At 39.3% G+C, this 123,360-nt stretch overlaps 4 protein-coding genes and 1 long non-coding RNA gene across 5 annotated transcripts; 1 reads left to right on the plus strand and 4 right to left on the minus strand.

The window, feature by feature from the left end:
• Positions 1 to 4,899: 4,899 nt before the first annotated feature.
• LOC135461373 (probable tubulin polyglutamylase TTLL2) lies at positions 4,900 to 13,663 on the minus strand. The gene is given in 8 exon segments (XM_064738426.1): positions 4,900 to 5,490; positions 8,967 to 9,281; positions 9,446 to 9,624; positions 9,817 to 10,257; positions 10,260 to 10,668; positions 10,670 to 10,986; positions 10,989 to 11,421; positions 13,574 to 13,663. Coding segments are annotated over 6 exon segments (1,929 nt in total). The 5' UTR covers positions 11,260 to 11,421; positions 13,574 to 13,663; the 3' UTR covers positions 4,900 to 5,490; positions 8,967 to 8,969.
• Positions 13,664 to 26,044: 12,381 nt separating this feature from the next.
• LOC135468204 (uncharacterized) lies at positions 26,045 to 29,659 on the minus strand. Its single transcript, XR_010444213.1, has 3 exons — positions 29,490 to 29,659; positions 27,056 to 27,192; positions 26,045 to 26,425 (listed from the first exon to the last, which is right to left on the minus strand). It is a non-coding gene; the product is annotated as an uncharacterized LOC135468204 (long non-coding RNA).
• A 716-nt stretch (positions 29,660 to 30,375) lies between these two features.
• On the minus strand, positions 30,376 to 31,971 carry LOC135461377 (kallikrein 1-related peptidase b3-like). The gene is made up of 3 exons (XM_064738441.1): positions 31,881 to 31,971; positions 30,801 to 30,972; positions 30,376 to 30,523 (listed from the first exon to the last, which is right to left on the minus strand). The coding sequence occupies exons 1-3, from the start codon at positions 31,951 to 31,953 to the stop codon at positions 30,376 to 30,378; spliced, it is 393 nt and encodes a 130-aa protein (XP_064594511.1). The 5' UTR covers positions 31,954 to 31,971.
• Positions 31,972 to 47,862: 15,891 nt separating this feature from the next.
• Positions 47,863 to 79,405, minus strand: LOC135461384 (uncharacterized). Its single transcript, XM_064738453.1, has 35 exons — positions 79,235 to 79,405; positions 68,761 to 68,816; positions 68,170 to 68,342; positions 67,301 to 67,461; positions 66,290 to 66,446; positions 65,602 to 65,872; positions 65,221 to 65,294; positions 64,714 to 64,863; positions 64,446 to 64,551; positions 63,638 to 63,783; positions 63,192 to 63,299; positions 62,700 to 62,766; positions 62,123 to 62,223; positions 61,428 to 61,586; positions 60,579 to 60,701; positions 60,011 to 60,094; positions 59,563 to 59,620; positions 59,291 to 59,440; positions 58,159 to 58,238; positions 57,831 to 57,940; positions 57,187 to 57,291; positions 56,288 to 56,366; positions 55,752 to 55,872; positions 55,149 to 55,229; positions 54,188 to 54,297; positions 53,548 to 53,661; positions 53,158 to 53,316; positions 51,973 to 52,012; positions 51,884 to 51,936; positions 50,832 to 50,956; positions 50,538 to 50,672; positions 50,058 to 50,181; positions 49,425 to 49,521; positions 48,750 to 48,860; positions 47,863 to 48,332 (listed from the first exon to the last, which is right to left on the minus strand). Exons 1-35 carry the CDS (start codon positions 79,306 to 79,308, stop codon positions 48,262 to 48,264), a joined length of 3,933 nt encoding a protein of 1,310 aa, XP_064594523.1. The 5' UTR covers positions 79,309 to 79,405; the 3' UTR covers positions 47,863 to 48,261.
• A 3,698-nt stretch (positions 79,406 to 83,103) lies between these two features.
• Positions 83,104 to 114,286, plus strand: LOC135476550 (uncharacterized). The gene is given in 35 exon segments (XM_064756609.1): positions 83,104 to 83,318; positions 87,522 to 87,577; positions 90,167 to 90,339; positions 90,813 to 90,973; positions 92,573 to 92,729; positions 93,294 to 93,362; positions 93,409 to 93,544; positions 93,869 to 93,942; positions 94,213 to 94,362; positions 94,953 to 95,058; positions 95,866 to 96,011; positions 96,297 to 96,404; positions 97,286 to 97,352; positions 97,980 to 98,080; positions 98,374 to 98,532; positions 98,802 to 98,924; positions 99,249 to 99,332; positions 100,154 to 100,211; positions 100,994 to 101,143; positions 101,748 to 101,827; positions 102,593 to 102,702; positions 103,265 to 103,369; positions 103,668 to 103,746; positions 104,112 to 104,232; positions 105,118 to 105,198; positions 105,686 to 105,795; positions 106,480 to 106,593; positions 107,216 to 107,374; positions 107,864 to 107,992; positions 108,848 to 108,972; positions 109,197 to 109,331; positions 109,921 to 110,044; positions 111,879 to 111,975; positions 113,130 to 113,240; positions 113,622 to 114,286. Coding segments are annotated over 35 exon segments (3,903 nt in total). The 5' UTR covers positions 83,104 to 83,244; the 3' UTR covers positions 113,693 to 114,286.
• The last annotated feature ends 9,074 nt before the right edge of the window (positions 114,287 to 123,360 follow it).

Raw genomic sequence — 123,360 nt, forward strand, 5'->3', positions numbered from 1 at the left:
GGATGCATGTTGCATTTCAACACATTGCTGGTGTAACCAGTATTATAAGAATTCCTGCATGCATGCATGAGAAGAGCTAATTCAACAGCACTAAATGTACTAACTTCATATTTTTATATTTCTGACATTCATTCGGCCGGTGACGACATAGAAAATACATGTCAGAAAGTTAAATATGAGGAGGGAGATCATTTACCTTGCTGAGTAACATCGAAGAGCATGCTCTTTCCGTGCTATATACCCATATATTGATCTTGCCTAAGAATGAGAAACATTGAGTATATGGAAGCTAGGTAATGCAAACTGAATTGCTTTCCCTGGGAATTGCCCTCCATTCCTACTAAGAAAGTGCATGGTTTCTTTCTGGTTACGAGTGTATATTCGATTAATATTTATATATTACAGATTCTTTTCACAGTCCGATACCGCATTGTGAAAGATTATATGTTATGTCATCTCTCTTGGGTTATCACAGTTCAATATATATTCATGCATATCCAATATTGTTTATGTTCGTGTATATGTACCTAGGTTAAGCTAAAGTGATTTCCTTGAGCAACGCAGTACTATACTTGTGTAGTGTTTGCCTTGACTTTTTTCAAGAAACACTCTGTGTTGGACAGGCAAAAAGTTCCTGACATCAGAAATTCAAAATTAATATTACAGGTAATTTAAAAACGATTTATGAAGGAGGGCCGTACATAATTCTGCCTAGAACGGTCTCTGTGGCTTCGAGCTTGATAGAAGGGTACAGGAACAATACAACCATTCTGTAAGATGTGGGCATAAGATATCACCGTTATATAACAGAAATAATGCTCATCCAAAGCATTGCTTAATCCAAAGAAAACAGTTGAATGGGATATTATCAAATAGAACACTTTTCAAAAAAGGTTAGAAAAGCAATTGTACATGGATCTAACAAAAAAGTCACATTCACAGTACTGGTTTTATAATAAATAATACATAATTTCAGATCATCAGATCATTTCACATCCATGTGATGAACATGGAATTCACAAAATGTGTTAGTTTAAAATTATGTGCTTTGAAATCATCACTTCTTTTGATGCTGGTACTAGATTTGGACATAACTTTGGTGGATTCCAATGAAGAAAGTCTACGGAAATTCACTTGGATTCTGGTTAAAAATGACGAAAATAAAGCCCTGACTCCAACCTGCTTTTAATAATATTTTCGTCATTACAATCAGCACATCCCTAAGTACATGGGCTGGCTTGGGTGGCGTATGAATCATGCTCCCGTGCTGGAACAACATGCTGAAGGCGCACCAGAACTGATAACTCTGTCTGTCATATTGACATTGGATTAGTTGGTCAATTCTTACTTCGCTTATGAGAAAAGCCAGTCTGGGGTACACATTTTGTTGATTTTGAAGTATGACCGGACTTTGGCTACAACATGCTCACGGCATGGCAGTCTGTTTCGTGGGTGGAGGAACCAGAGTGCGGTAAACCAGGTACTAACTTTGATAAGTTACTGACAAACTTTCCCACATGTGATGCACAGATATGCACACCATACTGGCAGAAGGCAGGTGCAAATATTCATACCAATGCCGTCAACAGGTGACTATTACCAATGTAAGCTCCCTAACAGTGAGTACGGGGAATTTTCTAATTTATAACATTGTCTATAACAACAAAAGGCGAAGAATAAAAAACAATGTTTTTTAAAGCTATATATTTTAAGACAACAAATAACCAAACATCTATGTATACATACATTAAATAAACCAACAGTTTAACAATTAAACAATTAAATCCGCTATCTCATATAGCACTATAGTATAATCATGCACTGTATACTACTCTGAACCAAACTGATGTGCATACATAAACTAAACGAGTGAGATCATTATAGCCACTACTACACTCAATGTGCATAAATTAAATTCACACAAACTACTCATTTCAGAATACAATTCAATGTTAACTACATTTAATAAAATCAAAACTCAAGTGTTTAAAATCATATTTAACTGTTTGTTTTGTCAAAATACTGGGAAAAGACCAAATTGATTACCCTGAATCTTCAACAAATTTAAGCATGCAAAATGCTCTAAGCTCACAGTGAATGTCCCTTATACCTGCATGTATGATAAATACTAGCAGATATGATCATCATCTTATTCAGTTCTCGAGTCATACACTACTAACCTGTACATGCTTACATACCTATGCCAGGAAAGTACACGTAGGATTCCAAATAAGGCTTCATAGGGACCCCCAACCCCCACCCCCACCCCCACCCTAAAAGAACAACAAACAATCAGTTCCACACCCCTTCACTGAAAGGCTGTGATTTGAGGTGAAAGAAAGCAAAATAAAATTTTTATCTTTTTTTAAATCTGAATAAAAAGCAGCCAAATTTGATGGTGAGCCTTTTTGACCACTACATGTTACAATGTTTTGTTTTTCTCATGCGAAGTATGTAATGTTGGAATACTTTATATGTGCATGAATAGACAAAAAACTGGTAAACATCAACAGATTTTTAATCAATGGAAAAAATCAGGTACAAAAACATTTCCTGGCTTCCATCATCATATCATTTATATGGTCAATATTGTCCACCATAGAATTCAAGCATGTAATTGGAGTGTAACTGTTTAAAAAAAATAATGTTTGAAAAGGTAGTTTTGATATAATAGTCCATGGTCCTAAATACTGGATTCGCTATGCTGGACACAATTGCCCATGGTCATAAATATATATGATACGTCACCAAAAAATTGACAAACACATAGCAAAGTGGTAAACAAACAAAAATCCACAATGATATGACCATATAATTAGTGATCTGTTACTTCTGAAAAACATTTAAAGAATCTAGTCATTATATTTCTATATGTGAGCGATTTTATACATGATGGTTAATACTGATATACATGCATGGAAATTTCATTGCATCATGTGAGTGCATGCATATCAACAGAGGTGACAGCACATGGACAAATCTTTCAGTTAAAATTCCACAGAGGTGAATCTGACAACACTTACCCTTAAAATTCACAAAAACGGATTTGTTGCAAAAAAAAAAATAATAAATAATAAACTTCTGAATCTATTGTACATTACTACAGTCCTAATAATCCTAATACTGGAGTTGGTAAAGATGTACAAAATATTGTATATCACAGACGTGCTGTTGATCACACTCATTGCTTAACCATAAATCTAATGCCAAACAAACCTGAAATATTATAACATATAAACATACACATTTTCAGACAGTACACTGCAAACCAATGCCATCATGCATTTAACACATGCAATGTCCAAAGGGCTGTTACAAACATTATGGGTGCAGTTACAAAGACATAATTTTGTAACAGTACATGCATGTATACAATTTGGCAATGGAGGTTTAGTTTTGGTCAGTGTACATACTAGGCCTACATGTAAATGTAACTATAAACAAAATGTAACATATTCACAGATTATATATATATATATATATATATACAAGTAATTTAAGCCAGAAAAATGTGAACAAGGGTGTCCAGATTTCTCTCTCTCAACCCCTCCCCCCCCCTGCCAAACTTCTTTTTAAATACATGGGTGGTTATACACAGAGGTGTACTTTTTTGCATGGTCAACTTCAGTACATGTTTTTTTTTATCCACCAATGTTGTATGTTTTATTCCAAAGTATCACTGTAATTAGCATATTGTATTTGAATAAAATTCAGAATTATAACACTGTGGGTTCTCCAGATAAATACTTTGAGCAAGAAATGCGTTGGTTTCTTAGGTTATTCTTCGCGACGAAATGTGACATGCATTGACAGTGTCTTTTCGACCTCCGTTTTTTCATTGCCACGAATGCCTTACCTTGGTTTTTTATACATTCCATAGCAAATGAAATCGCGTTTTTTGGGGTGATTAGCAAATAAAACATATTTATCTTGTGTTTCCTTGGAAAATATCGCTTCCAGTTATTTGTTAGTCGGACGAATATTGTCCGTCATCCGCTACATAAATCTTTGAAAGTTCTATTTTGAGAAAGAAATAAAAGTTACTTGAAATTTTTGAAGTCACTGTGTCTTGTTTGTTGATGTTTTTAATGTGATCAGTCAAGAATGGTCTTGCTTTCCGTTGTTTTCGAGAAAAGACAATTAAAAATAATGTACTTCGCTTTCTGTCCGAAGTTACGCCCGACACACAGGCGTGTGTAAACCCCCCAAAAAACGGGCTATTTATAGTAAACGTGCGGTCTACCGTCTGCCTGTTTCCTACAATAGTGAAAAGAATAGTTCTCACTTTATACCAATATCCAATTTATGTGTCCGTCTTGTGTTCGTCCAACATCTAAGTTGTCTGTCTTATGTTCATCCAACATATATTTTGTTTTGTTCAAGTGCTTATTTTATGGACAAGATCAGTTTTCAGGCATTTTTTTTTTGTATGAAATCATTCTACTAGCAACTGTTTACATTTTCTTAACCAGCTGCATTTAAGGGCAATATTATTTGGACATTTGGAGAGGGCACTGTCCGTCTTGTGTTTGTCCAACATAAATTAGGTATTTCTGTAAAATATACTAATTCAGAAATTTTTGCAGACTTCTTTAGTTTAGAATTGGTTTGCACTCTCAAAAAAATGCATTTTTAATAAACTTTTCCATGAAAATCTATTATTGTGTATGAAATTCACTTGTGTGTCTGTCAATGTTCGTCCAACATACTAAAACCATCGACTATTCTTGGATTGTTATAGGTCAACAGGGCTGCTTAGTTATCTAATAGATATGCTTTTCAGAAAATACAATGATTATTTTATGTGAAAAACAATTCATAATGTGAATCATGGTATTTTGAAAATTTTTTCAATTGTCACACATCATGGTACACCTTTGCATATAAGCACCCACATGTGTAAAATGCTTAGAACAGGTTGTCCTAAAAGCACTAATTTTCTGTTTTACCCTTTCCACTTAGATGACGAGTGAATGCATAGATCGATCTATAAGCTGGCTTAGTATAACTCTATATGATCTGTCTATCTAAATATGTAAAGAACTTGGCAGTCCAGTTCATGACTTCATTCAAGCTATTACATTTTCTAAGTGATGGAGGCTTAACTGAAGGAGACCACTATCGGCATCATGACATTCTGAAAAGGAGAGATAAGCTATGCATGTAAGCTATAGCACAAATGCAAAATTTATATTAAACGGAAAAATTAGTTCATTACTTCCACTGTGAAAGCTTCCACAGCTTTATGCCACAGCAGAAGAGGCTCTTTAACAAACGTTTTGAAAAAGTTTTAAAGGGCTTACATGTATCTATTCACCTATAAGAATGAACCTGAGTAATCCTGTACTAAACATTTACTACGCCAAACTAAAGACAAATATTTATAAATAAATACAAATATTTTATATACATGTATATAGATACTGATGCTAAGCTTGTATAAGCCAAACCCTTGAGATCTGTGTTCTTTGCCAAGTGCTCTCCAACTTTCTGTGAAAATAAAAAAAGACAACTTGAAATACACCTTCACATGTAAGTAAGTATAGAAATTACTGTAAGTATACAAATTCTATCAATAGATTAATTGTTGAGAAATTTTTTGGCTGAAAAACAAAAAAAAGTAACTAAACTTTTACAACACAACTGCTTGTAATGAGTGAAATTTGAATGGCAATTGCTAAATTAAACACTTTGAACAAATTATTGCATTTAACTTAAAAACATGTCAACCAGATGTATTAAAATTCATAGTATTACATGTAATAACTAGTGGTGCTGTTGATTTTAAAAGCAATGACTGTGATGGATTCTCTGTGATATTAAAACCTGTAAGATCTGCCTCAAATTAAACCTTTATTAGTGTGCTAAAGACAGGCCATTGATCACAGTGACAGAGCCGTGTTTGCACTCCTGCTATACCCGTGATTATCAGACATGTCAGACTGCATGTGAACCTCAGTGGTTATAGCTTAACCCACTCTGGCCTCTATAATGCTGTGCACGCATTCTGATTTAGACACAACAATTTGAGAAGCCAGGTAATTGAGTACTATTTATGACGACCTCACGGACAGCTGAATTTGCAGACTCATGACAAACCTGAGAGTTAACTTCTATAGCGTTATAGACCTATACCCACATGTACTAGAAAAGCATTGCCACTAGCCAAGTAGGCTTGAAAATGGCCTTAGAATTAATTTGAATATTGCAGATTGCAATACAGCCAGCTAATAAACCTTTTGAAGCTGTTATACAAATGTGTAACTGTCATTCCCTTACAAGTACATGTATTACCAGTACACACGTATCACACTGCTCACTAAAATAAAAAAGTGTTTTCCCTTTATGATTCTCGGCTTCTCTACATTTTGCAATGCTTTACCAACATAAGAAACATGTAAATATTCATTTATTATTTCTTTATTTTGCATCTACCATTTTACCCATATATTCATTTTAAAACTACATATGGCAAATAGTAATATCAGCTGTTATGTTCCATGGCCAGGTTGTTAGCATACTAGTGCAGCACAATAACTCAGGAGCCTCTGACCAATGTGGTCATTGTGAGTCCAGCTAAATTGTGAGTTCAAGTACAAGTTGTGGGTTTCCTCCTGGGCTCTGGCAAGTTTCATCCCGCCCTTACATTGACCGCCGTTATGTAAATGAAATATTCATATAATATTATGAAACAGCATAACACACCAATCAGATATAAATAAATATGCATGTTTATGTATGTACTTGTATAAGAAAAGACATTTACATGTATGTGTACTTACATGTACAGTGCTTTAGTAAGCATGTACATGTAACTTACACTTTAACAACATTTTTCCTTTAGATGTACATGTACATATATATGCCTTCCAAGAAATTGTCACCACTGGCAATCCACAAATATCAAATACACTACAATCATTACAATGCATGTTTAAATTATTATACACAGCAATAACTTAATACTCAGGACATATGGACTTATTGGCCTGAGGGTGACATATAGCAACAGATCTGGCAAGTAGCCATTATATGACATAAAGCACAACAGAGATAAGCCCAGCTGAGATTGGCACCTTACAAGGGTTATTAACCTTTGCCTGGTGCCCTTTGTGGTACATTCTTTAAAAAATTCTGCTTGGATTTTCACACAGATACATGGGCCTCCTGCACTCCTGCACTTCACACTGTGCCTATTCCTTCATATGAAAATGTAAAAAAAAAAAAACCCCAAAAAACCCTGTAATCTCATATTTTTATTTATTTTAATTCATTTATTTGATTTACGCTGTACTCAAGAATATTTCACTTACATGTATACGACAGCAGCCAGCATTATGGTGAGGGGAATCTCATCTCCTTACCAGGTATTAACTTTAAGCGTGTTTGTGTGTACTCAATAGGCAGGTAGGCATACCTAGAGATTCTATATGTAATCAGCTGATTGCTTCACTCAGGTGCCTTCATGGGGTAGACTTAAGCTTAATTTTTAATAACACTAAGTGAATTTTATCTCTTCAAATCACAGTTCACATCTGTCCATGTAAATGTATGTACACGAAGATGTTGAAAGATATTGACTATGCTCAAAGAAATTATAATTAATACTGTCCATCTTAGTTATCATTCATGCTTTGAATTTCTCACGATTATCACATACCACTACATCCTTAAAACAAAACCTCCTTAATTATTCTTATTAAAGTTTTATTTCAAAATTTAAACATCCAAACGTGGAGAAAATGCCAGATTGGAGTGAAAGAAAAAGAAGTTCCTTTTTTCCTGAAAAGCCATCGACACAAAATACTTAAAACTCTCAAAGAATTGTAATAGTAACTACATTGCATACATATATGTCTTCTTATCTTTTATGTAAAGAAACCATCAAATAAAATTACTTTTTATCCCTTCATACAGTATCCTTTATTCCTAAACAATTAGGTGTTAAATAATACTTTAGCATACATATTTTACAGACACGATATAAATGAGCTAGTTCTCGTTGAACACCACACTGACAACACATACAAGTACATAAATATAGGTTAACAAAGTAAAGGTCACCCTCTACTTTGACTTTGACTGTCAGTTTGTATTTCATCTGGACTGCATTCAGACACATACATCACCATGTACATAGACAAAATGCTCCTTTATATTAATATTTATGTAAGTTAAACTCAGCATGTGAGTACCCATTTCAGTACTACTCTACAGAGCTAAGAGAGCTATGCAGAGGCACTTAATACTTTTTATAATAACAGTGGTATACTCTCAAGTAGAAGCACTTAACAAGTATGACAGAGATTTTTTGTCTGTCATATTACTGGAGATATGAAGGTGTGTCAGCTTTGGCAGAGCTATTTGTACATGTACACAGAAGTCTGAGAAATGACCAAAGCTACACTTCAAAAGATGGGTTATTTGCAAACCCGAAATGTTTACCTACAAAGCAATTTACTGCACAGTACATGTACATACAGGTATATATACATACATGTACAGTATGGTGTTAAGACTACACAGTACATATTCAATTTATTTATCTGATTGGTCTTCTATTGTGTACTCAAGAATGTATACATGTGTATGACTATTACCTTGTTGACAGGTGTACGGTTTTAACATGGGTGGAGGAAATCTCCACAGCTCACTGTGTACAGGACAGACCTCCTGATTTAATCCGAAAAGAATGAATAACACAGGTGCAAAGTGACAATTGCAAATGCAACTTACATATGCATGTGAGATCAGTTGTCAGACTGCATGCAAGCAGTCAAACAGAATGAAAAAACACATGAAAGGTATTTCAATTTTTTTCTTGTACACAACTAAGTCTTTGAGCTTGGTCAGGTAGCTCACAGCGGTCAGCATTGGTTTCCTCTCATTCCCTCACCTATAAATCTGTTCAACAATATCATATAAACAAGAATGAAATAAATAAACAAAATCCAACTTCAGCTCACCTCTCACAAATATCTAAACTTCTGCTTCTGGAAATCGTAGTGGTGCCCAAAGTTGATCAGGGACATCTGCAGGTTGCAGAGCTGCCTAGGCTTAGGAGGACTTCCAGTGCGTATCTCTAACAATGATTTTTTGAGCACTTTTTGACATTCTTGTATGGCAAGCCGAACCTCTAGCACAGGTTTGGAAGCTTTTAACATGCCATCATTGATAGGAAAAACCAAAAAGTAGTTACCCACTTGTAATGGTGGTCCACTTTTTGGAGGCGACTTTGTGCAGAGAGAGAACTCCTTGCAATATGCTGTCCACTTCTGACCCTATATGAAGCATTTCCAGGTCGAGGGCCAAATAGATGCCTGTCACTAGTTGAAAATGAAGATCTGTTTAAATTCCTGGCTAGCAGTGGTGTAACTACGTTACACCGACTATTGGAATATGATCTTTGGACAAATCCAGAGGAACTCAAATTGTCCATGCTCACACATGATTTTATGCCTAGTTGTTTTGAGGGTGACCACTCTGAAGAAATACCAGTAGAAGAAGCAGAGGGTTTCACGGAAAGAAGGAAAATGGGCTTGGACCTACAAGTTCTAGCAGTCTGAGACCCGGAAGGTGCTCCATTCTGGCTGTTTTTCCTTCTAGAGCGTGGTTTCTGTTTGCCTATGGATGCATTTGCATTTGTGGCACTTGGACATCGATCAGATTCAGAAGAGAAAGCACTATCAGAGTTCACAGATAATTTTGACTCCTGTTTTACCTTAGTATTCTTAGTGGTTCCAGCTTTATTATCTTCCAGAGACTTCTGGTTTCTTGGAGTTGCACCAAGGCTTTCCTTGCTTTCTTTCTACCCACTGTTGCAGGTGACTTGGGCCTTGTTGATCCTCTGTCCTGTTTTCTCGTCTTTTGCCCCTGATTGCTCCCATGGCTGCTTGGCACTTGAAAACCCTGAACTGTCGCTAGCCTGTTGTTTTATGTCACCTCTGTCTTTGATGATAGGTAGACCACCACCTGCCATTGGTCTTAGGTTAGTCACAACAGGTTCATCATCACTGTCCTCTTCTTCAAACTCATAGCAATAAGATGTTTTGTTCTGAGAACTAAGAGACATGGTGCTTCCTCCAAACTTTGCCAAGCCTGCCTTACTGAAACTGTTAATACTTGCAGTCCTTTGTCGACTCACCAAAGACTGCCTTCTTGCATACACAGAGGTGTTGCACTTGTTTCTAGTTGGACTTTGGCAGTTTATTGCCAAAGACTCACCTCTTTCTTTGTCAGATTCTTTAAATCTCATTAGTCCAGCAGATCATGAATTAAAGGTTTCTTTACAATGGAATCTGCCTGACAGTCCATGCCAAGAGCTGGACTGAAATTTACTTCCAGCAGCCAAGGCTTGAGGTTTTCGTCAATAATGATGTCAAATCCGTAGAGTTCAAAACAGTTGTTTACTTTAGGAACTTGTGGAGCTTGCATGATGAGAGTAAGAATCACAATGTTGGTAATCCTTGCGAACAACATTCGGTCATCAATGTTGTTCTGGTGGAAATAGTGTCGTAGTTGTGTTAATGTCCATTTGCAGCCAGGCCCAACCCGTTCTTTGTCGGTTGTATACTCTGGGCTGTGTTTATTTATTGAAGTGTTTGTTAAATGAGAGAAAATATTGTTTAACGAGTCCAGGTCGAACTTCTCGGTGCTGAATCGCACTAAAACCCTTCTTGTATATGTAGATGGCTAGAGGTTGAAAACATGGCACAAGAACATAGATCCTAAGGTCAAATTTGTAGCCACCAATCAACAGTGGGTTGGCTATGTATCTTTGGACAACGGCAGAGCAGTCATACTGGAGATTAGCCAGCTCTCTGAACAGAAAAATTCCTCTTCCCCTAGACAAATCGGCTGGCTTGCAAATCCACAGGACCATTTTGGGATCTTCCAGCTGACGTAAACCGGTGTACTCTGACACAAACTTTGTGTAATCATTTGGCAAATTGAAGGCAACAGGGCTGAAATTGTAGACACCATTTCATAAATGCCTTTCATACGTTTCAGGTTTCTTGCCAAACAATCCTTTTTGGTTATGGACAAAGACTTTGGAAGTGGTTCACTCTTTTGCCATGGCATAATGAGATCATAATCTCCAGTTCGAAAACGTGATGTTCTCCAGAACAAATTCCAGTCATTATCCTCTTGTTCATCTTCAAACTCCACCCAACCTCTCTCCAGAAACACCTGTCTCACAAGATCAGGGCCCTGGCCATTTTCATTCAAACGAAAAACAAAGGCGCCAAGTTGCCTCATTTCCTCTGAAAGAATTATACTTTGAAACTTCCATTCTCACAGCTTATGTAACTTTATAACGTTTATGTCTTCTCATGGTTAATTCATGCAAACACAGATCTGACAAAATATAACGACATCTGTATCTCTGACTCTTGATAAATGTAAAAGACATCAACTATTCTGAAAAACAAAACAAAACAAAAAAAACATTCAGTAAGAGAATGTAAACTTAGTGTTTATAAATTGTGATGAAATGAAATGGCCAAGACATTACCAAATATATGCATACACAATCATTTTCACTTATTTAACTTACAAACAAATATAAATATTTTAAGGTCCATTTATTGACAGGATATGCTGTATCTACATTTATCAGGCATCAGACAAAAATACTCTGCTTTTCATTGGACAGCATCGGTCACGTGGGAGACGATTAGATGAGTATTCCTATAATTCTGCAGCCAACATCATATGTGTATCCGACTTGGCTATCTTCCTTTGTTTGTGTGTGAAAACAATGGTCATTATCACTGAAGTGATATGAGGGTCACTGACACCATCTATTTCCGTATCCTATCACTGAGTAACCATGTAACAATAGTACACAGCTAGTGCCAACTTAATATACTGTATTTCACCTTAAACTTGGATATACTTTAAGATAGTCATCAAGGCCTTAATATGATACTTTTGATGCCAACTCTTAAGTTTTTCTGTTAAGACAATTAATCAAACATCACAAAACACTTAAGTGGGACCATGTGGTAGATGATTCTATCAAAATCAAAAAAACATGTCACTTAAAACATGCTAAACTTCAGGTGAAATACAGCATATGGTGATTATGATGTACTGCTGCAGTACTGTCTAGAACAGAAAGCTACCAAATGTAATATTTAATACTGTTTTTTAAATTGAATTACACCTGTTCCAATGGATAAACATCAAGTAATCAATTATGTGTCTGACATGTTCATGTGAAAGACATATAAACAAAATGTTTTCAATAAACTAGTGGTTTCTTTCTTACACATGTGCTGTGTAAAATCACAAAAGTGAACACGACTACATTATTTCATCGAAAGTGTAACTAATTGGTTTGAAACGCATTTCATTAATAAATAAGTTAATAAATAATTTGATAGATATAGACCTCTAAGAAAGCAAGCAGCTACTTTATTTACGTAACAATTTTGTTCTTCAAATTAGCTTGAACAGAAATAACTTTAAAACTGCCTTCATTTTTAATGGGCTTCTATAACGACATACAAATTTTTTTATTGACTTAATTGTTGTTTAATGCCATACCTAAGATTTTAATCGGTCACATTTAAAATTATTTTCTGTCATAAGTATGGGATAATTGTATAAGCATATACTATACTATATTCTACCTTTATACAGCTGTACTTTCTTTGCTGAATCTGTGGATCTGTACATAGCTTATTAAAAGTTAATCAAACAATTTAGATCAGACTTTTGTAAGAATTTAATATACACACAAATCTCCAGAAATGCACTACACTTGTAACTTACTGTGTACTGAGGTAAGGTAGGCATGTCTTACAACATTCATATGCATGTGATCAGACATTGCAAAAATTAACCTGAGGTATAATATATGGTTATAATGTGGAGGAACTGAAATCATATGTAATTGTCAATAACACCACAAACTTATATCCAATATGCCAGAACACAATTATCGTAAATGTTTATTGTAGTTACAGAGCATGGTAACTTGCTTTAGTGAACTGAGATATATTGGATCTTTCACAGAACAGATAGCCTTTGTAGGCCTACCCTGGTTGTCACTTATTATAAAAGACTGACAACTTCTCAAGAATCTATCAATTATGTACTCTCAACACACTCTCATGTACACGTATTTTAGGTCTACCATTTGTCCGTGGGTAAAGCTACAAGTATGCCGCCACAGGTGGCCTACTGCTAAGGTCTATAGAGCAGTTATTAATTCTGAACAGTTTGGGGGTCAGGCGATAGCGAAAAGACATACATATGCTTGGCGTGACAGGTCTTGGAAATACACGAGTGCTGTTTGAACGGACACGCATCGAACTGTGCTACGCGTGTTATTGGGTGACAATTTACAAGCACACACAGCCTAGGAAACTGTAAAAGAATATAATGGTTCAAAGTTTCGAGTACATCGGCACTGCATGACCAAGTGGGACGAAGTAACACATCACGATTACAAGTTCGCTCCGATCGGGTGCATCTAGCAGTTTATTCGATTTACGAGAAGCGAGATACATGTGTCAGTCTTAATTTACAATTCCTGAACAACTACTGATCCAGATTCACTTACCTTGTACAGTCAATATCTGCGAAATTACGCCGTACATTCTAAGCGTCAATGTTCGTCTGCATTTTTCGATCGCTCATGCTTGACGCTGTGTAAACGGTGTTTATATCACGTGACATTAGTGATGGTGGTAACATCCAATCAGAAAAGTTCTTACATATTGAGTTCAACCTTGTTCTCAAGTGCAAGGTGTTGGCTGTTCCTAAACCTTGCACAGCTGTGTCTGGGACTGTTATATTAGTCCCAGACTCTATATAATGTAGGTAAAAGGAGGAAGTGGGTTGGCGGTATAAGCATATTGATTACCCCGGAACTGTCTGGGGGATTTAGGGACAATATTATGAATTTGCAAAGCTGCTCTGAAATTACAATGGCGTTTGGGCCGTTCTACCATTAACGTTTAACATTCAGACCTTGACACTTTTTTTTTTTAATGTAGCACTTGGTAGCCTACTACGGGCCTAATTTAAAAGACCTTAGATTCAAATGTAGCCCTACCAGACCCGTAAAGATCCGTAAAATTTCATACAACTCAGGATCTAATACCTGTGACTAATATAACAGTCTGTTATATTAGTCCCAGCTAATGCGATGGACTAATCTGGACTCTCCCCTTTCAGCGGCAAAATTTTACCTCCTCCCCTGCGCCACCCTTCCCATTTAATGGCCATAGGCATTTGCGAATTTTATATATTTTTTTTAAATAAAGGAATAAGTAGACTTTAACCATTTTCATTGCGACACGCACCGGGTTGACGTTCGAACCGCCAGACGTTTTCTAGGCTATTTATAGGTATATAAATAATTGTGCAATGCATTCTACATGTAATTGACATTAAAGGATAAAAAAATGTAAATATCAAACAATACCAGTGAAAAGAGTATGCATTTCCTCGCAGGTGCATGTCATAAGATAAATTCTAACACGTACCTCAAGTTGATAAATTATAAATAAAGTCAGCGCCAAAAGCCGTTGTGGGCGACTCCATTTTGCCTAAGAACTAGTCCTGAAGTCTTCTGTGTTACGAGGAGAATTGCCGTCGGAAACCGCCGAAGTGCAGTTCGTACAGTACAGTTCGTTTTTCCGCTTGGCGATCGGGAAACCGGAAAATTAGACGTAGGTTCCAAGTTTACACGAACAAGATGGCAGTTTCAACGACTCTCATTGGCTGAGAGGCAACACAGCCCCAGCATAAATTACAGCATGTTAAAGATGGAGGACGCGATGGATTCAGCGATTTATGTCAGCTTTGACGTTTTCAGGCTTTACGTGTATGGCAAGGAAAAGTCGCAAAATTTTGCAGCAGGCACCACCAGATAGAAAAAATGTGCTATTTTCAGCCTACAGTGTCATTTTTTTTTAAGTTTTCGTCTCCTTTAACAGAATGAACCAATAATCTGTATGATATTGGAGACAGCGACCTCACTGATCGAAGGCCGATAGGCCTATGCCTATGTAACCTACTTTTATTTGGCCACTCATCTAAGCCCCAAATATGGATATTATCAGAGGTACATAAATCTAGGCGTACATATTAAATTAAGAGGGAAGCATGCGGAGTGTCATTTTTAAAAGTTTTCTTCTCCTTTAACAGAATGAACCTATAATCTGGATAATAATAATGTGGATATTACCAGAGCTACATAGGTCTAGGCGCACATGTTAGAGGGAAGCATGCGGAGCCGCTGCGTTATATCGTAGTACGCATGCAAGTTCCCTTATCGTCCATGCAGTGGGATGGAAACTGGGGGCGATGTTACTAAAAATAGGCAGCGCCATAACAGATTTATCCATGATGAATGTTTCTGAGGCCTTCGAATTATAATATGGCTGTTAATTTCCCCTGCAACTTTAGATCAGAAAGTTTGTCAGTGCTTTCATTCAGGGATAAACCCGGCTGCCCTCAAACTATATGTATATGTAAAGGAAATATGCTTGATTTGCACTTGAAACACTAATCAATGAAATCAATAGTCAGATAATCTTGATAAGGCTTTTATATTAGCACGAATGTACAAATCGCAATCTTTATTCGATCAACTGGTCACACGAGAAGTGCCTGTATGAGATATATACCATTCCTTTCTGTAAGTTTGCATGACTGTGCCCCAAGGCTCTGGCCCGATTAACCAGAAGAGAGATGCTACTTAAAATACACAACGCAAAACTCAGGTATTCTGGGAAATAACTGTTTGTTGTTAGTCCGAATACGCTAACACCGACTTTTCCCCATTATTGAATTCATCAAGCAATGCTCATTGAAACCGATAGATGGGGAATGATTCAAAGGGAACCTGACACTCTTATATGCAGTGTATATACTAATGATTATGTAAAAAAATTAGTCAAATCACCCGTTTAGTAATCTGTCCATCAGCGAGATAAGTCAGTCAGTCAGGTTTGAGAACATATTGTTCTATGAAAGATTACTGATAGAACAGTTTCGAGTTCGAACTCTTTTATTTCTAACGGTAAATTCATAGTCCATCACGTGACCTGTCCAAATTTTGTGGTTATGCAACTATTTTTGATCACTTTTACTATAACATAGGTGTAACATAAAAAGATTATTTGGAGTAGATGAACGATGTAGAAAATGAAAGAGCTGACCTTTAGTGGACTTAAGGAGTTCCTGAAGAAATGAGGTGTCATTTATGCATTTAGAAGACGGTAAAACAGATAAATAAATGTCAGCTAAGGTTGTTTAACAATTTTGGCAAGTCACACGATGCAGAATAACTATTTTTACCTTTAGCGACAAAAGAGTTCGAACGCGAAACTCCCCTATTGTAACGTTGTTGGCAAACGTTTTTAGCCTATTGTCGCGTTTATGACCTCACGGCGTCCTCATTGTCTTGCGTCACAATAGCTTCCCATGTGAGACGTGCGATCTTTGTCGGTGACTGATTGGTCAAAACGACTCACGTGACGGAGACAATCAGAGCGCGCGCGCTTCGTTGATAAGATATGCCTGCAGTTTAGTATAACATAGTCAGTGAATAAACGTTAACAGTCTAATGAAATTAATATTTAGGGCATCGTATGACCTGAATTGATGGGACAATATGGGTTGTGTACAGTCCAGAAGGAAGAACAGAAGGGTAGCTCCATTGTCCACGGAGACAAGGCCGTCGAGCCGGGAAGTCACCATGGTCCAGACCATTTATTTACCTCTGTCAATGCAGCCTGCTCTCGAGGAGCCCCGCAGGAGGAAGACTGAAGAAGAGGTTCTGAAAGAGCTGAAGGAAGAAGGTCTCTTGAAATGTGAGACACTCCGAGAAAAAAAGAATGGCAGTGTTGCTTTCTACGTATCTTTGGATGGCAATCCCTATCCATCGGGAAAACCTCGGCTTTTGGAGCCGATTGAGCTGAAACAAGAGCGAGAGAAGATCAGGGAAAATCTTAACGACAGGATGAACAAGGCGACGATGCTCAGAAGACAGAAGCTGTCTAGAGTGAAGAGGAAAGCTCGGATTATTTCGGCAAAACAACGCCAAGCCATGGTAAAGAAACAAAAAGCCGATGAGGAGCACCGAAGGATCCACAAGGAGCGACTTGAGGAGAAGATGGAGCGGGCCTCCAGGAACCGTCAGTCTAGGCTGGCGAGTGATGGACAGATGTGTTAGAGAAAGCGGGAGAGAGAGAGTCCAGAGATGCCACCACTGCAGGGCAGTGGGTACATGTACAGCTACGACAGACAGAGAGATATAGAGGGAGAGACATTGAAAGACAAGATACGGTACCAAAGACCATCGATGGTACGCAAGAAAGACAGTAGGTATGTCAGAGTTTAGTCTACACGAGGATGACGAACAACAGATGGAGGAAAACTACACAAGATAAACAGATCAAACGGATGAAAAATCGGGTATATAACTGACAAAAAGAGACAAAAGAATCTTCTCATAAGTTCAATCAATATATTATAGATGAACAGTTTACAAGAGAGAATTTCATACATTTCATATCCTCACAATAATGTAGTACGTGATGCGAAATTATCATTTTTGAGTCAAGTAAATTTACATCTATTGATCAATGAACTTATACCGATGCGACAAATCCTAAATGTTTTTTTTTCTACAAGACATCAATCATATTTTAACTGGAAAAGCATTGCGTGCTGTAAGAATGATGGCATATGTGATAAAATTGGCAGGCAATAGATATAGTTACAGGCATTATACATTTAAAGCCACTGCATGCATGTTTGCCTTACAACTATTTTTTAGAAATTAATATTATCATCTGATGAAAGAGATCTTTGAAACCGAAAACATGCAATTCAACACTTAGCTATACACCAATTATCATTTCAGCGAATCAGAGGCAGTTGCATAAAGCATTCAAATGTTTATGTTCTTTTTTGCTTTGTTATCTCGATTGTTTCTCTTCAACTCGAAGACTGTATCAGTATATACCCTGTGAAACATGGAAATAAAGGACTGATTTTAAAATATACAGGGTGCGTATTCAACATGTGTTATTTTTGTTAGCAACAGAGCTGTTTCATTTGCATTTTTAATACTTGAAGATCCCTTTATTCCACGTACGAAAATATTCTTTATTTACCTAAAATTCACCTCAAATATTGTTTTGTTTCCTGCATATCACGCGTAGCCCTGGGTGAAATCTTGGCCGTTGTAGAAAGGAATTAATAAAAAAAAATTAATAACATTTTTGGGAAATTTCCAGCTAAAGTATGTGCTAAAATAGACATGAATATTGATTTATGCCTTGTGGTCAGACGGTGGACACGTCCACTTCTCCGGTCTGTATCTGAGGCATATCATTTCACTGCAAAGTCTTTGTTCACATATACTAACTTTATCCGAATTCATCCCATCGGAATCGTCTATATAAAAAGAAACGTCAGATTAGCTGATATATGATTGCATATAGGTCCCAATCAATGTACAACCTTTATTTGGTTTATTTGATTGGTGTTTTACGCCGTACTCAAGAATATTTCACTAATACCACGGCAGCCAGCTTTATGGCGTGAGGAAACCGGGCAGAGTCTGGCGGAAACCCACGACTACCCGCACCTTCCCACGTGCGGCAATGTACACTAGTTGGAGTATATACGCTGATGGGGAATCATATAAAGAGAGTTCGGTTTACCTCTTTATCTATTTGTGTACCCGTGGCATTATAGACAGCCCTGCATTTAACTAGGCCACATGATTACGTGCAAGGTATACGCTCAATAATCAAGTGTGAAAAATCCCTGGTATTGAAGCCGACAGAAGGGAGACTACTTTGCACCCCAAATATGTCGTGAGTAGCGTTCAAACGTGCGGTCAATATGCAGACGAAGGATTTCCTAGTTGATATTTACAAAGCTTTAATGTGCAGGCTACTGATGGCGTAAACTGATGTTTAGTCCTACATCCAGATGTAGTTTACTGTAAAGTATGCCAGCCATTCCGGGACCAAACTCCTTTCAAATATAGGAGGTTTGTACTCACTTTATCCGAGTGTGCTTGCCTTGGATATAAATCTGTATATACATTGAGAAAGCAGAAAGATGTATGGTAGAGAGATTGTGTGAGCATGCCTCTGGGCAGAACAACCAGGTCAATAACCACTTGAAAGAATGTACCAATTTTATTTATTTTTATCAGTTTCACGACGTGTTGAACCCCGTTTCGGTAGAGAGAGAGAGAGAGTGGGTCAAAAACACTGTTCTCAACAACACAGAAGTGAATGATCGTGCCAGAAGGTGGGATGATTTGTTGTTGAAGTGGGCAATACACGTTCATAAAGCCGAATTAAATCATGGGGTAAAAGCTTGTAAAAAGAATTGTCAGTGTTTTACTGAGCGTAAAATACTGTTCGCCAGCCCAAGGTCAAGGTATCGCTACTACCATTGTTAGTGATACTGCTATTGTTCTTGTTACAGCTTTTGAGTTACAGAATTGGTTTGCTTTTTATAGGGATAACAGTTCACTATTAGGATAAATATACATGTATATAAGCTCTCAACACACATCTGTTGCCTTGTAAATAATCCTCGGAGTGACCTGCGTACTTTATTATGTGAAGTTAGTGGATCTAATGGATTCTGATATCTGTGCCTATGTGATTTGTGGAGAAGGGAAGGATTTATATATCGTGTATGTTTCTGAGGCAGCTGCAGCCTTACATCAGAATGTTTGTCGGGTTAAAAACCTCGTGATGTGCGGTGCTTTTACTCACCCATTAAACCTGGCTGCCCTCAATTAATTTACGTATACGTAAAAGAAATATACTTCATCTGGACGATCAATGAAATAAATATTCAAATAATCTTGAACAGGCTTATATGTGAGGACAAATCGCGATCTGGTCATACCAGAAGTGCCTGATCATAAATTATGAGATATATGCCACTCCATTATATAAGTTTACATGACTGTGCCCCCAGGCTCCAGCCTGATTAGACAGTAGAGAGATATTACTAAAAATAGACAACGCGATACTAATGTATTATGGAAATTATTGTTTGTTGTTAATCCCATGATAACTTGAACCTAATACCACTGACTGGGCTGACGTGGAGACCGGGGCAAAATTGGTTGATTGCTCTGTCTATAGCCATTTCGGACAAATCGACAGGGCCCTTCTTCCCAAATAACGCATTTTCATGAACAATTTTACAAAAATAATTCACGATACATCTGTCTATAAAAATGGCCCGAAAAACCTAAGACCGGCTTTTATCACCATTGAATTCACCAGTCAATGTCCTGGAACAGATAGATTGGGAATGATTCTAAGCTAACCTGACACACATCCTTGTATATTTGTATATGCTAATGATTGTGTAAAAAAAATAGCCAAATCACCCGTTTATTAATCTGTCAATGAGAGAGATAAGTCAGCCATTCAGACTTGAGAATATGTTGCAGACTTTGCAGATTATTGATATGAGAGTTTCGAGTTCGAACTCTTTTATTTCTGAAGGTAAATTCATATTATATCACGTGACCTGTCAAAACTTTTTTGGTTATGCAACTATTTTGATCACATTTACTATAACATAGGTGTCACATGAACAAGTTATTTTGGGTAGATGAAGGATTTAAAAGACTGAAGAGCTGGCCGTTTGTGGACACGGTAAGACAGGTAAATTGATGTCAACTAAGGTTGTTTAACAATTTTGGTAAGTCACATGATCAGTAGAACTGTCTTTACCTTTAGCCGCAAAAGATCTCGAACTCAAAACTCTCCTATTGTAACGTTGTTGGCAAACATTATAACCCATTGCCGCGTTTATAGCGCATCACGACGTCTTGCATCATAATAGCTTCCCATGTGAGATGGCGATCTTTGTCAGTGGCTGATTGGTCAAAACGACTCACATGACGGAGACAATCAGAGCGCGCGCTTCGTTGATAAGGTGTGCCTTCAGTTTAGTGTAACATAGTCACAGTGAGTGAAGAAACGTTAACAGTCTCATTGAATCAACATTTATGGCATCATATGACCTGAATTCATGACACATGCAATATGGGTTGTGTACAGTCCAGAAGGAAGAACAGAAGGGTGGCTCCATTGTCCACGGAGACAAGGCCGTCGAGCCGGGAAGTCACCATGGCCCAGACCATTTATTTACCTCTGTCAATGCAGCCTGCTCTCGAGGAGCCCCGCAGGAGGAAGACTGAAGAAGAGGTTCTGAAAGAGCTGAAGGAAGAAGGTCTCTTGAAATGTGAGACACTACGAGAAAAAAAGAATGGCAGTGTTGCTTTCTACGTATCTTTGGATGGCAATCCCTATCCATCGGGAAAACCTCGGCTTTTGGAGCCGATTGAGCTGAAACAAGAGCGAGAGAAGATCAGGGAAAATCTTAACAACAGGATGAACAAGGCGACGATGCTCAGAAGACAGAAGTTGTCTAGAGTGAAGAGGAAAGCTCGGATTGTTTCGGCAAAACAACGCCAAGCCGTGGTGAAGAAACAAAAAGCCGATGAGGAGCACCGAAGGATCCACAAGGAGCGACTTGAGGAGAAGATGGAGCGGGCCTCCAGGAACCGTCGGTCTAGGCTGGCGAGTAATGGACAGATGTGTTAGAGAAAGCGGAAGAGAGGGGTAAGGGAAAGGATGAGGGGGACGACAGACTGCACCCCAGGCCATCGGTGGTACGCAAGCAGTAGAGTAGATAGGCCTATAGCCTATCTAGAGATCTTAGAGAGAGAGAGGGAGTGTCCAGAGATGACATAACTGCAGGGCAGTGGGTACATGTATGTTAGAGAGACAGAGAGATATAGAGGGAGAGACACTGAGAGGCGAGATACGGTACCACAGACCATTCGATGGTACACAAGAAGGAGTACGCCACTGGTGAACGTGGAGCAAGAGTGTACAAAGAAAGAATCCAATGAACACGTCAGAGCATAGTGTAGATGGATGAAAACTACGCCAGATAAACAGATCAAACGTATGAAAAGTTGGTTATATGACTGACAAGAAAGAGATAAAGAATCTTTTCACAAGTTTGATCAATATATTATAGATGAACAGTTTACAAGGGAGAATTTCATACCATTCATATCCTCACAATAATGTAGTACGTGATGCGAAATTATCATTTTTGAGTCAAGTAAGTTAACTTTCTGCATCTTTTCTCACAGCTATTTGCATAGATTAATATTATCATCTGCTAAATGGGATTTTCAATCCGAAAACAGTTCAGTACTTTGCTGTACATTTATAATTATTTCAGCCAATCAAAAACTGTTACATAGGTGTGAAGCATTCAAATGTTTTTGTTCTTTCATTTTATCATCACGATTGTTTCTCTTCAACCCAAATGCTGTATCAGTGTACACCCAAACATGCAAATAAATGGCAATAAAGCGTGAATATCAATTATCTATTAAATTTTTCTTTGCTACAGGATTATTTTTTAGTAATTTTAGTACCTCAACATCTGTTTACCCTGTTCGAAAAAATTATTTACCTATATATCCCTAGAAGATATCCCCAAGAAATATTTAATGTAAAAGTACTAAAATCGGCAAGAGCCAGAGTTGAAATAACGAGTCAACCGATGAGAACCTACAGCAGGAATCATAACCCCATTTGTGAAAAGCCTCGTGACGATTCCTCCATACAGCTTAGACTTAGGCATTTCTTCATAATGAAACCTCTGCCTGGTTTCCTCCAACCATAATGCTGGCCACCGTCGTATAAGTGAGATATTCTTGACTACGGCGTAAACACCAATCAAATAAATAAATCCAATAAAATCATAATGGAACATTCAGTGGATAACTTATTGCCTGGTAAATGTCTCAGTCTTGCTAACTAATAATCATATTCCTGATATTCATAATCTATGTTATTGGTTGATGCTAATCCTGGCATTTGTTTTAATGAAAATCGATACATGTCCCCATGGAAACGGTACATAAGGTTAGCTTCATCTGTATCTGTACTTGCAGCCAGGTTGTTGAAATTTAATGCTCTTTGAAATAGTAGGTAGTATTTTGTAGGATTTTTGTAAGTTGATGCTAGGAAGCTGAAAGTTTTTGATACTGTATCTCCGAAAACCTGGAGCGTAAACTGCAGCTTAAAGAGATGACCGGCCCGGATAGCACAGTTGGTAGAGCGTCCGCTTCGGGACCGGTAGATCAAGGATCAATCCTTGATCGAGTCACACCTAAGACTTTAAAAGAAGAAGTTGTAACTTCAGGATGAAGGGGATAGTGCAACGACTGGTTGACCCGTATCAGTATAATGGCTCGGGCGGGGCGGCTTACTTGCCTTCGGTAAGTCGTCTCAGTGAAGCAGCATTAAATAAAAGAGCGGTGGAAATTCGTCCTGCAACAAGGAGGCACATTACACGTACATGCACACTAATGATTCCTTCGTCGTTATATGACTGAAAAATTGTTGAGTACGACGTTAAACCCCAAGCACGCACGCACGCTTAAAGAGATATCTGTTGCTGTATTTTTAAGAGAGGAATAGCGAATAAATTTAGTGCAAGTGATTTTTTCGCGATTTTTGCAATGCATGTTATTTTGGGTAGCTCTTCTATCAGTTATAATAGATTTTTTTTTACAGCTTCACAGATAAAAAAGTGTTTAAACATGTTTCACGTTTGGATGTAATTTTAGTTTAATTTATTTATTTATTTGATTGGTGTTTTACGCCGTACTCAAGACTATTTCACTTGTACGACGGCGGCCAACATTATGGTGGGAGGAAACCCACGACAATCCGCAGGTTGCTGCAGACCTTCCCACGTACGGCCGGGGAGGAAGCCAGTATGAGCTGGGCCAACACGCTAACCAACTGAGTCACGAAGGCCCCAATTCTGGTTTGAAGACTTATGTCCTTCAGTATGAATAATATTGTAACGCATTGTTTCACTTGTGCATATAACGTCTTTTAGGTTAACAGATCGTGAAAATTGATCCAAGCACAGGACATGGGGCATCACACCACCTTGCAACATACCTCACTGCCTTAACAAAATCAAAGCTTGGCATTGAAGAGGGAGTTTTGTTGAAATATGTGGTCAAGCTGGCCATCGATAGAAATCATATTTCAAGCTTGGCTCTTCCCATGTGTATCTGTCGATAACTCATAACAGTACAATTTGTAGAAAATCTCTCCGTTTCTGTAGTTGACATGTGTATTTTAAAGTAGGGGGTTGGGGGGGGGGGGACAGAATCGTTTGCGTCAGCAAGAGTAAAATCTATTTATTTGATTGGTGTTTTACGCCGTACTCAAGAATATTTCACTTATATGACGGCGGCCAGCATTATGGTGGGAGGAAACCGGCCAGATCCCGGGGGAAACCCACGACCATCCGCAGGTTGCTGAGGACCTTCCCACGTAGAGCCGGAGAGGACGTTAGCATGAGCTGCGCTTGAACTGAGAGCGACCGCATGGGTGAAAGGCTCCTGGGTTAGTACGCTGCGGTAGCTCGCTAAACAACTGAGTCACGGAGGCCCCCGCAACAGTAAGCGTCCAACAAGCTATCTTAAACCATGGAGGTAGAACAGATTCTGCTCCATGCTTAAATCAGTGGGTTAAAGTTAAGTACTAATTAATGGTCTAGACATGCGCCAGAGAGCGCCCCCTGCAGTTCACGAGCAGGTTTTTGCAGCTTCCGATTATAAAACAGAAATCATCGGCTTGGGACTTCAGTACTGTATACAAATTTTTTTTATAGGCAGGTATATATACTAACTGGACGACCACAGTTTTATTACACATTTCCAATTGTTTCATGTATTATTTTTTTTGGTTGGTGTTTTACGCCATACTAAAGAATTTTCTTATACGACCTCAGCCAGCATTATGGTAACTGGAAACCGGGCAGGAGTCCGGGGGAAACACACCACCATCCAATTTGTTATCAGTATATGGTGCCGGAAACGTGCTGATAATTGGAATCACATCTTACATGCGAACCTCTTACTTGCCAGCTTGCCCCGTAACAGAAATAAGAAAATGCTATCAGCTTCGCAGAATTTCGCCTTGATTCGTTCTATGAGCAACCATGGCAGCAATGTATATATCATGATGTGACCCAATGTAAACTTGACCCTGAACGGTAAAATTTCATTTGATTTGTTCTGATTTTTGTCCATTTGATACCGTCTCTTTGATGAATATATGAATATACAAAGCAAATCCTCGTCATCAGCAGAAAATCAAGATTTGCTGGAGATTCAGATTTGTTTGGAATTTAATCTAGCTGTGATCTGAGCAAGAACTGTTCGAAGTATTGTTTATAATGGAAAGTTCTTTTCTGTGGTAAAATACACTGCTAAGATTCTGACAATCAGGCAAAAAGCCTATCAGATACAAGCTTATATGAGTAGTAAAAATGACAGATCATTGCTCATGTCAGATAGACTCCGGTTCAGGATGGTAAAATTATCAGAACGTTGCTATTCAGGCCATCATATTGCCAGCCTCTCTGCAATACAAACGTGTCTTGTGGAAAATGGCGGTGAGCAATCATTTTTATATCAGATGGGAAGACGGTATGAAATATTTCCAGGTAAACCATTTTATTCCTGGACAATACAATTCAGAACTAACATGTAGGATATCTGCATTACACCGTGATCATAGTCTATCCCAATTAATTACTGCTCAACTCATTATCTACGACACACAGAATTTCATAATCCTTAAAACACCTTTTGTACTTACATATAAGTAACAGCGCACATTTTAAAAAATTGTGTAAATACAACCAACAAACGCCCGCACATCGTACCAATAGTTACGAACTGACCTGAATGGCTTTACAGAGAACCTTCGTTGCATGCCTTACTTGAAGAGTCCATAAAATTCCGCAGACATTCTGACACTTGTGAAGACAATTAAACAGTAAATGGATTTTCGTTCAAGATTAAAGAGTCTTTCATGTTAAGTTCAAGCCATGTTGTAAAGGTTCGCAAAAAAAACCTTGAGAACTCTCAAAAGTAAATATAATGCAAGGTTACCTTTATATGTATTCTAAGCAGTGTACCACGAGAACTTAAGATGTGCAAATGACCTGCGCTGATCACAAAACCAAAGGATATACTGTAAGTTTAATTCAAATACTGTAGCTGATTTTAAGCAGCTGATTTATGTTTATTCTGTATAATGGAGCCTCTAATGTCGAATCTAATTAAAACGAATAGGCTTATACAGTGCACACACACACACAGTCCTGGATTTTTGATCACATTTTAGTCACTGGTGTTACTCTCAATGAAATCCAGGAATGTGGAGATTCGGGTGTAGACTTGGGGTCTTCCCTCCAAGTCACAAGGACCACTACGGCGGAAAGAATTCAGCCCGACGATGTAAGTCTTCTTCCTGAAGTCACATATCAGTGGAGAACCGCTGTCACCCTGCAGACAGAAGACGCAATGAAACGATATAATAAAACTGCATTGTACGACACCCCAAACCTTCGCAAGAGATAGATACACTATAGCGTGGTCGCCCTCGACTGTATATGATGAATTTCAAAAAAAAAAAAAAACAACAGCACGTGAACAATAACACGTGCACAGATCATGAGGCTGGCATTTTGTAAATAGTAACTATTTGGGCTATTCTAATATAACAGCCAAACATTCGACCGCCTGGGTTTGCGCTAATCGATTGTTTGGTGAACGTGATGAAGAAGTGTCTCAGAAATAAGGAGAAGTACTCTGTTAAATGATGTCACATCCTTAAATACAGGGCATGCACTCGGACAGCGCAAGATCTCCGTCACAGCTAAATGTACAAATTCCAGCAAAGCATTTAATCATGCATTTGGAACAAGTCCATTAAAGAAAATTGACCTATTTCCCAGGACAGCGTCTAATGGTTTTTCGTCTGATATAGCCCTATACTGCATGTTAGTACTTTCTTTGCTTTTAACCAAACACGTTATAAGTACTATATTTTCATCAGAATGGTTCATGAGAAAGCCAGATAGTGGTTTTTTGACTGTAGCATGGGATGAGGGGAGGTTAGAAACTACTACTTACAAAGCAAGGGTAGGAAGTTCCTTCAGCACAGATATGATCATCAGACAGAAACCCGAAGAAACTTCGCTGGCATACCCTGGCTTTTACGATGCTGAGCTCCGCGCTTCTCAGGAATTGGCTGAACACCTCGTCTGTGACTGTGAGAGAGGAGAACGCATGGTTAACTGTAATTGTACTGTAGATCTGATGAAACAATCGCGTCAGGATGTCAGCCAATATAACTCAGCAGTTAAAAAGACCTTATTGGGTAACATTTAACGTGCATGCAGTGGCCGCTCGGGTCCAAGCTGGATTTATCATTGCTATATGTATGAGTAACAGACATTACATTACATCGTTCACTAAACGGCTTCGCAAAGGTAGGAGACTAGAAAGGTATAGGAATAGACTAGAAAGCTGCGGCCCGATTTATTTTATGCGGGAAAGGCTCCCCAATCAAAAGCAAAAGCACGGACATACTCCTCACACCGCGGGTGTCGATCTCCACGTACGTTCACTTTACATCACTGCCGCCACAAGCAAATTTTGCACAGAAATCTTGAACAGCGCTTTGTAGCCGCGTTGGTCCACAGTGATGAGGCAGAAAGTGATGTCAGGGAACATAAAAACTCTGTCTGAACCATGTGTTATACAAAACACACCTGCATTCTCTTTATCTAAAGTATTCTAAAAATTAATGATTCTAACCCAACACCTGAACTATTTTAGTATTAATGCCGATTAAACAGTTCCTGGCGAGGACACCATGCAGTGGTGAGCCTAATCCTATCACAAGCCCATATACGTGCGCCACACAGGCTACAAAGGTCAAGCTTGTCTAGTCGTGGCAGTAGTGTAAAGAGAGCGTACAGAGCGACATATGCCCTGTAAGGAGTATGTCACTTAGGCGCAATAAATATACTGACCATGGGCCCGGTATGCCCTATAGGATACACCGCGACGTTAAGTTTTAAAATTCCCGTTAAACCACAGGGGAAAAAATAAGCATCGAAAGAAGTAAGTTCTCGTTTGATTGCAGCTTAAACGACGAGAAAGGTACTAAATCCGGCCAATGTACAATCCAGTATGTGCTAAGTCGGCTGTTTGCTGCTATGCATGTCTTCATTTGAGGATTACTCTCTACCTGCTTGGACAGGTATATTCTATTTAAAAAAGGTATCGTATGATATTCGATATATAAATGAGCAATAGCTATATTAATATTCAGTAGTTTTAATTATAGAAACAGTTTACCAATGTCCATGAGACATCTAGTGAAGGAAACGATATATGGATAGCTTTTAACCATGGTTCAATACGTCAAATGTATGAAAACTGAATGACCAGCTTGAATGCGAATAGGGGCCTCCGTGGTCGAGAGGGTTAACTCGCTGATGGTCGTGGGTTTCCCTCGGGCTCTACCCGGCTTCTTCCCACCATAATGCTGACTGCCGTCGTATAAGTAAAATATTTTTGAATACGGCGCAAAACACCAATCAAATAAATAAATAAATTGAACGCACATGTATACCCTAACCAGATTCAAGTGCATGCCACAAAAAACGCCTGCACAGTATAGGTGTGTTTTGACCATCATCGTGACACGTCGTGGATCATTCCCATTTACACAATGGGAGCAAACCGTAATACTCCCACTCATTTCTTACGCAAAGTTTAACTTTTCTGTGGTATATATTAGAGGGCGGCCAAATTTGCAAACTGGGCATTTTATTGCAACAAAACTGTAGTATACCCTTAACAGATTACTGACCTTTTCAATGTTTATTATCCACTTTATTGACAATTAACTGTTAAACTGACGCCGCCTGTTATGTCATATTAATCCATTCATCGTTATATACTGCCAAATCTGTCTCACTGACACTAAAACCACATCATAAATGGTTATTACCAGGCTTATCTTAATAGACATGTTTGCTACTTATGCTTTTCTGGGAGTCTACTGTATACATGTATATTTAGCTTGCCACAATTCTCCTGAGGATGACTTAATTAAAGTCGAGATATTGAGATTGTCAAAATGAATTTCTTCACAGTTACTTTTCTTATTTATTCGGCGCTTTATGATCCCTATCATCGACGTTTTCATTTCGCGCACTTGAACTTCAATACAACTATAGCTGTAAAAAAGGCTATACCTGAGATTTCTGGGCAAAATATGAACCAGCGCAAATCCAGTAAAATTTTGTCAATTATTTTATAATAGCGTTAGCAATTACCTTTAACAAATTTAACATCAGTCTCGTCCACATGTTACCATTTACCTCCGGTAATGAAATTCCTAAAATTTATGAAGCGGCTCGCACTATGACTTTTCAAACTTTAGAATCACCTTTACACTGTAAATAATACAGGTGCCAGTCTGACATTTATTGAAATCTCTGATATATAGCCTCTTTAACTATTTTTTTTTCTCGACTGGAGATGTACTTACCGGGCTCCCCTGTGACACCCCAACCGTAGAACCGGCAATTCTTCAGCTTTCTCAATCGCAGTTGCCTGGGCGGCAGAGGAATGGTTTGTACAGCATTATTGAGGACGCAGGGCTGAGCCAAGGTAATCACAGCTATGTCGTTCTCAAAGACATCCTGAACTTCGTAGTTTGGGTTCTGGAACGCAACACAGTTTTCACCTTTTATTATTGATCAGCCATTCTGGAGGAAGGGTTATTTTTGGAGGTCCGTCTTACAAAGCAGTTGAAAAGCAGTTGAAAGTTGACCAACGTTTAATTCTTAACCAGTTTGCCCGCATGCGCTCCATGTGACTGCACTCTTAAAACAGATAAAATAAGGGGCTCGTTGCACAATGAAGTATTTTTGGGCTATGCCCAAAACTTTGATCGTCTTTACAAAGCGAAATATTTGAAGGTGAATGCTAAAAACTGATTGATTTGTACTAAGACAGGAGAAAATAAGAAGACAAAACATATCGATTTAATGAATATATTCAAGAGTTTAATTTGGATTGTAATTTTAGGCTAAACCCAGAAATGTGAAACAGATTCTAAGCCTCAAGACGCCGTTGTTACATCACATACTTAAATCGGACTCAGTCAATAACTCCTGAACATAAACGTTAAGTCTTTCTATTTTGTCTTGAAAGTCAAAGGCAATTTTTGAAAGGTACAGGACAAAAGTAAAAAATTTTAAGGTAACTCCAAATTTTATCACAGTCAATTGTTTTGGCGTTAAGACTAATTTGTAAGCCTACAAGACAATTTTGTAACCTTGGGCCTGTTGTAACGTCTATATGGTAACACATCTGAAGTGCCAACAAACGTGAGCATGGGAAATGCGCAATGACATAAATATTTGACTTTTTCATAAATATCTTAGCACTGTAACAGATGCTTGGACATCGTCCAGGGCGAATTCTTGTACATCGTTTGTAGCCCCCCAAGAGTTGTCTTTAAGACCCAGAACAACGAAGAGTGTCGATCCCTCCCTTTTCGGTACTATGTTTTCGTCGCTAAAACAGAAGACCAGACCTCGTTCAAATTTCAAAAGACAAGCATCAAATCATTTTAAATGCAAAAACATATTATAGTATTCAACGTTCACTGAGCAACATCCCATATATATTGTTTTCCCGCCTTTGCGATGACGATTTACAGTGAAACAGACAGCGTAGTATATCCATGTATTGCATGTACAAGAGAAGAACGATCAAACTAGCTTGGACCCGAGTAGCCATTGAGCGGAAAGGTCAAAAGGTCACTCTAATGACTGACAACAGATGAACTTACAAGCAATGTGCCGTGATGAGGACGTGTGATTCGTCAATGAGAACAGATCCACAGACGACCAGGTAAGGACGCTCATCCATTGGCTGAGTGTTCTTGTAGGCTAACACAGTCATCCATGGCTGACCGTTAGGCTCCGCCTGGCCGTTTATCAGGCGGCGAACTCGGTTTAACACTGCACAAATCCGAAAGTAACAAAATATTTAGTAAATTCGTGATCTGGAATAGCTCTCGGGTTGAAAAAGCTTTTTTTTCTTCTTAATGAATTACGAAATTTATTGATCCACGTACATTTAAATTATCTACCTTTGCATGTCTGAAAAGTATCAGATCCCAGGTATCCAAATAGAAATTTATTTTCATTTATTTATTTATTTATTTATTTGATTGGTGTTTTACGCCGCACTCAAGAATATTTCACTTATACGACGGCGACCAGCATTATGGTGGGAGGAAACCGGGCAGAGCCCGGGGAAAGCCCACGACCATCCGCAGGTTTCTGGAAAACCTTCCCACATACGGCCGGAGAGGAAGCCAGCATGAGCTGGACTTGAACTCACAGCGGCCGCATTGGTGAGAGGCTCCTGGGTCATTACGCTGCGGTAGCTAACCAACTGAGCCACGGAAGCCCCTTCTTCATTTATACTTAAAGAACATGTGTTCTTTAAATGTGTACATTTAACAATATCTTCCTGCTACAATGTGTTGTTCTGTACCTTAACCGATTGAAGAAGGATTAAATTTCTCTTAAGAGAGCAAATATTTTTTGATTTTTTCTTCAAGCCTGTAACTTTTAATTTATGTGGCATTTAATACTTCCATTTAACATATATTGTTTGCAATACAATGCCATGATGTTATCTCCTAAAGTTTTCTGTTAGTTCTGAAAATAAAGTAAAATTTCTGTTAGTTCAAACTCGTGTTGAAGCGATGAGGAAAGTTAGCCTTAACGAAAAATCAGTGGAGAATTTACATATGGACGTTGAGACAACTTCATGCATGTAACGCTTTTTTTCAACGATAATATTATACCTATATCTTGAATCTTAACGAAAATTATTTGAATTTTTCAAATGCACATACCTGGTTCCGCATCTGTGACGTAAAGTCCACAAACAATAACCAAGAAACCGAGGATGGTTTTTCCAGATATCATTTTGTCCAAAGAATTGTATCGCCGATTTATAGATGCAGCAAAATCTGAATAGAAAAGAACGAGCAAAAATAAGGACATCTATCGATAAATTAAATTCTGGATCTGCTCACTTCGTGTGGATTCTTCTCCTTGCGTCTTTTAAAATTTCAGTTCCAAAGAAAAGGTAAATACAGGGGGTGTAATCCAACAATTACTTTCCTTCTGAAGACCACAATGATGACTTCATGTTTGATTGACTCCAATTAAACATTCAACTCGGCTGAGACCTTCTCAACATTAACCCTTTTCATACAGGATGCTAAACGTAGACACACTCACCCACGGAGTCCAACCGGTCCTGCTTTGCTGACGGTCACTCGTCCTGGGTTTTATAGTCGTGCCAATGGGGAGGGCAAGAACATTAACGCCATAAAACGCCCCCAATAACCAGTGTCATAGACGCTGTACACATGTGATTGGCGTTCTATCCTGAGTACTACGATGATGTTCTAAAATGATATATGGTTGATATTATCTTAGATACATCGCGCGCGCACGTGTCGGGTCGAGCCGTCCTTAAAGGTTACTGATGCGCTTGTTTCTTATAATATCTTAATATTTCTCAATATATTTTATTGTATCTGATAAAACCCTCTAATCTGAGCACACGCTAATTTCATTGCCGTCAATACGGATGCAAATTTGCAGAAATGACCACTGGCTATTTACAATTGGCGAATTACTCGCGGTTATTGGCCTTTAACCATTGGATTAATAAAGATTGGGAGAGGAGATAGTCAGATTAATTCAAATAGTTAAAAATAGTAATTTTGGATATTCCAGGCTGGCCACAGTTCTATGATTCAAAGAGGTCAATGAACTGTGGTATATCGCTGAAACTGAAAACTGCGTTCATTTTATTTACATGGAATTTAACATCGGTACACAATAGTCGGCTAACTGGGCCATGGCAGAAGATGAACTAGCTTCTTACATCGATGTAATCATCTATCCAAAATGGTGTTCATTTTACGCATATGATGACGTCATGAGATGAGACATAACGTAATAGATGTGTACATCCCCAACGTCATAGCAACTGACAAATGCTACAGGTGGTTGAGTTGACTTACTAGACGCAAGTTCGGAAATGTTTGAACCTATTATGATATAATCTTCAAAGATTCCACTGAAACTCTGTTTGTTTTCTTGAAATGCCTGAAATGGATTTATACTTGTAGAAATGACAATCTTGTATAACTTCGTTGAACCAGGAAATTGGCCTTTTCAGCAAAGTTGTATTAGTGACATTCAATATCCGACAGTAAAAATTTATCGTTAAGAACAGGAAATTGCAGGGAGACTATATTTCAATTCGAGGATAAATTTACAGTGAATCAGTTAACACGCCGAGAACGTCCTAAGGAGCCAAGGCAACACCCACAAAATGTCTGCTTCAAAATTATGTCATTCGTAAAGACAACGTAATTTATAAAATGGTTTTGGTTGAAAGGTACGAAATGAAACATGACCATTTGCACAAAATCTAAATCTATGAAATGATTTATGGTTATTGAAGGATAAATGCAAAATGTCTGTCCATGGTCATTCAACGAGGGTTCAAAATGATTTTTTATATTCTTTATATATTTATAAATGTATGTATTTATTTATTCTTTCTGTAGACTAATGTTATAATAAACGCCTTCAAACATTTTGGTCACAATAGCCGCTCACAACGTATGAAACAAATACAATTTAATGATTATGTTCATAGTCAAACAGATACAAATTCTGGATTTTATACTTGAATTATTGAATTATTTTTTGAATTATTTATTGAACTTTTGATTCATTCATTTATTTATCTGTGGCTAGTGTTCTCAAATGTTGTACTTCATGCCGTCCAGCCAACTCCAGATAACATATGCCACAAGTACTGTAGCGATAAAGAGATGAAGGTTATCGGTATGTGTATTATAGTGCGGAAACTTGTGCTCTACTTACACCTTATTACCATATACGTGATAATGATCGCTCTCTATCCTTACTGGTACTACAATGATTACTCTCTACTCCGGTTGGTACTGTTTTTCTGATGAAAGAGAACGAAAATTAGGATTTGATTGAAAACGTGAGCCTGAGAAACACAGTAAACAATCTTCTGATATATTTTTTCTAAAATATTTTTTTTTTACTGTCTCCTTATAAATTTTCGCCCTCTTTCTAAGAATGTTTTTAATAAGGTTGCTTTATGAAGAACGCTTTTTAAAGCCAATGTAGCTTAGACCTTTTTATTTTAATACTTAGAGCCAACATTTTAAAAAAAAACATAAGTAGTATAGTATAAGTATATAAAACAAATATAAGTTCATAAAAAATTCCGCATGAATTCTCTGAAATGTAGACACATTTACTACTATACTAAAAAAATTAATCTGTTAATTTCAACAGAAATTCTGTTGTCTGAGTGATGTTGGAATGTATTCTGTTATTGTAACAGATTATTACATATAACACACATATTCTATTAACTCAACATAAGTGAGTGAGTGAGTGCTTGGGGTTTAACGTCGTACTCAACAATTTTTCAGTCATATGACGACGAAGGAATCATTAGGGTGCATGTACGTGTAATGTGCCTCCTTGTTGCAGGACGGATTTCCACCGCTCTTTTATTTAGTGCTGCTTCACTGAGACGACTTACCGAAGGCAAGTAAGCCGCCCCGCCCGAGCCATTATACTGATACGGGTCAACCAGTCGTTGCACTATCCCCTTCCTGCTGAACACCAAGCGAGGAAGTTACAACTTCCTCTTTTAAAGTCTTAGGTGTGACTCGATCAAGGATTAATCCTGGATCTACCGGTCCCGAAGCGGACGCTCTACCAACTGTGCTATCCGGGCCGGTCAACTCAACATAAAGATTCAGTTGCATTCACATTATGTTGAATATGACAGAGTAGTATGTTACAATAACAGAATACACTCTAGCATCATTCAGAGAACAGAATTTCTGTTAAAATTAACAGATTAATTTAACAGAGTGTAGGGCCCTAAAATCGTTCATTCAGATTCTGACTTCAGTCAGTAATGGTTTTCGGTGTACATCCAAGCAGATCATATATCTGAAGAATATCTATGGTTAGTCTGTGCATGTGTACCGTCTAGAAAGTGTCGTGGGCCAACGTCTCACGTGTATACCACACAGCAATTGCATTTGTCTCAGGAAATTAAATTCACCAAATTAATATCTGACAAATAGATGATCCTTTTACGTTGAATATTCAAGACTGTCCCTGGTCATATTCCAGCAGTACAGGCCGGTGGCCGGTGCCAGTTAATATAAAACAAGGTCCACAGGTTTCGGGCATACTTTCCGACGGAAGCCAGCACGAGCTGCAGGGACATCACAACCGTCATATTGATGAGAGACTTCTGAGTCATTCTGCTGGACTAAACACGCTAACCGCTAGGCCACGGAGGCCCCCTCTCTAAGACGAAGGTAAGGAATTTGAACAGGTATGGTGAGGAAAAATATTGCTTAACCCGATACAGAGGAGGATTTAGTTAGTGTATAGTCTTCATATTGTCTCAGTATTACATGTGTTGTAGATATTATTTTGATGGGTTGGTTGTTGTGCTGTGTAAATTATATGGACAAAAAGGCAGCTAATTAAGAAATAAAACGTAGATTGCCGTGTTCGAATCTCCCAAATAATGCACAGCAGACGGGAGTTGTCCACTGTTTAAGAGCGAAGGACCGAAGCTATAACAAATTATCAACACAGATTCATGGAATAAAAATATTATAAATATTAAAGACATCTACTTTATGTTTAATTTTATGCAGCTACCATTAAGTATTCAAGAATTTAAAAAATAAATCTAATTTTAAACATAGAAATAAAAACAAATTAAACACATTCACATATAAAGAAAATACACGATGGGACGGTCACGGAACACGATGGAACGGTTGCAGAACGTGATAGGGGAACGCATATATATTAAGGCGCCGAAGAGCTCTTACGACTGTTGTTCATTGCCTCTTTCCCTGCTTGTGAAAGAAACGTATCAGGTTAGATTACCTTATATACTCGGGCACCTCTACAGGTCTGTTCCTCAGCATACACGGGAAATCAGTGATAATTCTGCGGCGGTAATTTTAAGAATTAAAAAGCAATAACTTTTCTTATTCCACTTGCGTTGATAATTCTGAGGTGACAAGGCGTCTGTGAATATGGGAATGACTGAAACAAGCAGATGACGAGATAAACGACCCATGGGTTTTGCTGCTATGGGGCTGGTATACATTAAACGGTCACTCAGTGACGGTCACTCATATTATACAAGAAGCCTTAAAATGGCATCCATTAAAAGTTACATTAGTAATCAACGTTACTTAACATTTATTGGCTATTTAGAAGAAGTAATCAAAAATTTATTAGAATTTTATTTAAAAATAAAAAGTTATTTTGGTCATTTTGCTGGCCCCGGGGTCTGGAAATGTGGGCGGTATACCGGCAGAAACTGAAACTTTTCTAGGAAAAAGCATATTCCCAGTCAAAAAAGGAATGAAGTAAGATGCATGAAACATTACCTTTGATGTATTGATGAGGTATTTAATGAAATGTTATATTTGAGATTAATCAACAATTTCATAGAAAGTTGTAAGGACATTTTGAATATTTCAATTTGCGACGATCATCCTGGCGTATGATACAAAGACCCTAACCAAATCGTCATTCATCGGGCGATCTTTTCCAATGGACTGTAAAAAACAAAATCACACCAGGATTAGTGGTATCACAAGTCACATAATAGACTTCAGGGGATACACACCTCTGACCCACACTCGCAAACGTCGACAGTTTTAAACCTTATGGTGGGGTTCCCACTTCCCAGGGTGGTTTTTGTTGTCCAGTTTGCCAAGTGGCTAGACAAAAGAAAATATCGATGAACCTAAGCTAGTGTACAGATGCAACATGATATCAGTGCTTATGCAACAAAATAAAAAGCCCAATGGAATGTCTGCATATGTGGCTGTAATAAAAAACTGAGTATTGGTAAAGGATTTGACATTTCCCTCCTGTGGTATCAGAAGTCCAATAATAGACTTCAGATGATACACACACTGTCTGCAACATACTTGCCTATAACTAATTCTAATTCTTGGGTGAAGTGTTTGGTTATGTTATTGCTAATTGTTGGTTGTCCATCCGGGCATATCTGAATAAATTCCCTTCACCAACACTCCAAAATACAATCCCTGATCAGAACTAATGAAACTAGAAGCATTAAGTTTAGGTTTACTTTTATGAAGTCTTAGAAGATAGTAATCAACTCACATTTACTAAATGGAAATATTCAAGAAGCATTAATTTTATGTTTAGTGTATGAACCTATAATTAAGTAATCAAGAATTTAAAAAATAAATAAAGAAAGAAATGGCGGTTGTCAATCTCATCTCAGCTCATCTTGTCTGCCCATCTCATCTCGGCTGTCCATCTCATCTCATCTTGGCTGGCTGTCCGTCTCGTCTCATCTTTAGGCGGGCTATCAATAGAATCTGAAATGGGGCTTGAAAAACAAAGTTAAAGAAACGAACTCTTAAAAAGTTTCTCACTTCTTCCTGAGCGAAAAACCCAATATCATGCAACGGCCAGCTTTACCAACAAATTGACGAAGTCACAATGGGATGGCCATCACATGTGTCTTTAATACTGTTGCCATCCATCATGTATTGTTGTTTTTTTCAGTTTTAATTCATCTCCTGACCATTTACCAGTTGTACGTAATTCCGTGTTTTCACAGCCTAGTAGATATCCAACTGTCTTTTATACTGTACTGTCACCCACCCCCTGTGTGTATATATATGCCTTCTCTTATAATTTCATTTATTCTAGAAAATGGTCCAAATAAAACCGAAATATTAAATCATGCATTGCCTTGTATCTTTTGTTGGAGCTACTACAATACTCTGCTTTATGAAGCTTATCAGTGGAAATAGAAATAGTTGTAAGTGGATGGTATATCATTGCCCAGTCAACGATAAATCTTATTTGTAATGGTGACAAATCGCTTTGTTCTTAAGCTTAAAACACATTGGCATCTCGACAAAAGATAGTAAACAGAGCCGCAGGCGCTACTGGTATGTGAATTTAAAAAGCTCTGCCTCAGGTGCTCGTCATGGCTGATTTCCAGCAGATGTGTGATGTAGAGAAATCGTAAACACACAGTGATTCCCACTTTTTATTTTACAAATAATAGTGTAAACATTTGTTACAGTCCTATAATGTGTTAAATTCAGGTTGGTATTCATCACATATGCTTCACCGTTGTTACGCGACCATCATTGTAAGTCAGTGAATACTTATGATATCCATATCTGGCGCAATGAATGAATGAATCAATAATTCAGTCAATCATTTATTTAATCTAAATCACATTCATTTCTTCACTGCAGCTGTATGCCAGGCAGATGAGACAGAAATGGTGACCAGTGCCACATGTGATATTCCTGTTCAATCAGACAGTAATGGTTCATATTTCTATGCATTCAGACCTTGCCTTCGAGAAGAGGCTCTGTTTTTGCCGGGACTGTGCGAAGTGTTCAGCCCGTTTCCATCGGAAATAAATGCGTCTTTACCATTGCATCTCCTAATCAAGTAGAAGCCAATGCAAATGTCCCCTTATATGAGGTGGAAGTGATAAGCTGTTTGCAAGGGAAAATTTGTTTTCATACTTTATCTGTAACCTTACATGTCTGTCTTTTTGCCTAAACATGGTGCTTTTTCTTATTTATGAAAACATTTATTCGATTGTTTTTTAACGTCATACTCAAAAATTATTTTTCTCTTACACGAGTTGACGGTCGCTTCGCCCTCAGCAGAGAGGTTAGAGTAAGAAAACATGACTGATAGGATCAGATGTCTGTATAATGTGACTTGGTGGGTTGCCATGTCTCGTGTCTTCACCAAGACACTTCAGTGGTACAAGAAGGCACAGTATATGTAAACACACCAAATAAATCCTCGTCGTCATACACGCTGAAGGAAAACGTAGTAGACCACCGCCCTTTTACAAGCACATGAGATCTGACTTCATCTTCAAGCCAGGGGTTGATGTCAGTCTGCTTAAGTAGGGGCCTACATTTTTTCGCTTCAGTTAGATGTAACCCCGGGTCATGAATCAATGAAGTGGATGTGTTTGATTGCGGGAACACCAACTACAGGACATGTAAGAACTCTGCAAATAGGAGTTCATCCCTATTAGTTACAGCGTTAGACGAAATCACGTAGGCCTATCTAAGAACTCTGGGCATACGTTTCTAACGGGCTACAATACATTTAAACACCCACAACTGCATGGTTAGCGATAGATGAAAATATCGAATTCAAACTATTAACAGAAGTTTAACGCTACATTTGTGTCTGCTATCTGCAGGAAACCATTAATGTCATTACCAAATCAACTTTTATGAGGCTAGTTTTACCACAACATGCAAAAAGCTAATAATAACAAGCAAGGCGCGCTCGATGGCACACGAATGTATGTGACGTACTTATCGTTTGCATAAAGGCTAACTTTAATTAGAACTTTAACACGTCTGTGTATGAGACACTCGCAAAACTTGACATACACAGGTGAACGGTGATCTTAGGGAGAAAACTACATGAAATTTACACGTGTACATTCCTACAAATAGGAGTATATTCCTTTTAGTTACAGCGTTAGAGGAAATCACCGTACAACACTTGAGTCGGTCGGTTCGTGTGGGCCGCCGGGTACACTAAAATACAGATTCACCTTGCGGACACGGACTTTCCTATTACACATTTATACAAGTACTGTATTTACAGGCAGATCAATCTAGTCAGACTCTCACATAGATCCCTATTCCCTCTCGCAGTCTTTATAATTTCTAGCTGACACGCGCCATGCTCGTACTATGCTGAACTCCTGCTCTCAATAAAGTCGACTACCAAGCTCATTCAGTTTCACATTTTAGTTAGTGATGAGTGACTGTCTTACCATAGACAATGGCATTACACATTATCTTAGACTCATGTAATATTACTGGTATGTAATGACATTACTAACTGTATCCAGTTATAAATCTGTGTATTTAGCTTAAACACACATTTACAGGGGTTACATACACTGAGATACAGCATTTCACAAGGACATTAATCTGTGTTACAGTTACTATACAGGTTACAGATCTTCTGAAACATACTGTTCTTATGACGGAGCATTCTAAATGCATGCACATGGTAAAATAGTATTGTAGCGGTTCAGATGTTGTTGGTATTTGTCTTATGTGCTCCTTGTTTCTTATGATGTCTTCTCAAGCATGCAGGTACCTATGAGTGCGACACCATTCAATCACTTTCATCCTGTTTGATATTTAACGTGCCGAGCGAAGCTTGTTAAATGAACAAACGAATCAGGATTCTTTCCCCTGAACTCGGAGACGCCGCTACTATTTGGATCCGATTTCATAACATTCCTGAACTCGGGCTATTGTCCAGTATGACTTACGCATGAGATTTGAAATTCGTCTACGAAATGAAAGTTCTCCAACAACAGATTTTCAGTGAATCAGATGATGAATGTTTATTATGACGAGGGAGGCATCAGCAGTTGACAACAAGTACCAAACAGTTGAGTGTCATATGATACAGAGTCTCAGTTAAGTGTCATATGATACAGAGTTTCAGTTAAGTGTCATATGGGACAGAGTCCCAGATGAGTGTCATATGAGGCAAAGTCTCACAAGACTCTTGTCTCAAATTATGATGCCAAAGTTCAGTTGATTTATTCTGGTATATAGTCCACTGTGGTCCACTTTTGATATCTCAGATAATTTCTACTTGCATGGCACTGGAGCTGGATTCCCAGGTTTCGTGAGACTGGAGGGTCCCAGAATTTTGGGACTGGGAAAAGTCTCATGAGACTCCTGCTTCAAATTATGGTACCAAAGTTCAGTTGATTTACTCTGGTATATAGTCTCTGTGGTCCACTTTTGATATCTCAGACAAGTTCCACTTGTTTGAGCCTGGAGCTGGATTCTTAGGTATCGTGAGACTGATGAGTCCCAGAATTTTGGGACTGGGAAAATTCCCAGATTTTTGACACTATTCCCGGCTTCCTGGGACCAAGTGTCAACTGTCTCTGAATTCCCAAACTGGATCACAAAACACTTTTCCTGACACTGGGACTATTTCCCAATTGACGGTACAAGAATTTTCCCACTCTTAATGAAATAGCTACTTACTGCGAATGATTATCAGCAATTTGGTGACTACTCTCGGCAAATTCCAAGGCCATCTGCAGACGCTGGAAAATCCGCCTATTTATACATTTCCACATGGTGTGGGAGGAGCCATGAACCGAATCAGGAGACTCTGATTGGTCACAAGAGACATTTTTGACAGTTTGTAAACACAGATGACACGATGACGTCATCGCGATCGCAACCAAGAACTCCAACATAATGGCTTTGTTTTGAAGTCAAAATGTAAATGTCAGTGTCTGAAAAGTCCATATTTTTATCCATATTACTCAAAAAGTATAAGCAATTTCCACACAAGGGTATTAAATGATAAATTCCTTTTCAAACTGTGGTGGGAAAATCCTGGTCCGCTTTCTAAAAGCCTGTAAGTGCGGGTTCTACAGACACCCTAATGACCATAAATGTACAAAAATGGCAGCAACACAAACTTCTGCTTTCGAGGTTGAACTGAGGACAATGCATATCATATTTTATGTGTGAAACAGGAACGAAAATAGAAGGTAAATACTTCCAGATAATGCAATGGCATAGAATTTCGTAACTTCTACATTATCATCATTACATTACTGAAAAATACTTATAATTATCCCAAATATGTAGGAACGCCGATACTACAACAACAACAACATCACTCGTCCATGAAACAGATAAACGTAAGTTTAAAACTTCCTACGAGAATAAATGAACGCTATATTGTCAAAATATTGACTTTGTAAATTAATTAGTATGGCCTCAGATAACGATCTTAACAAAACTTCCGTGAAAATTCATTACTTCCTTAAATTCCGCAACAGTATTTACCATCTGTGATTGACAGGTTGAGACAACTGGTCACACAATAGTCACCCAGTACATGGACCTATAAACTTCACAAATAAAAACCAGTTACAACAGGTACTAGCAAAATCTCATATCATTGTCACACAACTTTTATCATGAAACATGTATTGGATTATTTAAGCCATACAAGTTATCAATCTGTGCTTAGTAACTTGCAAAGTATTTATGTGACCTAAAGAAATAAATTCTGAACGACAATCATTTAATATTTAGAATACAAAACGACTTAAATAAGTTTGTACGCTGTGGATCCGGAAACTTTCCCGTCACACATTATTACACACACTGTCATGCGCAGATATTGCCTGGCAACACACAGTAACAACCTGACCCACTTTACCGCAACAAGAAAGATGTAAAAATAAGTGTTCACATACCCTGACATTGTCCCAGGACTGAGCCCTCCCGTACCCACCCGAACACAATTTTGTGGCAGCACAATGACTGCTACAAATTAGGTGAAAACTAGGTACAGCATGATGATACAGCGACAAGATACGTTTCATCCGCGTCACAACTGGCAAGATGGCGCCCCCAGATACGGGAGTTCCCACAACTATCCACGTGGTCTTAGGCCGTTTAGCCTACTCCAATAAGGACATAAAACACATAACTGCTACTGTTGAGGAACCAGGTTTTATTATCAATATTTAGCCGTGTAAAACAATACATCTATTATACAGCTGTGTGTACCATTCGTTAAACTACGAAACAGGGAAACAATACCATTCTGCTTACCAACTTTTCTAACAGCGACACCTTTTCTACTCGCCACACAATGAGGTAGCAGGTTCGAACCCAGCTTATGCGGATTCTTTTGAGGCTTTAGTCAGAAGTTTCGGGGCTTTTGATGAAAGGCCATGGCTTTCTCCGGACAGTCCGACTTCCTTCACCCTTTTACCTGGTAGCCGTGGGATAAATTGAAAGATCACGGTGTCAAAGTAAGTTTATAATTGATACATACACGTCAAGAACGCAACAAACCTGGCATGGAAGCAGTTCTGCTTCCCTTACTAAACTGAATATCTCATTCAAAGATTCATTCATGATGCCTGTAATAGTCTTCTTCAGGAAGACATGCTCATCTTTCAATCTTTTGATGGAACAAAAAAATCATAGGAGTTCAGAAGTTATTGCCACCGTACCAGCAGCATGTTATGCAGTGCTATCTGACAGTAGTTACTACACTTGTAAGACATACATAGACATGTCGGATATATGTGCCATCGGGCTGAATTGTTGATCAGTTGATTGATTACAATCATGTAACAGTACTACTGTGTTTCCATGGTGATTATGGTACGGACGAATGCGCATAAGAACTGGGGTATGGAACCTAATCCTTACTTTGGGTGTCATGTCTGTTGTCATGTTTGGTGTTCTCCACATGATGCTTCTGTGAGGCAGCATAATTCAGATGGCGGTATATGGTGACGGAACTCGATAAACGAATGAAGACTGACGTCACATGACGAACATATGCAATGTTTTTTCAACTCTTGCTATTAATAGTTTACTATATTAAGCAACGCTGAGAGGGAATTCAGTATAGTCTACTTTAGTGAGTGAGGGTGTGAGTGGTTGCTTAGGGTTTAACGTCGTGGCTCAACAATTTTTCAGTCATATGACGACGAGGAATCCTTAGGGTGTATGTGATGTGCCTCCTTGTTGCAGGACGGATTTCCACCGCCCTTTTATCTAGTGCTGCTTCACTGAAACGACTTACCGAAGGCAAGTAAGCAGCCCCGCCCGAGTCATTATACTGATACGGTCGTTGCACTATCCCCTTCATGCTGAACGCCAAGCGAGAAGTTACAACTTCCTCTTTTAAAGTCTTAGGTGTGACTCGACCCAGGATTGATCCCGGATCTAGAACTCTCTGAAGCGGACACTCTATCAACTGTGTTATCAGGGCCGTAATTCAGTTTGTATGTGTATGTACTATATAGCCAGAAAGCAATGTAATGCTGCTTTAGGGACACCTTTGAAAAGGAATAGGTGTTACATTAAAACACAAATCAGAAATCAAAAGAATCAAAATGGATTAGAAATTTTACGAACGAAATTTTTTTTAAATTTAAGAAAAGCTTATAACACATTTACAACTTTAAAGTTGAGACTTGACTTGTGGAAACTTTGGACTGATTAAATTTAAGGCGTTTTCATATACCTTACGTACTTATACTGTAAGTGTACCTATACTGCAAGTGTACCTGCACTGTAAGCGTACATTTGCTGTATGTATATATGAGAAAGCGTGCATCCTTCCGTCATCAATGCATTGTATGTACACTATCTAACATGTAAATATGCTAAATGTAGTAAATCGACCTTTGGGCAATTTCTGAAGGCCTACAAGTCCTGTTTTTGATAGCACAGCTCAACAGTTTTCATCGTAAGCCTATGTTCAGTGTGTATATAACCCTTTTCGTTCAGCAATTTTCTAAGTTTTCTGCCACGTGATCCCCAATATGGGGAATAGCGCTTTTAAGCACTGTTTTGGTAATTTATGACAAAAGTATACGTCACAGGAGAAACAAAGACCAGATTCGCGATCAGTACGTCAAACTACGTCAAATAACATGGCTAGAATCTCCAAATTCCAATTTTTCCCCAGTTGACAAAACATGCGCTATTTCAGCAAAAACACTCTACTTTATTCACACATTACATTCTTTTTCTTTAAAAATAGTTGTTGTGCTAAATTTGAAGTCAGTCCGACATGGAGTTCTGCAGTTTGACCATAATCACGTGGGTCATTTGTTTTGACTGGTTGAAAACTTAATACCTCTTAACATCTTTAAGAAATTTTCATCAAACTTATTAAATTGCTGTACTACATATTCCCTAGTAAAGAACAAAAACCTTCACATATTTCACTGACCTTGAGCTGAGTAGTTTTAAGGTTCTTCTGGCTTGCGCTTCCATTACCTTGCAAACAATCTCTCTCCATCAACCGTTCTAATAGTTTTAAAAATTCCTGTCTAAAACGGAAATATTTCCAGGTGTAGTGATTGGAAGCTTTGGTCTAGTGCTTTTCAAACGCTTAATCGAACGAGATGCCGTTTCAAACCCGACCATGTAAAGGGAACTTTTAGGTTTCCCAGTTCTGACAGCCTGTCCATCTGTACAGGAAAGCGTCCATTCAAACTTTTATTTGTCTTGCACCAATATGATGTAGTTAATCTGTATGTAACACTATACCGGAAGTTCGTTAGTAACTTGCTAAAGGTCCGGGTTTGCGCAGAGCACTTTAGATTCTATAAAAGGCGGCCACCTGTCATTAATATGTTTGTACACCAAATTAGGGTGGCATTTGCAATGCCAAACAAACATATTGCAAACGGAAGATACAAAACACAGTGAAATTGCTGATCTGGAAAACCTATATGAAAGGCTAATGTGTGATAGGCTATTGCGGGTCTTTAAGGCCCTTATATCAACTAAGTACTAAAACAGTCTCAAGCTAAGAATAAAATCTGTGGTTGAATCAAAATGTAATGTAAAGTGTATTTTTTTTTAAATAAAGCACATACACGCTTTCAAAAAGGGTGTTTCAAATGTTTTTCGTGGTGGATATGTCTCTTTAAAGAAAATTTTTAGAAAATGAAGCATGCAGCTGTCCGGCGCAAAGGCTCTTCGTCTTAGTTAAATGTACTTCATCGTTTCTTCTTCTGAATGAAAACGAGTCTCATATATGAATAACTGGTCACGTGACTGTGCATTGTCGTCAGCTACATACCATTTCACGTTACAGTATGCAATACCTTTCCCGGATGTACATTTGTAAATTTTTGCTTTCATTTAGCTACTTTTCCTGAGCTATTAGACACTATCTCCTTTGACGGGATCCAACACTTTCCGAACGCACATTTGCATAGGCCTACCTGTTTCTTTGTCCCGCTTTCTTGGGGTAAAAGGTAAATACTTTCTTCGAACTTTGCCCTAAGTGCTTCCACAACATGCACTATTGTGCTATGGCATTTTAAGTTCTATCCTGTCTATTACCTTATTGTCTTATTTTAAAACTCGGTCGATGTGAGTTCAAGTCCAGTTCATGCTTGCTGCAACCTGCGGATGGTCGTGGGTTCCCCTGGGTCTTTACCGGTTTCATTCCCACATTAAGGCTAGCCGCCATTGTTTAAGTGAAATACTGTTGAGTGAGATGTAATACACCAATCAAACAAAAAAATATTTAAAACATAAAATCGGATTAAGACTGATTCAGACCGTTCGACAATTACACAAAGAGATAGAACGTATATACTCTGACAAAAACAATTTACTCAGATCATTAATTTGCTCAGCATTTAACAACACATTCAAATAATATTAAAATTAGAGAGTGAGTGAATGAGTGCTTGGGGTTTAACGTCGTACTTAACAATTTTTCAGCCATATGACGACGAAGGAATCCTTAGAGTGCATGTTATGTGCCTCCTTGTTGTAGGACGGATTTCCACCGCTCTTTTATCTAGTGCTGTTTCAATGAGACGCCTTCCCGAAGGTAAGTAAGCCGCTCCGCCCCAGCCATTCTCCTGATACGGGTCAAGCAGTTGTTGCACCATCCCCTTCATGCTGAACGCAAGCAAGGAAGTTACATAAAATTGGAGAGGAATATTGTGTACATGCATGTGTCTATAACCTGGCTAATTTCCTTGTCTTTTAGCTGCGATGAGTAGCTATATTTGGGGGGGGGGGGGGGGGCGGTGTTGGTACTGTCATTTTTACTAGTTCTTGGTGTCCTGGTGCATTTTACAATTGCTCAGTCGTAGCATCTTGTGGCTGAAGAAGGATCCATACTCCTTACAGCGCATGCGCCCTTCTCTACATTCGCTTTACATTACTGCCAAATCTCTAGCAAATTTTTGTTCAGTGTGGGTTATGGTGATGAGGAAGGAATTAATGTCATAAAACATAAACAATCTGTCTCAAGCTTTGTTGGTAATAACACTTAATACATATGTGTTCTCTTCATCTAAAGCATACACCGGTACAACGTGATTCTAAGCAACAACTGAAACAATTGTATTGATAAATGCTGATTAAATAGTTCCGCACGAGGACACAAGAGGTGAGGCCAAGCTTACACGAGCCTATGTGAGTCGCATCAGGGTGGCAATGATTTTAAGCGAGCGTAGAGTGAGTAAATGCTTGGGGTTTAACATCGCACTTTACAATTTTTCACTCATATGACGGCGACGTCCTCAGAGTGTATGTACGCGTAATGTGCCTCCTTGTTGCAGGACGGGTTCTCACCGCTCTTTTATCTGGTGCTGCTTCGCTGAGACGACTTACAGAAGGCAAGTAACTTCCTCTTTTACAGTCTCAGGTGTGACCCTGAATCTACCGCTTCCCAAAGCGAGCGTAGAGAGACTTTCCCACGTACGGCCGGAGAGGAACGTTTTCTTGTTATTTTGATATAGTTTGATATAGTTTTTCTATCTTTGGAACCTTGAAATCTCTTGGCAAAAAATGCAAAAAATTAAGCTTATTTCTACAGACAATGTAATCCAGTATAACAGGCGAAGCACAATGACCTGGAAACCCCTGACCTGCCTATGCTGGTTTACTCTCTGGGTGCTACGTAGGTAGGAAGGCAGCAACCCGTGGGTGGTCGTGGGTGTCCTACCACCATATATATTGCTGGCCACTTTCGTATAAGTGAAATGTCCGTATGTATGGCATACAACCCCCGTTAAATAAATGTATATATAAATATAACGAACAACTTATTGTTTATAACTTTATTTGCCTGGAGGAAATCGGAGGGGCTAGATAATATATAAACAAAAAAGTTCAAAACATAAAACATATTTAGCATTTAAATAGCCTTTTTAAATGACCCGTTATGATCTCCGTAATGTCTCTGCGTCCTAACATTTTAGTGGAGTTTCATCAAGTAGACATTGAGTTGTTTTGGTAAAATTCATACATAACTGCCTGTTTAAACACAGCTTATCTGATTATTCGTTACTTTAATGTCATGAGTTAGCATTTTGCTTTTACTTATCGATTTTGTGGTAATACGTGTATGTGGTTATATAAACAGAGAAAATAGATATAGACTAAAATGCTTTGAGTACTAAAACTAGAAAAACATTACGCCTCTGTAAAACTGAAAGAAACCCTGCATTTCTGTGATTAGAAAATCTATGGAAACAAATTCTTCCCATGGTGTTTGGTGATTTTAGATGCTGAGTTTGTCGGCTGGTATTTTACACAGCTGCTGTCTTCTTTCCACTGTCAACGGTAATTCTCCTGAAAATCATATCCAGACATACGATACACAACATTTTAATAAGTAAAGTTATTAAAATATGTACCGATTATTTATTACTCGACATAACATTTTACTTCGGCTGCCACTGTCTTGTAAAGCAGCATTCTGCACCGGAATGATCTACCTTCTACCTTTAGTGTATAGCTTTAACTAGCCCCCCAACTCCTCCCCTACCGAAAAGAAAACACTTAAGTTGTTAAACCATATTCTGAAAAATCTTTCTTCACTTACATGAAGGTGGCTAAAGGTACATAAATTATCAATTTGTGCATATTAAATAAAAATAGAATGTATTTGTGCAGAGATGTGACTTCTGGAGAGACTGCAAACATCTACTACAGTATAAAACGCTACAAAATAGTGTTGTCGATGTGGCCTACATTACAAGCTCTTACCAATGGGGAAGAAACTCGTGTCTCCACTCAGATCTTTTCTGGCCGCCTCAATGGCCCTCTTCAAAGCAAACACCGCCCCAGTGGTAAGGATCATTGGAGGTTCACCGGATGCTATAAAACACACAATCAGGTCATTTGGAAAGCGATTCCACTTTACTAACTATAATCCAGTAATAACTTTGGACGGTTTATTAAAAGTATCAACTGGAAGTGATTTTGTTTCCACCGATTCCACATAGTTACCATGCCAGTATAACAGTGTTTTGATAACCATGAGAAGGGGCCACCCATATTTAAGCAGAAAAGTATCGTAAATATTTGAACAAGGAAATTGTACCATGTATTCAACATGGAATAAAACGCCCCAGAATACAAAGTGTTATATATTTAACTTCTAGGATGAACCTTTGTAAAATGGAATCAAAAAGGGGTCCTCCCTGGTTAGTGTTATACCCCAACACAATGTAGGAGCCTCTCACCAACGCGATCGTATGCAAGAACTGTTTGCACCATCCTCGCCTCTCCTCTCTCCCCACCCCACTCCACCCCCGGGCTCAACAAGGGTTTCCTCCAATCAAATAAATATTAAAATAAATAAGTGAAACAACACGCTGCAACCCACTTTCCAGTCTAGCTTCCAAATAATTCACGCACACAGTATTTAATATGTCTTACCTTTGGATCGGAGGATTCCGGAGGGGTTGGGTGCATCCCTCAACAGCTTGATCCTCATGTCTATGGGGATGTCTTTTGTGGTCGGTGGTTTGTATTCCTGCGATGGGAACATTTTGATTAGCTAAGTCTATACATACTCAAACACCCAAGATGGTTTGAATCTATTCAAGCAAGTAAATGGGAATATATAGTACAAATTAAGCTAAAGACTTCAATGGTTAAATCTGCGATGTATTATGAGATAGTGCACCGGTGAGATAGGTGATCATTGTTTCAAGCAAATATTAAACAAATGTGTTAAATTATTACCATTATTGAACAAAACACATGTATATTCTGTGTTTCAAAATTGTCTCGCAAAGAGTGTAAAACAGTCAGCTTAAAAGGACACAGAATCTTTTCTGATTGGCTGGTTTGAGAGACGGGCAAGTCCAGACAATGCTTAGCCTAAACTGAAGTTTAGATATGACCGATTTATTCAAGCGTGACCAAGGCTTTTTGGATTTAACCCAGGAGATCCCATCTCCACCGTAGGCCAATCAGAGTCAATATTATATCTCTTTAAACATTTACACTTTAGGTCTTAGTTTGACTTGCTGAAATCTTATTTTCCAGAATCTTTTTATAGCTTACCCAAGTTCCGGTGTTCAGAATTTTCCCAGTCTTCTCGTCGACCATGATATGTTCAGAGAACCAGTATCCATGCCCCATCACTAGACAGCCCTCCGTCTGGCCAATGTCAATGGTCGGGTTCAGGCTAGAACAAAGACGACAAAATCAGTTACCATTTCTGTTATAGATAATCGGTTTTAACCTAAGCCACGCGTAATTTGCCGTTCAAAAGACCTTCGTTTATGAAAATTCAGTAAATCTGGGTTAATTCTAACGGATATAAATTAAAAATCATTGTTTTTTTTTTCTTTTTTGGGGTGGGGTGGGGAAAAATTAGCTTGAATACATGCAATAACAATTTTAAATGCATATCTCCACGACATGGCTGAAATTCCACACAATGACTAAAATATTACCAATGTGACGTTAAACCTTAATCATTGATTCATTCTTTAATGTATGCATAGAGTTTTCAGGGATTGTAGTGGTCAGGGATTGTACCTTTCCCCGAAGTCCAATGTGGCGTCCAGTCGGCGGATCTCCTGTTCTCCCGTCAGAACGTCCAGTTCACACTCAGTCACTCCAACGCCATACGTGAAGTAGTTGGCGTGCTTTTCAGCAGCCTGGGCTTTGTGGCTGTAAATGAGTGAAGTGAATTTTTCAACCTTCACAACCTCACATAAATGCTTTAATGTAAATGGAAGTAATCGAGACATAAATAATCACCCAGACGTCTTTAGAACCCAAACCGCAAATGTACATGGATATTCATTGGAGAAAAAAATTGACACTAACAAATACTTGGCCGTAAGATCCACCTCCGAGAAAGCACAGGTCATGATGACCTTCTGCCAGGGGTCATCTTTTGTCCGGAAGGGAGCAATCCTTTCCTTAAGAATCTTACAGCACTCGATGGCAGCCTGGAAAGGAACATCTCATAGTTAGAATTGTGCGAGATTTATTTTCCTATTCTGGGTACTGTTATTTGACTGATACAATCCAGATATTGTTTTAATGAACTAAGGCAATATGCTCGCTGGATATGTTTGACATGTTGTGCTAAGAACACAGTGAAGTGTTCAAATCCAATTATCCTCAGAAGATCTACCGTCAAATCCGTTTCCTAAGTGATGGCAGATAGCATTTTTCACTGATCTAACAGTTAATCCGTCCCTGATTACTGAATTATTCTTTATCAAAAAACGAATTTATTCTTTATCAGAAACAGATTAATCCGTTAGATCGACGACATGCAATGCGTCATCACTCAGGAAACGGATTTAGCGGAAGATTTTTTTAGGGTAGAAAATCAAAATACAAATACAAAATATAAAAACATCCGCCTATGTATATATGCCCTTTCACAAAATCCTCGAAATTAATGTTCCCGTTTATTTACTTTATAGGTATTTTATATGATCCAGGAGAATATTATGCCTGTAATACAAATAGGTGTATGTGTGCAGGAAAAGGAAATATCGTCTGGTAAAGCCTCCTCGTATAAAATCTCTATGACCTGCACAGTACCGATATACAGGGTGTCCCAGAAGTCCTGCACCATCCTGATTTTCATTTTTTACTGTGTTTCAGATTTAATACTGATTTTAAATTTTTTTCTTTCTTTCAGAGTTAATTATGGCTAATAAGCTAACAGTACAAGAAAGAGTTGAATTGGTTTTTATGTTTGGAAGAAATGGGGCAACACGCCGCTCAGTAGCTCAAGCACTCAACCTCAACCTGGATAGTGCGCGACTCCTGGGAAACCCTGTATAGACAAACAGCCCTTTTATACAATAAGGGTAAGGTAGAGTTTACCATATGATAATGAATTGGGAATCTCTGCTTACAATGACATTGAGTTCACTGCCTACGCTTCCTCCGGTGCCCTGGTTGTTGGCACCTGTCAGCGTGGTTGGTAGGTTTAACCTTCACAAACTCGATCGGAATGTCAAGGTCGCAGCAACAGCTTGGATAACCTGCAACAAAGAAGACACAGTGACAGCACTGGGCCAGCGCTATTTAAGACACTGCTCACATAAGGGAAATATATTCAAAACTATCTAATACCGTGGAAGTAGTGTCAAGTAAAAACATACCTAGCACAGCTCAGTACAGTACTGGAACCTGATGCAAGGGCGTGAAGTCTGGTCTTATCTAGAGAGAATGTTTAAAACTGAAAGTAAAATGTTGCTGTGGTACTTCTACGAATACGAAGCATATTCTTTGGCTGTAAAAATGTTTCATTAACAATTTTTGTTACATCCATTTTACTACATAAATTATTAAAGGTTTTTAATTTATTTATTTATTTATTTGATTGGTCTTTTACGCCGTACTCAAGAATAGTTCACTTCTACGACGGCAGCCAGCATTATGGTGGGAGGAAACCGGGCAGAGAATAATAACTAAACACTACAGATTTATTTTTCACTAAGAAAAAAATTACGTGAAACACTCATGGTTTGGTAGTCATGAGAGGAATGTTTCTCTCTTTGTTGCTTAAAAACCGGTCCTCAGTCGGTTAGAGCGCTAGCGCAGCTTAATGACCCAGGAGCCTCTCACCAATGCGGTCGCTGTGAGTTCAAGTCCAGCTCATGCTGGCTTCCTCTCCAGCCGTAAGTGGGAAGGTCTGCTAGCAACCTGCGGATGGTCGTGGGTTTTCCCCGGGCTCTTCCCGGTTTCCTCCCACCATAATGCTGGCCGCCGTCGTATAAGAGAAATATTCTTGAGTACGGCGTAAAACACCAATCAAATAAATAACTAAATAAACACCGGTCGCTGTATTTGAGACAAGTGGATCATATCTTCTCTTTGTGTCTTCATCGGACATTAAATTTCAACGTCGCCTATTTATCGTATAATGATGAGTATATAATTATGAAAATTTACTCATTCATATAATAAATGGGATCCCAACCACCGCTCCTAAATAGAGGTTTGGATGTAATCTGACCACATGAGCCGTTTTTAATCAGTATCTGATAGGGGGAAAAACAGAATCTTGCAAAGTCCTGTAATAGTCTTCGTGGTACGATTGGAGAAACATTTACCTCTATGGTAATGGAATTTCATTCAAATACAGTATGTATGCTCCAAACATGCCATTTTTCAAGTCGGATACCTTTGTGTAGAGTCCCTGGCCCATTTCCACTCCGCCCACAGACACTGCCACAGTTCCATCCTTGTAGATGGCTGTAAAGGCCGTGAAGTCACACGTCTTCCACTGCATGGCGTACTTCACAGGCGTCATTGCCAATCCTTTCTTCTTCCATTGGTTAGCCTGTAATCGTTCATCCAATATGATAGGGTGCTGTGTGTAGTTTTAACCTCGAGTAACAAGATTTATTGCAAGGTGTCATATTTACCTATTAACTTTGTCAGTTTTTCTGTTCGTGGTCAATGTGAAAAAGTTGAAGCATAAAACCCTTTTTTTCAGATCTTTCGGAGCTTTAATCATATACTTTGCCAAAACCTAATTTACTCTGAGAATGAAACGGAGAAACATACGCACCTGGTTGAACTGCTCAATCTCTCTCATTCTATTCTCCACATCTGCGGAGAGTTTCAGTTCCTTCCAGATGCGACGGAGACTGCAGTATTCTAAAACATGGCCTTGTGGATCATTCTGAAACCATAACGAGACAATTCCAGTAATGCCACATAAAAGTACCTGAGGAAACTGTTTAAAATGGCGATTATAATGGGAGATTCAAGCGTGATAAACAAAATGGTCCACACTGCAGCCAAACCACGTTGTTTTCTATTCTAACCATGCTGTTTTGTGTAATACTGAAGATATCTTCACCAAAAAACGTATGACGTACTAGTGGAAAAAAACAAAATCAAACCGTACCTTTGGGCCGTTTTATTAAAAGGCGGAATGGAGTTTACTAGTTTCCTGCTGGGTGTGCGTAAAACCATGATCGCAAATTCTAAAATGGCCAAAGACCATGTTGAATATGTTAAAATTTGACATTTTCCACCTCGAGTCTTCATGGTAACATCTTATTTACGAATACAAGATGACCATTTAAATGTTTTGGTCACCGTTTAAGAAAATGCAGATGAGGTTTTTTTGTTATGTAGTAAAAGTTCCCCCCACCACTTAATTGCTCTGTGTTCACCTATGCATATGCTCTTCGTGCACTTACTTGTCCTTCCTGGTAGAGATTCAGCTCTCGCACCTCAGTCGGGTCCTTGTTCAGCGATCTAGCCACGTGATCTAAGATCGTCTCAATGATCATACTCGCAGGGAGAGGAGCTGATCGAGAGAAAAAAATAACGTACATTAGTATGTATGCGCTATGTCATACAAAGGCAAAGGGAGATTACTTTAGCGCAATATATATATATATGTATATATAATGCATAATTCTTCCAGATTAACCCAATGTAATTTATCAGATTAATCCTAATCTGGAAGAATTTTATGGGTAATAACCGCTGCGATATGTACATGTGTAAAATATATTTTTATCTGTACCTATAGGCCTACATCCAAAAGATTTCTATATATGTAGACAGGATTTCCATATATATATACCACTTGCAAAATAATAATCGTCAACAGAGTCTTGTTTTCTTCAATCCTAAAACAGGCGTTTGAGGAATTTGCTTGTATTTCAGCGCTACATTTATTTTCATGAGTATTTCACGACGTCCTACTTTTATTGTTTATGGTTAAAACCAGTTAGCTCCACTGGGTAAGGAAAATGGTAAGAAACTGATACGGTGCTGGAGGAATTCGCTGCACTCGGTCACCGACAAAAGGCGAGAGCTGGAATCGAACAAGCTATATTTTTTAAAAAGCCTCCTGGACAATAAGCCTGCTGTCGATTACCTCCCTTATTCCACGGCAGCGACTGTGACGCAACGCGAGGATAGTTTTAGGGGTGGGCAACTGCGAGAAGTTGGACCTAGCCCACAGAATGCTGTAAGTAGGTTATGCCACAATTCCCAGACTGTATTTAATTAGGCCTGTTGGTGTGAACTAAATCAGGATAGATCGGCGGCAACACTGATTTGAGGAATTATTAGGGCTATGAACATTTGAGGACTTGATTTCGGTTATTTTTCGGTCCATGGCCTCCGCCTCCATCTCCTTTAACTTACCAGGAGCTCTGCACGCGGTGTTGGACTGGGTATTGGTCACCGCAAACCGGAGGTGTACCTTCCAATTAGGACAGAAATACCCTGCAAAACACAAATTGTAAAACAGTGAATTGATCAATATAATTGTTGCTCAAAACCATCTACTCAAGCATTTTCACTTTGATGACAGCTGTCTTGCTCAGTCAAGTTCTTTACATATTTAGGGATTTAGAGATGTATTTATGTATAGATCTTGTATTTATCGAAGACATAATGGAGCGGGCATTGGTCGAGTTGTTAAGCTGCTTGCCTTTGCAATTCATATAGATCTGAGTTTATTTCCCTTCTTGTTTTGAATTTGTGATAGCTGCTTGGTCTGTTATTGTGCAAATCATTGTTGTTCCTAGCTCATAAGCCAAGGAACAAAATTACAACTATGCTTACGCTTATATATGGAAACAAATTATAGAAAAGCAGACTGAAAATATTCACGCCCAGTGTATGGATAGATCCCTATTTCGGACACAACCAAAAGATAGCACAAGAACTGGATAGACTGTTACGGCACATATTTTATGATGTTCCCAAGAAGGGTGTGTTTTTTTTTTCTATACAAATGTTCACCTTCATCGATATGAGAGGGGAATTCAGACCCCACGAAGTTCGCCTCCTGAACATGGTATCCAGCGTCTTGAGTGATGGTGATGTCGATGGCGATCAGCTTCCCCGTATCATCAAAGCCAACCTGAAACAACAAACATCAACAAATCCTTTATTGTGTATGTCTTTAAATTGCTGGTTTGTTCGTTTTGTGTTCTTGGTATATGGTATTATACCTGTAGCCCTAGTATACCGGCAATATGTGCTTATACCCGCTTATCCCCTTGTGCTGAGAGCCCATCCAAACGCGTGCCACACTTTGCCAGTTTAGGAATTAGGATTTTAATACACGTGTTTCATCGGATTAGGGTCCAAAACTAATATCTGCACATACGAAGCCGGATATCCATATATTTACTTTAATAGTGATTTACGCAATATTCAATAATATTTCACTGGCACAACTGCAGGAGAAACACAATTCTGGGGGCCAGGGACCGTACGAATTAGATGTTCTATGCAATATTATTATAGTATATTTAGGGCATGCATAGACACACCTTGTAATTGGCCAGAACCGGGAAACGTTTGCCGCCAAATTCCATGTTGTCTTGAAGATTGACGTTAACCCGCACTGGTCTGTAAACAGAAAATTATCTGTTTGATGAAAAAAAAACATTGACAAAACTGACACCTAATAAGAAAAAAATGCGTCTGCTAGAGACAATCCCCTCATCTTGTGTTTTAGTTAAAAAATCAGCACGGCAGTCAGCTTGTACAAATTGAAGCTAGCTGTATAGTACAACTTCATGCCGGAGAAAGTATGTAATGAAAAGGAAACAACAAATTATAGATATGACAAAGGCATTCAAAATTTCTCACTGCTGTCCACTGCTTAGGAGATCGCATTAAATAAATATTTATTTTATTGTTTTCCGTCATATTCAAGAGAATTTCACCTATAAAACTGCGGCCAGGGTTATGGGTAGAGGAAACTGAGCCCTGTTGAAACCACTGACCTTCGCTGGTTGTGGAAACTACTGACTTTTCCTGATTATGGCAGACTTTCGCCGAACTAGCACGTGACACCTAGGCCACCCCATGTTCAGGAAGGCTATACCCTTCATTCAGTCCTCTGGGACATACATGCATTTTCATGTCGGGTATTCTTAACGTGGGAGAAACTATAGTTCTGCAAAGAGCTTGTCAAAGATAGAACCTTTCTCATGTCGCATTTTTATATTTTAAAATACCACACGCTATAAAATGTTACATGATTAAAATGAGGCTGTTTTTTTTTTTTCGCTTTCCCAAAATTGAATTAAAAACATAACTCTGCCATGTACTGGTCAAAGATAATGACGTCTCAGATTTCGTGCTTTCATTTTATCCATTTTTCCCACCCCCAACCCATCACCTCCACTTCCATACGCCCCAAAACACACACATCGTCACTGACCTTCCAGTAACAGCCGACCCCACCACCGCCGCACAGGAGATGGGGAGGGACCTGATAACCTTGCCTCCAAATCCGCCACCGACACGAGGTACACTGAGGTCGATACTGGAAAATATGCAAGAAGAAGCATTTTCATTTGATCCCAGTTTAAAAGGATTGAATCTTATTAAATGTCTGAGCATTTTATAGCTTTTGTACATCACTTTCTTCAGAGCTTTTATTTTTATTTCTTTTTTTTGGCCTTAGATTTAACATCGGTTTCAAAGTTCTTAGGTTTGTGTTCAAATCATGTTTTTTTTAGTACCAAATCGAGATAAGATGTACAGCACCTAGAGTAAAATTAGATTAGCGACGACATTGTGATAGCTGGCAAATGGTCACATCTAACCGGGGGAAAACGACCTCTTGTCAGTTTACACATGTCAGCGTTTTACTCCATCTGTTCATGTAAATGCATAAATAGTACCAATTCACATGCCCCGCAAGCGCCATGTCTTTTACAGAACTAGGTAAAAAATGCAGTATTTTAAGTATTTTCTGAACATGCGCAGCAAGACATGCGTATCAGAATGATCAGAGCAGCCAGTCTTAATGTATCAATGTGAAAAAATTGCAATTGACAACAGACGTCAACATACAGTTACCTGTTGACAGGTTTGCCAATCACAGCAGCACAGACATACTGGGTTAGATCAGGAGATTGCGTGCTGGCGTAGACATCAAACGAGTTCTCATTTGGACTGCACAATGTCACCTAATGCAAACACACAAAAACCTTCATGAATTTAAACACACTGGTAGAAGTTACAAGCTGAACATGAATCCGTTGAAGCTGATGAAAAATTAAATCTTCTGCACGGTTTTTCTCACGACCATATATAATGATGAAATACTCTTGAATACATTTGTGTATGTCGTAAAACATCAATCAAATAAATAAATGGTTTACGCTTGTGACGTCACTTTGTTTACCTGGTTTTCCATGTAGAAATGATACTGATGTCCCATTTCAACCGAACCCTCAACAGTATGCGGGGCAGAAGCCATTGCGCCTGAAGAGATAAAAGAAACAAAAAATCACCGATGCGATGAAAAATTTCTCCAACAAGAAGAATCACGACAACAAGAATAAGAACTGCAACAACACCGTCCTCCTATAATGCTGCTGGCCGTAGCTCAAAGTTAGAATTATGAGACAAATGACATTGTACATGGTTGACTTGTTTCATTGTTTTTAATGGTATATTCATGTATGATTTTGATATCAATCACCAATTACCTCTGTGTCATGCATGTATGTTTACTTATCTATGTGCTTCATCAGTGATATGTTCTCTTCATGTGATGGATTTGAGTGAAGAACTCGATCCCCAAAAAACAGACCTGCAAACTCTTAGATGTAACCAATGGCTCCTGTAAGGTCACTGGACATGCGTCGTGGGTCGACTTTGACAGAGTGTACCGTCGACGGTCGACTATAAAATCAGTTTGTTTTCAAGATATGGTTGCAGCCAGTTAGTCTGTTACATTGTCCATTCATTTCAGTTTACTCCGATTTAATGCTATAGCATCCTCTTTCGTCTCCTCATAAAGATACCTTATATTTTTTTCTGACAAATGTATGCAATTTTTGCGAAATCATTCAGATCGTTGTATTATGAACACTCAGTTCTTAGTGACTCTTTTTTGGTATATTAACCAAAAAACGGCCACATTTATAGGATAGGTTCACTTGACCTTCAGCCTCTGTCAATACCTATAAAAAAAATGTAGGATTTAGAAACTATAAAAAAAATCTGGCGGTACGTTCGTTTCCAAACAAGAAAATTCAACACCTTGTCAACGCGAACAATTTAGAAGTTCTCTTATCGGTTTTTGAAATAGATGTGTAAAAATCACATAATTCTGTCATTTAAATTTGAAGTATACCGATAGCCATGTTTGATCCACACGTCATATTTTTAACCATGTACACAGCATTCAGGACATTTACCTTTTTATCACAATGTGTTGTACCTGAGGAAAAACCAGCGAGACTAGACATAAATATGAGGAAATATATGATAAATACCTGAGGAAATATCATAGACATAAATATATGTACCTTCTGGGTCTCCAGATACCAGGTCAGGGATTGCGCACATTCCAAACGAATCCTTAGCGATGGCGTCCTTGATGTTCACAGTAGGTGGGCGGACATCTTTATACTTGATCTTCACCTGTTTGGCAGCAGCTACAGCGTGCAGGTGGGTGTCTGCAAACAAAACAATGTTCATTGCTATTACATCGCAGAATTCATATGCTTCCAACAGAAAAAGTTTCTTCTGTGTGGAATTATTAGGAATCACTTTAAAGAACAAAAGTAATTTTACCCACCTGCCAAAATGAGACCAACAGGCTGTCCAGCAAAAGATACCTGTTCACTTGCCAATAACTGAAAACAAAAATATATTTAAAACTTTAATCTCTAGTGTAATGATGGATCCAAACTGTTTTGTTTTCTTTTTTTTCTTAAGATGTTTGAAATTAAATAATTGTTTGTACAACTTGTAAGAGGAATTTTCGATGGGCATTGCTTGCTCAGGTGGTTAAAGCGCTAGTTCTCTACGAATTTCAAGCCCCTGACCAATGAGGTCGGTTGTTTACGTCAAAAGGTTTGTCAGGTAGCTCACGAAGATCGGAGGTTTAATCCGGGCAGTCCAGTTACCTCCAACTACAAACGAGACGGCCGTCATATAAATAAAACCTAAATCTAATAAACAAATATGGAAGTTTCGTTCTGTTCATATATTTTTTACATCATACACTTGAGTATAAATTTTACCTCTTCCTTGCCGAAAAAGCCCAGACAGTTATTTTCTCCCGGAATGTCTTTAGCTGTGAGGAAGCGGGTCACGCCTGGCATAGCCTTAAAACAAAATGATAGCATTTGTATGCATTTGAAAATAAAAAAGGACAATTCTCTCCTCCTTTAAAATAACTCTATCGCTAACTTGATACTCGTTTGTACGTTCCCGTTCTGCACTTCTTCTGTTATTATTACCTAAAGTTGAATGGTCGTGAATTATATTTCTTTTATTATTGCTAGAACAAACTGGAGCAAAGATTTTCAAATAAGCTGTGTTTTCTTAACACCAAATCACACATTTGTATTACTGAGTAAATCACGAACACAAAGTTCTACTGCCTAAAAAACCACCCAATATTTAAAATTTTTGGTAAAGCTGCATGGCTTCTCCAGGTGTAAGGAATAGATTTTCAGATTCATCGTTTTTAGAATACACACAAAGCCAAATTGTTGAGGATCATGCAAAATAAGTTGATCTGTCCACTACATTTGACAGGGGAAAAATTTTTAAAATATTATTAAAATACGTAAGTATTTCACCTACTAAAGCTGGAGATGGATCGAAGGAGTCTATGCCGGCGTTGCCCATGGAACTGAGGACAAAGGCCCCGTGTAGCTCTCCGAGTTGTTCATGAATGTCGTTCACGTACTGAGCCTCTCCAGAAGCCTGTCACAGAACATTGATGGTTTCAAATTTATATGACATTTGAGAAAACATATACCACTGTTTGAAGATATAACGATCACCTTAAAGTTGATACATGTGAGTGTCAAGAGAAAACCTGTCAATGTCCAGAGAAAACGATGTACAGGAGGAAGCAGCCAATATCCGAAGAAAAACAACGGTCATTGTACAAAAGTAACTACCGCTATCCAGGAATAAGCAACCAATATCTGGGCAAAACAACGGTCATTGTACAAATGTTAGTACCGCTATCCAGGAATAAGCAAACAATATCTGGAAAAAACAACGGTCCTTGTACAGAGGCAACCGTCGTAGTCAATGTCCAGAGATAACTGGTCAATGTACAGTAATGGCAGTAGCTTTACAGGATGACACAACAGTGCCTACAGAAATGTAAAATTAATGTTCCAGAAAACTGGTCAACGTACAAGGAAGTTCAAACAACCATCGAAGCAAGTCAAGAAACTGTCGGTATACAAAAGAAAGCAACCAACGTCAAAAGAAAACCCGTAAAGGAGGAAACCAGGAGGAAGCAGTCTATACCCACAGGAAACCGATCAAGCTACAGAAAACCACAATCTCGCCATATTTCTCCGCCCATAATAGGGTGGAGATTGCCACAGTGGTATGATGTTATGTGATCACAGGTCAAAGAACAGGGAGAAACAAGTTGTATTTGTGTTAGAACTTTTTTCAAAGCAATATTACCTGTATCGGGGCCAGGACTTTCGGAATGGGTTTTTTCATTGGAAACTCTTCTTCCTTTGTTTCGAAGTCCTGCTCACCGGAAGATACAGGGCGAAGAAGCTGATCGGCTCCACTAGAGAGTTGGCCGCTTACGTTGTCTTTGTTCACACCCAGGATGAACTGCAACAAATTATTCTTTCTTATACCGTTTGTTTGTTTATTTATTTAATTATAGGTGTCCACTGCATCTTGCCAGGGACCTGGCTTTATTTACCAATTTAAGTTTCAATGACTTGGGTGCAATATAATTCTACATTGTAGGATAAATATTTTGATCAAAATGACCTATAAACATCCATTTGTTTTCTCTTTCCTTCTTATTCTCTTTTTTTTGTCCAGTTTTCAACAACTGCAATTTTTGGTCACCTCCATATTTCTCACAGTGCAGGTTTCAACAACTGGAATTATCAGAAAGGCTTCCACTCACCTTTAACTGAACTCTCCGTAAGGTGCAAGTATGGAGATTTCCTCACAATAAGGTTGTAGTCCACATATTTAGCGAATGTCACATGTTTAGCTTATGATTATCAGAGAATGATTATTTTGAGTTAACCGAAAGAATGTTACATATATGCGTGAAAAACGCTGGTATCATTCCTCACAGCCCAACAGTTAAAGCTGTTTACAGCGAACAGGGTTGGTCCGAAAATTCTCACCTTATAGAAGAGGTTCACGGCGAGATCCCGTCTGTATTCGGGAGTGGCCAGAAGAGGGTCGGGCGCTGGTTTCAGCTCAGATCGCAAAAGCGCAAGAGCCTCTGCAAATAATAGACCAGAAGGATATGTAAATCGTATAAATACAGTCGTACAGCTACTGCTGCAAATCACTGGCATTCTGCCAAATTCGCAATATTATATCAATACATCTCAGACTATATTGTCGTTTTGCATTCGGTAGTGTATCAACCCTTTCTGCATGTAGGCGGCGTGGCCTAGTCATGTATATTAATGAAAACCGTCATCACTGAAAATATGTTTTTAGAGTTAGGGTGAGACGTGCTTCGTTAATAGAAAATAACAAATAGACCAGGTCTACCTGGAGAAAGGGTCCTACCTTTGCGTTCAGGTCTCCCCCTCAAGTAAATGGCTGACGTTAAAGGCTGACGATGTCAAACATTTAACTGACCAACTGGCCAACGGATCCACCAACACAATGGTTTATACAGCCGTTTATCGGAGCTAAACAAAAACAATAAATAACAAAGCCAATCACATCCCGATGAAATTTGCTTACGTTTAACCACAGCAGGGTCTTGCAGTTTCTTTCCAGTGAGGAAATCTTCCGTTTTCAAGGCATGGTTCTGGAAATTAAAAAGACCACTGACTTTCAGACATGAACAAGAAAGGCGCAAATCGCAATAGAACTTATTATTATACTAAAGTAATATTATACATAAGTTTTTATGATTGTGATAACATGATAATTAATTATTATTGTTCCGGCGTCAGTACTTCGTCAAACTGCTTTTGTGGTTTTATATTTTGTTATATTTGTCTGTCAACCTTTCATTATGACTGCTAGTTTCACTTATTTGTTAGGTTCAATTCGATGACATTATCACTTCACTATATCACATGTATCTTAATATAGCCTGACACAAACTTAGCAGTGAAACCGCCATGGGGAAACATTGGGACGATTTCACCATGCTCTCACAAGTAAACCCGAGCACAATGACCGATTTCCCAAAAGTCTCACAAAGTTGTATCCGAATGAGTTACTTACAAAGTTTGCATTGACACCTCCAATCACGATGGAGGGTTTCCCTAGAACCTGCCTGCTCGGCTGGTCCAGCTTGAACCGAAACCCAGCATTGATGTAAGCATGGGCATTCTGTGAAAAACAAAACATGGATATTTGTTTATTTCTTCATTACATTGACTTGTATTTGACTCATATGCGATAAAAATCACTGCGATTCTCCAGGTATATAATATACCTATATATAATATATATTTACAAAAAATATATTTTAATATATTTTCTAGTACAAAGATCACGATCTAGTTGTTGCAGACGTATACCCGAAACAATGTTGATGGAATTCACTTAGATGAAGCTTGTTTGTAGTCCAAAAACATGCAAAATTAAATTCCTCTCCGATTCCATGTACCATATGTAATAACTGTACCACAGACCTACGTGTGATTCGTTACCAGACAGGTACTCACCTGAGAACGCGGCATGATTTTAAAAGAGCGGAAGTGGTCCTTGTCGTCCTGTTTGAAGAGCTTAATGGCCAGCACCACCTTCCCGGTCATGTTCATCCTCATCACGTCCACCATCGGGTAGGCGCGCCGGGAGTCCGTCAGGGCGTCTTGAGAACAGAACGTATCTCATCAATAAATGTTGGTACGGGCACCTGGGCATTGGTTCAGTATTCAAAGTATATTCCAAAAACAGACTGGGATTGTCACATTTTAGCACTGGTTCATTATCTGATTTATTTAGTTATTTGATTGGTGTTTTACGCCGTACTCAAGAATATTTCACTTATGCGACGGCAGGTTGCTGGAAGACCTTCCCACGTACCGCCGGAGAGGAAGCCAGCATGAGCTGGACTTGAACTCACAGCGACCGCATTGGTGAGAGACTGCTGGGTCACCACGCTGCGCTAAAGTAACTACCAAAAACTGATATGGACTGATCCACACTGTTACGATCGTCATTATGTTAAATTTCTTGCTTATTTCTGCTTTCAGTTTTGGTGCTTCCGATGAGTAGTACAAACGACTTAAATAAGGTTTAGTGCTAAACAGTTGTGAAGGTTACTTTGGATGCCATTTTTTTGTTGACATAAAACCGTGTAACAGTACTGTATCTATATTAACATTCTGCAAAAGGATTGATCTTGACAAAGTTGCTTGTAAGCATGTAAGTTTGCCTAGTAGTTTTCCTAATTTCGTTCGTAATGTTCTTCTCTTGATCATAAACAAAGGTACAAGTAATCCTATCAAAAGGTCGACTTAGCAACTTTACCAAGAATCTCCACATGAGCTCCAGCCGACTCCATCATGACGAACAGATCAGACGGGAAGTCATTATGAGCTTGTTTGATCATCATGTTGCCCGCCCAGCTTCCGGCCTGTCAGGGCAACAACAACAGAAAAAAAGAACAATCAGCATTTGGATGCAGTTTTCCAGAAATGAATCGATGCATTTTGACAACTGGTACTGTGTTGCTGTTTATAACAATGTAAGGCTTGTTACTCTCTCTGTGCAGTATTTATATATTACACTGACTTACATTTCTCATGGGCAAATTGCCGATCTTCATGATGTGTTGTTGAAGGGCCGTGAAGTATTTGTATCCGTCATTCTCCTTGGCTATTTCTCCAAGGGCCTTGTGCAGTGAAGACAAGCTATGATTGGCTCCAAGAATAACGCAGTCTTTCACCTGATAAGGACATATAATGAGAAATAACCACTCATAGACAGGTGTCTAACAGCTAAATACTAGCCTTGAATTTTCGTATTCCAAAGTTTAGGCAAAGGCTCATTTTTACAGAGATTTCAACAAGAGGGAGCCTCTTTCACTGTTCATGAGGTTTGGGGACAACATGCAGTCGACGATGCTCATGTAGTTTTTTACACAGCCTTACGTCAGTTGAAGACCACTTCCACCAATATGAAGTGTGTATCATATTTATCATATCAAACAATTTTGATTATGGCGTTACACAACAATCGAATAAATAAACGAAATATATGAAAGAGGAAATGTAACACAAAACTCGCTACCCACTATACGTACTTCTCGTTTGTACAATTCGTCAATTCCGTGCAAATCTATGTAGATGCTGAATGGTCCTTCACTTTTGTAGATACCTGGCGATGACAAATGTTTATTTTAGAAATTCATGACGTTACTGCCAATAAATAGAATGGGCTACATCTTAACCAGCGACACCAAAGCCAATTCAACTCCATAGCTGATTAGTTATGGAAAGCGCTCAGATTTGTGAGTAGATACCAAACGTATTGACTGAGTTTCGACCTAAGCGTAAAGAAAGTCTGGACAACTAGAGCACAAATGTATCGGGGTCCCAAGGAGGGCAAACTTAGACTTGATTTACACTAACACAAAAAGAGTAACAGTACACAAGTCGTCATGCCAACAACAAAAAGTTTGCACCTGCAATGGTGTTTCCGAAGACCATCCTTAGGCGGTCCCTTTGATGTTTCTTTAGCAGAACTGACAGAGCATCCAGACTTTCTGGGCGAAACCACCTCACATTGCCATTGGTAATGGCCAATGGGACGTTGTCCGGTCTGGCACCTGATCCGTTCGCTGGTGCGGATCCGTTAGCATGAGCGGAACCATTAGCATGACCGGCTCCATTGCTGACAGAGGCACCTTTTGAACAGGCCTTTCCAGTTCTCGAGCAAACGAACTTGTTCAAATCCTATAAACGATCGAGAAAGAGGATTGTACATGTTGATGGTGGCGAATTCTACATATTTTAATCCACCAAAGTTTTAAGTTTTGTATGTTAAATGAATTTCGTTAGTATCTGCTGGCCTTGAGGACAGTTTGTTTGACCTTGCAGTATTTCAAACATTTCCACTTAAGAAACAGACAGCTCAGCAATGTTGATATTTAATGGGCATAAAAATAGAAGCCATTCAATCAAGAACAGATCAAGCGTAGATTCACAATTCCTGGTACTTCCAGCAAAACGTCGATGTTGCCATTCACGCATAACACCCGTTAAGTCACATACCCATTTTAAACTACAGGTATCAAAGACAAAGCCTCAAAAATTCCCACATCGTATCTAAACACGTATGTGGTTTTATGCGCCAAATACAGTTCATAGTACCTCAATGTCAATCGTCTTGGCCTTGTCACTGTCATTGTCTGTGGCGAAGGATTTCATGGCGTCCAGGATAGGCCTGTATCCGGTACAGCGGCAAATGTTGCCATCAAACGCAGCCTCTACTTCCTCTTGTGTCGGGGTTGGCTTGTCATGGAGGAATCTAGCAGGCAGACAATGTGAGGTTTATGTTTAAATAGGCCATACCTCATGAGGATAATCTTAATTTATCTTATTTATTTAATTATTGCTCACCGCCACATTCAAGAATATTTGTCAGTTTTATTGGTGGATCATGGGCTAAATTACAAACCATTCCAGTAAGTGTAACTGTCACTACACTACCCTTACATACTCATGACCATGCCTGGGATGCAGTAATCACAGTGACTGTCTCTACACTTACCTGTACATACTCATGACCATGCCTGGGGAACAGTAACCACACTGACTGTCATTACACTTACCCATACATACTCATGACCATGCCCTGAGTACAGTAACCACACTGACTGTCACTACACTTACCTGTACATACTCATGAGTATGCCCTGAGTACAGTAACCACACTGACTGTCACTACACTTACCCGAATATACTCATGACCAAGCCTGGAGTACAGTAATCACACTGACTGTCACTATACTTACCTGTACATACTCATGACCATGCCCTGAGTACAGTTAGCACACTGATTGTCACTACACTTACCTGTACATACTCATATCAACATGCTCTGAGTACAGTAACCACACTCACTGTCACTACACTTAACCGTATATACTCATAATCATGTCTAATGTGCAGTAACCACACTGACTGTCACTACACTTACCCGTATATACTCATCACCGTACCCGGAGTACAATAACCACACTGACTGTCTCTACATTTAGCCGTACATACTCATGGCCATGCCCGGGGTACAGTATCCACACTGACTGTCACCACAATACCCCTACATAATCATGACCATGCCCGGTGTACAGTAACCACATTGATTGCCACTACACTTACCCGTACATACTCATAACCATGCCCGGTGTACAGTAACCACACTGACTTCCATTGAAGGCGGCCACTCTTTCCTGGATTGGGTGAAAACCTTCTCTCTGGTTACCAATTCCTTCCACGGTCACGATTTGCCAGCCGTCCACTGAGTACAATGGACACAAACACTGTGAGGGAGACGAAATATAGCAGCCATGTCAGAATCCTGTCAGTCTGAGCGTCTGTGATTTTGAAAATGGTTAGCCTACATGAGAAAGTATTTGCTGATTTATCACTGTTTTCTATTTTCAGACAAAGAAGACCCCAATTCGCAAACAAGCCACTGTGCCTTCACGCAGTCCCATCAAAGCAGACATATCCAGCTTAAATATTTGATATGAATATTTTGAAGGAAATTATATGACATATATTCTAACAGTAGGGATTACCCAGACAAAACAAAGTTATTGTTATATTATAAAAACGGTATATCAGATCCACGGTACTTAACACGGTGAACACTGCTGATAACAGCGAGTTTCCGAGGCATGTATTCTAGTTAAATACATACCAAAATATGACTGCGACAAGGATAGATATTTTGTGAAAACACTGGGTGTACTGCTTGCTGTTCAGGATGGCGAATTTTTCTTCAGTGTTCTAATACATCATCTAGAATGTCTATATTTACGTGACATGGCATTACCCGCTTACAGATATAAAAAATGGCAAAGAGTTTTACAATGTCCACTTCTATGTACCTCTTCAAGAACTTATTCCATAAGTTACATGATCAGGGCTTTTCCAGCAAAGAGCTGACTTTCTTTCTTGATTCCACTGCGTGTATGTCCTCACAGCTAGACAGCTAGTAAGAAATCGAAAATACACACACGTACTGAGTTTATGCTGAAGGTGCGGTCTGTTTGGACGGAGGGGTCGTAGACAGTGACAGTGACCACACAGGCACCACAGCCCGCCTCTCGGCACATGATCTTCGTGCCCTTGTACCCTGCCACATCCCGGATGTAGTCGTTGAGGGAGGTCGTGAACTCGTACTGGCCATTCTTCACTGAAACATGGATACATCTTCAATAAATCAGAGAGTACAGTAACGAATGACCGACCAAATCAAATTATTTCGTGAATTATGATTGGCTTTGGCCAGCAAACACACAGGTTAACGGTAAAATGATTTATCCAGGAATACATATAGGAATGTAATGGAACGGCACCTGTTTTTAAAGATGCATAACGCTTACTTTAATTAGTTGATAACTAAACCTCAATTAATAAAATAGTCTTCACTGAGGTCGTCTTTTTGTTTTTAAATGTTCATTTTATTTAATATAGGTTAACTTCAACATGCCCATTGATGAATTACTGATTAATCATAACTAGAAGTTAGTCGGACTAAACTGAAGAAAATCTAATAATTGATCTATATTTATTGACTGTTGAATTATACAATGCAACAAGCCGCATCTCACCTGTGTATAAGGTACCGTTAAGGTGAAAACTGATCGAACTGCAGGCACCATTTTGACTGAAAAAAAAAAGAAAAAAATATTGTGTTGACTCAATTGGTTGACGGATTAATTACGGTTGGCTGTTACATTGGCTAATTTAAAAGATGTAGGCTTATACGAAAATACCTCGGGGTTATAAACGGTGCATTGCATGTCACTAATACATAACCCAAGTGGACCAAGTGAGTCATACGTCTGTCTGGAATATACCTTATGTCATGGCTTTGTACGGCCTGAATGTCACATCCGTAAACGTACACTTATCAGTGCTCCCATTTAAGTCCAAATAACTGTCAATGATTCTGAACCATTTCAGCCATATTTATATACAACGTTTACCGGTTACTTGTAATTCTTAACTTCTATCTTAGCCCACGGTAAGATTACAACTGTATTTACAGTTCATATACCAGCCTGATACATGAATACGTATACATGTGCAAAGCACAAATAGCAAATATGTGGGTTGAGCCCATAGGTGAATGAACGCACTTTTAACGGACTTGTATAACAACAAGTGCATATGCAAGTGAGTGGGTTGCCTCAGGCTGGTGGTTTCGTCTAGATCATGAATACGCAATTCTTTAATACACGTCTGCCATCCAGTATTGCAGCCTATGATGCAAGGTGAAAACAATTGAAATGAAATAGCATCCTTTTAAACCAATCCAAGCTTTGATTTTTTTTCTGCGGGTTCTTCCCTTTTCCTTCTTTTATGCATCTGTTGGGATATTTTTTTATTCAAAAATATGTCACATAAATAAATAAATAAATACATAGACTAATAAATTCATAAAGAAACGAAACATATATGTGTGTTTTTATTCAAGAATATTACAACTATATGTGGCAATAGGCAGATTTATATGGGAAGGAAAACGAACAGTACTCACATAAAACCGCTTTCGTTCGCAAGGTACTAGTACACTAAGTGAAAGGTTCAGTTCTTCTTACATGAAGTTTTGGTTTGGCCTAGTAACTATATAGATACTATTTTGATACATATATAGTCCACGCCGTCGCAGTTATAACGTAAAACAACTCATGCTGATTTAGCATTCAACAGATGGGGAACAGCATTGAGGTTTTGCCATCGTTGTATACTTTATTCCTTATATTCAGACATTATTATAAACACATGCACATTTTGTCCCCTATATTCAGATACTGTAATGGATACTCAAGTATAGGTCAACTTTTGGTGCTACTATTTAAACTTGAGTTTGGGCGCCTACTTTTGCCCTTACGAGGTTATTCTAGCCCTGACATTCGGCATGCTTGCTGTATGGCTGACAGACCGAAACACGTGTTTTCAGGCGATTGTTTGCGTAACCGAAGAAGTGGCCATATAAGGCTACATTGCACGCGTATTCATATCCTCTTACCCTGGTGTAGTGAGGCCCGATACAACCAGTAAATAGGCTACTCTAGCTGCACACGACAAGGGTCACCAGTGCGTATATAAATATATATATATATATATATATATATATATATATACACCCTTTTTTGGCGCAACAACGACAGGCAGCAGAGAATGGAACAACCTATGACTAGGTACGTACTCAGCTCTCTCTTGTATCTCCATGACATCCGATCTTGCAAGCAGGTTTAATAGCAGTCCGTGCTTATTACAGAGCCAAACTACTACTTGCGTTACCCCCGTGCCGTGTGTGTTTCATTACATGGCACGGAATTTACAGGTCAGTGAGCAGCGCACCAGCTCATCGCACTGGCAGACATAGACCAAGCAAGTTCATACTTCGCGACATACAACTAAGTGCATGTACAACCCATAGTTTTCCTCAATTTTTGGAGTACGGATGCGCCGACTGTGTGTTTTGTGTGTGTTAATTTATTGTAGACGAGATGCTATTCCCCTTTAGTTGTCATGGCGTTTATTTCGGACCACGGACAAAGATCCCATGATACTGAAGAAGCCCTGCGTATATAGGCTATACAGGCTGATAGGCCTTTACGGTTGACAGGCCAACTATGCAGACCAATAAACCTGGAGCACTTATACATGCTCCAGGTCGCAATGATATGTCCATTCACGAGGTACTCAACCATAGTCGAGGTCATGGCTGTTTTCATATTTGTCTTTGCTTTTCTTTTCTTTTCTTTTTTTCACAATAATGTCCAAAAACAACAGTTCACAGGAATCACCTTTCTACTAGTATTTTATAAATTTACAGATGGTGGAAAACTTTGGAAAAAAATCCACCATAGAATATGACTTTTTGACGAATTATTTTCTTACACATAAAAATTAAAAACTGTATTCATTTTAGAGGTATTAACAGCAAAACAGATATGATCTAAATGTCTGTTTGTGACGTCATGATTGCCTAGTTTGCATATGCAATCATTATGTAGGATACTTGACTGTCGCGCTTGGGTGCACAAAAATTGTACATCTGGCACGTGTGAAGTCGACGAGAATAACGGATGTGGAGTAAATGGAAAGATACACATACATACACACATATACAAACAAACATACATGCATGGCCATACAGATCCCTTCCTTTATAGTTAATGTTTCTTTAGATTTGCTGTGCATCTATGCATGACATCATATATTCATACAACAAGCATATTCTCACGAATTTCTAATTTTTCATCCACAGTATAGTAATTTTCCGATAGAGCAGAGCTATTCATGAAAACAGTTTTACACAATATAGTTTGCTTGACAACTCGTATGTCATGGTGAGAATTTTACATTTGCATTTTGTATATAAAGGCACATATTGTTTAACTGGCTTTTTTATTGCCTTAGGAAAGGAGACAAAAAACAGTTCCCATTACGCTTGTATTATCCACCCCTTTTATAGTGGCACACAATTAAGATAAGAATGTGATGAATCCTGCAGACAGATTTCAACCCAATGCACAGACTACATGTTTACCACATAGGTTTACAATTAGACCTAGCTACACAGACTCGTGTGAATTTGAGTTACACGGCAGAGGCCTGCATTTATTTATTTATTTATTTGTCTATTTGTCTATTTGTCTATTTGATACTCGAGAAAACCGGAGGGCACGAGCAGACATATGCACACCTTATATAAGTGGAAGACACAGGGTTTGTATCTATCAAGCAACTTAAGACTCAAGTCATAACTTGGATGTTCTTAAAAAAAAACCAAATCTCCTAACCGGAAAGAGCTCAAATTGTACTTAATACATTGTTTAGTCGTTAAGAATCATTGTACAATTTTGTTAAAATTCTAGAGCAATATAGTTTATTTGTAGGTGCTTTTGAATTTTTTGACATAAGTCTTAATATGTTTGATAAGTACGGACCGAGGCGAAGAAAGGACAAACGACTTCACCACTCATCCGCAAAGATTCGCTGACTCGTTGGCCTGGATATAGACCAATCTACAGTATCTATGGGTATCCAGGTCGCACTAGGCCGTTCATTGGTCTAGTACGCACCTTACCTTTACATATTGCTCCACAATGAATCAGCATCTTCTGTGAGATCGGCTGAATTGTTCAGTCGGCAAAGAATTCAGTATTTCCGCAGTTCTATTTACAGCCTTATTCTAAGTACCAGTACATCTTATACATTTTCGTCGTCATATGACTGAAAAATTGTTAATTACGTACGTTAAACTCGAAGCACTCACTCACTCTTACACACTTGTACATGGAAGTTTGTACTACTTGTATACACATACACATTTATCGTGTATACATACACGTTTAAATCTACACTAGTGGCCCGGCCAGGTAACATGTAGTGTGCTACATACGTGTTCTATGATCACACGTATGCACTGAAAAGTATGACCTTCTGTGGGAAAGAACAAGCTAGAGTACCTATATATCTTTTACACCTACTCATGTAGAAGAACGTCATTGTTTTGCATTAACTATTTATCTATTTTATCGAGGTCGTTGGACTTATGTCTCCATTACCTTGCAATGATAGTATCTCTTGCAACTGCGCACATGCGTATGAGCGCGAGACAGACCTATTCAGTCCTTTGCATGGTATTTTATTTCTACCGTTTGTGTTAGTGTGTTGATGCAAATTATTCATGCACATAAAATTGTGGCTTAATGTTAACTGAATACAATTTATGTAAAAGAATATATGTAATGGGAAACGGACATCTTGATGTAACAGTATATCAAGTAAATATGTTGGCCAACCGCCATCTTTAAAGGAGAACTCCAGCGTCTTTATTTCCACTCTAAATGTTTCCTAGATAACAATATTTTTGCTATGTTAAATGTGAACTGCATTTAAAAAATATTATTTTAACCAGTTCCACTTACAAAACCACATTAAAGTTGGACGGTCTGCCAATCCTGTCGACCGGGGAGCCCTGGTCGGGTGACGTCATGCCGTGAAGATATGTCCGGATAATGTATTGAAAAGCCTTGCAAAGCATTGACAAATCCAAGCATTGGGTCTACCTACTGTGTGCTTTTCTTGAAGCTGTCGTATGATTAAATCTATGATTACCCTTACATGTACATCTCTTAATTAGCACCCTGAAAATCATATACATATAAGTAAACAGTTTTACAGCAAATAGTTTTTGAAAGATACCGGAGTTGTATTAGATCCTGGAAAAGCGTGTACATCATAGCGACTGGGCGATACGATGGCCGATTTTCGCTCACATGCGGTCCACCGTAGATTACGCGTTCCCGTCTTTTTTATCTGACACGAATTGGACATACATGGAATTATGCTAATATCCTTTGGCGCGGTTTCTCAGTCCACAGATAATAATTTTTGATAGCCAAACTTTTGATAATTTTGACATAGCAAAGGCTAGCGACCCCGTACAGTTCGTGTCACAGCCTGCTGTTTCAAACAAGCAAGTAACTAAATAACTTCTGCAGTCCGGGAGTGAAAATCTGGACTTCTTTCTTTTTCTTTTGGCTTTTTGTGGGAGATATAAGTCTTGTCCATCGTTTATTTTAGTCTCCTACGACAACGATTGATTCCTCTGTAATCAAGGAGTGTTTTTGATGAGAGCTGTCCATATTTTCTCAATCTGTGGCATTTTTAGGCCATGTATATAACTTTACAGTACCTTGCTTTGTGTCACTGCAGTCGCAACGCCACAGTTGGGCATGGACTAATCTCGAAATTAGTCCATATTAAGGTTTCATTGATAAGCCGGGTAAACATGATCTCAACAGTCATAAAAGTTTATCGATTGTCTCCTGTGGTCTTTGTTGTACACACAGAGAAGCCTCACATGCTTGGGGGGAATGCACCGCCGTGACGTCACAAGGTGACGGTGGCTCGAACGTAGTGGAATAGATTTTCCCATATTTGATCATCAAATTCTACCATTTTTCTTCCGTTTTCGACGTTTTAAACGATCCGAATCGATTCAGGGGACAAGTAATTCATCTTGATGATTTCGTACCAATCTGACAAAACGTCCAAGATGACTATGGGCTTTTGATCTGGGAACGGTGATGTCATGAGCAAAGATCGTTGAGACTAAGTTGAAATTCCAGGACATGTTTTGCTTCAGACGCTGTTTTGTAGTCATTGTACTGTCGCCAGGTACAGGCCTTTGGAAAGCGTCGGGGTCCTGCTTATTTATAGACACCACTATCGTACCACACCGATCAATGTTCGTCCCATTTGTGAGCAGCTTGACGCCACACTTCAATGCACAGCGTATATGCATGCAGGTACATCAGGGTAGAGCTCCTATGCCAGTTCGTCTAGAAACAGCTTTTACCAGGTCGCCTAGAAGCGACTACAAACAGCTTTCCATTCCTTGACCATCAATGAACTCAACACAGCCGTGACAGACAACATGTTATGAACAGCCATGGTCAATGCGACTTTCCCTCTACATCCCTACGACGATCCTAGCACACACATAAACTTAACGCTCCAATTCAGCACGTTATTCACCTTTTGAAGGCTTAACTTCCTATACTTAGCCAAATAAGGTCTTATACCTAAAACATAGACCTATTAAGCTTCGAACATTAAACCAGGTAAACATTACGTCAACTTAACTCCCTATACTTAGCTATGAGTGAGCCACATCAAAGGGGCTGCACCTTACGATGGCTAAATAATGTCCTTTACCTAAAGTATAGGCCTAATTTTAAGGTTTCATTGATAAACCAGGTAAACATGATCTTAACATAACTTCCTATACTATGAATGAACCACATGAAAGGGGCTACACCTTTACGTTTACCAAATAAGTTGCTATACCTAATATATAGTATTAAGTTTCCAAAAAGTAAGTCAGGGCGGTAAGCATTATGTCAACTTAACTACCTATCTGTAGCTATGAATAAGTCACAATAAAACGGCTACACTTTACTATGATTAAATAATGTCCTATATATGAACCATACCATTAAGATTCCATTGCTAAGCCAGGTATACATTATGTCAACACATTTTTATATAGTTGTATATATTTAAATTAAAAGTTAACTATATATCAGCCACACGAAGGATTTACGGCATACGCATCTAAGTATCACTACATAAGGTCCTATACCTAAAGTATACTAATCAATCCTGGGTCGAGTCACACCTAAGACTTTAAAAGAGAAAGTTGTTACTTCTTCGATTGGCGTTCAGCATGAAGGGGAAAGTGCAACGACTGGTTGACTCGTATCAGTATAATGGCTCGGGCGGAGCGGCTTACTTGCCTTCGGTAAGTCGTCTCAGTGAAGCAGCACTATAGATAAAAGAGCGGTGGAAATCCGTCCTGCAACAAAGCGATGCATTACATACACCCTAAGGATTCCTTCGTCGTCATATGACGGAAAAATTGTGAAGCACGACGTCAAACCCCAAAAAATCACTCGCTCACTAAAGTATACTATAAATGTCCCAGTATTAAACCAAGTAACATTTATGTCAGCTTATAGTAACTTCCTCTTAGCTTTTCACGAGCAATATGGAAGGTGTTTACACTTTAGTACGGCTAACTAGGGGTTTGTACTTAAAGTAGGTTCTTTTGTAACTAGCGCTCAAAATTGAGCGCTTTCGCGTTATATCGCACTTATATCCCTGCAGTGGTCTGTAATTATCTTCTGTAGTCACAGGCCACCCTTTTCCTCAGAGGCTATATATTTTTATATTGAAAAGTCCTTATACTGCCAAGCCTACTTTCCACGAGTATACTGTGTTAAAAGAACATCGAAGATGCTTTTCAAAGGTTCTCTTTTCACTGTTTGTGCTTATCATACAGAGTGAGTGTATACCACACTCGGGCTTACTATTTAGGCACCCCACCCCCATGCAAGATATACTCACTCGCCCATCTTCGCTTGTCGCCACCAACCACACAGACCGACTCACGCATGTGTACTGGCACTCATTATTAAGTGAAAGCTCAAAATGTACACAACTTGCTTTCTCATATGTTACATATTCGTGCTATGAGTGTTTCCTTTTCAAATTAATGAACACTGTAGCACTCCCCACTTCGAACTTTCCCTCATACACCAACCTAAGCTCTTAAAAAATGTCCAAACGCTTTAGAACTATGTTTTGTTCTTGCCTTTCAGGTAGTGATATGAAAAACTGGCTTGTGAATGACAAAAGTAGTGCGTCTAGTATATAGCTGTCATTTCAGTTATTCAGAACATCACTAATGTAAGTAGGTCAATATTTTCACCAGAACTGGAGGTCCATTTACTTGTATATTTTGACGAGCGTGTCGCTTAAAACCAGACCAGTACTGTACAGACGTAGGTGGTGTTTGTATCTATCACAGCGAACTTGTGTGTTGATCTGCGCATGACCAGCATACCATGCAGCAGTAAAAAATCTGACTGACATTATTTGTTTTTAAGCCTGACACACCTCCCAAATAGTAGAAACATGTACCCTACAACAACACTGAGCAAACGTTGGTTTGAGCTCACAAAAACAAACAAAAGCTCCAAGACAAATTGTTCAACCAACGACTGTGGGAGTTGAAAGGAAATAAAAACATAATTCAGGTTTGGCAACAAGGCTACCAGTGGGCTCGCCTGAGACAAAAGAATGCAAAACTTCATCTCAATACATAAAAGAACTGGAATCGTGAATTCGGTAATTTACGGTAATTAATATGCACACAGGGCATCGGTGATGAAACATCCCCTTGTGTCAGTGTGCTTCATATGTATGTAAAACTTCAGGTCAGTACACGCTGTAATTTTTTAGATACCGCCCCAAACATTTTGTTTAACACTGATTCTAATGACTATACACTAAGTCAGGAATTCATTAATTTAAGGTAATTAATGTGCACGTCCGGAACCTAAGATGGAATTTTTCCTCCTCGTATTATTGTGCTGTATATGTGTGCATACCCTGGGCTCAGTAAATACCGTACCTTTGGAGGTATCACCCCTAACGCTTTGTTTAACATTGATTCTAATAGCTATACACTAAGTCAGAAATTTGTTAATTTAAGGTAATTAATATGCACAACCCGAACTTACGATGGAATATTTCCCCCTATATGTGTGCAAACTCTGGGTTCAATAAATGTCATACTTTTTGAGGTACCACCCCTAACATTTCGATTAACATTGATTCCAATACAAGTAAGGAATTCAATGCTGGAAACAGTCTTCCTACCTTAGAATTTATTTATTTACGTACATTTGATTGGTGTTTTACGCCCTACTCAAGAGTATTTCACTTATACGACGGTGCTCAACATTACTGTGGGACGAAATCGAGCAGAGCCCGTGTGAAACCCACGACCATCCGGAGGTTGCTGTCAGGCCTTCTCGCGAAGGAGAGGAAAGCCAGCATGAACTGGACTTGAACTCACGGCGACCGCACTAGTGAGGGACTCCTGGGTCATTGCGCCGTGCTGACGTGCTGAACCCCTTGGCCACGGAGGCCCCGCTACTTATGTTATCCAGCATTATCATGAGTGAGTAACTCGGGGATGATTGCGCATGCGCATTATTGGCTATGATTTCCTCTATTATGTCCGTCACGTTGAGAGAGGACATGAAGCATCCCGACAAACTCTAGTTGTCGTTTCGAAGTGAGATCAACTCAGCCTGTGTATTCCGTATTATGTCAACAGTCGAGGGCAAAACAGGGTTGAAGAGCACCTCGGTTCTCTGTAATGCACAACCCGCTGTTTATATACCCCGAATGGGGCTTTTCAAACACGAATCATTGCTTTCTGCAAGGGCGATAACCCATATCCCGTGATGATATAGATTCTGAAATCTGCATTTGTGCACAGAACACGCGTTTTCCCGTGTACCAGACAATCTTCGAGAATGAAAATGGCAACCGAACCAAGCGACTCAAGGACATATACACGGGAGGCCAATTTATAATGAGTTGAAGCGATAGGGAAGGCCACCGTTTTCGTTTCTTTATGCCAATACTCTAAATATGATGATTGGAAAGTGGTCAAAAGGTTTGTCAGAGATACTTTACATTGCCAAGGGGTTTTTTTTCTTTATTTTTTTGTGCAAGGAAGTTATAGTTGTGTTATTCGACGCTGTTAAAAATGAATGCCGGAGACGCTGAAAGCTCGAGGAAATATCAGATTTTCCCATGACGTATCGCTTCATGGAGTATCAATGCCTATCAGATTCAAGTCAGCCGTAGACTGCAGCGTTGAAATAAATAGACGGATAATTGACGATGTCAAAAATCGAAGATATCACCATAGTCATAACGACGAGGGAAGAAGAGAGCTGCTATAGCAAAAATAGAAATCTGAATAAGACTTACTGGCTGCAAGGTTTGATAGTAATCGATTACAGTTTTCTCGTAATATAAAATTAGGTCAGTGCACTTCCATGGTATACAATATACAACAAAGTCGTAAGCTGAAAGCTGATTGATTTGTTTTCGGGGGGAACTGGCAGTTACCTCGGCGGCAATCGACTTTCTCACGAGATACAACTGAACAACATCCATGGTCTCATCACATGCACATCCTATATACAAGAGCCAATTATCACTTACTAACCAAAATACCAAACACCACAGACAGTAGCTAGCCAGAATCGAACCGTGGCCCTCACCGATGGGCGACTACAGTGGATACCAACACCAGCTTGCGTCCGTTAACAATCCACTAAAAGGCTTTTGTTTTAGAAGATATAAGCTTGTCTTTGACATCGAGCTAGCCAGAATCGAACCGTGGTCCTCACCGATAGGCGACTACAGTACCAATACCAGCTTGCGTCCGTCAACATTACACTGAAAGGCTTTTGTGTTAGAAGACATAAGCTTGTCTTTGACACCCAGCCAGCTGCGAAACCGAGTTTGCGCATTGAGCAGTCGTTGTATTCTTACACAGCTTAAACGATCAGGTGTAGGACTGTATTGAATATACTTACCCCTATACATCTATTGATGGTTCCCTTTACTCTCTACCTGCGTTGCATCTTGCATATGATACGGTGATATTTTCAACTGTAATAACCTTACCTGTGGGCATATCCTTGGGCTACGGCTGATGCCACACTTCCACTCCCCCGGGTACGGTATTTCTGGGTGTACATCGTCAGTTGTTAAGGTTATGCAGCTATAGCCTTACTCCGGAGCAAACGGAGTTACTAAGGGCATTACTTGAAGGTATGATCGCTCTGACAGCATGTGACAGCCCTTAACAACGAAAACGCTATCTCATTGCCTGTCTCCCACGTCAGTTTGACCTGTTTTTCGATCGCTTTCCCCCAGAGGGCCGCTCTCCGACCAATGTTTGCCTCCGCTACCGCTATACCTGTCACGGCCTGATGTGTATGTAGGTCACGTGCTGACCATTTAACGAACTCATTTTGTTGACAAACTCACCCTCATTTATTTTATATTCGTTATGCAACATGGCTCGTAAATGTAGTAATTTGTATATTAAATACTATATTGTATTTTTTTTAACTTGTCATTACCTTAATAATTACCTTCACATCACATTACCTATATGCCTCATATAGGAAACGTTTGTCTGAACACGGTATGACTAAATTCTTGGCGTATAAACTGTGCAGAGTGTTTACCTTTGTGTGTTTATTTTACCTTCACTGAAAAACGGCTTCACATTCCGCGGGGCCTAATGGTTACCGCAGTAGTTCAGTGTAATGACCCAGGAGCCTCTCACCAATGCGATCGCTGTGAGTTCAAGTTCAGCTTACTGGTTAGCTCTAGCTCCGGTTGTACGTGAGAAGGTCTGGCAACAAACTGCGGACGGATGGTTGTGGGTTTTCCCCGGGCTCTGCCCGGTTTCCTCCGACCCTTAACCTAACCGCCGTCGTTTCAGTAAAATATTTTCGAGTACGGCGTATAACTAATTCAAATAACTAAGTGAACATATTCCATGGTTGTGCTTAAGAACCACATTAACTTTGTACAATGGTATAATAATAATAATAATAATAATAATAAAGTATGTGTATTATATCTGATGATGGGAGCGGTTGCTCGCGAAAGGTCATATCAATAACTCCATGTATAGAGCCACTTAAGGTTTTGTTGTAAAATTTGAGATATTAGATTTATCCCCCGCCTCCTAGAAGCATGTCTTTCTGAATATGCCCGAACCGTCGGAATCGATAACCATTCGTTCATTCATTCATTCATTCGTATATAGCATTTCCCAGGTGCTAGTGATTTCAAATTTAATACACTTGTGCTGTTTATCAGGGGAAACGTTTGACAGTTTTTATTCTTAATATAAATGTGCTGCTTCCAAAGCTCAGACTTCACCAGGTTGGGACCATAAATTTAATAGACGGCCTGGGAAATGTGAAACAATCAAAACAAGAGGCTTGAAATTGATCTGTGTCTTGCAATCGTCAAACCAAGTTGCCTAAGATGTTTCTATTTAGTACGATGAACCGTTTGGGAAAACAAATCGAAAAAAATGTTAGCGTATGTAAAACGGGACAGAATTTCTTAGAACCGTTTTAAAAAAACTCAGGAAAATGGACTGACGGGCTGACGGTCGAGTAGGTGGAATGTAAACCTACATGTACCGTCTATACTTTCTGTCTCCTGGTGGCGCTGTTTCCTCGTGAATGGCATACAAGGAATGATCGATGGCTGCCAGGGTGAAGAAGGGAAGTCCAAATTACTGTACCGTTGTGATTCGTGAGTTGTTTCCCTGTGGATAGTGTACATAGAATGCTCGACGGCTGCAAGGGTGAAAAAGGGAAGTCCAAATTACTGTACCGTTGTGATTCGTGAGTTGTTTCCCTGTGGATAGTGTACATAGAATGCTCGACGGCTGCAAGGGTGAAGGAGGGAAGTCCAAATTACTGTACCCCTGTGATTCGTGAGTTGTTTCCCTGCGGATAGTGTACATAGAATGCTCGACGGCTGCAAGGGTAAAGAAGGGAAGTCCAAATTACTGTACCGCTGTGATTCGTGAGTTGTTTCCCTGTAGATAGTGTACATAGAATGCTCGAAGTCTACCAGTGTTAAGGACATGGTAAAATGCTTTGCCATAGTGATAGCCCTATGTCTAATCTGTTTTCTCGTGAGTACGCGGAATATTAAGGAAACACCTAATTATAAATGCATGAACAAAATAAGCTAAATAAAACGTTTGTCTGTCATAGTCTTCAAAGTAGAACATATATACAGGTTCTGGGGTATATAGGGCAGAGTAAAATGGCAAGGGGACATGACCGACAAGTCGGCCGGGCTCAAATAGCACATACGTTCCACTGCGAAATACTAACGGTGGATTCGAGCAAATAACAACCCACGTATAAGAAAATGACCAGAAAAGATGGAGCTTGAAGGCTTTATTTCTTGAATTTCGGAGACATTATGTCGCATACCTTTGTTTATGTATATGTAGGAGGCTGCTATGAGGCATACATTTAGGGTTTATGGACTGGATTCAAGCGCACTATGGGCTTTTCTCGGCCAGACAGACTACGTGACTCGCAAATTCTTCTTTACAGTCTATTCTCCAATATTACAGATCTCGCGTGATAATGCGTGAAAAGCCAATGGTGCACCTAGCTGAGGCGAACACCATGTTTGGTCAAGTGGCGCAAATTTTGCCGTATTAGGCCTACAAGGGGCGTAACTCTGAGTCAGCTTACTACGGAGAACGTTTACATATTAACCTCTCGCAACACTTATATATACCCTTATACGCCGCTGATCACTCATGGTGGATAGTAAGTTCAGAAGGTAAAGGATCCTGTACCCAGTGATGTATCCACTGCCTAAGCATTTACTGCTGCATTCACAATTCCTTCCCCGTTCACTCATTCACAACATACACTCATTGTTCCCGCCTCAAAGGCTTTAGAAATTTAAGTGTAAATTACCACGTGGTCTAGGCTGTGGAATCAACCTATTTAAGCGTCTCCTATGTCAGGTATCTAGAAGTTTGTATTATACATTTTTATTTATACCAGATATAACATAACGATGAAAGGTTCAAAATAATCATTAAAAAACAGCAAAGGTACACAACGTATATTAACTAACCAGTAATTTATAGACTGGTCTCCGTGGCTCAGTTGGTTAGCCCGCTAGCGCAACGTAATGACACAGGAGCCTTTCACCAATGCGGTCGCTGTGAGTTCAAGTTCAGCTTATCCTGGCTTCCTCTCCTGCTGTACGTCGAACAATGCCGTACATCTCTAATGCAACATCGAACAGGTGGCCCTTCTCAGAACGCTGGGTACTTTCCTTTCTGCACTCAGAACTAAGTTTTGCTGGGTCGTGGACTAGAAATGGTCGATATGAGCGTAACATGAGCCGATTGAGAAAATGTCACACAGGAAATAATACGGAGTTTTGCACAGGAAGTGCAGAGGTAAGAAATACCCAGCGTTTAGGGACGGCGAGTTAGACGTTTTCGTGTTATTCATTATGGGCTACGTGGTTCATTATGGGCTGCGTGGTTCATTATGGGCTACGTCGTTCATTATGGGCTACGTTGTTCATTATGGGCTACGTCGTTCATTATGGGCGACGTGGGTGGGTTATCATTGTTTACTTGAGTAGTCGTATCGGGCGGTTTTGTGCTTGTGGCAAGGTCCGCCGGATCCATATCTATAATCGCACTTTTGGTTTATTTATCGCGGTCCTAGAATGCAAATGTGGCTTTCAGCAATCATACTTTGGTAAATAAACATGAGCTCCAGTAAGACGACTGTCTCAATGCACTGTGATCATATTGACGCGTACTCAAACGGTTCTCCCAGAACATTCTTGTAAATAGAGTGGGCGTGGCGTCCACTCAACCACGTGATTAGGCATGATGGACAGTTTATATATCGCAAGCTGCTGATATGAATGTGAAAGCGAGGTTCACAATAGGGACTGTTATGTTTGTGACCACATGAGTTATGTATAGCCGCGTATGCCACTTTAACTATCAGGGTAGACTTTACCTCTATCAGTGAAGAAACCAGAGATCTGTACACCTTGCAGTTAGAGAGTCCCATTCATTCATCTCCCTTCTCTAGCTGACGATGTACGCGGAGAGATTCCGTACTAGGGACACCGGGACCATGGCCTCGGCAGTAACCTATGGTTACGCCAACAGGTAAGTTTTGTTCTGCAACCCTCCCATTTTTGCTCGAATCTGGTAATCCTTTATTGATTTCTTTCATTGGTGGTTACTCTATACTCAAGAATATTTCACTTATAGGACGGCGACCAGTATTATATGGTGGGAGGCAACCTGTTAATCATTGAGTAAGTGCTTATACATGTATTTTGTATTGTGTAAAGTCAATGAGGACATAAAGCTTACTCATGGAGAACCTGCAGGACAGATCAACATTGTACAGAACAATGACCATGTAAAATACAACGACTCTACGTGAATAAATTGCCTCCTCATTCCTTACTTGCCACAGTTACTAACTGTGACCCCCCCCCCTCCTCCTCTTCAGCTAGCCCATTCCCTGTGTCTGCATGTTTATCGCTCATTATAGCGGTTTAACAAAATCCAATGAAAGGATCGTGTAAGCATGTCCACTTAACTTATCTTAGGTCATCAGAATGACCCATATCTATCATCATCATCATCATCATCTGTCACATGCATAAGCAAATGTCAGTGTCACATTGGTTTAATTCGTCCCACAAAGTTTAAGCCTCTTTTTCCCGTATGTACATAATTCTAGTGACCTGTTGTTGCTGGGTACATTCCGTTCAGTTTCGTTGCTGAGGACCTTGTTGACTTTAGAGCATTCCTCGTTCTCGACGTCTCCATTAAGTACAGTCACCATGTCAGACAGTTTGATTTTTTTGCACTGTCATAGTCGAACAAACAGTTTATGTATTTGTGTCACTGTTTTTAATATTTGATGCATTGATCGACCTTAAGCACAAAGTGAAATAATTCTAACTGCTAATTTTTGTTTCAATGCTTAACGTATTCAAGAACTTTATACACATTAATTTTATATCAGGCTGAAATATTGAAAGGTTATAATTGTTTCTTCCCCCGGGTCCTGCCCCTGGGTCCTGTCCCCGGGCTCTGCCCGGTTTCCTTCCACCCTAATGCTGGACGCCGCCGTATAAATGAACTATTCTTGAATACAGCGTAAAATAACAATCCAATAAATAAATATGATTGATTCGATTATTATACCTTTAATGTGCATGGAAGAACAACACGCAGTACTCTAGCTATAATATGTATAGTAATGGGATAGATTTCGAAATTCAGAACAACAATGTACAGTTGTGATATACTTGTCTAAAGTAAGTCGATGTACCTGAGTACCAGTTTTATCACCTGTACTAAAACAAGCGTATAAATTATATTTTATATCTTGACCTAAGGCTGACTTTTGGAATCCGCCCAAAACAATAATGTTCCGTTTACTGTACTGTATGTCTGTTTAACTTAGTTGTACGCTTGATGAGGCCATACTAGAGATTTTCGATTAGAGCAATCCATTCGAATTCTTGCTATGATTTTCGAATAGCCCAAATAATGGCCCAAAACATCATTCTCGCAAGCGCAAAATTTTTTGCCCAAAATATCCTCTTTATATCTTATAACAAGAACGGGTTAACTTGTTGAAATGTATACTTTTTCGTGATGTCTGATGATTTGATGAACCTTCCTATATAACTAGGTTACCCACAAACTCCGTGGTAACTCGACGACACCCTCTGCAGACATACACAAGTGACTGTTGATCACGAAAGGGTGACCTCAATTTCGAAGTAAAGTTAGTGTGTATCCTTGGCACGCGCAGCTTTACATAAGGCTCGGTTAACCTCTGTCCCAGAAACAGTCAAGGGAACAGTAATTTGTGGTCTAGGCCTATGTCCACTCGCGGGCGATATTAATATATACTTTGTTTTATTAACATTTAGTGAAAGGCGGTTTGCACAGAACCAAGTGTTTAGCTTTCCTAGCTCTTAAGATGAAGTCGTGATAGTCTCGTCAACATTTTCACAGGAATAAGTTGTGCTAGTATCGTCTGCAAAGAGTATGATACCAAGGACGTCTGTTACTTTCGATATGTCATTTATATATAATAGGAATAGGATTGGTCCCAGAATCTACCCTTGAGGCACACCACATGTAACGTCACATGCAGCTGATTACATGTTAGTAGTATCAACAACTATATGAAACAACTCGCTCTAGTTCTTAAGCTTTCCATTCATATAGGTCCTATCTGTCACAATTAATGTCCCGTCACATATTTACACGTGTATAGCGGAATTAGTGTAACCAAGGTAACAGAGTGTAGTATATGGTAATGGTAGAATCACGGATAATTTCCCCATTAATCGAGGCATGCATTCCTGCCTTAGGGAACGATTAATTTCATTCACTTAAAGGTTATTCCTAGAATATTATTATTTGAATAGTCTGGTAAAACGGGGCTGCACAGTGCAGCTTTAAGCGAACAATTTTGATTCTCTTCATTATATCTGTACATGTAAATATATATGTAGTTGACAGAAACTGAACACCTTTCTGTTTATAGTACAGTCTATGGGATGGATCCAGGACTAAAGCCCCTGCGCACAACAGCCGATGAGAGGGGAGTGGGGGGGGGGGACGTTAACATGAATGGGGAATAGCACTTGTTATATTTTCGAGTACCACAAGTACCGACGGAAGTTAGTCCTTCATTTCTGTTGTATGAAAGGAAGTGGTCTCATAATTTTATCAGCCTCCTAGCCGATTCTCCTATATAGGTCTATATATCCTGAACGGACTGACAAACTGCTCCCTTCTCGCAGATGTTTCTTATTGCAGTCCCCATTTATTAGCGCACGTGATGTGTACTGAAAGTTAAATTTTACTGAAAGTTATCAGAAATCTGGGTTTGTATTGTAGGCACAATCTGGTATGACATCGTTAATCACGCTAGTGCTCGACTGGACGATGTATAGTTTCTAAATTCACATAGACTTCGGATAAACATATGCATGTTTTATGTACATGTACATAGGAATTGTTACTTATAATACAAATATATATGTGCGACGAAAGACAATTAAAACATTATCCAGGAAAATAGTTCGATTAATTATCACTTTTTAAATTTTTTTTTCAACCGAATAAGCTATATTTGAAACACTTCGTAGTAAGGTGGCCATGCATTTATGGCTGCATTGTAAGAAGTTATATCACATCTGGTTTTCTCATTCAATGCACACAGATTTTAGGCTAGACTTTGGCATTCATAATGCATGCACATGTAATTAAGAACGTATATTGTCGGATGAACACTGAATCGAAGTATCAACGGAGTTGATACGAATGGCGTTTGATACCCATTAGGCTTTAGTTTGATACCCATTAATGTTTTAGACACATTTTACTATGACCAGATCAGCTTCATGAAAGACTCTTATGAGTCTTCCGACTCACCAAGTAACTCAACGATATAACCAGATGAGTTTCATGACTCAGCTGATCTGGTTATATGATTTCCTCCATATATGAAGTGTACTGCGTTGAACACGAAGTGTATTTATTTATAGAATGAATGAAGAAAAGAGTACACATTTTCTGGTCTGTGATTCATTTAATTCTTCCTCGACCGCCTCGGTGGACTAATAGTTAGAACACTCGCCTCGAAGCCAGGAGACGACGAGATCAAACCTGGGTCGGGTCATACCAAGGATTTAAAGATGGCACTTACTGTTGCCTCGCTTAGCGCTCAGCAAGAAAATAGGACTGGTTTTCCGGGTGTCATTTTGATGCGACTGGGTGGGGTGTCCTGCCTGGTGTCTTCGGTATGATACGTCAGAGGCGGCATGGACTCGCCCTGCCACAATAAAACACAATATATTTACACACGCCTAATGACGTAATATGACTGAAAAATTGTTAAATACGACGTTAAACCCAAGCATATCTACCTACCTACCTACCTACATACATACATACATTTGTTCCCTTAAAGTGTGAGCCTATTTATATAGATATGAGATTTTATATAGATTTGTAGAGATGAGAGATTTGAGACTTCTAGCCTTTTGACCATTAAGCTGGTGGATGAAACTTCCCTGCAATTTCGGCCGTAGTTTATCTTCAGAGTTCGTCCAGTACGAAATCTAATCACATTTGCACCAATCAGTGCCATTGTACCATGAATTATATAATATGTTTAAGATGTTGTGCATGATTGCAATATACATTTTTGAAAAATGTGAAGTACAGAGATACGTGGACTGAATTCAAAACCGTAAGCCAAAAAAGGATAATAGAATGCGGCGAGTTAATAATGGATGCATAATAATCCTGTCCTCTTTATTGCAGTCAAAGCGAAGCCTCCAGCTCCATTAGTTTCCACCTCAATGGATCTCTCTACACAGGTAAGAAAAAAAGGCCTTTCAAGAGCGCACTTGTTAGTGCGTCTACACCTGACTGTCTATACTGCGAAAATCAACTCGGTTGATTGTTCTCGGTGGCCATTTTTTCCTGCGATACCGTATAGCGTTGTTTACAGGTAATCGGAAATGAAAATCTTTGAAAAGGTTCAGTTTTTTTCCATAGTGAAAAAAACCCATATGTTAGACGCATTTCTTGAAGGGTTAAATTTTATGAAATTGAATTAATTTTTCTGTAGATTTGTCATTTCCTCTCCTGTTCAAGCCTGTTCAAGAGTGGAAACTTCTTTACAGATCTATATTGGATTAAAACGCAGAGATGAATGCATATTTTACTTATAGGCAAGGATACAACAGAGGGTTAACCTGTTCCTCTGAACTCCAGTTGGAGTTTGGCCTAGAACCAAACTGGCGCGTCAGGTTAGGCCCAGTGATTTGCGTGCAGAGGTGTACATACATCAAGAAAACGAAAAAAAAAAGGAAAAAAAAGAACAAATCAACCCAACTTGTGGTAGTTCATGATAAAGCATGTGTAGCGACGGACTCAACTTCTATTCTAAAGGGGCTATGACATCATGAGCATAAAGGAAGGATTACTGAAGCGTGTCTAAAATCTGACCATTGCCTTATACAAGCAAAGCTTTTAGATTACGATAAAAAAAAAGACGGTGATCAGCGATAAATATGCGTAGCTATGGGAAATATACACAAAACCATTTCGGTCTGAAGTCCAGAAATTTTATCTTCGTCATAACATAAAATATTTGCAGCTGCGTGCTCAATCTTGGCTAGAGTTGTACTAGTACAGCACAGAATTTTATAGCGAACGTGTGTAAAGAAGAGTTCAGTTTGTATTACAAGTTCAAACCAATATACAAGATTACAGTACTGACATTAAATCCAGAGCAGCGGCGACAGTGTGGTAATTAGCAGTTGGTTACACGTAACCGGTGAAATACGGCCTCTTGTAACTTTATTTCAGTTAGGATTTTGTGCTAACTGTTCGCACAAATACTTAATTAGTAGAAATTTACACGCCCCCTAGCAACATGGCTTAAGCAGTATAGGCCCAATTAAGTATTAAAAAAATATGCAGGGATGTTAATTGTAATATATTAGACGTCACTGGTCCAGGATCACTTTGTGGAACGCGCCTCTGGACTTGATTATTTTACCCTTATTAACTATGTTATATACTACACACATCCCCAAGTGGAAAGGCCTTAAGCGCATGCACACTTACAGGTAAGTGTAGAGACAGTCATCTTGGTATCGCATATTTAATTTATTTACCTATGAGAATTTATATCAGGACTGACACTTTCTTTCCACAGATAAACATCCCCACTAAGGCCTAGTATACAGGCTATTGAACCTTTAAGATATGCCCTAAACTCGAAAATACGCAAAATGTTGTTACGCAAACGACTTTTTTAGTATTATAGCTCCTTACAGTTCAGTACAACGACAAGAATATATAATCCTTGATGGGACGGTTCAAAATCCAGGTCGTCTGTTCAAATAAGCTTAATATCATATAGGGACCTAGGCGTAGTCGTATTCAGTGCTGAACATACACGTGCCCTGGGAATGGCGTGTTTGTATGGTCAAACAAAGAAATGCTGACTCAGGCAGCCGTGTATACATGTATACACTGCGTACAGGTCAAGTATGAGTGTCTGACAGTGTTTGTATGTAGAATTATAAGTGTAGGTACACACAGAGAATTTGTCGATTCATAGAGAACATTTATAACACGTGAACAAGATGCAGGACTGTTGACACAACGAACACATTCAGGATTACATTCCACGTTATTTATAGCCTCGTGACAAAGCAGATTTGCTCGACTCAAAGTCGTGATAAAGCAAATTCTTTCGAGTCAAGGCTGTGACAAACTAAACTCAGGGCTGGGAAAAATTAAATTAAATTGACTCAAGACTGTTACATAATTTTATTTATTTATTTGATTGGTGTTTTACGCCACATACTCAAGAATAAAAGGTTTGAACCCTTAATGGGTAAAATACATTCATTAGTAAAACAACAATAATAATAATATTTTATAGGGGGTATTTTTTCTGCGTCCTGAAAATATCCATAGTCTAAATATAACCGAATCAACATCCTTTGTATGTTCCGAGCCTTCACAATGCGTTGACACCCGGGTCGAATCATACCAAAACCTTTAAAAATGGTACTTGCTGCTGCCTGGTTTGGCGCTCGGCACTGAGAGGTTAGAGCAAGGAAATAGGACTGGTTGACCCAGTGTCAGTAAAATGTGACTGGGCGGGTGTTCTGTATGGTGTCTTCGGCATCACTCGGACGGCATAAACACACTCTGCTACAAGAAGACACAATATATATACACACACCTAATGATTCCTCTCCGTCATATGACGGAACAATTGTTAAACCCGGAGTATACATACATATATACATACAAAGTGGTGAGTATGGCTTCCTCTGTAACACTCCATTTACCGATCATTCTCAGAAATTTTTTAAATCGAATACAATTGTTACTTTGTGAAACAAACAGCTTTAATCTTTTTGCCTGTAATTCTATTTCAGTGAAGAATGGCCAGTACGAGTTCACGACCTCTCTCAACGACTACATCCGGGATGTGGCTGGGTACAAGGGCACGAAGATCATGTGCCGAGAGGCGGGCTGTGGTGCCTGTGTGGTCACTGTCACTGTCTACGACCCCTCCGTCCAAACAGACCGCACCTTCAGCATAAACTCAGTACGCGAAGATAAACTTATTCAAAACTTCGATCCGCCATCGTATATAAGTGAAATATTCTTGAGTATGGCGAAAAGAAAAATTAAATAAATAAATCAAATGCCTTATTCTGAGTAACTAAGTTGGCAAAATGTGTATAGTCTATGGACCAACACATCTTATTTTTAAATCCAGTGTCGAAGCAAATTCTCGTTTGGATGAAAAAGGTGTAACCATTTTTAGGCAAGTCCTTCGTAAATGTGTCCCTATACCTATATATATATATATATATATATATATATATATATATATATATATATATATATATATATATATATATATATAGGCCTATATAATTTTGTGGTAAACATGAGATAGTCGCAACCATCTGTCCATAACCCTTGAGACCTAAATCATAACATAAGGATAATTATTCATTAATAATTCCCATTGTCATAGTAAAAAACCATTTTGTATTTCGTCTCCCCTCACAGTGTTTGTGCCCGTTGTACTCAGTAGACGGCTGGCAAATCGTGACCGTGGAGGGAATTGGTAACCAGAGAGAAGGATTTCACCCAATCCAGGAGAGAGTGGCTGCATTCAACGGCAGTCAATGTGGCTACTGTACCCCAGGAATGGTCATGAGTATGTACGGGTAAGTGTAGTTACAGTCCTCAGGCATGTCTGGAGTATGTACGGGTAAGTGTAGAGACAGTCAGTGTGATAACTGTACCTCGGTCATGGTCATGAGTAATGACAGTCAGTGTGGTTACTGTACACCAGGCATGGTCATGAGTATGTACGAGTAAGTGTAGAGACAGTGAGTGTGGTTACTGTACCCCGGGCATGATCACGAGTATGTACAAGTAAGTGTAGAGACAGTCAGTGTGGTTACTGCACCCCGGACATGATCGTGAGTATGTATGGTTAAGTGTAGTGACCGTCAGTGTGGTTACTGTACCTCGGGCATGGTCTTGAGTATGTAAAGGTAAGTGTAGTGACAGTCAGTGTGGTTACTGTACCCCAGACATGGTCATGAGTATGTACGGGTAAGTGTAGAGACAGGCAGTGTGGTAACTGTACCCCGGGCATGATCACGAGTATGTACAAGTAAGTGTAGTAACAGTCAGTGTGGTTACTGTACCCCGGACATGGTCGTGAGTATGTATGGTTAAGTGTAGTGACAGTCAGTGTGGTTACTGTACCTCGGGCATGGTTTTGAGTATGTAAAGGTAAGTGTAGTGACAGTCAGTGTGGTTACTGTACCCCAGGCATGGTTATGAGTATGTACGGGTAAGTGTAGAGACAGTCAGTGTGGTTACTGTACCTCGGACATGATCAAGAGTATGTACGGGTACGTGTGCTAACAGTCAGTGTGGTTACTATACCCCAGACGTAGTCATGAATATGTACGGGTAAGTGTAGAGATAGTCAGTGTGGTTACTGTACCCCAGGCATAGTGATGAGTATGTACGGGTAAGTGTAGTGGCATTCAGTGTGGTTATTGTACCCCAGGCATGGTATTGAGGATGTACGGGTAAGTATAGTGACAGTCAGTGTGGTTACTATACCCCGGACATGGTCATGAGTATGTACGAGTAAGTGTAAAGACAGTCAGTGTGGTTACTGTACCCCAGGCATAGTGATGAGTATGTACGGGAAAGTGTAGTAGCATTCAGTGTGGTTATTGTACCCCAGGCATGGTATTGAGGATGTACGGGTAAGTGTAGTGACAGTGAGTGTGGTTACTGTACCCCAGGCATGGTCATAAGTATGTACGAGTAAGTTTAGACATAGTCAGTTACTGTACCCAGGGCATGGTTATGAGGATGTACGGGTAAGTGTAATGACAGTGAGTGTGGTTACTGTACCCAGGCATGGTCATGAGCATGTATGGCTAAGTGTAGAGACAGTCACTGTGGTTACTGTACCCCAGGCATGGTCATGAGTACGTGATAGATTTAAGCTACAAAAGCACGGAAATCCGAAAAATATATAACATTGCTGATCGTTATCTGGCAAGATAGATCCAGATCCACTTTATTTAAAAGTTATTTAAAGTTAATTGAACATTTAATATCAGACTCCCCTCAGCTTTATAAAGATATGTAGCAAATGACACTTTTATCGGGACAACTCTCCTGTTGTGAATGTCATTTGGAAGAGTAGATTTTTTCTGAGGGCAGTACTGTAGAGACCGAGGTCTCTATGGATTTTGCTAAGTCGACTGAGGTGTGATTTCTCTTTACTTCAGATTCCTCCATGACAAGCCGACCCCGACCCAAGAGGAAGTAGAGGCGGCGTTTGATGGCAATATTTGCCGCTGTACCGGATACAGGCCTATCCTGGACGCCATGAAATCCTTCGCCACAGACAATGACAGTGACAAAGCCAAGACGATTGACATTGAGGTACGTTGTCTTTGTGTGAAAAAATGTTGTTTCTGATCGATACATTGCGTAATATATGAGTGTATAACAGTGAGTGGAGGGAGGGAATGGTACATTCGGCCCGTCCGGCAACCTGCGGACGGCTGTGGGTTTCCCCCATGCCCTGCCCGGTTTCCTCCATAATGTTGCCGCATCAGTGTCGTATCAGCGAAACACCAGTCAAATAAATAAATACATACTTTGCCAATATGGTGTGCAAAAATCGTGAGTACCTTGCAAAAGAGTCCGCAGTTTACACTGGGTTCTGCAATTCCCTCGACCCAGTAACGCTCACCGCCGTATAAGTAAAACGTTTTGAGTATGGCGTTGAATGACAATCAGATAAGCAAATAAATAAATCTGATATTATCTTTCCTTGCTTAGCTATAACTGAGATTTAAATCGCAGTAATCAGAGTATCAATGAAGGTTAGGATTAAGAAATATCGTTACAGTTTAATAGCCCCATTGAAAATAAGTATTTCTTCTGGACTCAACTTTCTGCCCAAAAATTGCACATATTGCCTAAACTTTCTTTTCAAATCAGGACCTAAATAAATTTGTCTGTCCCCGAAGTGGAAAAGCGTGTGCAAATGGGGCATCTGTCGCCAATGGAGCATCACACGCAAACGGATCGGCGCAGCTAACGTGTCAGGTGCCAGACCAGATAACATTCATTGGCCATCACCAGTGGCAACGTCAAATGGTACCGCCCAGAAAACCTGGAAGCCTTGTCAGTCCTGCTGAAGAAACACCAGAGGGACCGTCTCAGAATGTTCTTTGGCAACACGAGCATAGGTAAGAAAATTCTGATTCTTTTGGTGGTAATAAGGAATTTTTTGTGACTTTCATTGAGCAACGGAATGCATTTCTGTGGTTAAATATTTTTTATCCACGTATAACACGAAAACTACGCGACAGAATGACAAAAACAAATCCATATATACGTGTGTGTGTGTGTGTGTGTGTGTAGAATGATAGATAGATGGATGGATAAATAGATAGATAGATAGATAGATAGATAGATATATAAAAGACAATAATGTGGAGTGTAAACCCAGAGCTGTTCCTGAAAGAAAATGGAGTTTAACAGGTTTCTTTTATTGGAAATTATTTTTGCAGGTGTTTACAAGCCGGATAGACCATTTAGAGTCTACATCGATCTTCATGGCATTGACGAACTGTATAAACGAGAGGTATGCGCCGTTCTACTTTTCAGTCTACTCAGTAAGTTTTATGCGGAGTTGATCCGAAATTATCTTAGCCGAAGCCTTACAACAAATTCGCAGTATTTTGTTGAAACTTGACATGACAAAGTTATAGGTGAAATACTGCATTAATAATTATACCAGCGAAGGGGAATTCAGATCATCACTAGTAAAGAGAATATAAGGCACAAGTTGTCCATCATATTCCGATCATTTTGAACAAGTGCCGAAAATGTCTTTCTTTATTATTTCCCGAAGGTATCAGACTGCGTCACTATTGGAGCCAATCACAGCCTCTCTTCTTTGGAACGCACTCTTGGAGAACTGTCCAGTCAGCATGAAGGATACACATATTTCAGCGCGCTACAACAGCACATCATGAAAATTGGCAACATGCCAATGAGAAATGTAAGTATCTTAATCAAACGCTGGTTTTGAACTATCCGGGCGATTCAGTTTATCCAAACCGCATAAATTCGTTATTAATTCTGGATTGATATTACATTTTGTAAATTCCTTAAATTAGTCCTTGCCACATATTAGATTTCATAAATTCCTTCATTTGTTTGTTGGATTGATGTTTTACACCGTATTAAAAATTCCTTCGTCGTTGGCAACCCATGTTAGATTATATAAATGTCTTATTAATCCCATAAGATTTTAATAAATTCCTTACTAGTTCATAACCCGCATGAGATAAAGAGAGAGAATTATTGGCATGTTCTTTATCTAATTTTAGCTTATGTCATTACCACGAGATTAAAGTGTAAATTAAAATAACGTAAAATACGTTGGTTAGGTAATGTTTATCTTAAGTGTGGTCATGCAATGTTGCAAGCAGCTAAACCAAGTGAGCATTAAATTATATGTTTAAGGATATCAAACTTAACAACAGTTTTATTTTGTGAGCTTTATTAGTAGATAGTGAACGGTAAAAACTCTCTTCTTGGCCTTCAGATTTGTCTCAAATTGTTTTGTTGTTGTTGTTGCCCTGACAGGCCGGAAGCTGGGCGGGAAACATGATGATCAAGCAAGCTCATAATGACTTCCCGTCTGATCTGTTCGTCATGATGGAGTCGGCTGGAGCTCATGTGGAGATTCTTGGTAAGGAAAAACATAATATTAATATTTCTCAATAAAGTTTAAAGTTTACTGCATTTGCCATAAAGATGTATTCATATTTGATTTAACGCTGATTACATAATGGGAAAACATCCCCAGTATTACTGTCTACCTGAAAAATAATGTTTTTCTGAAGAGTCTTCTCGCCAATGAATTAGAAGATTTGACGTTCAACTGCATTAATACATTCATTTGTCTTGTTGTTCTGTATTCGTCGTCATGTGACTGAAAAATTGTTGAGGACGACGTTAAACCCCAAGCACTCACTCACTCACTCACTCACTCACTCTTGGTCTGTAAGCAAATATTTTGAGACCAGTGGCCGATTCCATAAAACCTTTTCCGACTGAAAATTTAAAAACTATACGATGATTAGTTTTTCGTACTAGAAGTTGAAATTTGGACACCTTTGTCTTAAGATAACATTGATGAGATGAACAAAAAATTCTAAAGCCGAAAATAAGCTTTAGGGTCGTATTTCAAATTTTGACTTGAAAGTCAGACAAGTCAGAAATGGATTTTCGAAATTGGCCACAGTAGCCTAGCCCTGGCTTAAAAGCAGCATTGATGTCTTGTAGATTTTCGGATGCTCACAAAATGATTGCTACGTAAGGTGAGAGTTTCAAAACAGTTAAAACGTTACGGTTATGTGCTTTGAATTTCGAGGTCAGTCTTCAGTCAAATTCGGACACATTCCGACATATTGGAAATATGTTTAATACATGGCTTGTAATGGATACACAGAGGATACACACGGTAATCTCATACATTTATTGTGCACCTCTGCAGACGCCCTGACGGACTCCCGGCGCGCCTACCCGATGGTGGACGTGATGACGATGAACATGACCGGGAAGGTGGTGCTGGCCCTCAAACTCTTCAAACAGGACGACAAGGACCACTTCCGCTCCTTCAAAGTCATGCCTCGTTCTCAGGTGAAAACATTTAACATCGTACTGTAGAAAGTCACCGCTACAGACTTCGTCTTGCAATATTGTAATATTGCACAAACAAAGAAATAAATAGTAATAGAGACTAGGATCAAACGGATGAAGTAAAATGTTTATTTGGATTTCAGTACAAATTTCTATACAGTGAGCGTTGTGTTTATAGATGTAAACTTTTCTTTCAAAAAGGGAAAAAAACATATTTGGCTCACAAAAGCTTTTAAGAGCATTGTGTTACATTGTTTTTATTTAACCGTCTTTACTGGCTTACAGAATGCACACGCTTACGTTAATGCTGGATTTCGCTTCAAGCTGGGTGGGCCAAACAAACAAGTTCTGGGGAAACCCTCCATTGTGTTTGGCGGAATCAATGCTACATTCGTAAGTGGTCACAATTGTGTTGATTACCCAATGCTACATTCGTAAGTGGTCACAATTGTGTTGATTACCCAATACTACAATCGTAAGTGATCACAATTGTATTGATTACCAAATGGTGAAAGTGCTACATTCGCAAGTGATCACAATTGATGTTGATTACCAAATGGTGAAAGTGCTACATTCGTAAGTGATCACAATTGTGTTGATTACCCAATGCTGCATTCGTAAGTGGTCACAATTGTGTTGATTACCCAATGCTACATTCGTAAGTGGTCACAATTGTGTTGATTACCCAATACTACAATCGTAAGTGATCACAATTGTATTGATTACCAAATGGTGAAAGTGCTACATTCGCAAGTGATCACAGCTGATGTTGAATACCAAATGGTGAAAGTGCTACATTCGTAAGTGATCACAATTTGTGTTGATTACCAAATGGTGAAAGTGCTACATTCGTAAGTGAGCACAATTGGTAAGTGGTCACAATTTGTGTTGATTACCAAATGGTGAAAGTGCTACTTTCGCATGTGGTTGTTTTCGTGTTTTTTTGAAAATAAGCACGGTAGCGTTACATTCGTAGGTGTGTTGATTGCCTAATTGTTAATGTGATCATGGCAACGCAGCATTCGTAAATGGTCGTATTTTGTGTTGATTGCCAAATGATGAAAGTGAAATGACACCGCTACAGTCCTAAGTGGTCAGTTCTTGCGTTGGTTATAAATGTCTTGTTTTTAATTTTGTCAACAGTATGATTGCAAAGCATTTTCCAGGCTAAAGTTATGTAATGTCAAACGTTCATTTGTTGCGAGGACATATTGACCTTAATGATGATGTAACCTTGTACACGGTTGTCTGTTTTTCACACATTTCTTCGACAGAACCACGCTGTGAAGACAGAAAACTTCCTAACAGGGAAATTTTTACAGAAACCGGATGTTATTAAACGTAAGTAAGGTGTGAAATGTATGGAAATTTTAATCATTGTTCTTTTGGAAGCAATAACTGCTCATGCCTGAATTATTTCTGACGTCATGACAAACATTTTCGTTTATCATTATTAGGCATGGCCATGTCTAATATCAAGGTTACACAGACAGTAAAGCCGTGTAAATATGCTTAGACATAGATCAATAAGATTGGTTTTTAGCCATCGAATCCTGACAATAATTTTAAAGCCTTTAAAGTAAAGCCTTTAAAGTAGTAAAATGTGAACAATGCATGTCCCGAATGCATTGGGCTCTATCATATTTTTTAACAAAACGTAGTATGGCATAAAATTACTCGATAGTATTAAAATTCCGAGGAAGACTGAAGTGTCTGCATTCTTGTAGACGTTTTACTCTGCCATGTAGGCCTATATGATGATTAGCGAAATGTGCATATCACAGTTCAAGCCATAACGACAAACCACGCAGCTGTGGTTCAAGTCAAACAATGAAAACCTCTTACTAAAACTTTGGTAATTTAAGCGTCGAGTCTGACATTTGTGAGTTCTTTATTCAACTCTATTCAAGACAAGTATCATTATATGAGCTATGTACTATCAATGCTTTTCATGATCTGTATTAACAGAGGCTCTGGTACTGTTACAAACTGAGCTAAAACCAACGCCCGATCCAGTTCTTGCGAGTCCAGACTACAGACGAGATCTCGCTGTCAATCTATTTTACAAGGTAACCAGCTTTAAGCTATACTATACCTGGGCATGTAGCTGACTGTCACTGGAATTTTCGAACACATTTCGAACGATGTTTTTACAGTAAAACTGGTGAGTAACAGAACTGTCCATGCATAATACTGGCAAATGCCACCTGGTTTTCGGTATAGGGCATTCAAGGTCTTGATGCTCTTAATGCGTGCATTTATTTGCCCACCATACCGTAAAGCGTCAATGTAACGGTACAATGGGGATGTCACTGTGATTTATCTGCCACATCTTCTCCAATTATTTCTGTGATTATTTCAGTTCATCCTGGGTGTGAATAAAGACGCCGTCAGCACCCCTCTGTCCAGCGGAGCGGAACAGCTGCTCCGACCGGTGTCTTCAGGTGAACAAGACTTTCCAACCAAAGATGACGAGTTCCCACTCAAAAAGCCTATTCCAAAAATGTTGGCTCCATTACAGGTTTGTTGCCATTTTCAGTGGTAATTGTTCTAGGTTTCTACATTATACTTGTAGAAATAAGCCTTAACTAAATGAATGTAAAGTTACAAAATATTTTATTTTACTGGATGTGTTATCGTTATTCGCGATTTACATTTTTGAGTACAAGATAGATTTTAATTTAGTGCTGATCTACATACATCTTGACTCATATTCAAATCCCAGAGATTAATATTTACAGCTATTTGCCAGCAATAATACAGCGTTTTCTTTCCTTTGTTTTCTCCCAGGCTTCTGGAGAGGCTCAGTATGTGAACGACATTCCCGAACAACTTGGGGAACTGCACGGGGCATTTGTCCTCAGTACTGTGGGTAACGCCGGTATAGCCAGTATCGACCCCTCCGCAGCTCTGGTAACTTTGACATTAAATATTCTGTACTAAAATCTATGAAATATTCTATATATGAAATATGCTGCTTGCATTTTGCCCACAAGGAGAACGATTGGACTGCGGGCCCTCGTTGTCAAACAGTGGACAACTCCCGTCTGCTGTTCATTATCTTGGTGATTTGAGTAGGGTAAATTACGTTTTATTTCTTAAATCACAAAAATGCCATGGTAGTTAGGGTGTTTCTTCCCACCATTATGCTGGCTGCTGTCGTATAAGTGAAATATCATTCAGTCAGCGTAAAACACCAATTGCATAAGTAAATAAATCGTTCTGTACTTTTTTCAGGCAATTCCTGGAGTGAGGCGATTTGTCTCGGCAAAGGATATTCCTGGAGACAACAACATGCTGGCTCCCTTCGGAAAGGAAGAGGTGAGTGTTCTGATGACGATTCCACTGAGCGAGTTTTGACTTAGAGGAAAAGGCAACAAATAATATAAGCTTTGTTATTTCGGAAGAGATGGAAATACACCTCATCAATAACAACCATATTTCCTGACGTGCTGAATAACTATATAATCAACTTTTAGTGTGAAATCATTACAAGGCCGTGGCATGCGCCATTTTAGAGAAAGCAGAAATACAAATGGCTAAAAGACAAACAGGGTACACTTGACGTCATTGGCAACAGGTGCGTTCGCAGAAATAGAAAAAAATAGCTCACGTTTGGTTTAAAATTTAAACCATAGCGTGGCTTTCGATTTTCTCGGTATGCGCGATTCAGATCACAATATCATAAAATAATCACAAAATTAAAAGGTATACTCTGTTTAAAATTTATTTGGGATACTTTACCGACGCATGTTTGCATTTTGTCCAGTGTTGTCTTTTCTTGTAAATTTAGAATCAATATATTGTACCAAGGCACACAATTTATTGCCCAAGGAGTTTGCCCAATTTAGCTATATGTTTTTAAGACAATGCTTGTTATATGTTCTAAATTTAAACTGAAACGGTCCACAATCTATAGATTTAAATCACATTTCAAATTTTGACTGGAGTTATTTCCCTTGTTCTTAATAAATATTTCTCTGATTGAGTAATGTTTCAAAATAGTCGTCAAAAACATGTACATAAAGCATGCTTTCGTTGGTATTCAGACAGAGAATTCGCAGTTTGCATTAGCCTTCTATATTGACTTATATGAATTCATCTCTCTGTTCTCATGCTCAGTATTTTTGGATTCGCTTCAGATCCTTGCTAGTGAGAAAGTTAACTATTTTGGACAGCCTGTTGGCATCATTTTAGCAGGTGAGAAATATTCGGTATATTCTGGTTTGATTCGAACATTTAACCTCGCTTTTCAAGAGTTCTTCATGTGTAGACACAACGACACTGTACTGAACGCTTCTGAACTCAACTGTAGAACACAGAAAGGTTAAAACCTGGGCTGTACTGTGCTGGAAGCTGCTAAGTGTTGTTCATGCACCCATGCCATGTAGGTACCTGAAGTACAGTTAATTGCCGCACGGTACCAAACAGTTAATTAATTTATTTATTTTATTTATTTGATTGGTGTTTTACGCCGCACTCAAGAATATTTCACTTATACGACGGCGGCCAGCATTATGGTGGGAGGAAACCGGGCACAGCCCGGAGGAAACCCACGACCATCCGCAGGTTGCTGGAGACCTTCCCACGTACGGCTGGAGATGAAGCCAGCATGAGCTGAACTTGAACTTACAGTGACCGCATTGGTGAGAGGCTCCTGGGTCATTACGCTGCGCTAGCGCGCCAACCAACTGTTCCACGGATCACGGTAGCCATTGTCGCACGTTACCGAGGAGTTAATTGCCGCGCGGTACCGAACAGTTTATTGTCGTACGGTACCGAACAGTTAATTGCCGCGCGGCACTGAACAGTTAATTGCCGCACGGTACAGTGCAGTCATGGACATTGTGAAACTGTACAGCAGCCAGGCGATACTTTGTGGCACAGTGTTGTGCTCCCGTGCACGAACCACACAGAACTCTGAAGCAGCACATTATCGTAGCGTTTAATGCCTTAATACAGCTGGATATTTGTGTCCACAGATTCTCACAGCATTGCTGTGGCTGCTGCCAAGCACGTGACCGTCAAGTACAAAGATGTCAAGCCAGCCATTGTACACATAAAAGATGCCATTGCTAAGGAATCATTCGGTCCTTGTGCTGTCCCCGATGTGATTTCCGGAGATCCAGATGGTAAGATTTCCGGAGATCCAGATGATACATTTCTACATGCCTAATTTAATCATGTACATTTCGAATTTTGCGATTATAAGCTCATTTTTAACGGAAAAACTTTTACAAGTTTGCTGAACTTCCAACATCTTTTCGTATGACACGTTATATTCAACCAACGGCCAATGCGTTTGTGTCTCCTTTTGTCTGATCAGTGTTTAGAGATGCTACGTGTGAGAAGACATACACAAAACTTTCTACGTTTGCATTTGTTATCATCGCGTAGGACGTACATTTAGTCTGATTTAGAATACATAAGGCGACGATATTTATGAAAAACACTGGTACAGGGAGTTAATTTACTACGTTCAAGAAATATTCCACAGAGTTAAGTTTTATCGGCAGTGTATCATCATACCATTATATTGCCCATCCTTACCTACTTAAGTGTGCACTAGGTACACAGCTTTCATTGCCATAACTCTAACTGAGAAGTTCAATTGTTTGTTTTGTTTATGTTTTTTTTACTTTCAATGATTCAGAAATCATTGTCTATACATTTTGCACATGTTGACTTCTTTATTCTTTTCATCTTTTTTGTTAACACATATTATGTTGACTTCAGCCGCAATGGAGTCTGCCCCACACACTGTCTCTGGAGAAGTATATATGGGACATCAGTACCACTTCTACATGGAAAACCCGGTGAGGGGCTGTCTTATGTTTACAGCTTGTTTCCATAATTGGGGGTTGAGGACTGATATGGGATAGGCTGAAGGGTTTTCGTTTTACGTATGTACCTGGTGATCTGTGATTTCCTTCATCTATATGTCAGTTTTTTGCCATTCAAATATACTGGACTGAAGAGAAATATTCGCATACGAATGGGCTAAAACCCCAACCTGTTCGGCCTAAATCTGTATAGTGTATTGTTCATTGATGCCTTCGCGATCAAGGTTTGTGGACAAACTGATAATGTCAGACTAGTGTATTATAATAGAATAATTGCTAATCCGGGACCTCCGTGGCCGAGGTATTTAGCGTGCCAGTGACCGAGGAGCCTCTTACCAATGCCGTCGCTGTGAGTTAAAATCCAGTTCATGCTGGCTCCCTGTCCGCCATACGTAGGAAGGTCTTCTAGCAGCCTTCGGATGGTCGTGGGTTTCCCAAGGCTCTGTCGGGTTGTCTTCCACCATAATGCTGGCCGCCGTCGTATAAGTGACATATTCTTGAGTACGGCGTAAAACACCCATCAAGAAAATCAGCGTGGACTAGGTTCGCCATTGCGAGGGAAAAGGTGCCCATTTGAACGAAACTGACTCATGTTGGTGCTTATTATGAAAGGTGATCATGATCATACACACAATAGGTTTGTTTCAGAAATTGCAGCAGTAGACCAATACTTAATTTTAACTGTTGAATTTAATACATCTGTATAACCCTAAATGTTTTCTGTATGCACTATTGTAGGTTGCGCTGTGCTGCCCTAAAGAGAACTCCCTTGACGTCTACACCAGTACCCAGTGGGCAGACATCACCCAGTTTGCTTGTGCGTCAGCCACGGGGAGGTCTGTCAACAGGTACGTACTTGAATTAAAATTAAAATGAATTTACTTACAAATCGTTAAATAATGTTACCGTGCTAAAGTTGGTTAAATAAATGGTTTAGATCAAAATTTGAAGAAAGCTACACTAGTATTATCATAATCGTTTAGCTATTATATTATAACTAATATTATATAAAGATATAGAAATCTGAAAAATGAATACATCGGTCACTGAATCCTGGAAATTGAATACGGTAATCACTAAATCCAGAAAAGTAAAGTACCAGTAATCATCTGGATCATCTTCGACGCTAGTACATGTATATTACCCAGGAATCCGTATTTGATTGTCGATTCTTTTAATGTAAAGAAGGCTCGCTGTTGCTGATTTCTAAAAACAAAGAAAGAGTGAGTGAGTGAGTGAGTTACCCTGGATCTACCGCTCCCGAGGTGGACGCTCTACCCACTGTGCTATCCGGGCCGGTAAAACAAAGAAAGAAATATTGCATATGAAAAGATTAATAGCATGCGTTTAATATCATTTATCATGTGTGTGACATTTAGACAGTTGTTTTTTATTTCATCCCTTACTCAGCATTGACGTGTCGGTATCAAGATTAGGAGGTGCGTTTGGCGGAAAGGCCACTAGATCCTTCCTCTTCTCCACATCGGCAGCCATTTGCGCCACCATTACTGGCAGGTCAGCAACGTGAACAGGCTTTATGGCTGTTCCTCAAAATAATCTCAGGCAGAAAACAGTAGTATCTGCAATAAATGTTCAAGTTTTCGTTTCAATTGTAAAAAATGATGTTTTTTTTGTTGTTTTTTTATAATAATGTCCACAAACTGCAGGTAAGAAAAACTGTTTGAAATTCACTTCCTTGTGTCAGATTTCCACACAAAATGACTAAAACAATAGACAATATACACGTTAAAGAGTTTGTAGTCTTCATTTTTTTATTTTATTTTTTTATTATTTTCTTTTTCATTATTTATAGACCTGTCCGTTTGAATATGAGCCTGCAGGATAATATGCAAGTTGCAGGCAAGCGTTTTCCAATTCTCGGACAATACAAGGTAGGCAGTAAAACAGCCGTATGATAAGATTTTTTCGTTAGAGGCATATATATATATATATATATATATATATATATATATATATATATATATATATATATAGGTCAAGTCTTTGGACTTTTCGCAAAAGTCCTAGCCTTCGTCTAAAAGAAAGCAAATGCATGAGTCCTACAGTTATAGGATGCTTGAATTTTCAACCTTTTGGACCACACATTGTATGTGCATCTGTTTTGTATATATAGCGAGGCCAAGAAGTCTTTGGATTTTTCGCAAAAGTCCTTGCCATTGTATGAAAGAAAGCAAATACATGAGCCCTACAATTATAGGATGCTTTGAATTTTCAACCTTTTGGACCATTATTTCAGGTTGGGTTTGACGACTCCGGAAAGCTCTTAGCCATCGACTGTACAATGACTGAGGACTGTGGCTATCATGGCCAAGAGGCGAACTTTGTGGGGCCAGAATTACAGTCACATTTGGATGAAGGTATAGAAATCCTCTATATGAACTGGTCTAATGCTGCACTAATGATCATGTAGTGCCCATGGAGTCGTTGGACCAGCTGGGACATTATAAAAGCAAAGACATTAAGGAAGTTGTCTGCACGACCATATTATTTATTTGATTTTTTTAGTTGCAAGACAAACAGTATAGAATGATTTCAACTGTTTAAGACATCTTTAATGGTTCAGTTTAACTATTTTGATCAATTTGTGAAGTTTGTCACTTACAAGTTGGATGAGGGTAATGCTTAAATGTGTCAGTTTTTATCGTAAATAACAATATGTTATGAAAATTAAAACTAGCCGAATACAGTATACAGTGGTTTTGCTTTAAACGGGTTACTTTCGATCTCTAAATCGACTTTCGCCACTCCCAGCGGAGCGAACAACTGCCATCTTGATTGGCCTAAGCCATCTTGTGACGTTACTTGGTTAGATAGAAAACATAAAATAACTAAAATTACAAACATGGACTGACACTTGACTGTTAACTAAGGGTGTTCAATTTGCCACCCTAATTTAATCCTTAAAATGCAAATGTAATCTGTCATGTTTTTTGGGTTTTGAGAGACATGTTCTGATTTTGTCAACTCGGAACATTACATCCCAAATGGCAAAACAATAACTTTATTGTTTTAACTTTAATTTATTTATTTATTTGATTGGTGTTTTATGCCATACTCGAGAATATTTCACTTTTACTACGGTGGCCAGCATTATGGTTGGAGGAAAGTGGGCAGAGCCTGGGGGAAACCCACGACCATCCGCAGGTTGCTGCAGACCTTCCCACTTACGGCCGGGGAGGACTTACTAAATAAACCCGTTCCGCCAAAGATATTAATAACTATATAATGGCTTCCTTTTTCAGGGTACTATTGTCCAAACTGGAGAGTCCATCTTCAGTTCGCTCTGACCAATACAGCCGTGAATACATTTTGCCGGGCACCCGGTAGGCACGAGTAGTTTTGGGGGAACTGGGGCTTTATCGCTGCAAACGTTTGTTATCAGTATATAATTTTCATAAAAACATTTCTTCTTAATCGTTCACATGTATATATACACATATGGTTTTTTTGCGTTCATAGTCAAAGTCCCTATGTGCTAATGCTTCGAGAGTGAATGAAATAACGGTTGCCGTTACAATGAAGTAACGCCATATTGCATGTTGGGTGAAAATAGGGTGTTCCACTACTTGGCAGCATTGCAGTCATGTCCAAAGGAAAATATTATTGCTACTAAATCCTGGTCCTATTTGCAATATGTGCATTATTTGTGAGGTAATTTACATAAAACAATAAGATCTAAAATGTTCTCATTGTCACTGTTGTTCACCTATTAAAAAGAAGTTAAAAAACTTTTTTGTGACGTCGTCAGTTGACGTAAAGGTTTTTAAAATACTTGAAAAACTTTATCCTTGAGTGATTTTCTTCTTATAGGCCCTGTGCCCGCTAGTATGATCATTGAGACAATCGTTGAACACGTGGCCAGAGCCTTGAATAAAGACCCGATATTGGTGAAGGAAATCAACCTGTACGAAGAAGGACAGGTAATTGCTGCTTTGAAGGCTCGAAAACTGCTTAACTGACAGACTACGTGCCTAACAAATCGCTTGACTGACGGACTGACGGATCAGCCGATTAACAATGACCAACTGCAATTACAAGAAAGTTGTACATTGTTGGATTTCCAGCTCTTATCATTTGCCAATCACTGCTCTAACTAAGCATAAACATGTTTCACCTTCAGTCTTGTCAAAAGCCTGTGGGACGTTGTGTGTTTCCCTCAGGCCTTGCTCGGCTTCCTCCCATCATTATACTGCACTGTCTTTAACAACAATCAAATAAATAAATAATTTAAGAACAACTTGAGAATTCACCTCCTGACTTGATTGGCTAGGTACCCAGTTGGTCATTGTGAAAACCTACCTATCTTTGCATATTCCCCTTGGCACAACTGAAAGCCATGCTCATATTCGCCACAGCTGCGACATCCAAGCAGAAGTTCGTGTTGTCTGGCACCCAGGTCCCTCTTTAAGGGAATGGCCCAGATGGGATGTCAAAATTTGGACCAACCCACCGACACAGAGGACTGAACTGCTTGACGAAGCTAATGACCAGATTATCGATTATATCGATTTCTGACTGGTAGTGAGATTACCTTAAAGTGGCTGATTTTGTTGATTCAGTTTCGCTTGAGCCACCATGAAGCGCTTTTCTCGTTCTCTCTGTAGTCAGATCACACTGGTCACGCTCTGGAGTACTGTAGTTTACGCCGGCTATGGCAGGAGCTGAAAACATCCGCAGACGTGGAGAACAGACAGAGAGAGATAGAACAGTTCAACCAGGTAATAGTTTATCGGTTCATAATTTTCCTAATTTATTTATTTATTTATTTATTTATTTGATTGGTGTTTTACGCCGTACTCAAGAATATTTCACTTATATGACGGCGGCCAGCATTATGGTGGGTGGAAACGGGGCACAGCCCGGGGGAAACCCACGACCATCCGCAGGTTGTTGAGAGACCTTCCCACGTACGGCTGGAGAGGAAGCCAGCATGAGCTGGACTTGACATCACAGCGACCGCATTGGTGAGAGACTCCTGGGTCATTACGCTGCGCTTGCGCGCTAACCAACTGAGCCACGGAGGCCCCTAATTTCCCTAATCATGAAAGATATAGAATGCTGCCTGCTTATGGTCAGAAACATTAAGAGTATCATTGAAAGAATTGTTTTAACATATCATTTGTGCGTTAGAGGTTTATAATTTATTAGGTCAGATTTATCGGATTATTTACACCACCGTAGTTTACGGTTTCATTTACTTAGCATTGTCTATTATCTGGATTTATTTTGGTACTTGGATGTGACCATTTATATGGTTTTGTGTAGCCATGTGTTAATGAAAATAATACTAAAGAATTTGTAAATACTTGACCGCTTTTGTGTTGTCTTCATTGCTCGCAGAACAATCAATGGAAAAAGAGGGGATTAGCAATGACACCGTTGAAATATGGCATTATATGGAAAGGCTTCAACTTCACGGCCTTTGTGGCCATTTACAAGGATGGAACCGTGGCCGTGAGTCAGGGAGGCGTGGAAATGGGCCAAGGACTCTATACAAAGGTATGTATACGCAAAGATCTATCCATTGATTGCACGCATAACGTTCGTCAGTCAACATGGCTGTCCGTGGAAGTTGCTTCATTGCTAGTCGTTTATATACTTTTACTCGTATGCTACATATACCTAGAAGGGGAATTTCTTTGTGGTGGATCAAACACCATGTTAGATCATTTATGCAACTCAAATGAATGTACAAAATTATAAACACAGAAGAATACAGTTGTTGGGTTGATATTGTAAGTGTTTTGCCAGGGTTACGTTTCTAAATCGCCTATTTGTGATATTTGAACGTTACAATTTTTTGAAAAACAATGACAAAATATTGAAAAACACATCTGCTATCTTTCTATATGAATTATGCCTTTCGAATTCGGCTGCGTCATCACAATTCTTCCGCTTTAAAGATATTATCTCTCTTTTTTCAAATTAACTGTACACCGAGATACATCAGTTTTATTTTTATTCAAGATTGTAAATATGTTTTTTTAGGTTGCCCAAGCTGTTGCGGCCACACTTGATGTCCCTGTTGACTTTGTCAAAATAAAGCCCACAAACACCCTGATTGCTGCCAACAACAACGTCACTGGTGGGAGCATTGGCAGTGAGCTAAATGTCATGGTATGAACATAGCGCGTAGCAAAAGCTGTAAACAAAGTGTTTAAATCTGTGAGCGTGCTTGTGTTCTTTGCAGTCCGGATTCGTTGCATACTGTAAGTGAGAACACTGACAATAAGCTCAGTGGCATGGTATGAAAGGGGTAGGTAGCAAAAATGTAAACAGAATGTTGAATTTGTGATCGTGTTGGCGTTTGTTACAATCCGGAATCGTTGCATTTTGGAAAAGTCTGTCTTTCTGCTTTGTAAGGTAATTATGTCAGTTACTTCACAATAAGCCCGGTGAGGGTGTAGGTTTCCACCACTCTGCCTGGCATCCTTTCACCATAATGCTGGCTGACGTCGTATAAGTCTAATTTTTTAAACAAAAAAAACGGAAAAACACAGCAGTCAAATAAATAAATGAATATAAGCCAGGAGGTTTATATTAGGCACTCCGGTTACAGACACCCCCAAAATTGAACTCTGTTGTATGAGTGAAATATTCTACAGTACAATATTACACTCTAAAACTGCAATGTTATTATTCATCCCAGCATCGTATTCCATGTGACAAAAGGCCTCGCAAGCCATGATGTTAAGAGCCGCTGACTTAAGCTTTCGCTTTTACAATGTTTGCATAATGTGATCCAAAAAAATTTAAGTGATGAAATCATCTCTGTTCTAGATTATTGTATTCATCTATGCAAATGTATGAAATCTTTCAAATAACGATTTATAGTAACTAAAGATGGCACCGGTTTGACATCTATCGGATTCTGAATGCTTTAGTAAAGTATTTGCTGATTATTTGGTAGATAAAAAGGGTTATTACCATACCATTTAGAAATGCATGTGTCCACATATGTTGTCCTTCAAGGCTGCCATCGAGTGCTGTAAGATCCTGAACGAAAGGATTGCTCCCTTCCGGACAAAGGATGACCCCTGGCAGAAGGTTATCATGACCTGTGCGTTTTCTGAAGTTGATCTCACAGCCAAGTACACGTGAGAGACGTTTAGGTGTTCTTCTACATAATTTTATCAGTTTTCCAGGTTACACTTCATTGGATTAATGGGAAAGCTTATTGTCATTTGGTTTCGCTAGTTTAGACATTTGGCTAACCGTTTCGCTAACTTTAAAAGCATATTTGGTTTTACTCATGTATTCTTGATAAGTTTGATTTCATGGAAATTGTTGACAAAATTGTATACACTTGTACACCTAACAGTCACAAAGCTCCCCATCCAGAGAAGCACTTCAACTATTTCACGTACGGAGCCGGAGTGACAGAGTGTGAACTGGACGTTCTGACCGGGGAACAGGAGATCCGCAGACTGGACGCCTTATTGGATTACGGAGAGAGGTAGGCCCATTAGAACATCTAGTTTCTCTTTGACTGACACCGTAGTTTCCATCACCGTCTCATTGGGTACGTTCATCCGAATCGTGCAAGTACAAAATAGCCCATCGATGCTTTACTCATTACCTAGAGTCAAGAACAGGGCTAATCCGATGAGTACTGTTGAGTAATGAAGGGAAAAGCTGACATTTGCCAGCTGTTGAGACAATAGCATAACGGCGGATAGATATCATTTTAAAGAATGGAGTGTTCACCTTTGATATAGTGTCCACGTTATAGTTGCCGGAATACGCTGAACCTACCCGTTCTCCTTCATTGGCTAATCGTTCCCGGATTGAATCGCGTATTTTTGTTTCTGCGTCACGATAAATTCACCAGTAATTAACAAGGACTGCTTGCCTAGAAACTGAGTTAGATTGGGTGGGAAAGATTTTCTATCCATGGACACCGTGACCTCAAGGTTTGTATTGATGTAACTTTTAATACACTTTTGAACAACCGGCCTCAGGTCACATTCATGAAAATGTAAAAATAATCTCCTCAAACACCAAATAAATAAATAAATAAGGAATAAACTATTTGACTTTTCCAGCCTGAACCCGACCATCGACATTGGTCAAACGGAAGGAAGTCTGGTGATGGGACATGGTTACTTTCTGTCTGAACACCTCATGTTTGATGATAAGACAGGCCGAATGCTGAACAACGGAACCTGGGTAACTATTCCGTGTGGCCATAACTAGTAATCACTCTTGAGGAACCCTCATGTGACTTTATAACGGAAATCCATACACGACTTACATTTTTGTGAGGAACGCAGTCGTTTTGCAGAGTAATTGTAGAGTAATAACACCTGTGGATGGTTGTGGGTTTCCCCCGGGCTTCCCCCAGGCTCTGCCCGGTTTCCTTCCACCATAATGCTGGCCGTCGTCGTATCAGTGAAATATCCTTGAATAGGGCGTAAAACACCAATCAAATCAAATCAAATGTATGGTAACACCGTTATGCTTAATTGGCATATTGCGGTATGATGTCAAACAATACCTATATTTTAAAGATGTTTCCAGATTTAGGGACTAGTGACAAATAAGTTTGAATTACCAAATAACTCCCTGGCTAATAGTGACAACTCAATATACACAATACGGCAACAAAACCATATTTGTGAATTAGTTTGGCCATGGTTTATTGCCGAAAATAATTATCTAAGAATGGCGTATACATGGGTAATACACGCCTGACTCGCCAAAAGGTGATCCCTGTGGTAAACTCCGGCAGACCCTTAAAACTGATCCCCAATGGTTTATCAGGGGCAGATCTAAAACTGGCAGGCAACCGATCCTTATCTCAGAACTTAATCAATCCCCCCCCCCCCTCTGGGTATGACACAGGCAGACCGAGCACAGCTGTAAGAAACACACGTGTCTCCCTCGGGTAAAGCACAAGCACATGCCTCCTAACTTCCAGTGGTACGAACACAGGCAAGTCACCATTATCTTATCAGTGTCATTTTTCAACCTTCTATAACCATGTAGACCCCTGCCACCTTGACTGTTATGGTCCCATGATAATTTTAAACGCATTTCAAACAACTGACAATATATATACACAGGGTGGGTGGGTGGATGGAAAAATTAGATTCATTTGTAAAGACTGCTACGCGTAGCACACTAAACGTCCGTCTTGGCCGAATTGTTATCGGCGAATGACGATATTTGCGCGATCTAGTCAGTTACCTTACAGCTCAAATGAACCGCCACCCAAAACTCACAGCCTAGAGGGAGATAACTCTTATCGACAAATATGTATTATGCCATCTACTCTTCAAAGAGGATAACTCTCATGGGCTTGTAAGTAAGTTATGTAAACACGGTTTACAAGCAAAGATAACAATGTCTCCAAACACCACCAGCCAGTTCGTATTTTAGATAATAAATGTTAACATTTAGGTGTGAACATAATTAAATTTCAAATTTTGACATGTCAAAACTGGCACTGTAGAATCGTAAGCAATATATCTTGCCATATAAGAATAACTCAAATTCTTAAGTATTAGACACATACGCGTGTTTGTTGTGTGTTAAAATGATTCTAGAGTTTGAATAAGTTAAAATGCGAACAGCTGTGTAAATTTTAGGAAAATTATTATACATTTTAAACTGTAACGCCATATTGATTGTCGCTGTCATATAAAAGGATATTCTTGAGGATGGCGTAAGACACCAATAAAATAAATATATGAAAGGAAAAACGTGTACTGAGTAGGTTAATATTTTGTGAAAGAAAATTATTTGAGCTGTTTTAAAATAATAGCAAGAATTCGATTAGATTTGTGATGATCGATTTTTTACGGATATAGCCTTAGGGACATAAGCCATTAACATTTCTCATTTGTTGCAAAACCACCCACTCACGCAGAACCATGTATCAAACTCTTTACACAGGATAGTGATTGTCAAACTTGTTGGATCTCAAACTTTTATCATGAATAACATTAACTCTATTTTATCTGTCAAAGTTTCGAACAACTCTTTGTTTCTGTTTTGACAGGAATACAAACCTCCCACGACCAAGGACATTCCGATTGACATGCGTATAAGTTTCCTGAAGGATTCCAACAATCCCCTTGGTATTCTCGGATCTAAAGGTAGGTATAAGGTAATTACAAATCACCTACCGGGAAATCGATGCAGTGGGAATGTTTTTTTTTTTAATAAAAAAAATCCTTCTATGCAATTATTGGGTGGTCCTTGGTCCGAAATATTCCATGCAGTGTGAATACTGTTTTTTTTTTCAAATTTAAAATATCTTTAAGGAGTTAGTGGATGCTATTCGGCCTGACGTTAAAACAGGCTATAATTAAAGGAATGTTTAGCTGTCCAGAAATCTCCTAAGATTATCCTTAACACAGCAAAGGGGGCCAGTGATTGGATGGAATTCACGAAGCATTCATGGCGTTGCGTGCCCATAACAACTTTTGGCAACGACCACTGTAGGCATTAGCGTTCAGCACTGAGGGGTTAGAGCAAGGAAATAGGAGTGGTTGACCAGGTGTCAGTATAATTTGTCTGAGTGGGATGTCATGTCTGGTGTCTTTGGCATTTGATTCTTAAGTATGACTCTTCAGGGTTGGCAACACTTTGGCGGTTTGGACTCGCCCTGTCACAAGGAGACACCATATATGTACACACATCTAATGACTTCCCCACGTCATGTGGCTAAAATATTGTTAAGTACGACGCATAACTCATCGCATACGTACATGCATAGATGCATACATACATACATAGGTGCATACATACATAGGTACATATAATACATAGGTGCATAATATATATGTGCATGCATACATAGGCGCGTAAATACATACACAGGTGCACACATACATACATACATACATAGGTGCACACATACACACATAGGTGCATACATAAATAGGTACATACATACATACCTAGGTGCATACATAGGTGCATACATACATACTAACATACATACATACCTAGGTGCATACATACATAGGTGCATACATGCGTACATACATACATAGGTGCATACATACATACATACATACATACATACATACATAGGTGCATACATGCTTATTTACTGTCTTTGAAAGCTTATGGGCGTTAGGGTTTTTTGTAAAACATTTCCATTGGTACAAAGCTTGGAGCGCGGATGTAAATGTCAGAAGAGGTTTTAGAGCCCAAATACCTCGCTAGGATTGTGTATACATGTGCATAATTGTACACGTCTCTCCTCTTATCTAACGACACCTATATATGTATTTATCCGTAGCCACTGGAGAACCGCCAATAGTGATCTCGACTGGTGCTGTATTCGCATTAAAACATGCTATTGAGGCCAGCAGGAAAGATCTGAACGGTGACACGAGTTACTTCCCCATAGGTAAGCTCACAGTACTGAAAGTCAGTCACCTTCTTGTGTTGTCATCCAAAATAAAATTGCGTAAGATGTTAACTTCACGTTTCAGGCACAGATTTTCTTAGTGAAACGGATCTACCTAAACTATTGGTAATTCAACAGGGTATGAGCTTTAGATCTGAAAAGATAATCAAATTCACATGCAAACGAATGCATTGATACTGATACAGATGGTGGTGGTGCTCAAAGCATAAAATGGCTATTCTATCACATTACGTGTACGACGTAAAACACCAATTAAATAAATAAATAAATTATCAAGTGAAAACTATTCAGTAGGCAAATCCTGCAACATGTAAAAAAAAAACTTTTCTATATTTTATATACTTATTTTACCATTTTCAGCCGAGTTACCCTTAACAGTGGAGAAGAGACAACAACTTTGTAAGGTGTCTTCTGACAAACTTACCCTCTGAATGGGTGGATCGATGAGTGGGTGGATGGGTGGGTGGGTGGATGTGCGGTTAGATTAAATGAATTGAACCATAACAAGGTTGTACATCTATAGATGTTTCGAAAATTTCATATGTAGCGTAATCATCCAGTTGTAAGATGGGTGGAGGTGAAGGGTAGGACTATATATATCTGTAAGAATATCTGCCCAGGATCCATTAGTAGGACGAGTTGATTCAACGGAACCAACGGAACAAATTTTACATTCTCATCAAACTGAACGTGTGGAACAACTGGAATCCATCATGGAAAACCCAGTTAAATCAACAGTGTGCGTTGTTTAATGCTGGAACATATATGGCCAAATGATTCTTCTCGAAAGAACCGGTGAATTGAATGGAATCACAGTAAGGGCTTAGCATGTGGGGATGGAGTAAGATGGGGGAGGGGGCGGGTATGGCCTAGTGATAGTATCCTTACATATGGATAACAGGTCACTAGACGGAAAGTGTGACTTTAGACATAGTAGGCAATGGACTGTTTATATAATACCCATATACATGTAGACTTTATATTCCGTTATACGCTATATTTTTATTGATGTATCCAAGATTGTATACACAAAAGTAGATGCAGGCAAATGTGTACACATTGTGCCATATATAATCTTGTAATCAGCTGTTTACAACATAGGCCTACAAATAAAATGTTCTTCATATATCTTTCGTCTTTTTGATTCGTAATTCCACATCTGGAACTTCTCTTATGGATACGAAGACTTAAACATGAAAAAGTAATTCACGGCAAGACATGTAGTAAGGAGTGTTATGGCCATATATATATATATATATATATATATATATATATATATATATATATATATATATATATATATATATATATATATATAAACTCTGTCAAAAAAGAAACGCAACCCCCGTATTTTAGAGATTTTAATATTTAGTTTAAGGACGGCACAACTTTTTCTTATTGAAGACAGAAGTCAGAAATTTGGCAGAATAATAATCAAGATGGTCATGTTTAAAACTGTCTTTTCAAAAGTCATCTCACAGACACCAGTTGCTCACCAGGGGGCGTCTTCCTCAGTATCTCGTATGACCACCACGAGCTGCAATCACTGCGCGGCATCTCCTTGGACAAGAACGGATAAGACGCCGGATTCTCTCCTGGGGAATGGCCCTCCACTCCTCCTGTAACGCAACGGCGAGCTGTTGAAGCGTCTGTGGCGGTGGCTGACGTTGACGCACGTGTCGATCCAGAGTATCCCACAGATGTTCAATAGGGTTGAGGTCTGGTGATTTAGAGGGCCACGGCAAGACATTGACGGTGGAATCCTGCAGAAATATCATTGTTGCACGTGCAATATGACGCCTGGCGTTGTCCTGTTGAAAAAGCTGTGTCTGTAGGTCAATAATCGGGAGAAGGTGAGGCTGTAACACCTGGTTTATGTAACGTTGGGCTGTCAGGTTCCCTGGAACGATCACCAAGTCTGATTTCTGGTTGTACGAGATGGCTCCCAAAACCATAACACTGCTGCCGCCAAATCTGTCCACCTGCCGGACGCAGATGGGCGCAAAGCGTTCATGACGTCTCCTATACACACGCTGTCTTCCGTCGTGACGTGTCAAAAGAAAACGGGATTCATCAGAAAACCAGATGCGCCTCCAGTTTTGTAAAGTCCATATCCTTACGTTGTTGCACCACCTGAGTCGTAGGCGTCGATGTAAGGGGCGTAGTACAAGTCCAACAACTGGTCTACAGGCACGTAAACCCGCTTTTTTCAGACGGTTCCTAATCGTTTGAGCCGACACTCTCTTCAAACCTGGTATTTGTGCGGCAGTCACGGTTGGTAGGGCATGCCGATTACGCAGGTGAAGGACCCGGATGTACCGATCTTGAAGTGGGGTCGTGATTCTTGGCCTTCCACTTCTCGGGCGATCGTTGGTCCAATTAAAGTTGTTGTAACGGCTCCAAAGTCGGGATATCGTTGTTTTGTGAACATTTAGGTGTCGTGCAATAGTACCAAAACTTTCTCGATATTTCAGTCGGCAGCACTCAGTCGCGGCATTTTACCGACTGCCTTTCGTCGACGAATGAATGAATAAAATACGAAAGCACATGGGCTTTTATACACCCCCACACTATAACTGCCATTGACATGATTTGCATGTGAATGGTTCTGTGTGCGACGTCAACAGGGTCATTCCATGCGTTGTGACGTCATAAGCAATAAAATACACTTAGGAGAGAAAAGGCAGTTGTTTGGATGGTAATCTTCATTAAAAACGTGTATAATTTCATTACCTTTGGCTAAAATTTAGTTTGAAAGCAATAACTTTATTCGAACGAATTTTTGATATCCGAGGACAGGGGTTGCGTTTCTTTTTTGACAGAGTTATATATATATATATATATATATATATATATATATATATATATATATATATATAGGGTGTGTGTGTGTGTGTGTGTGTTTCACACGTTAAGGTTTCTCAAAAGAGGATAGCTCCTTACATTACAGTGTCCTGGTTTGCAAATGAAATTAGCAATATATAGATTTGACGAAACGCCGAGGTGTGACACAATATGGTCTCACCAGAGCCAGATCTGTATGTGGTTAGCTCCCTTTAAAGGGGCACAGTGTTGCTTGGAGCCTTGGACTGATTCCACAAAGCTGGTTTTGACAAATTTTAAATTTGAAATGTGATTTGAACGCCATGAAAAGAAACCAGTTGAAATTGAAGATCTTTATTTAGTGTAGTGATAACACAAACATATCGAAATTTGAACCCGGGGAACACCAACAGGTGTAATATCATGGTTCTAAGTTTTGAGTGAGTGAATGAGTGGTTGGGGTTTAACGTCGTACTCAACATTTTTTCAGTCTTATGAAGACGAAAAAATCCTTAGGGTGCATGTACGTGTAATTAACCTATCACTGCTGAGCGCCAAGCCATGCAACAACAAGTATCAAATATTTGGTATGAACCGACGGGTTTAACCCTGGGTCTCCCGATCCCAACTTCGAGGCGGACGCTCTAACCATTCAGCCACAGAAGCGGTCTGGTATCTTTACTGAATAAGTATTGCGAATAATTAGCATGCATATTCACCGTAACTTAAACCACTGAGGAGATGCAATTTCGACCAAAACCTTGAAATCAGATTTTTCACGACTTTAAACCTACGAACAAAATATCCAGCCACAAGGCTTATTGATTTATTTATTTATTTGATTGGTTCTTTACGCCGTAATCAAGAATATTTCACTTATACGACAGCGGCCAGCATTATGGTGGGAGGAAACCGGGCACAGCCCGGGGAAAACCCACGATCATCAGCAGGTTGCTGGAAGGCCTTCCCACGTACGGCTGGAGAGGAAGTCAGCATCGGCTGGACTGGAACTCAAAGCGACCGCATTGGTGAGAGGCCACTGAGTCATTACGCTAACCAACTCAGCCACGGAGGCCCCTAGGCTTATTGAAATACTAGACAAAAATATTTTTAGAGGTGTTATGTACCACAAGTATACAAAGTACAAGGTAAGTTGGGGGGGGACACAACTTCACCCATGAGCTGTGTCAAGCTTCAGATCCAAAATTTAGGACGTAGGTACCTATAACAACAGGATACTGACCAAGTTTTGGTCGTCGAAAGAATACACCGTTTTGATATCTCCTAAGTTAATGCTAAAACGACGATTAAATCCAGATAAACAATCAAAAAGAGAGATTTAAACAGAGGGGTCACAGACCTATATTTATTACTACCACAAAAGAAAATATATAAAACCGTACATGTATTCCGAATTGACCACAGAAATGCATTTTTACGTTACACGTAACAGGACAAAAATCATATGGTTGTCTCATTCCAACCACAAATACATGAATATTACCACTTTATACTCTACGATGTCTGTATACATGAACATGTATCACGCTACAATTTTTAACTGTACAAAAAAGTTATCTTTATGTTAAACAGGTCTGTACATTTTGTACATTAAAATTGCAGATAAATCATCAATTTACACTTCAGGATATCTGTGCATTGAGTTAAACATGTCTCATGCTACAATTTGTACATTCCAATTACAAATTAATCATCAATTTACGCTTCGAAATATCTGTGTATTGAGTTAAACACCTCTCAAGCTACAATTTAAATTATATATTCCTATAACAAATAAATCATCAATTTACACTTCAGGATATCTGTGCCTTGAGTTAAACATGTCTCACGCTACAATCCATACATTCCAATCACAAATAACTCATCCATTTACACTTCAGGATAACTGTGTATATTGTATATATATAATATATATCTAATCACTCATCGTTACCATTCATTCATGATAAATACATCACAGTTTATTACATATCATCGTTGAAGCACTGAGGTATATGTTATGTGTTATATATTATGTGGTATATATTATGTGGTATGTATCATGTGGTATATATCATGTGGTATATATTATGTGGTATATATTATGTCACCAAAACAATTCATCGTTCAAAAATGCAACTAAAATATCCGCACCTCTGTTTCATTTGTTAATTCGCCTGTGATAGTAACATCTTGCGCACGACATGACCGTGTAGCGCTGAGATACGTGTTGGAAGTTAGGCATATTTACACAGCAGTAAATGCCATTCAATGTTTTCGTCACAATACAGCTCTTAAATAATAAAAGTAGTCTACAGACTTTTCAGGAAGCCCAGTAAAGTCTAAACCATGTAAAAATGGTGAAAGTTTTCTGATAGCGCCAGTCACTACATTTGTCAGAATGAGCTGCCGGCCGTCGACTGTAATACTCTTGACTGAGTAACTAGAATGTTGCTTCCGTCGGTAGTGTGTGACGCGGAATGCTTTAGAGTAGCTAGTCCCCAATAACTTTCATTTGGTGACACGTTTCCTGGAGAGACCGTGGCCTAAATCTTCGATCCATTGGATCAGTCAATGTACACCCATGTACCAGGTGCTCATCAAAACCACAGTGCCTCATCTAAATCCTTGACAAATTCGCTTCCTTAATACAATGTGGAACATGTCACTTGAGTTAATTGAGTTGATCGAATGACATACTGTCCTGTGTCTGTACCATTGATGATCTATGGCAGTATATCTCTCCCCTACATCAACCGTCCTGTTAGCGTACCACTGATGGTCTTTGGTACCGTTTCTCTCCCCCACACCTACTGTCTTGTTGGCGTACCATTGATGATCTGTGGTACTGTCTCTCTCGCCTGTTGGATCAGTCAATGTACACCCAAGTACCAGGTGCTTATCAAAATCGTATAAATAACAGAACAGTTCATCTCATGGTGAATGTTGATTCCACGAAGTAAGGCTAAATCTATGACAAATTCGCTTCCCTAATACAATGCGGAACATGTCACTTTAGTTAACTGAGTTGATCGAATGACATAAGTTTTTTTTTTGTTGATGTTGTTGTTGTTTTGTTGTTGCTATTGTTGACTTTTTGTTGTTGTTGTTGTTGTTTTTTTTTGTTGCTGTTCCTGTTCTTGGGTTTATGTTTTGTCTTTTTGTTTCTTTTTTACATTTTGTATATTTTTAAATTCTGTTTTGGATTTTATTTTATTATTATTATTATTTCACAGTAAAATTCTACCAATAGACAGTGATATTGACTTTCACCCCTGGCCATCTTCTCCCAAACACACCTCCTGACCACCACACACCAACACACATCCAGTCCTGTTTCCGTACCGTTGATTGTCTGTGGTACTGTCTCTCTCCCCTACATCTACTGTCCTGCTTCCGTAACATTGATGGTCTGTGGTACCATCTCTCGACCCTCATACTCCCTCACAACTATTGTCCTCTTTCCGCACCATTGATGATCTTTGGCACTATATCTCTCCCCCACACCTACTGTTCTGTTAGCGTACAAATAATGGTCTTTGGTACCGTCTCTCTCCCATACACCAACTGTCTTGTTAGCGTACCATTGATGATCTGTGGTACCGTCTCTCTCCCCTACATATACTGTCTAATTAGAGTACAATTGATGATCTGTGGTACTGTCTCTCTCGCCTCTCATTCCCTCCAACCCACACCTACTGTCCTGTTTCTGTACCATTGATGCTCTGTGGTATCGTCTCTCTCCCCCACACCTTCTGACCTGTTAGCGTACCATTGACGGTCTGTGGTACCATGTCTCGCACATCACCCTCTCTCTCCCCTCTCCTCCCCCCCCCCCCCCCCCCCTCTCCCCATCTCTCTAACACACCTACTGTCCACCACCCGCCAGCCTTAACTGACGGTTTCTGGAGGCCCGCTCCATCTTCTCTTCAAGTCGCTCCTTGTGGACCCTTCGGTGTTCCTCATCAGCTTTTTCTTTCTTCACCACGGCTTGGCGCTGTTTTGCGGAAACAATGCGAGCTTTCCTCTTCACCCTAGACAGGTTCTGTCTTCTGCGCGCTCCCGCCTTCGTCATCCTGTTGTTAAGGTTTTCCCTGATCTTCCCTCGCTCTTGTTTCAGCTCAATCGGTTCCAAAAGCCGAGGTTTTCCCGACGGATACGGATTGCCATCCAAAGATACGTAGAAAGCAACACTACCATTACCTTTTTCTCGGAGTGTCTCACATTTCAAGAGACCTTCTTCCTTCAGCTCTTTCAGAACCTCTTCTTCAGTTTTCCTTCTGCGGGGCTCCTCGAGAGAAGGCTGCATAGACAGGGGTAGGTAAATGGTCTGTACCATGGTGACTTCCCCGCTGGACGATGTGGTCTCCGTGGACAATGGAGCCACCCTTCTGTTCCTCCTCTTTGATTGTATACAGCCCATATTATGACATCAATAATAGTCAAATGATTCCGTAAAAGAACATTCGCGTGAACACTGTTGTGTTTCAGCTACGCTTAGACACAGGCCTATGCCTTGCCAACACAGCGCGCGTGCTAATTGTGACGTCACTTTGTTAGACCAATCCAAGTACCTCAAATCACGTTCCAACAGAAAACGTCACAACACGTGATCGCCCTGCAAAGCAACGTCAAAATAAACGCTGATGGCTGACTGCGGTGAACTGGGACGGGTTTCATGAAGCTTACTTAGCTATGTTTGCCCTTAAATACCATGGCGACGTATGTTATAGAGATATAAAGTTCACCTAGCTATGGGCTACTTAGCACTAAGTATGCTTTATGAAATCGGACCCAGGCCTTATTCTACCCCGCTGGTAGATGCGAGCCGTGTGCAGATATTGATATTAAATAGAGATGACCTTTCAAACAACATCAAGAGTGTCACGCAACACACCGGATGGTATGTTTATGTCTACAAATAAAAGAATTTGAGTTTGTTTACTTACTGGATTTGTTTCCTGATTTATATAAAGGCGAACTATCGGAATTGAGTGATAAAAGTGTTATTTCAAACAGTTCGTAGATATCTCTTTTATTTTTACATTTTTTATACTTTACACCCAGAAGCCATGACGTTGAAAAAGAGACATTTGTTTCAAGACGTTCCAATCTGAAATCAGCGCTATGATGTCATAATACATGTACGGTAAAGTTTTACATTTCTACATCACGCAACACGACGACCTACATACGCAGCTTTGATGTATCTAGGTCAACTGTTACGGTCTAAGCTTGCCCAAAACGCATGACCCCTGTGGAGGGAGTACAGCAGAATGTCAGCATGAAATATGCAGTTTTTGCCACACGTTCCCTTGGGTATAATAACGCTTTTGTCTTTGTGTTTGTTGTGTAAGCCGATACCGCTGAACTTTGTTTCGTACCTCATCAAATCCCTCGAATGCTGCGCATTCTCAATATTTGACTCCGTACGAAACAAAGTTCAGCGGTATGGAGTTATGCAACAAACACCGCTAAAGAGGTGTTAAACCTTAACCCCACTCTTTTTGGTGTTATATGTCTACAGGTAAAGATAAACATGCTATTATTAATACAGCAATCGTCACAAAATCGTACCAAAATGAAGACCTTTCATGCTCTTAAAGGAGAAGAAAATTTAAATATCAAACAAATACCACTGAAAAGAGTATGCATTTCCTCGCAGGTGCATGCCATAAAAAAATTCTAATATGTACCTCAAGCTGATAAATTATAAATAAAGTCAGCGCCAAAATCCGCTGTGGGCGACTCCCTTTTGCTTAAGAACTACTCCTGAAGTCTTCTGTGTTAGACGGAGATTTCCCGTCGGAAACCGCCGAAGTGCAGTTCCTACGTTTCCGGTTGAACTCTTCTTTACAGAAGGTAGCGAACAGTGCAGTTCGTTTTCCGCTTGACAATCAGGAAGCCGGAATGCTGGACGTGGGTTCCGAGTTTACACGAACAAAGCGGCAGTTTTAACGACTCTCACTGGCTGAGAGGGAACACATCCCCAGCATAAATTACAGGGTGTTAAAGATGGAGAACGCGATGAACTCGGCGAATTATGCCAGCTTTGGCGTTTTCAGACTTCACGTGTATGGCGAGGAAAAATCGCAAAATTATGCAGCAGGCACAACCAGATAGAAAAAATGTGCGCTTTTCAGCCTATAGTGTCATTGTTTTAAGTTTTCTTCTTCTTTAATGTAAATTGGACCAAAGCTGTGAATAGTCCATCGTTCATTACTGCTATTTTCGATGGCGAATTTTTGGCAAAGTGGTAACGTAGTACTCATAGGCCTATATTACAAGACTCTCCATTACGCTGGAAAATGTAGGGCCACACCAAATTACCTCCCTTGAGGTCACTTGTCTCTTTTGAAAAGGGACTTCTAGCAGTTTTATCCTTACAGCCTTGCACGTTTCAAAGTCAAGGCTGACAACGCATCTAGTCACAGCAAACTATCACGTCAAGTTTGATGGTAATTGCATGCCCTTTCCGCCAAAGTAAAGCTGGCGACTACGGTGGCCCATATACGACATTTTACTTTTTTCTTAACTTTTCTTCACTTTTTAACTTTTTCTTAGGTTTCCACTTGGGTGAAGGTTTTCACCTGGGTGGAAACGGTTCTCACCTGGGTGAAAAGGTTTTCACCCAGGTGGAAACTCACGTGATGTAAGAAGCCTCGTTCTCGTTTCCGTGGGCAGAATGATGATGAAATACAACATGTAAGAACTTCAGCATGACGGAGAAAGGTGTGGATGAGACAAGTCACATGGAATTCCACACGACCTCTATAGAGTGTCCCGAAAATTTTATCTGTTGTCAAAATGATTTCATCTTCCATTTTCCGCCATTTTGGACCAGAACGAGGCATGTGCAAGGCTTGCAGATTACCAGACAGACTCATATCAACATGTTCTACCCTACCATTTTGAAGGATATTCATCTAGATCAGCGGGATTTTGCATTACCTGGAACTGTATCCGACTCACTGCCAACAACTCTCGAGAGCAATTGAAATACATTTGCCTGTAATGCCTAGAAACATTCACACATAACACACTCTTCAATAGTCAGCTGCTTTCTAGCTAGAACCACAGAACATGTTTAGTTATAAACTGGTTAATTATCCCACTTGCATGGCCGCTGTAGGAACTTAGGCTCATATGTATAGATACCCGTAGAATTCCGTCCCTGCAGTGTAAAGAACCACCTGAAAAGTATCCGACTTACTCTATATAACACACTGGAAGACAAATTCTCATGTATATGCAAGATTTTTACATGGAAACAAAG

The sequence above is a fragment of the Liolophura sinensis genome, chromosome 1, assembly GCF_032854445.1.
Source record: "Liolophura sinensis isolate JHLJ2023 chromosome 1, CUHK_Ljap_v2, whole genome shotgun sequence".
Classification (NCBI taxonomy): domain Eukaryota; kingdom Metazoa; phylum Mollusca; class Polyplacophora; order Chitonida; family Chitonidae; genus Liolophura; species Liolophura sinensis.

Coding starts and splice junctions, on each gene's coding strand:
- LOC135461377 (XM_064738441.1), bottom strand. CDS start 31,953: ATGATATCTGGAAAAACCATCCTCGGTTTCTTGGTTATTGTTTGTGGA. Junction 30,973..31,880: donor CGTCACAGATGCGGAACCAG/GTATGTGCATTT, acceptor GGATTTGTGCAG/TGTTAAACCGAGTTCGCCGC. Junction 30,524..30,800: donor CTCATCACGGCACATTGCTT/GTAAGTTCATCT, acceptor CTTCTGTTTTAG/CGACGAAAACATAGTACCGA.
- LOC135461384 (XM_064738453.1), bottom strand. CDS start 79,308: ATGTACACCCAGAAATACCGTACCCGGGGGAGTGGAAGTGTGGCATCA. Junction 60,702..61,427: donor AAGTCCTGGCCCCGATACAG/GTAATATTGCTT, acceptor GTTCTGTGACAG/GCTTCTGGAGAGGCTCAGTA. Junction 57,941..58,158: donor ATTTCTACATGGAAAACCAG/GTAAACAAAGTG, acceptor TGTTTGCATTAG/GTGACATTGTGCAGTCCAAA.